Source organism: Citrus clementina, unplaced genomic scaffold (genome assembly GCF_000493195.1).
Source record: "Citrus clementina cultivar Clemenules unplaced genomic scaffold, Citrus_clementina_v1.0 scaffold_3, whole genome shotgun sequence".
Taxonomy (NCBI): domain Eukaryota; kingdom Viridiplantae; phylum Streptophyta; class Magnoliopsida; order Sapindales; family Rutaceae; genus Citrus; species Citrus x clementina.
Window position 1 is genome coordinate 3508250 of NW_006262339.1, and position 105000 is coordinate 3613249.

At 35.2% G+C, this 105000-nt stretch overlaps 14 protein-coding genes and 1 non-coding gene across 24 annotated transcripts in view; 8 read left to right on the plus strand and 7 right to left on the minus strand.

Moving 5' to 3' along the window:
* Positions 1-12477: 12477 nt before the first annotated feature.
* On the plus strand, positions 12478-13889 carry LOC18046021 (protein ODORANT1). Its single transcript, XM_006439839.1, has 3 exons — positions 12478-12610; positions 12712-12841; positions 12962-13889. Exons 1-3 carry the CDS (start codon positions 12478-12480, stop codon positions 13887-13889), a joined length of 1191 nt encoding a protein of 396 aa, XP_006439902.1.
* A 5029-nt stretch (positions 13890-18918) lies between these two features.
* Positions 18919-21358, minus strand: LOC18046022. Its single transcript, XM_024189343.1, has one exon. The coding sequence runs from the start codon at positions 21306-21308 to the stop codon at positions 19473-19475; it is 1836 nt and encodes a 611-aa protein (XP_024045111.1). The 5' UTR covers positions 21309-21358; the 3' UTR covers positions 18919-19472.
* A 6151-nt stretch (positions 21359-27509) lies between these two features.
* On the minus strand, positions 27510-32824 carry LOC18046023 (copper methylamine oxidase). 2 transcript variants are annotated; one of them, XM_006439841.2, is made up of 12 exons: positions 32375-32824; positions 31725-31834; positions 31292-31597; positions 31010-31122; positions 30584-30914; positions 30288-30503; positions 29951-30187; positions 29347-29532; positions 29057-29197; positions 28310-28578; positions 28100-28181; positions 27510-27961 (listed from the first exon to the last, which is right to left on the minus strand). In XM_006439841.2, exons 1-12 carry the CDS (start codon positions 32574-32576, stop codon positions 27827-27829), a joined length of 2328 nt encoding a protein of 775 aa, XP_006439904.1. In that variant the 5' UTR covers positions 32577-32824; the 3' UTR covers positions 27510-27826. The 2 variants fall into 2 exon arrangements, with proteins under 2 accessions (XP_006439904.1, XP_024045469.1); XM_024189701.1 differs by lacking the exon at positions 32375-32824 and adding an exon at positions 31980-32058.
* A 9536-nt stretch (positions 32825-42360) lies between these two features.
* On the minus strand, positions 42361-43058 carry LOC112100043 (60S ribosomal protein L27a-3-like). The gene has a single exon (XM_024187637.1). The coding sequence runs from the start codon at positions 42961-42963 to the stop codon at positions 42523-42525; it is 441 nt and encodes a 146-aa protein (XP_024043405.1). The 5' UTR covers positions 42964-43058; the 3' UTR covers positions 42361-42522.
* A 391-nt stretch (positions 43059-43449) lies between these two features.
* Positions 43450-47755, minus strand: LOC18046024 (DEAD-box ATP-dependent RNA helicase 20). Of its 2 annotated transcripts, XM_006439846.2 has the most exons (10): positions 47553-47755; positions 46954-47456; positions 46681-46860; positions 46409-46570; positions 46153-46307; positions 45803-45895; positions 45579-45664; positions 45272-45498; positions 44008-44241; positions 43450-43908 (listed from the first exon to the last, which is right to left on the minus strand). In XM_006439846.2, the coding sequence occupies exons 1-10, from the start codon at positions 47606-47608 to the stop codon at positions 43805-43807; spliced, it is 1800 nt and encodes a 599-aa protein (XP_006439909.1). In that variant the 5' UTR covers positions 47609-47755; the 3' UTR covers positions 43450-43804. The 2 variants fall into 2 exon arrangements, 1 of the variants encoding a protein (XP_006439909.1); XR_002906300.1 differs by lacking the exon at positions 43450-43908 and having other exon boundaries at positions 44153-44241; positions 44626-45498.
* A 781-nt stretch (positions 47756-48536) lies between these two features.
* LOC18046025 (U-box domain-containing protein 33) lies at positions 48537-50278 on the minus strand. Of its 2 annotated transcripts, none has more exons than XM_006439847.2 (4): positions 49738-50278; positions 49215-49333; positions 48999-49117; positions 48537-48896 (listed from the first exon to the last, which is right to left on the minus strand). In XM_006439847.2, exons 1-4 carry the CDS (start codon positions 50024-50026, stop codon positions 48653-48655), a joined length of 771 nt encoding a protein of 256 aa, XP_006439910.1. In that variant the 5' UTR covers positions 50027-50278; the 3' UTR covers positions 48537-48652. The 2 variants fall into 2 exon arrangements, with proteins under 2 accessions (XP_006439910.1, XP_006439911.1); XM_006439848.2 differs by having other exon boundaries at positions 48999-49120.
* Positions 50279-52892: 2614 nt separating this feature from the next.
* On the plus strand, positions 52893-56198 carry LOC18049796 (ferric reduction oxidase 8, mitochondrial). 2 transcript variants are annotated; one of them, XM_024189075.1, is made up of 8 exons: positions 52893-52908; positions 53634-53727; positions 53811-53996; positions 54087-54324; positions 54420-54747; positions 54829-55087; positions 55172-55872; positions 55979-56198. In XM_024189075.1, exons 1-8 carry the CDS (start codon positions 52893-52895, stop codon positions 56158-56160), a joined length of 2004 nt encoding a protein of 667 aa, XP_024044843.1. In that variant the 3' UTR covers positions 56161-56198. The 2 variants fall into 2 exon arrangements, with proteins under 2 accessions (XP_024044843.1, XP_006439912.1); XM_006439849.2 differs by lacking the exon at positions 52893-52908 and adding an exon at positions 53215-53421.
* Positions 56199-59046: 2848 nt separating this feature from the next.
* On the minus strand, positions 59047-61590 carry LOC18049797 (L-type lectin-domain containing receptor kinase S.1). Of its 2 annotated transcripts, XM_006439850.2 has the most exons (2): positions 60745-61590; positions 59047-60624 (listed from the first exon to the last, which is right to left on the minus strand). In XM_006439850.2, the coding sequence occupies exons 1-2, from the start codon at positions 61370-61372 to the stop codon at positions 59342-59344; spliced, it is 1911 nt and encodes a 636-aa protein (XP_006439913.1). In that variant the 5' UTR covers positions 61373-61590; the 3' UTR covers positions 59047-59341. The 2 variants fall into 2 exon arrangements, with proteins under 2 accessions (XP_006439913.1, XP_006439914.1); XM_006439851.2 differs by having other exon boundaries at positions 59048-61590.
* A 501-nt stretch (positions 61591-62091) lies between these two features.
* On the plus strand, positions 62092-62164 carry TRNAA-UGC. Its single transcript has one exon. It is a non-coding gene; the product is annotated as a tRNA-Ala (tRNA).
* Positions 62165-68705: 6541 nt separating this feature from the next.
* On the plus strand, positions 68706-69610 carry LOC18049798. The gene is made up of 2 exons (XM_024189196.1): positions 68706-68951; positions 69068-69610. The coding sequence occupies exons 1-2, from the start codon at positions 68792-68794 to the stop codon at positions 69490-69492; spliced, it is 585 nt and encodes a 194-aa protein (XP_024044964.1). The 5' UTR covers positions 68706-68791; the 3' UTR covers positions 69493-69610.
* A 1451-nt stretch (positions 69611-71061) lies between these two features.
* On the minus strand, positions 71062-72953 carry LOC112100263. The gene is made up of 2 exons (XM_024189197.1): positions 72588-72953; positions 71062-71449 (listed from the first exon to the last, which is right to left on the minus strand). Exons 1-2 carry the CDS (start codon positions 72729-72731, stop codon positions 71294-71296), a joined length of 300 nt encoding a protein of 99 aa, XP_024044965.1. The 5' UTR covers positions 72732-72953; the 3' UTR covers positions 71062-71293.
* A 576-nt stretch (positions 72954-73529) lies between these two features.
* LOC18049799 (C2 and GRAM domain-containing protein At5g50170) lies at positions 73530-78729 on the plus strand. Of its 3 annotated transcripts, none has more exons than XM_006439853.2 (9): positions 73530-74386; positions 74919-76127; positions 76247-76429; positions 76509-76792; positions 77013-77129; positions 77316-77578; positions 77691-77862; positions 77956-78228; positions 78340-78729. In XM_006439853.2, exons 1-9 carry the CDS (start codon positions 74026-74028, stop codon positions 78550-78552), a joined length of 3075 nt encoding a protein of 1024 aa, XP_006439916.1. In that variant the 5' UTR covers positions 73530-74025; the 3' UTR covers positions 78553-78729. The 3 variants fall into 3 exon arrangements, with proteins under 3 accessions (XP_006439916.1, XP_024043591.1, XP_024043592.1); XM_024187823.1 differs by having other exon boundaries at positions 76509-76702; XM_024187824.1 differs by lacking the exon at positions 77013-77129.
* Positions 78730-78776: 47 nt separating this feature from the next.
* On the plus strand, positions 78777-81756 carry LOC18049800 (plant intracellular Ras-group-related LRR protein 9). The gene is made up of 3 exons (XM_006439854.2): positions 78777-80000; positions 80506-80672; positions 80752-81756. Exons 1-3 carry the CDS (start codon positions 79269-79271, stop codon positions 81401-81403), a joined length of 1551 nt encoding a protein of 516 aa, XP_006439917.1. The 5' UTR covers positions 78777-79268; the 3' UTR covers positions 81404-81756.
* Positions 81757-90989: 9233 nt separating this feature from the next.
* LOC18049801 (protein DETOXIFICATION 16) lies at positions 90990-94013 on the plus strand. Of its 2 annotated transcripts, XM_006439855.2 has the most exons (8): positions 90990-91259; positions 91931-92475; positions 92613-92699; positions 92788-92844; positions 92937-93175; positions 93292-93410; positions 93489-93575; positions 93661-94013. In XM_006439855.2, exons 1-8 carry the CDS (start codon positions 90990-90992, stop codon positions 93718-93720), a joined length of 1464 nt encoding a protein of 487 aa, XP_006439918.2. In that variant the 3' UTR covers positions 93721-94013. The 2 variants fall into 2 exon arrangements, with proteins under 2 accessions (XP_006439918.2, XP_024044889.1); XM_024189121.1 differs by lacking the exons at positions 92613-92699; positions 92788-92844 and having other exon boundaries at positions 91068-91259.
* Positions 94014-103090: 9077 nt separating this feature from the next.
* Positions 103091-105000, plus strand: part of LOC18049802 (protein NBR1 homolog) — a 4372-nt gene continuing 2462 nt past the window's right edge. For both annotated transcript variants that reach the window (XM_006439856.2, XM_024188196.1), the window contains exons 1-2: positions 103091-103442; positions 104319-105000. The exon at positions 104319-105000 is cut by the window's right edge and continues 490 nt beyond it. In XM_006439856.2, the coding sequence (XP_006439919.1) occupies positions 103419-103442; positions 104319-105000 (706 nt within the window). In that variant the 5' untranslated portion in view covers positions 103091-103418. The remainder of the gene's footprint in view (positions 103443-104318) is intronic.

Consider the following 105000-nt stretch of genomic DNA (forward strand, 5'->3'; position numbering starts at 1 on the left):
CTAGAAAGTTTTCAAACTTTTAAAAAAATAAAATTGGATTTGAAGAAAAATAATCAATTTTTGACTTCTATGACAATCTAATAATGTTATACATCAGCAGACAAGTCCAACGGTACTAGCGATGATGTTGCACACACTAGTTTCAACAGCGATGATGGCAATGGTGACTTTTAAATTTATATTTCTATTTTTGTAAATTAATTAAAATTAGTAAAGTGATTTTATTAAATTGTTAAAATCATTATTAATACAAAATTAATTATCTACAAAATTTAATCAATAAGATAAAATTGTAAATAATAGTTATTTGATAATATTATTGAAGGAGTAATTTTAGATGTTTTGACTTACAATAGAAGAGGAATTTGAACTCATCACTCTTTAGTGTGAAATCTAAACTTCACATTATGATGTATATAAAAATTCTAATGAAAATTAAATGCTTATAAATTATGGTCAATCCAAACGACAAAAATAAGAAAAAAATTCAAATTATTTTCCCTTCCCCCTTCCTCTCATTCCAACCAAACACCAGCCTAGTGTTGCTCATTTTTTGTGACTCTAATACATATTTCTTCTAGTTGCAAACTCGCTATACAATATATAACGTAGTAGGAAAAATATATCTGTTGTTTTTTAATTGACAAATATATACTAATATAGCATTAGTTTTTTTTTTTCTTTCTTTATGGAAAAAATATTTACATACATTGTTAGTTTTTTTTTTCTTTTTTCTTTTTTCTTTTTTATATAACATATATTGTTAGTTGATTTGCCTGGTGTGCTGCTCAGGGTGTTTTTTTTCTCCTGTGCGGAATCAATGCATTAGTTGTGAAAGTGGCCTTTTTCAAGCCCAAGTACAACTGTCCGAAGAGTTTATCTTTTCACACCCCTAAAACTTCCTCATTAAGCAAAAAAAAAAGAAAAAGGCCGAATTTTCTTTTGACGATGTGAAGTATATCCCCTGCATTCTGTGGTGTAGGTCGGAGCACAACTTCGGGTCCAACACAACCCTAAGTTGTCTCGACCGTCTGGGCTTGATTTAGGTTAGCTATTCAAAAGCCGGTTTCTAAATACACACCACAAATTCTGAAGTCCAATAAACTTCTTTGTTGTACTCCATCTAATTCCTGATCTGCCCCTGTCATGTTTTTGAATATGCCCATTGCCCTCGGCCCACCAACATTTCTGAGAGCAAACAATCCACACATCACATTAAAATCAAAAGCAAAAAGAAATAAAATTGTCTTCATGATTCTTATAACTTGGGCGTTGTATGTGGGTTATATACTTGTTGGCTGACAATAATTCAAGTTATTTTTGCCAATTCATTCTTCTTTAATTTCATATTGACAGAGTTAAAGAAGTAAGCAATAAAGTACTTTAATGAAAATTTCCAATTTCTTCTCCCTTTGTGACGAAAGTTCTGAATTATAAACTTGTCTCTGTGACAATTTCCTTAAAAAATGAAAAAATAAAATAAAATAAAATTTAATGACAAGTGGATTTGATAAGATAAATAGAAGGGTCATAAAAGCTACACTTCATAGAAATTTAATTAAAGAGGGCTATGTTAGTCTCGGTCTCTTGGACACATGTGCTACCACAATCCTCGTTACTTATTGCTGCAATTTTTTGTTCCGCAAACTCCTCATGTTATTGATTCTTTTCTTAATCTATGATTGCTAACAAGCTAATCTACATCATTAATTGATTACCCACAATTCATAATGCATCTTGTGAGCCCCTACATTTTTTTTAACTAGTTTTGATTCTGTTGTTCTGTTGACTATCGTTACCTCGGCTTGTAAGTGGTGAAACAATAAAGACATAAAGTGATAATAAGGGTAAATTAGGGATTATATTAGTAATGAGAAAGAAAAAAATTATTTTATTTTTTACAGTATTAGAATTATTACGAATAGTTATGTTGGATTTCAACGTACAAGTTTAACAATAATTTTCTTTTCTGTATATCACATTAATTGATTTTTTATTATAAATAATTTACAAACTCAATCAAGAGATGACACGTAATATGTCATATATAAATTAAGTATCCCAATCAAATAAAGTAAAGCATCATTTTAATTGTGTGTTTAGACCTAAAGGAATTTGTTCAAGTCCCTTTCGATTCGGGGCCTGGACTTTTCTTATTTCAATTTAGGATCATCATTACATGTTAAATCAGTTTCCGCTCGAGCTTAGTGGAGTTGGATTAGTGACATCTCCCTAATCTCTTCATAAAACCTCTTTTTCAGTTATTTTTATTTTAATTTCAAAAATATCATTTTTTACTTAAATACACTCTTATTGACAACCAACAACTAAAATATTTTCAGTAAAAACTCCACTTATAAAAACTCTACCAATAAAAATTCTACTTAAATAACTTTCATTTGAAAAGTTATACCAAATAGGGTTTAAGTGCATATTTGATATGGCTTATCTAATAACCAAATCTCACAAGCTCTTTTCAAAATTTTTATTATTGTTCGGATGTATTTCAGGCAGAGCTTTTAAGGGTCAAATAAATTATTTTGTCTATACTAGCTAGAGCTAAAATTTCAGGATTTTGAGAGTGAAGGTTGTAGAGTTTTTTTTTTGAAGAGTTGAGTTGTTTAAAGTGCTCTTAACTTATTTCAAATTTATTTCATTTTTTTCATAACATAACTTTAAAAGACTTGTTTATTAAAGTAGTTTTATAATTTTTAAAGAAAGTTCTTATTAACAAAAGAACTCAAATATTATTGGTAAACAATCTGCTTATAAATGTTCTATTAATAAAAGTACCACTCAATTAAGCTCTATTTAAAAAATTGTGCCTAACAGAGCTTAAGCGTGCTTAATTCTTATTTGCTATGAAATTTAATTTTATTTAAAATAAGATTTTATAAAAATAATAAAGGTTGTGCTTCACTCTTATCAATGATATCAACTTAGCCGGGAGTGAAAACCCATGTAAATCGTTTTGAACAAAAGTTTTGCTTTCTCTTCGTAAATGTTAGGAAATTGAGCTTCCTCCCAAGATCACTCCAAGCAATTTTTCAAGCAACAAATTAACAGAAAAAAAAATTAAATGAAGAATACACTAATCATACGACACAAAATTTATGTGGAAAACTCCAAATCTAGAGAAAAATCATGGTCGTTGTCAAAAGACAATCAGAAAAAAAATTCACTATGTGGAAAATTTTACAACCACTTTCTTAGAAATAATTTTCTCTCACCCAAGCCCCAATTTCATAATCTCAAGAAATATCCCTTAACAAAACAAACTTGTAATGCCCATATTGATGAGCCAAATACTTCTACAATACATCTACATGCTTAAGAATATTTCCCTCCCATGTTGGAAGCTCTCAATGCTTCTCTTGCATTCTCTTACTTCTCAAATTTGGGATAATGAAAACTTATAAAAGGCTCTTATATTTATAACCAAACGGATAACACTGTTCAAATCGTGTTACTGTTCATAACGCGTTACTGTTCAAGCCACGTGGTCAAATAGTGTTACTATTTACTACGTGGTCATGTTACTATTCACCACATGGTCAAACCATGTTATTGTTTATATCTTTTTTTAATCAATTTTCAACAATAAACACAAAAAAGGAGCTGGCGAAAAGCCATCATAAAGAAGCACGCGAAACACACAATTACACAAACACATTTTTTTTACTTTAAATGGCGTTAAAATATTTCAATAAAATCTTTGACGTAATCTCACAGTAGAGTAGAGTGTGTAAAGTCAAAAAGTTTGGTCGAATGCCTCTCAAAATATTATGTAAAAAGTAATAATATAGTTACAAATTCTTGTATAATTTTTTTTTTGTATAAATTGATGTGACATGGTTAAATTGATTGAATTAAATAGCTCTTAGTTTATATGATTTATTTTTATTCAATTAATGGGTTAATATCAAATTAATTTATATAAAATAAATTTATATGAGAGTTTGTGGCTATACCATTATTCTTATATAAAAGGCAAAACCGTAAATGAACAATTCTAAAGAAAATTACCGGGACAACCGACCGACGTGTCGGCGACAGCACCCCATCAAAATTTCGAACCTAATTGGAAGCCTTTTCGTGCGTCGGTTTGCCTCATGGTCATGGTCTTATAATTCACGAATATTAAAACTTAAAAGGTAATTTTGGGTCACAAAATGAGAAAAAATTGTTTGTGGGCCAGCAAGAAAAAGTAGTGGTGTCAAATCAAGAAAATGTTATCAATTGGGGACAAGACCTTTAAATTAGGGTACATCCTTTTATCACTCGAGCTTTATGCATTATCAAGAAAAGACATGCAAGGTTTTTTCTTCTCAAGGCGCTCTAATTGCTACTTTTGACCAGAAAATTAAAGGCAAAGGATTGGGTACCATTTGATGGACGTGGACTCACGGGGGACCCGGGAATCCTGGAATTTTACACCTTAAAAAAGGGAGTTGAAACTAATGTTAATAACCCAAAATTCAAGCTAACAAAAAGGCAATTATGCCATTAGATCTATCCCACTAAGACAACCTGACAGATGATGAGGCCCCCCTTTAAACTATGACCCATTTCACGGAGAAGAACCCTTTGCTAGTTTGATGTAACAATTTACTTCATCAAATTTTCTAAACAATAATCTAAACCGCACTTCCGTTAATTAATCTTTAATCTACTGTCATTTGATAAAAAATCTTTGAGGGTACAGTAAGATTTTTAATAAAAAAGAATAAATAAATAAAAATTGACACATTAATAAAAGATATTGTTATCTAATTCCACTAAACAAACAATCTTAAAAAAGATAGAAAGACTTTTGTCTCAAGTAACTATTTTGCACTTACTCTATTTTGACGCCATCAACTCTTTGTTTTGATGTCATGAAAACTCTATAAACCCTATACTTAAATATAAAAGAGAATCATGATTTTTATGTTCGTATAAGTATACTCTCGAATTATCCTATGAGTTGACTTGGGAAAGCAATAATGGTCATAGAAGAGTGGTGGCAAATGTCAAAATAAATTATAGAAGCAAGTTAGGTTAATATTATTGTGGTATGTTTCTTATGTCCCAACTTTGATCTCTGCAACAAATAGTAATGACTGTGAAGCTATAATCTCAACAACAAACATTCACTTATACTTGTACCTAAAAAAAAAAAAAATTGTTTTGAATTATGTTTGTGTTTACTATAGCAACAAAGATGCATGATGCAGTTGTAAATTGGAGATGAGTATTTGTGAAATGAAGTATATTGCTAGTGCAGATTATACAACAATAATCAATCCATAGTAGATTACTTTACTATGTTTCGCACTCAGATACGGTGGAGTGGTTTGAATTGAGTTGAAATTTAGAAAAATGTTCAACACAATGCACGTGAAAATTGGTGGTGTTTTTGAGTTTTTCTTTTAATACTTTAAAGACTTATGTCAATTATAGTTGGTTCCTAATGGCAATTAGTCCATGGCTATATCAAACTATATCATCATTTACTTCATTCAAAAAATTTAATGAGTATACACACACACACACACATATACATATATATACATATATATGTATATGTATGTATGTGTATGTATATACAACATATATATACATACATATACATATATATGTATGTATGTATGTATGTATGTATATGTATACAACATATTGGGTATGAATGTTGAATGCGGATTTTGTATGGATTCACACTAATTCTAGATGGTGTTAGTGTGTTTTTGTTCAATTAACTATAACACCATATAATGTTAATATAAATCCATAGGAAAGTTGTATAAGCATTCGTACATGAGAATATACATACATACATGTATGTATGTATGTATTCTACATCTTGTTTAGTGCATTATTATTTCATTAAGTTATCCTTAAATTTTAAATTTATATAGAAAGTTAGATGTTATTTAATTATAAGTGAAACTTTTATTTTAATATGATTTGTATCTCTTTAATTGAAAATCATATTTTAACCTCAATGAATTATGATTAAACGACAATAAACTAACAATTAATTAACGGAAGGGTATTTTAGTTTATTATTTAAAATGTAGGGCTGAAATGAATTATTGCATAAAATCCTATGAGTGAAAATGAATCTTTGCCCAATATCACACAAGTCGAATTATCAATTGTAAATATGATTATATCTCAGCATCGCAAAACCCTAGGATATCATACAATCCTTGTTGGGGGTGATAGCATGGAGTTTTAATGCCCTTCGTGGTGGAGGGAGAAATTACTTTTGGGACAAGAAAATATTCTAATATTTTTCTACGGATACAAACACAAGTTGAGAGAGGGGCAAAGGGTCTAATCATTTGGGCGAAGTATGAAGGGAAAGAAATGGGTTTCCAAAGCTTTACTTTCACTATCATTTTGTAATCATCATCTCTTGAAAAAGAAGCTTTATTGTTGGTTGATTGAGCCAGCGTGGAAAGGAAAGAAAATGGTCTACTTTTCTGTTGGAAAGTTACCACAATTTTTTATCGTATGGTATGCACCCCTCAATCTCAAGATACCATAAAGATAATCAATATTATTATGTATAATAAGTATACAAAACTTTTTTTTTTTTTTTTTTGCGTGTTGTGTGGACGAAAACTAATTTTTTTTTCTCTATCATATGACTAACAATGGCTATGGAGTTAACACAATGATTAGTAAATATAACTATCATCATCCAAGCCACATATGTATATACTGAGGAGATAATTCAGATTAACGAACTTCCCTTTCTTTGTAATATGGGGTTTAAAAGTAAATTCCTTTTACGAATAATGTTATGCCTAGTCCCCCATAGCAAGGTATTTTATATTTCTTTTATTAATTGAATCGACCCTAAAGATATTATATAAAGTTTTATGATTAAGTTAAGGGAGATTGTCAAATTCCCCCTTACTGTAATCAATATATATCATTTATATCTTTGTTATTTTTGTAATAGTCAATAGCCCCATTGACGGCATAAGTTTACAATATTACCCTTATTTTCAAATATAATTTTATTTATATTTATTATAAATCAAATAAATCATATAAATAGAAACTAAATAAAAAATTTAAGTATTAAAAACAAGAAATATATGTTTTCATGTGAACAAAAAAAATTAATAGTAATTTTTTATGCTTTTTTATTTTGTAATCATTTTCTTCTAATAATTATTTTATAAGATTTCCATTCATGTAATTTATTTAATTTATAATAAAAATGAATAAAAGGGTATTTGAAAATAAGGGTAATATTGTAAACTTATGCTATCAGGGGGTTATTGGTCATTATAAAAACAACAGATGGACAAATGGTATATATTGGTTACAGTAAGGGGGAAATTGACAATCTCTCTTAAGTTAATTATTATCATACACGTGACAATAAATAATTAGTAACACATCAATTGTAAAAAAAATTTTATATCCAAGTGGAGTAAGCATAGTATCACTACTATTGTACTTGGTCTATCTTAATTAAAGAGCAATTATAAATAATGATTGTAGATACATTCAATTAGCTAGATCAACCTTTTAGACAGTAGAGAAAAATTGAGTACTTCAATCCAATGATGTTGAGCTTTGTGTTAATTTTTTTCACAAGACTTAAATTAGACAACTCTAATTTCTATTATAGGAAAATGAAAAGTTATCCATATATTGCTGTCTCATTTTCTACTTTAGAAAGACAAATAAGTGTTTTTCTTTTTCTTTTCCCCCTTTCAAGGTTTGCGTGTGTAAACGTAGCTCCACCACCCCTTGTCAGAAAGCTAGTGAATATTTTTAAGGGTGCTATTCATCATTGTATTGGATTTCTTCAAAGTCTCATTCCGTTTCTTTTGTGCAAAAATTTTCAAGAAAGTAAAACCCAACTGTTAAACACTAATAAAACGATGTAAATATTCAAAGGAGGATTATGGCATAAAAAGTTCACTTAATGTGCTTTAATCCTTGATATTCGAAATTCAACATAATTACATATGACCAACATTTGTTTATTTATAATTGAGTGTTTTGCTTTTTCTCCTAAACAACATATATGATTAAGTTGACTTGAATGAAAAGATAGCTTTAATTTAATTTATGTGCATGGCTCCTAATATCAATATTGGAGCAAAAAGCACACAGCACATCTTTCAGCGTCGTCCTTTTATGTAAGCACGAGAGAAGGTTCATTTCTCATCTGAATCTCAATTTTCAGAATTTTTGAAAAATAATAATAAAGTTAGAAACAACAAATGGCGATTAATTAACACTGACACTCGCAACAGAAAATAATAGACTGGGGGAACCGAACAGGTTGACCCGCGAGTAAAAACACGTTGGAGATGGGGTCTTTGTCGGGGAACAATGATGGCGTCGTGCCCACACGGGCTCTTACGTGGCAAGAGTTTATAGTATGGGCCGCCATGGCAAGACATTGAAGCTTATAGAATCACAAATATGTCCATTAATTTCTCTGTGCAGACTGACTGGTGATGTATCGGGGCGTGACGTTGCTATAGCCATAGCCATTGCCATTGCCATTGCCTTGTACAATAAAATATCATCCTCATATAAAAATCTAGGGTTTCTTCTTTCATGACCGTTTACACGCTTGATTGTGTTCTTTGATAGCGAACGTAATACGCGAAAAGACCCAAATGAAACGACAACTAATATGGGCTCGCTGCGACTGTGAAGTACAGTAGAGGGGCTGCACTTGTGCAGTGGCGCAGCTCACGATTCATGAATCAAAATGTGACCACTCGGTCAACTTAGTAATTAACAAAGCGAAATGATGAGCTCGTTTGATTGTCAACTTAAGTAATCAGAATTAGCGTCATAACTCCTCTCCTCACCAACTAATTACCACCAGTTCCAGTGAAGCAGCTTTAGGTTGCCTTTTCCTTTTTCTAAAATAAAAAAATCATTGACTTTAATTTTAAGGAACCGGTTGGTGATTTCTGTCTAAACGAAACCTTATTAATTTATTCATTTTATTCATTTCGTATGTTAGGTCCTCATTTTTCCAGCCCTTATATTCATTTGTTGACTTTTATATTGAAACTAAAACTTAATATCGTATGGGAATTAATAGCGTGTATTAGTAGCTCGCTTAGTTAGCTAAATGATCCACGCGGAGGCCGTTTTATTGTTTTCGTTTTTACGTTTCTTATTATTGGGGTTTAAACGAGTCAAATTTGTAGGCAGAAGATAATTAATGCTGCGTGTTATGGATTCTCTCGTGATGTTCGGTTGATGAGTTTTGGATGCTTGTAATAGGTTTCATACTACTGATCGGAAGAAGATCCCTAGTAAGCTAATCCTTAGCAAGATAATATCGAATGAGAAATTGTAACGAACGTAGACCTAGTACTTCATAAAAATGAATAAATAATAAGGTAATCGTAATCTGTGTCGGTGATTTACTACATTAATGATTTTTCTGGTCAAATGCTGTATTATATATATATATATATATATTGGGCTGTTATTCCTACCAATTTTCATATTTAATTTATAGTTTTTTTTAGGGATTGAGATCCTTTCCTGTTTTGATCTTCATCTGAACAAATTTTGTATGGTTAATAAATTAAAAAGAAAGAGTATTTAAATCATAACCATCCATTAATACTAAAACACAGGTGGCACAAATTTGTAAAAAATTAGGAGTACTCAGATCAGGAGACGGTCCTAATCTTATTTTCAGACCTTCAACATTGGTCATCAATGATATTTAGCTATTTTTTCAAGTGACATATCTTTTTCTCCTTTAAGAACAATCCATCTCATGAATTTAAAATTATTAAAACTTACACTAAAACAACATCCAATGAATCAACGTTTATTTATTAACAAGTACTCTTAATTTATTGTCCTTAATGAGATAACTGCTCAAAACGGATTCAAGTGAGTTTTTCAGGTAGTATCAATATCAATAAATTGCCGATTACATTATTGTTTTTTTTTTTTTTATATCCACAGCACACGCATACACATAATATTGTGATTACTTATAACCGGATTTACAACGACACCGTATTGAGTCGATCGTATTTGGTGCAAGGTTATTTTTATTGAGAACTTGAAAATCGTTATCTTTATTTAAAATGTGAAAATATCAGATTATAGGAGACAATGGACATGTAAATAATTCCACATGGGCGGCTACCACCACAAAGGTTACCGATGTATGAATATAGATATCGTAGTTTTTTTTTTAAGTTTTAATTGTGGTTTAGATTAAACAAATGGAGAGTAAACAAAGTCATAATTAGTTTGAACATTATTGTCTCATACTAATAATTTCATACTAATGCCAACGCTGACGATATGATGATGATCTCTTTCACTTCCCGACAAGCTAATTTTCACACGAGTCAAGATCTTCATGGCCCAAAAGCCAAACTAATTTTTTATTGGAATCTCCTTATATGATCCTTATGAGTTTTTCAAGATCTGCTGTAATGTGTCTTTTAGTGGTAGTGTATGGGTAAAATTTAATTTTTTTTAAAATTTTTTTATTCATTAACTATCAATCAACAATTGAACTTATTTGCTCAGAACATGATCAGATCAGGAGAGAATCCTGATCATTTTTTATTGAGTAGTACTATATATATTAATTTTTTTATCTAAAAATTATCTCAAATGATATGGTATTTATTGGTGAAATAATACAATCGATTTAATTGAATCTTTTAAAAAATTATCAACCACTCAATTAATGACACATTAGTTTAGATTGAATTTAGGATAAAAAAAATTTGAGATATCTATCATTATTCTTTCGTATTTGAGGTGAGTTTCAACTGATCGTCAAATACATAAATGCGACGCCCTAAAACTCAGCCGTCTGATCGAGTAAGAGGGGATCGGGATCACTGCCGAGGTTAGGTGGTGCGGCGGTGCATTAGCATAGAATCATTAACTGAATGTGAAATCATGCCAACAAAATAGGGTCAGCCAATGACTGTAGTGATTGACCATATGTGGATTTGATTTGAGGTTGTGCTGTGTACACGCTGGCTACGTATTTTCCAAGATAAATTTCGCATTTATTCCGTCCTACGTGTCACTGTCGGTCATGGAAACGTCCATCAACTCTGCAATCATTGAAGCTTAATTGCAGACGGGGGCCTTTTCTAGAATGTGAAAGTAATGTATACTACCTCGCCACGCGGGCAGCATCAATCCGTTTTTAGAAGGTTTGATTTACGAGTATGATGAAGAGTCATATCAAAATACAAGAATGCAGTGCTCATTTCTCCAAGAACTTGTGTCGGCTGTCCAGTGGAAAATGCAAATTTTGAAGAGAGCTAGCAAAATGTCTTCCTTTCCCTTCCTTCTTTTATACATATGAAAGCGAAGTACATCACATTTTACATGATCTTGGTGGATATATAAATTAATAAATCAAATGCATTGAACTGCTTTAGGGTTGATGGTAAGCAAAGCAAAAGGAAAAAGAAAAGAAAAAAAATCGCTCCATTTCTTCAACAAGTAAAACGAGATTAAAAAAAAAAAAAAGATTTCCCAAGAAATTTCTCACGAGAGATAAGGGAAAATGACTTGAGATGTTTGCTTTGATGGGTATACATGGCAACAAAAAAGATAGAAAAAAAAAAACTTCCGTCCCAGGCATCCATGTTTCATGCATCAAAAATGAACATTTTCTTGTGAAACTATACACGACACTAGTGCTCTATGAAAAAGCACTTGTGGAATGCTTTTGCCTCGTACATAAAAAAACATTTTGACAACATTTTTAGCTTTATTTATATTAACCGGTATAAAATTCTTGATGAAATTCCCAAACAAATGGAGCACGAGAATTTTCTTTTCCTTTTTTTTTTTTGGAATAAAAAAGATTAATCGGTTTCTTCTCGATTGGCCAATTTACCATTAGTCCTGTGCCATTAAGGTAGGTTGTCATTAATGCAAACGCCTAATACTTATATCAATAAAAGCCTATATATTGAACCTCAAAAATGTTGTTGTGGCATGTGACAAGACATAATTGTAATTACATTATTAATATGCGTTATTTAATTTAAAAAAACACAGAGATCTGACAGTATAAGTCATAAGTACACGTTTATGGAGTTGTTCTCATGTAAATGACTTTCTAATTTGTATTTCATTTTGAAGAGATCGAGATATCTTAAAAACCAATCCAGTGCAATGCAAAAAAGGCAGAAGCACCAAATTTGCGTAAAAACCACTTGATTGCTTCACCATCCCCAGCAAGCCCTTTCTCTCTCTGTAACTTCAACTCTAAGTATGATTCAGTCCCCTTGTCTTTAAATCATCAAAAATTATTCTTCATTTTTTTTCACTCTTTATTCCCTGTTCAATTAAACTTACAAAACACACACAAACATATATATTTGGATCATTGGAGTAGTGATATATATCACGCTAGCGGCTGGCAGCAAAGCTAGCTACTTTAATTAATTTTCAATCTGTAACGCCTGTGCAAACTTACAAATCGAAAAGATGGGACGCCATTCGTGCTGTGTGAAGCAAAAGTTAAGGAAAGGGTTGTGGTCGCCTGAAGAAGATGAGAAGCTGTACAATTACATTACAAGATTCGGTGTTGGCTGCTGGAGTTCAGTCCCTAAGCTAGCTGGTATTAATTCACTGTTTCATATGTATTTTTAATTTTATGATCGGGTGTACGGGATGAATATTTAATTATGAATGTTGCGATAAATTGATTGATTCTTGTAGGCTTGCAAAGATGTGGAAAGAGCTGTAGGTTGAGATGGATAAATTACTTGAGACCTGACCTCAAAAGAGGAATGTTCTCACAACAAGAAGAGGATCTCATTATCAGTCTCCATGAAGTTCTTGGAAACAGGTGCTTAATTTTTTTCTTTTAATTCTGAATACAACGAAGTAACCAGTGGGCACTCTTGCTTTTCTATTTGAGTATATATTTTTGAAAGTTTAATGGTCTTGGTTTTGTGAAATGCATCAGGTGGGCTCAGATTGCGTCGCAGTTACCAGGAAGAACAGACAATGAGATAAAGAACTTCTGGAATTCATGTTTGAAGAAGAAGCTGATGAAGCAAGGCATAGACCCAACAACCCACAAGCCAATAGCCGATATTATTGAAATTGAAGTGAAAGAAGAAAAGGACAGGAATACTCCTAGTAGTGCTTGTACAGATAAGGCTTATTTGCAAATGCCACACTCTAAAGGGCCGCTACCGAGCAGTAGTACTAGTAATGTTTCGACTTTCACAGCACAAGAGCCAATATTTCTTGCTAATGATCATTCATCATCTTACTATAGAAATGGATTACCGGACGATTCGAAAGACCAATTTTGGAACAACCAACATCCGTATGATCCGTTTTCATCTTTTGAATTCCAAGCAGGTGGCGTTGATCATCAAAGCGGATATGATAACTCGAATCTTTTATCACAATATCAACCTCATGAGAATCAATTCGATACGAGTTCCAACTTTACGTTCTCTTCAATTGCCCCAGGTTTGACAGCTTCCTTTGACCATCATGGAAATGTGTCGGGGATGGCTGATTTTTCTGATGCTTCTGGTTCAGGATCAAGAGTAAGTTCCTTCTTCTTGAATGAAGCAAAGGAAAGTTCTAGCAACAGTTCAAATATGAGCAATTACAGTGGATTTCAAATCAACAATTTGGTGGAAAATGCATCTGCATCAGCATCAGCATTCTCGTGGGACAGTGAGAACAAACTAAACTCAATGTTTCATCAGTTTCAGGTCAATGGGATCATCAAATCCGAAGAAATAATTACACCAAGTCCATGGCAGGAAGGGCAGCTTCATACTCCGAGCTCAGTAGATTTCAGTAGCTATCCATTAACGTCGCTTTCAGAAGATCTAACGGCAGCTAATTTTGATATCTTCAACCACATTTGAACTGTAAATTCTTTTTTTTTTTCCAGCCTTTCTTAATATTCTCTCTGTCCCTCTAGTTGAACACACGCACACATGTTGATAGTACAGAAATTGAACTCCCACTGAAAGGTTTGAGTTCATGACATTTTCTTTCTTTCTTTTTTTTTTTCCCTTTTTAATTTTCTTGTATTGGCCTGTTTGGGGAAGATTGAATAATGATCATAAAGTTTGAAGAGTGAAAATTAATTACTATAATAATTAATCCTTATTTGGTATGGTATCTAACTAATTAATTAATTATCATTATCGTGTGCTGTTATGGTGCCATTTTCATTTCTTGTTGTCTCTGTCGTAAGCTAAACTGCTTTTAACAGCAAACAAGTTGATCTGATTATTTGATCTGAACCCCACAAACTGTACCAAACACTTCCAGTCTTTTCTTAATTGTTGGCAAAATTTGGAGTACTTCTTCAATATATTATTTTAATTAAACACATGATATATATTGGTGTATTATTAATTGAATGTTTGAATTTGTATGTGTGTGTATAAACTACTCAGATAGCTAGCTAGCAAGGTGGGGTAGATTTGGATTGTGATTTTTTTTTTTTTTTTTGAATCTATCGCTGGCAGAGATTTATAATAACAAGATTATATATGGCTATGCATGCATATAGTCATATCCAAGAAGCTGCATGATTTCCTGTCATCTGATCCTCTTTGCTTGCTCCAGCCATGGATTGTGTGTCCGTCCAAAATTGTAAAATTTGCTTGCTGGCCTTTCCATTTCCATTATTGGAGAGATAAGGCAAAGGCAATATGCAACTGTATGTTCAACCTTCACTAATGGTTCCAACTTCCAAGGCACTGTATACAAATGCAGGCAAGCAATTCAATTTAATATTCCTTTCCCATATCATTACAATGGCCATATATAAATAATGCAAATTAAAGACAGTACCATTAAAACCGAATATATAACGGTTTCATGCAAGTAGCTAGTAAATATACCTAGTACAATTGCTGGTGGTGGGTCATTTGAAAATGGCATAAAAAGCTGCTGCAATTTGTAACAGAGAGACACCCATTTGCAATTGGAATTTACATAATCTATGGATGGGTTATGAATGAGCATCACGACACACCAACAAATGGCAATGAGGCACAATGCAGCAACAACAGCAACAGCTCTCTCTCTTTCAAATGATGATATCGAAGACTATGTAAAAGTCATTATCAACTATGAGTTTGAGGGACTTGATGAACAGATACCTAACAAAACCCACTTTGGAATCTCTGTATGATCTCTCTCCCCCACATGTCCTTGAAAATGGAAAGCCCATTAGCTGGATACTTTTATAATATTAATCCCCAGTACGTACCATTTTTGTTCCTCCCATAATTGTACCTCTGCTCTTTCTATTACTCAAAAAAGCAAGCCGGCCCTCCATTTAACTAAAATTGTTGCACCACTCTAAAGTTGGAATGCATGGATTGTGACCAGACCACTAACACAAGTTGTTCATATATACTTTTCAACATTTGAAGCTAGCTGATTAATGGCCCAATTTTGCGAATCCAACTTGTAGATTAACACTAATTTCATTATGTGATGGCAAAAATCTACATGATGAAATACAAAATAGGAAGAGTGGAAATTTTGTATAAATCTGAATTGGCTAACAGCTTATGGCTATTTAAGTTTATCAATAACTAATAATGGTTATTTCAAGTGGTTATCGCATTCGCTGCATTCCTATATGGTGATAATTAAAAATATTTGGTAACTGTCATTATCAAATTTTCAAACTCCTATTTTTTAAAAATTTAAATTTAAATAGTCGTACCAATCAAATAAAACTATTTGAAATCACTTGAATTATTAGACCCTTAAAGAACAAGTATGCCCACTTGCATTGTGTAAGGGATATAGTAAGTAAATGAAACAAGTACATTATGTAGTAAAAGGCTTTACCTTTTAATTAAATTAATCAAACAAAGTGAATAGGTACTTATTACAAAAAAAAAATTAAAGAAAAAACTTTAGTTTCTTTTTTTTGTCTGAACCACGAGGTGGTCCTTAGTGGGCCCTAACTATGGAAGGTACCTTTAAACCCGTACCACAACCCAGACTAATTCCCGCTCGCACTAAGTCGGCCCGTAAGGAGTAAAGTGCTTGCCAAAGTAGTGACTTCATACGAAAGCATGACTTGAACCCCTGACCTCTTTTAAGAAGTGAGAGTGCCAAACCACTACCACCAACCAACTTTGACCAACTTTGGTTAAAAAGCTTCAATTTTTAATTAACCTTTTGATTGGTCAAACAACGGTGTTCGTCAACTTCAATTGGCATGCTATAACTAATGATAGCGCATCGAAAGTCGGAAATAAACCAATCGCATTACTGAACTGACAAGGGCGATCGAAGTTTTAATCTCTAACAAATAGCATCAATAATCAAATAGTGTGAGTAATAATCATCAATTTTTGTTTAAGTGAAAAGGCTATATGATAAAAGGGTAACCAGTATAATGTGTTGAACATGAGCTTTTATTTATTTATTTTTGGTCCTAGCCTTTAGTGAAAAGGGCACGTAAATATGAAACGTACATGCACACAATATGGACGCCCCAGTAACCCATTTAGTCACGGCGGTCCATCATGTGTTGCAATTGGTTATCCTTAGTCTAAGGAAAGAAACGTAAAGGTTGTGGAAGCGCTTAGGATTTATAAGTATTCAATCAAAGGATTAGTATATTAGGTGAAAGGACCAATCCTAATTTTAACTTAATTATAAGCCCATGAGACTTTCCTTTACTAATTAACGTGGAAAACAACTCAAGAATTAATTTGCTCCACTAATTATTTATAGCTTCGGGGCCTCTGCTGCCTAGAAAACAAAAGCTGCAAAAGGCGAAATGTTTTTCAACAGTGTTATGAAAATATTCTGAGAACATGTGATGTGATGAAATGGACCCCTCAGCTACCGGAACTCCATGCGGGAAATGTAAAAGGAATGACACTAATTCTGAGTAATCATGAAGGTACCTTCCTCGCGTAATTTTATGAATTCTTAATTAGAGTTTGCTTCACCGTTTAATTTACATCGCTTTCCATTCCCTATGTAATTCTTTTAGACGCAAAGCCTAAGTCCTCAGCTCTAATGGTGGTGTTGGGAAAACGGCTAATGACTTTATATATTGCTTAGTTTAGCATGTTGTTGCAGATTAAGGAATCGTCGTGTGTGAGTGAGAGTCACACTCTTTCAAATTCCTGACAGTAATGATAATTATTGAGGCTCCATTGAATCGCAGTTAGGTTTAACAGTTATAATGGCCTTAAACATTAAAGAGCAAGGAACTACATTTTTAAAATGAAATAACATCTGGTTGTTTCTTAAGTTCAACGTTAATAGCTAGCTTCTTATTAAAGATAAGCTAGCCGTTCCATTGACAGCTCGATCTGAGAAAAGTGTTTTTTCATGTCACTATTGATTACCCCATTGGATATATGAACGAGAAAGCTTCTAAATGCATGTTTCATGATTGTTTGTTTAGCATTTAGATATATAATTTTTTAAGTTAGCTGGGTATAATCGCTTTCTTGCTCCATAAGATCCCTCTCTCTCTCTCTAAAGCCTTTATACAGTTTGTTATATTTGCTGGTTTAATGAATGGAGTTAGGTGGAGTAAGACAATTGATTCGATATTGTTTCCATAGTTGGAAACTGAAATTAAAGAAGAGAGAACAACTACAGAAAGAAGAATCTATTGTATTATGAAATGTATGCTATTTTCAATATAATGAAGAAAAAAAAATCCCTTTATTTTGTTGTTGAATGTTGATAAAGACTACTTAAAAGAGTCTCTGAAGTGAAACAATATCCAGGCGAAGTACATTCATTAAAAAAAAGAAAAAAGAAAAAAAAAAGCTTACTAATAAATTAACTAATCAAAGTAGCTGGACTGTTCTTGACTCTGAGACTCTGAGTGACACCAATCAAAGATAAAGTTTATGTTTGAAGTTTGATTAAGCGGAAGACAGATGTATCGAATCATAATTAATGGATTTGTGACTTGCATTACATGGTACACATAACGAAACTCAAGTTCAATAAGCTGATGAACCTCTTTTACTTTAGAAACGATACATGGAGGCATGGTCTTCGTAATCCATTGCTATTATGACGTCATTTTATTTTTTAGGGGTCAAAGCCCAACTCTAGGATGTTTATCAACAACTAGAATGTGCCGATCCGGCCCGAAACGAAAACTCTAAGAAGCTCAGCCCGGCCCATCCAATCATCGTTAGATTTTGTGGATCAAAAATAAAATGGGCAGTACAAACTACAAAGGATGCGGAATTCCAGAAAGGGAAACAACTATTGTATGTGAAAAATTGGATCGGTGGTGGCAACAGAAATGCTGCATCATATCCGCCCCCCCCCCCCCCCCGGGGGGAGGGTGTGGGGGAAGCATTGGCAGAAGTAATGCGCAACTATGGCTCGAGCCTATGATTTTACTCTCAATGGCAGCCATGCGCTTACTCAACATATTGCAGAATACATTAGAAGTATCATATCAGCTATACAAGTAAATGATGCTATAAAATATGTGCATTTATTTTGAAAAATTATCATGCAAGTGGTAGTTACATTAAATTGAATTACATATATCATACATGCATTAGTTGATTGTATTATTTTTTATGAATTCTAAAAATCCTCTACTCACAATCTTCAAGAATTCACGTTAATGAATTAAATGGAATTCTCTAAATCACTCTTGCAAGCAACAAGGACAACATCATCTGCAAGGTCTTAATGTCACAAACAACAGTTGGTATATTACTTTTATTCAGAAGAATCATGTATGTTACATGATTATGTAGCAGCCGTTGGATTTTCATCCAACGGTTGTGAAAATATAAAATAATAAAATCATGTTATTTCCACAACTGTTAGATGAAAATCTAACGGCTGTTACATAATCATGTATATGTAACATAACAAAAGCCCAGAAGCTATTAGAAAGAAAGAGTAATCTGTGCTTATTGTTTACAGGAGTGAATGTGATGGATGCAATAGACTGATGAAAATATGAAATATTGCTCTTGAGACAACTTAACTGCTCGAAAGTCAAATCAACTTCAAAGCCACATTCTGACTCAGGATGTCAATGGGATTACAAATATATTTGAGCAATATGCGGCCAGCCATTCAGGGATCTCAAACCAGCATAGGTTTTGAGGACAAAGAGCAGAAGCCACAACTACAGTACTTAGAACAAACTTATTAGCTCCAATTACTTCAGCAGAAACCTCTTCTGCCCAAACATGCGTTATTTCTTCGGCATCACATTCAGAAAATCCTGTTGAATTATGTACTGCCAACTACAGATACATTTTTACAGACAAACAAATACAGGTAAAGGCAACTGATTAACATTATTATTATTATTATTCTTATTAGTTTCTTTTTTAAAAACATATCTCTGGTGCTATCATCATACATTTTTTGCCTTCCATTCACAAATAATGAAACAATTTTACAACACAAGTAGTAAATGTGAAGGATGAAATAACTAGCTGCTCAAACAGAGGCATCTACGGTGCATAAGTTTGTCTGTGAGGATGGCTTCCAGCCTGATAAAGAGTGAGGTGGTATATTGCTTGAGCGAACAAATCCCTCAGCTCAGGATGTTGAGGTAACACGGTACGAGCTGCTCCCTCGAGAGCATTCAATGCCCTGGCTTGTTCAAGAGCCTTACTATTTCCCGCACTCAATGCAAGGTAACATAAGAATACAAGTCCATGCACTTGTGCTCGATCACTAATCTTCAACAACCTCATCAAAGGCGGAACACCATCAAACTCAATAATTGCCTTTGAGTGCTCTGAACGATTGAAATTATCGGGGGACACAAATTTGCTCAAGGCAATAACTGCTTCTGTTGCCACATCCACATTCCTATTACTAAGCAGAGCAACCAGAGGGCCAATCATTCTCTTCTCCTTTGCAGGAAAAGTTTTAGCCAAGCAACCAATTGACCTAATAGCTGGAGTTTGCAACATGGCATCACTTTCTTCATGAATCAATCTCAAAAGCTGGTCCAAAACGGCCTTTGCTGCTGGAGAATTAGTCTTGAAAGCTGAGCGTCTGAGCTCAGCATTGGATTCTGCCGCCACAGTGATCTCCATAATAGTCATCAAACAATTAAACTGCAACTCCCCTCTCTCCATCTCAATAATTTTGGGCAAACAGAGCAGGCCTTTTGTCTCTGTAACCTTCTTGCAACACAATAAACATCCCTTGGACAACTTCCAAAGAGCCTCAGCACATGCAATCCGAACCTTAGCCTTCACTTCCGGGGTCTCTAACTCCTTATCCTTCTTATTATAATGCTGCCCATGCCCACCGCGACTGCTACCATCTGAGTTATTGGTTACATTTGTAGACCTCTCTGTCATTTCTTTTTTCATTTGAACAAGTGAATGAATGGTAGTCTTAGCAGACTCAGGTTTAGGCAAGTCCAACGCTATATCCATACACAGTAACGAAATTAACGACCTCGTAACATTCTCTCTAACGAATTCCTCTTGTGCAATTGAATCGAGTTCAGCCATTCGCGCCACCAGATTAGCGACGGCAACTTGAACTTTCACGGGAGCTTCTCCCAAGACACTAACAATTATGGGAACCCCTAAAACATCAACAATGAAACGCACCGTTTCCTGGTCAGTAGCAATGTTGAAGAGCGCGTTGGCGGCGGCGGTTTGGGCGTCGGGCGAGGCGGCTTCTTTGAGGAGCTTTAGCAAAGGTAGAATTCCGCCCTCTTCGACGATGATTTTTCTGTTACGGTTGTTGTCGCGCGCCAAGGACGCGAGTTCGTTGGCGGCGTCAACGCGGGATTTGATCTGGCCCATCTGGATGGTGGAAATGAAAGACCAGACCCAGGCGAGGATGGGGTCGTTGCTGGCGATGGGCGGGAGAGAGAGGTTGACCTCGTCGGAGTCAAAGATGGTCAAGAGCCAGCGCATGTCGCCGATGGAAGATTCAAGGAGGGAGAAGACCTTCTTGAAGTCGGCGTTGGTGGTGATGGAGAAGACGTGGCGGAGGACGCCGGCGTGCTTGCACCGGCGGACGAGGGTGAGGGAGCGGTCGAGGTTCTTGGCGACGTCAGCGGCGACGCGGCGGATGGGGCGTTCGTAGAGGGGCTGTGATGAGGTGGCGAGGCGGACGCAGGAGCGGAGCATTTGCGAGAGACGCTCCACTTGCTTTCTCAATTCAGCGCATTCTTGTTTGGAGGATTCGGCTTCCTGAGCCGATTTTATGACTCGATCGGCGAGTAAAATTGGGAGCGACAATTCTTCTTGCAGCGATTGTGATTTTTCTTCTTCAACCACAACAGCAGAAGCAACATGAGTAACCGTCGCAGCCATTTCTCTCTTTCTTCTTTCTTCTGGTCTCGACCTGCTGGTGTTTTTTTTTTTTTTTTCTTTCTTTTTTTATTTATTATAATCTTTTTTTTTTTATAAATATATACACGTAGGGATGATGTTGTTAAAGACTTAAAATAAAGATTTGAAATGGTTGCGACTGTAAAAACCAAAAAAGAATGACTAGTAAAAGAAAGTCTAACTAGCGTTGCGTTTTCTTTACTTTTCCGAATGGAGCTCCGTCCTCCACTCGAGTGGCTGCGCGACGAGTGTTGTTGACGACGAATCTACTAGGAACTGCGTTGTACAGGAGGAAGTTTACCAGAATCTACAAACAAAACAATGACTCCGGTTACCGCGGATAAATAATTCCATATTAAAAATTGCTTACTGACTTTTGACAAAACTTTCTGCTGCTTCCCAAGCATTTCTGCCGTGTCGGGGAAGAAAAATGGGAAATTTACACCAATAACCATAAAAATTTTAGTTTTTTCCATCTTAACCCCTCAAACAAATTTCTATCAACATTAGCCATAAAAGAACCGTTGAGACCAAATTACCCCTCTCTCTCATCTCCCTTTCCTCTTCCTCTTGCCTTCCTCTACTAATTTCAGCATCCACCTCTTTCTTCTTCTTCTCTCTCCTATAATCCTCGTAATTGTTCGGTCTAGCGGGGTCGTGCTCCTCGATTACGGTCGAAGTGACGTCGACCAATGCCGGTTGCGGCAGCGCTACCACGTCGTCGGCGGAAGGTGCGATTGTAGGTGAGGAATGGGGTCTAGTCGGGAGAGAATTTTGGGTGGTTTTGGGTTTGGATTGGGGCTTGAGGATGGTCTGTGGTGGTGCGAAAATTGACCAGACAGTGGTGGTCGTGTTGGTGGGTTTGTCCTCATCGAAGGGTGGAGGTAGGTCTCCGTACAACTTGCCTAGCATTTCGCAACGTGGCTTTTGATGGAAAATCCTGGGGAATTTGAATTCCGAAATTGGATTTTGGAGAATTAAAAAGCTAATTTTGTTTTGTTGTTTGGGTTGTCGGATGAGATTCGATCTGAGGTAGAAGAAGATATTACATACGAATAAGAAGAGACGAACAAAGACGAAAGGACTGGCGAAAACAAACAAATACTGAGGTAGAAGAAGGCAACTTGTCGCACGAAGCTTGGTGCGACAGGTTGCCTGTCGCACCAAAGCATGGTGCGACAGGTTGCCTGTCGCACCAAAGCTTGGTGCGACAGGTTGCCTGTCGCACCAAAGCATGGTGCGACATGTGCCTGTCGCACCAAAGCTTGGTGCGACAGGTGCCTGTCGCACCAAGACTTGGGCATGTCGCACCAAGCTTCTTTTCGTTCGTAAAGAAGGGTAATTTGGGGAGAAAAGCGTGTGTTTGGCTAATGTTGATAGAAAAAAGTTGAGAGGGTTAATTGTGAAAATAGCAAAAATTTTATGGTTATTTTCGTAAATTTCCCAAGAAAAATCTGTGTGAATTTGAAAATTAAGGGTAATTATCAGAAACCTCCCCTGAGGTTTTAGGTATTCTCAGTTTGATAGATTATATTCACGTATTCTCAATCACCTCCCTTGAAGTTAGAATACCATTTATTTGACCGTTTGTTGCTTGATTAAATGACCAAAATACCCCTGAGTTGAAAAAAAATGATATACATCCAAGTACAACTAAAAGTATAATGAGAAACGGAAACGAATTTAGGGGAGAGAGAGATTGTGAGTTCTGAAAATGGATTATAGATATAATACTCTACTGTTTAAAGAATAATAAATATGGTAACATCTGCTGAACTTTGGGGTTTATTTCATGGGTTATCTATAACTTGGCTATATGGCTTTCGCTGGGTGATAGTGGAAGTGGACAGCAAGTGTATCTTGTAGTTAGTCTCTAATTCAAGCCCCACCATTAATGAGCATCTTTCTCTAATCCAAGCCATCCAAGAGCTTATCCGCCGTGATTGGGTTATTCAAATAAACCATATATTACCGGGAAGCAAATGCAGCAACATATTTTCTTGCTACTTATAGCTTATCTTTTCCTTTAGGCCTCAATTGCTTTCAATCTATTTCGTTAAATATGTTTAGCATCTTAAACAATGATGTCTCTGGGGTTGCACATTCCCGTCTTTTTAGAGCCCTTTATTAATAAAAAAAAATAATAATAAATATGAAATCACAACAATGAAACCTACAACAAATGCTGAAGTTACATGATAAACATACATTATATGAAAACACACAATGAATCAACAAATATACAATAAAGTAGGAAAAATATGGCTTCTTTGCTGGAAGCGAATGCGGGACTAGTTCACTTTAATGAGGAAGCTCTATACGGAGAAATGAAGTCAGATTTTTTTTTTCCTAGCTCGGTGTCTTATCAGAGTTTGCCTGCGAAGGAATAGGTGTGATTTCTGGCTTTAATATTGCAGGGCACACAAATTCAAATTGACAATAGCAGCATTTCCAATGGAGTGAAACTGGCCTCTCGCTCACCCTTCCAGAGTTCAAGACAAACTTCAAATTGGCTCTGGAACAAATCATAATTGTATGCAAATTTTTCTGCTCCGAGCAGTGACTAATCTCTTTGAAACTTATATATGCTTTAAAGCACCTAAATAAATTATTGCAGAAAAAATGGTACAAGCTTGAACTCATTTTATATAATGCAATAATCCTAGTATTTCTGAGACACACACATAAATTATCATTTCTGTGGAGCAGCAGGCATGTTGATATAAGAAAATCAGCAACATAAACAGACCGTGATTCATTAAAAAATAAATCCTTAATCGCGATCACATCGAAAAAAAAAAAACCATCCAAATGTACACACCTTGCATTTCTTTTTTGAGATTCGGCAAGAAGTGTGTTTCATGCTCAAATCTTTGTATCCACTAATATTGGATTTCTATCAGTTTCTCTCATAGGCATCTGGATAAATAAATGTCCTTTGTAGCAAACAAAATTACGAAAGCATCAATTGAAATTAAATAACACCATTTTCAAGTGGAAGGTTCAGAACTACAAAATTATGATAAGCCAAAAATAGAATTTGAAGATAACCCAAATAGTTTAACTTACGTTGGCAGCTCATATGTTAGTCCCTCAGACAATAATTGATCAATGTTGTCTTGTATTTTCTTAATGATATTAGATTAATCATACATACAAGTGTGAGGCACCGCTCCAGTGCGAGAGAATGCAATAAATCATGACATTTTTTCAACCCTCATGTACATATCACGATTAAGGAGAAAAAAAAAACAAAATCAAGTATCCTCAACATATTAATATATACTTCAAGGTATCTCCAACACTTAATTACATATGTAATTTAACAAAAACTAACATGAATCCCTGTTCAACAATTAGTGGCGGTAGCTTAAACAAATAAAAAGTTTTCATACCCATTTTCAATCATTCATAAGGCAACATAATATAGCTAAAGCCATCTTCAATCAAAATCAAGTGAGCATGCATTTACGAAAATCATTAACCTACACCTAACACCCATTGATGGAAAAAAAATGGAAGCAACAGAGACACTCTCAAAATATTAAGACCCATTACTCATTTTTTGCCAAATTGATTAATTCTAGTTAAAAAAAAAATCTGACTTGCACTGTAACTTGCACTGTAATAAGTCATTTTCATACCTCATTTGCAGCTCGAACAAACTAAAGTTGTTTGTGGGTCAATGGCAAAGCTCAGTGGTCGGCATTCTTCTACTTGGCGATCATGATTCAGTCATCCCTGGTGTTGGCATCTTCGGGTTCGTCGTCATGGTCTCCTGATCATGGCATCCTTTTTCTATTAAAGCATTGCAGAGATAGAGAAAATGAAAGGGTTGTTGTTCTTGGTAGCTTTGGTTTGAACTTTGAGTAAGGAGATGCCCATTTTTTTTTTGAGTGATAATATTCACTACCTAACTTCTGTTGATAATAAATTACTGTTACTAGCAAGTAAATTTATTCTGGGCACATGTGCATTGTTTGAGGTTCTTGAACTTATAGTAGCTGGAGTATTATCTCTTAATGCCGAATCAACAACTAATGGTGGCTCATCCAAACAATCAACTCTAGTCACAAATTCATTAACTGCTTCTTGTTCGTCAGTCGGTTGTGTAGTAGGCAAACACTCAATTACTGATTCATCTGCAACAGTAAAATTGTTCGAACTGAGAATAAGAAATGATGGAGGCACATAACTAGAGAAAGCATGACTCTTTTCCCATGAAGGATGAGGTGAAGGTTGTCTATCCACCGGAACTGCTGAAATTGATCTACGTTCAAAAGTAATGCAAAGTGGGTGTCTAAATTCCATTCCACTAGCTACTTCCTCTAAGAAAAATTCCACATAATCATTTGTTTGAATTGTAATTAGTGGCATAGGATTATATGTCTTAAGCTTGAACTTCATTGTGATTTCGAATTTTGAAGTATCTATATCAATAACTTGAGCTATTTTCTCCACCAATTCGGCATATGTTGTCGATCGTGGTATCATTATCCCTTTAGCCTTATAACCTTTAAATTTATACTCGTCATTTTGCTCAATCCATTCACTATTGAAGAGAATAAGTACATGTACCAAAACCATATCTGATGATACAATAAAAACAATAATATCAAATTTCATATACAAGTAATTACACGAGCTACACGACTATATTACTTACATAACTTACACGACCTACACGACTATATTACTTACACGACCTACATGACTAACTACATGACGTACACAGTATCAAAAGAAATGCATGATGCAAAACATTTTCGTCATAAGTAAATTATATTGCTGAAAAAATTATTAAACAACCTACATTACATATATTTCTACATATAAGAAAAAATGGTGAAAATAAAACATTATAATGTGAGGAAAACATACCTTATTGAGTTGTTTAATAAGCAATGAACCTACTTTTAATTAAAGAAAGAGTGTGTGTTAAAGAAATGAATACATAATTGTATTTGTATAAGAAGTTATGAGAGATTTTGAGAGATTTCAGGGGATTTTAAGAGAATTTAGGCTATAAGAAGAGATTTGGGTGAAAGAAATATGAAGACAGTGAAGTTGAGTGAATTTGATGTATTCATTAAGGGCATTTCAGATTTTACTCACATTTATTAGGATATCCATGAAAATAAAAAAAGGGAGGGGGTATTTAAATAATTTTAAAATTATTAAAGGGTATTTAATTAAAAACCCCATTTTTCTTTCTCCTTTTTTTTTTAGTGATAATATTTGCTACTTAAAAGCATGCTTCTGTTTTTTACCTATTGGATAATAACAAAATTCGTGCCAATTTCAGAACCCAACGTGATATTTTTAAATTTATTTGAATTTTTTATTATTAATGTGTTCTATTGTCATCTTGCCCTCACTAACCTAAATTATAGTATTTTACTAAATGATATACTAACGTCAGGAGAGGTGGTTGAGAATACGCGGATATGAATATTATTATTCGTATACCCTATAGATGCTCTGTTATAAAAATATTACAACACTTTGAGGGTGTATCAATCGTTTACCTTAAATTGACAAAAGCTGTCTGTCGACCACCAAATCGTTAGCTGCCGTTTGAAAGTCAACGGAATTATAGTGAATTGACGATTTTACCCTTGAAAAGTATCACTTGTATACCCTTAAATTATTTTATTATCACTTGTATACCCTTAAATTATCACTTGTATCATATGAAAAAACTAAATTATACCTCTGGCATTATCTTATTTAAACGGCAAGTAACGATTTGGTGGACGGTAGATATATTTTGTCAACTTAGAGTGGATGATTGATACACCTTCAAAGTGTTATAGTATTTTTGATAACAGAGCATCTATAGAATATACGAATGATAATTTCCCAACGCGAATATAATCTATCAAATTGAGAATACGCCAAACTTTAGGAGAGGTTTATGATAATTACCCTGAAAGTTAATGATAAAAACCTCGTCAATTTATTCGCTCATTGCAAATACAATGAAATAATTATTATTATTATGGTCTTTTGTTTTTTTCTCCGCTCTTTTGTTTCTTTCACTTTTTCTTTTTCTTTTTCTTTTTTATAAAACAAAACAATATATATGATCTAATTTTATTTTCTTTTCATTTTTGAATGGTTACAATTAGATTACGTAACCAATGTTATCTCATTATTATTAAGTATAAATACGAGAAGGACAACATTTGAAATTAATAAGTTCGTTACGTAACTTGGCGATTCTACGATCGAAGGGGATTTCAACTCGCATAATGGAAAAGACCCAAAGTCGAAGACAATTGACTTCCAGAATGACGTTCCTTCCACATGGCAAGAGATCAGTCAACAGTCAACACGAATGACATGTGGGGGAGGAAAAAAAAAAAAAAAGAAAGAAAAAACAGAAACAGCCACTGGTTCAATACAAAGAAAGTTTTGACTTGTAAGATGAAATCCACATTGGAGGATAGAAGGCAGTCCTGCATGCCAAGAGCTGAAATGGCCAATTGCTTTAGAAATCAGATCTTGGCCAGCAATCCCTCTCGTATAGGCTTTGGTACAGTGTTATCTTTGACATCGTTGTCTTTGGCATCCAATTCGCATGCACTCGGCGGGACATCAACTGCAGGAGAGCAATTGAAGAACCCGTGCGGCTGCTCACCGAAAACAAAAAAAAAAAATCAAGAATCGTACCCGTCATCCAAAATCTCTAACAGAAAAAATGAAGCATTTTCAAAATAAAAGAGTTTGGTATGCAACTACATTCTCATGCTAACTAGATACGTAATTACCATAAGCATGAAGCCAATGCGCTCCACAGGCATAACAGGCCAATCTTCCAGCCGAGGAACATGTGTGATGCCAAATACATACCTGTCATTACCTCTATTAGTTATTACCACAGCTAAAGCTGCAAACTGCAACTCCATTTACTTATTAAATACAAATAGCTGTTCATTAGAAGTTTTAGAAGTGAAAGGCATAAGAGCAATTCAACAAACCAAAGAACTATATCGCTTTCTTCCAACGGCCGATTCTGCTTCACCCATGCTGGCAGTCCTTCACCAATACGAGGATTCTGATTCGGAAATTCTCCTCCTGGAAACATCTCGTCGCGAGCATATGCTGTAACCCAAAGGTTATGCTTCAAAAAGGCAGCTCTTCTAAAAACGGTGGCATCAGGACCAGCCAATGGCAAACAATTCGAACCAGGTACCAACTTGTACCCTGTTAGCTGACCAGTCCGGTTTACAGTTCTCGTATTCCTCACCTATGGTATAATACGGCAAGCATTGTCAATCAAAACAACTAGACCGGTGACTATAAAAATTTTAAAGCAGAAGCTACAAATGAATAATGTCTTAACTTGAAATAGTTAACATTGTTCATTTTGAATTATAGACATTGTCTTAGCTTTGCCCTTGTCAAATTGCTCATCACATGTGAAATAGCTTCGAAACAATATCACTAAACCAACAGTTCACCCTTATACAGCAGAATTGTAAGTGAAATGAAGCTTATAAAAATGTAATTTTTTTTTTAAAAGTATAACAATGTAATGTTACTGTATGCTTGAACATAGGAAACTTGAGAGAATATTTACTACAACCTAGCATTAAAAAAAATCAAATACTATTAAGTAAAGTACGCTTGTCCTAACAATATTAAGGCCAAGTATGCTGCATACTGGTCAAATAAATGAACCAATAGGTAGAAGCAATTGAAAATTGAAGATTAGAATGCCTTACAATCCAGTGCCGAGCAGTAAGAGGATTACAATCACGCATTGCTTGCATTTCAGATTTAAGCAGCGTCTCTTCAGCATAGAATGCATTATTATGAACATTGGAGCCCCCAGGTTTCTCAACTTTCACATCTACCTCAACAACCTAAATATGAGAAGAAAGGTAATATGAAAGACCTTATTAACAGTATAATGGTGAGAAACAAAAATGGATATTACTTGACGGATAAACATATAAACCATGATAATCAAACAATGACCCAGGGAGAATAAGCAAAATTTGAGGCAGTATACCTGATTGAAAGCTTCACCAGGTTTACAGTCAACTTCCATATCCATACGGGCAATGAAGAAGTGTTGATGAACTGGTGCATATAAACTTGGTGCAATCATTGTACCATATTTTCGGGATTCTCCAGGTTGCAGTGCCCCTAAGCTGAGGACTCCTGTAAGCTTAACTTCAGCTTCTATTTTTCCATCCTGTAAGAACATGAAATGCCATCTTAAATTTCAAAAGAGCATGCAAAACTCAACCAGTTACGATTGGCAACAAATTTGACCACAAGATTGGCAACAATATAGGTTAAAAATAAAACGCCAAGAAGCTCAATATAATGGAACCAGGAAAATTTTACTTGAAAATCCTGAAATTCCCCTGATTGAGGCAACAAGGTCAAATATAAGCTAGTAGTCAAACTGTACAAAGGTTATAAGTTCTTATTGGCACAGTATAATGAAGAACAGAGAAGAATCACCATCATATATGCAGATGCAATTATATCTGACTTCTATGAATTTCCAATTCTTCTATCATTGCAGAGATGACAGGTCGGGAAAGTCAACAGTTTCATTGCAGATAATAAAATTTCACACAAAAACCATATGATTTTCCACTTGCCTGATAAAAGTGCCAATAGAACCCATACTCATAGTTGGCCACAGTACAAATAAAAGACACTGTTAGCCGTCTAGATCTTCGAACCTCCGCGAAGCCAGTTCTCCAATCTTGATGCTTCCATAACATCCCATGATCCTCTTCATGCAAGCATACACAATTTTCTATTGTTTCAACACCGCCAGTAAAATTTGTAAAGTGGGCATCAAAGTATTTAATATAGCCCAAACAGTCACACCCCTGCAAAAGCAGATTCATTCAGCATCAGTTTGGAACCAACTACTAAAATATAGATGTCAAAAACTATAAGTGACACATACTGGAAAAATAATCGTCATACCTTTTTAAGAGAATGTGCATTTTTCCCAAGGCCGTCTTCCCCTGCATCAAAAGCATTCTTCCTGTAATGTGGCTCATTGGGATCGCCATAAGGCACAACCATCTCAACAAAACTCAATCTGTGAGCAACAGATCTTCGACCTCGACTACCATCAAGGTATGCAACAGAGTAGATTACCAATCCTTCCCTAGGGGTGAAACCAATACGAAAATTCCACTGACAACCAGAAACAAGACATAAGACAACACAGCATGATTTAATAAAATATACATCAATAAACCAATTCCAAGATCTACCTTTTGCCATTGTACAAAGTACCCATTGACGCGAAAACTAGGACCTTCAGGTTGAACAATTTGCAAAGGCTTCACATCACTTCTATCAACACCACCTCTTGTTTCACCACGGGTATAGTTCCGCAGAGGATCTGCTGGAGGCAGTGGAACAAGTTTTCGGTCTTCAAACTCAATCACCACCATGTTTTGCATATCAACAAGTACATAGATGCCCTCAACTGGGCGGGCATAACCATTTTCCATTGGACAGTCACTCTCAGTTCTACAGAATATAAGAGGTTTAGCAAGTCTTCGGCTAGGGGCATCAGCATCGCTGTAACAACCAACACACCTGTGGAAAGTGTAAAACTCTTAGAAATAAAAGAGTATGTATGGTGCCAACTAGAAACTTCGAATTAAAACTGATATGGCATTGATTTAACTTACCAGGCATCGACCATCACGAGATCCATGTCTTCAATTCCCCTTTTCTTCATTGCCTCCTTAAATGGAGGAAAGGCTTTCACAGCAGCTTCACATTGAGCATATTCCTCAGCATCCTGAAGTTGAACAAAAAAATTCAAAAAAAAAAAAAAAAAGAACAAGAAGAAGCATAACTTTTTAAGCAAGCATATGAACATAGATTCAGCAGGGGTTCCTCAAATTATTAAGTGCTAGAAAGTAACTGATATATTTTATTTCTTCTGTCTAAATTGAAAAGAGACATACCATTGGAGGTTGAATGTCAGGAACGACGCGTGATGATACGACTTTTCCCCTATGATGTCCACCTCGAGTGACAGCATGTACTTGTGATAACTCAACAATCCATATACTAGTTTCATTAGACTTTTTGTTATACACAACCAGTCTAGCTCTCCTAGGAGGGAGCTTGCTAGGAATAACAGGCCCGCCTTTGGTTCTGGGAAGCAATGATGGTTGGAATGGGGGGAAGAAGTAAGCATCTGCTAGTGCCACAACATTTTTATCTGGTTCCACCAGGACCACTTCAACAAAGCGCATGCTATCTCTGACCTGCAATTAAAGCAAAGTTAGTTGTAAATTTGAAAGTAAAATCTAAAGTGGAAGAACTCATGACACCAATCATGAGAACTTGTTATCGTAGAAGTGTATTTTTAAAAGGAAGTAGGGTGTGATTGACCTCTGGAGTGGGTCCAGCAGCTCTGACAGTTGCCACTGCTACAGAGATTTCGGCTGGAGACAAAGGGTCCAAAGGATGGCTGGTTTGAGGCCTGGGCATGGCAGTTATTCCTGCACACTCAATACAAGCTTAGCCAATCTACCACTTGTAAGTAAACAAATTATGCAACTTCTACAACGAATGAAAAGAAGAAAATTAAATAAACACATCCCAAATAATTAAAAGCCCTAGACCAAAGTAATTTAGTGTAAAAACCTTTTGCTTATTGTCAAGGTTCCATCAAGGGCACGAAGAGATCAACACTCCAAACAGATGCAATCATCATTCAAGCAGACATGCATCAATAAACAAATTAATGTCATGCACATTAATTAATGTCAATAGACTCGTTGTATTGAAAATAATAAAAACAAAGATTGACTCTTGAATCTAATCAATACTCAATCAACCTAAGGAATATTCTTTTGCCGACATAAATTAATGTCATGCACATAAATAACTCATAGACACCAAAAAAGAATATAAGAAAACAACAATATGACAAATAGACAATCACAGCAACGACAAGCAAACACGAAGATGATCCAAAAGAACGACACAAAGAAACATAAAGAACAAAATGAAGCAGACATACAAGAGGAAGAACGTACCTTTAGATGAAGGGTTTAAGGAAGTTTCGGCAAGGGGATCAACAGGGTGAATCAAAGAAGCTATGGCAGCGTTCTTGGGCGGCTGATCACTACTCCAATCCCGTACCATAGAGGCTCTGGGAGCAGAAACAGAAACAGAATCTTGAGCGAGTGCCTGAGCGCTGAAAGAAGAAAGCGTCGCCTTTTTCGAAGTTGAGGCCATTGCAAAGGGTTAGCAAGCTCTCCAATTCCACCACAATAAGTCTCTTTACAATCTTTTGACATACAGCAAGGACCCTCTTCACTCCAATCTTCCAATCTCACTCTCTCTGCAACACTACTTTCTTTCTTTCTCTTTACGGAACTCCTTGAATCTTCAAGAAACCTTTTCGTTCTTGAACAAAAGAATGTGAAGGGAGTATAGTGTGATCAGCGAAACTGAAACAATTTGCAGGGAGAGTGGGAAGAGTTTGGGCTTCTATATATGGGGAGTGCGCAGGAAGCCACGTGCAAATCGTCCACTTGTAATTTTTTTTTTTCTGTTATACGAAGGGGATAAGTCAAGATTTGGGCTTTTTTATAGGTTTTATAAAATTCCGGGGCCTTATCAAAGGAACCTGTAATAAGATAAGTACGCTGGGGATGATAGGGGGATCTGCTTGTGCTAAGTGACAAAATATTACGGGTTTAAATGGAATTTTCTGATATTTTCCGTTATAAGGCCTACGCGCACTCCATATTTCGTATAAGGACTAATGTGTTGAGATATATCAAAGATAGCCCAACTTTTTGCAAAACAAGTTGTAATAATCATATAAAAGGGGAGGTGTTACGCAAGGGAGGTAGATCTGCCTTAACTCTTGGCTAATACGACATTAACATCTAAAGTTGCATTGTCTTGTACCCACTATCTAGTTAGCATCAGATTTCCCCTCCGAATTATAACATGACATACAATTTAACATTAAATATTAATTTTTGCACGATATGTTTAAGGGAATCGCTATGTCGGAGATACCCTAACTTAGAGCATCTACTATATTAGTTAGATATAAAATTAAAATGAATATTAGTTGTTTCAACTTTCGATCCAATAGCTGCAATGCATGCTCTAAATTAGAGTATAGCTAATATAGCTAGACCCTATGTTTAATTCTTAGATTCTTAAATTCTTAAATTCTATTAGTATTCATAAGAAATGGCACACTTGACATTGTAGTCTTCAGTTATGATATTGATACTTGGTAAAAATTGCACCATAACCAATATGCAATGTCCGTCATTTTATATTAGGGAGCCCCTATGTTACAATTAATGTAACATACACACTCAATAACAACTACACAAATGATGGACCTACACAATTTGTGTGGTTGTTGTTGAGTGTGTATGTTACATTAATTGTAACATAGCATTTACCTTTATATTAATATCTTGCTAAAAAATTATTAATAAGATTAAGTGTCCTTTCAGTTGCTTCTATGTTAAGTTGGGGGAAAAAAATCCATGCATATTTATTAAAAATATATGCACATTACAAAATCATTGGTCGGATTGACAGTGATAACTTATCAAAGTGGGAAAGGACATTGTCAATAACTCGAGAGTTAATGGAAGCAAGGCAGAAGAATGTCAAATATGATTATTAATCATTTAATTAGTAACTTAATTAACATCAAAGTTGAATCTAACGGCCCATGATTGGTCCTATAAATTTGGATGTATTTGGAGGTCATTCTCAGTGTAAAACCTAGTAGACATCCAAGAGATCCACTTGAATGGAAATGATGCTTCTGCTTTAATCAAAGCTGAGTCACCTCCAATCACCTACCTCCACCAAACACTCCTTTGCAAACTAATCCATTTTCAAATATTTTTTTGTCAATATAAAATTTACGCTGCCTCTGGGAGCACCATACTCTTCACTTTGTATTTTGGCTTTCACCATTAGATTTATGGTTTGGATATCTTTATTTCATTAATAACGTTGCAGTCCTTGTTGTTTGTTAAAAATAAAAAAAGTTAAAGATTTCAAAATTTTGATACATATTTTTCCTCTCTGCAATCTTCTTCACCCTCCCCTGTTTTTTTTTTTTTTCCCAATTTCCTTTAATCACTCTTGTCTAATTCATTCTTTATTTCTTTATCTACTCAAATAAATTAGTTACTCTCAAGGGGCAATCTCTTTCAATTACTAAGCGAAGTTAATGATTTCATCATATTTTATACACACACTCTCTATCTCTTATCTCTTAAATCTTGAGCCTCCATCCATAATGAAATTTGAATTTCTTTTTTTATGGATATTCGACAAATTAAATAGATTGTAACTATCTATACAAATTAAATGAACTATAACCATCTATGTGTTGTATGTATGCCCCCAAGGGCGTGGTCGGGTTGGTTGCAGTGAAACTGTACCCTCTACCAAAATGCGGGTTCGATTCTTAGGGGTGGTAAGGGGGTAAAAAATTGTATTTGGGCTTGCCTATCCACCCCCCCCCCCTCCCCCCACATCTTTAAAAAAAAAATCTATGTGTTGTATGTATGTATGTGCAATTAATATACTTTAGGAACTTCTCTTTTTTCTTTTTGTCAAAACAAATTAATAAATAAATGGTTGTGTGATGATGTTTTTAAACTTTATAATAACTCGAAAAAGTATGCTTTATGATTGAGAAAATTGAATAAATCAATTTGATGTAAACCCCTCTTGTTATCTTTGAAAATTTAAAGACTAAAATTATCTATGAAAATCTAATTACTAAGGAAGAGGAGAAGAAATAAGGAAAAAGAAAAAGGGAGCGTAATGCAGGAGAGGGATTAAGAAGTAGAAAGCAGGGTAAAAACTTAACATTTAATAATTATTTATTATTTGTGGGGCTTAGATGTTAACGTCTTGGAAACAAGTATTTTTTTCCCATTTTATGGCCAACAATAAGGACTGTTTTGTAATTAAATCAGAAAATACTAAAACCGTAGAACAACATAGTTTTGTCCCATTGTAAATACTTTATGTCACATTCGACCTGAATAATTTTCAACATTTATCATTTATTTGTCACAAATGAGGACCATACATGATATTTTTTCTTTTTTGTTTTTTTTTATTAAAAGGGCCATTTATGAATTGAATTGTTAACAATTCAGCTTTTGTCAAATTAAATAAGATATTACAATCATCGCATTAACTTTATGTCCGCAGCTATCACACCCGCGATGTAACAATACAAGATAGAATGGAAAATTAACATCTAGCCGTGACCCATAATTAACTGGACCCTACCACAATAGATTGTGTGAGTCATATGCATATTCTGAAGTTGAAAGTTGTGATACGGGGCATAATAAGCAGATTGAAAAGCCATCTTCTTTCTTTTATATATGATGCAAGTCCAAAATGATAAGTTAACGTATAGGTGCTTGTAACATGTATGTCTCGTTTGAGTTGTTGCCTTGTTGGCATGGCAATACTCAGTAATATGTGAAGCAAAATTTATATATATATATATATATGTAGTGGGCATTGAATGAATGAGAGATCGATGCATGCAGATGACATGTAAAATGGTCCATTCAGAGTGCTCGACAATTAACAACTATATTTTCTCAAGTTGTTGCCATCAACTTTTGCTTATTTTTCTGCCACCCTTTTGATCAAAAGACTGTAGCGTGCGACTTAGAAGCAGTTCATGGTCCAGACGCATTATTTGCTTAAGGGGGTGTTTGTCAACTAAAGTGTCTTTTTGTCCACCATTTAATCCCTACAACAAAAATTACAGCTCCATTTTCATTTCGACTTTAGCTAGCGTCATTGTTGTTGCCATTTTGAATATGAACACACAACACATATTCTTTATCATCTGCACTATGCACCTTCAAAAAGTTCGGTTAAATCTGTGTAAATGTTCTCAAATGAAGTGATATAATATTTTATTTTCGACCAAAGTAATAAGTTTTCGCATCGGGAACGCGATAACGACATGTGGTATGTGAATTATTGGTATAAGTTCGGATGCTTCTGTATATTGGTTCCCTCAAGAATGCCTCAAAAGTCAATACAAATTATCTCATTAGACAAATCATGTTGAAGAAAATTGAATGAACACAAGCAGAAAACCGATGCTTGGATTTCATTTCCTAAAATCATTTGTATACATACATACATACATACTTTTAAGAGAGTTTGATGTGTCGTCTATCATAGAATGTCTTCCTGTAATTCCAAGCTTCGAAGGGGAGTGAATTTTCAGCTTCAGCTTCTTTGATGAACAATAAGTTGCATGGTTTGCACTCATTTTCATACTTGATCGATAAACCTCTTATCCTTATAAATGTATAATGCTCTGTATTCCTGTACGAGTTTAATGGACAACACTGAAAGTTTGAGGAGAACATTTACACATATTTTGTTGTGCTGAAAGTTTAGAAATGCGGCATATCTGAAAAGATAAGGAATGTTGTGTCTGTTTGATTTGCTGATGTGCAGTTTAAAGCAGATACAGGAGGTAATTCGTTAAAAAAAAATGATTAATTTTGTTTGAAAGATTTCATAGTCGTAATTAGATTGAGAGAGCCGTTATTTTTATTTATTAGAATGTGAAGAGGTGAGATTGGTAACAAAGAGTCGACAAAATTGAAGAAGCAAGAGGCATTAATTTTATGGAGAAGAAAATGAAGAATTTACCCTTAAACAAATGGTACAAGTAGATATTGCTTTATTTTTTGTAAGGATCATTTACTTATATTGGTAATTGATGAGATTTTACTTATGCGGCATGTTATTATATGCATGTTTATTTTATTAATTTTTTTTTATATTCTCTTTTGGTGACCAATTCTATACGGAGGATATTTAGGTTGTTGATATGGAATTTAATCACTCATACCACCTCGAGAGTGTTAAGGTCTCCAAAAGGGAAAGTTAGATCCCTTGAAGGTAGGAATGTAAATTATCAAGTGGGAATTGAGGATCCCTCAAGGTGGGAAGTAAGGAACTCTCAACTGAGGTTTTGATTTGGTCAAAAACGCCAACCCAACAGAGCTGAAATATCGGGATAATGTTTATCATTAAGAAAGAACGTAGGAAAACAAAGAAAATAGGTAAGTAAGTTGGTTACAAGGCCAACACACACCTAAAAAAGAGTAGCACGATCCTCATTCCTAAAAACATATTCCACTTTCTTCTTCCATCACCCCAAGGGTCTAATTATGCCAGCTGCTCTACCTAGGGATGGCAAAATCCTCCACGGGTTTGAGGCCCCATGGATCCCCACCCCAAATGGGAAAAAATTTGAATAATTTTTGGGGAATGGGGTGGGGAGTGGGGGGAAAATAATTCTCAAATTCTTAATGGGGTGAGGTTTGGTTTTGTACTCCCCACCCCAATCCCCATTATATATAAATATGTTTTTAATTTTTATTTTATCAATTATAATGTCAATTAATAATTTTTATGCAATATAAACAAGATATGAATGAAAGAAAATCCTATAATATTTTTCAACTCTGAAACATTGTTATATTTTCTTTTCTCTTTTAAGGTGCTACGCTCTTTAAATATTTTTCACTTTTAATATCATTTTAAGATATTGTTTCAAACTTTTAGATTTTTTTTAAAAGAATTTAAATACTTTATAATATGATGATGATTTTATTTTAAGTCTCTAATTTTTAATTTACTAAAATAATATATTTATACAAATTATAAAATAGATAAATGGGGAATGGGGTGGGGATGGGGAAATCATTCCCCACATGGAGATTTTCCATCCCCACCCCACTAAATTTATTGGGGAATGGGGTGGGAAATGAAGGCAAAAATTTCTAACAGGGTGGGGAATGGGGTATGCCTCCCCACCCCCACCCCACATGGAGATTCTCCATCCCCACCCCACTAAATTTATTGGGGAATGGGGTGGGAAATGGAGGCAAAAATTTCTAACGGGGTGGGGAATGGGGTATGCCTCCCCACCCCCACCCCACCCCATTGCCATCCCTCTCTACCATCCTACAACCTCTTAAAATAAACGACATGAAACCATAACCGCTGTGTAGCACTTCATTCCCACAATGGATGAGGCCAATAACTACTCACATTTTTTTTTTGATAAGGAAGATAACTACTCACATTCACCAAAAATAAAAAAGAGCCACTCTCCTAAATATATGATAAGCTATAAATATTCCAGTACTCTCTTAAAGAGAGGTAAGTTCACTATAATTCTAATATTTTATGATTTAATTGAAATTCTCTAGTCACTAACTTAAGCACCGGAGCGGGATCGCTGGAAACCCCCTTTTCTGGCCCTATTTTATCACTTTTTGTTTGTTACTATGTGTGCAGTTATACCTCCATTTGTTGCACTTCATTTGACCCTAGGCGAGAAAAGATCAGGCATCAACATGGGTTATGAATTTAATTTTAATTATGTTATTGGACTGTACCTAGTTGATGTAAACATAACTTGTTTGGTTATAAAAACAAGCATATTGATGGGCTTTGGGGATGAACCCCCGTCAAATGAACTGAATAACAATGAAAAATACCATAATCTGTTGAAGAAAGCAATTAAATTTTGTTTTAGATCTTCATTGGCAATGAATCTCTATTCATGATTGTTTTACATTATAGGCACCGACATGTTTGTTTGTTATAGACTATTGTACTTGTGGGGTCTCATGTTGTTATTCCTCTTTGACATATAGATTGCAATTTCGAAGATTAATCAGTTATGGAAAAGGAATTTAAGGCGAGTAAATTGAGGTATTGAAAATTCATTTTATTTTATTCAGTTGGTTGCTATAAATCTAACACATCTGAATGAAGGGTTGCTCAATGACCATTGTTAAATTAAAGGAGTAAAGGTGTTGTTAATTGATGGTGTATTGTTATTTCTATTTATACCAATTATATGTTGTGGCTATATTACTTTGTAGAGCATTATACAACTCTTGCAATTTTCAGTACTTCATGGAATATTTAGTGAACATATAAGATTAATATTATAAAGTGTTAATAAGGGTTTTCTTAATTTTGTTAGCCTGTGTGACCAATTAAAGCTTCCATATTGTACAAGTTGGCATGGCAAGGAAGGAGAATCTACAATAGAGAATGTTTTTTTTTTTTTAAATTTAGGAGGTCAATGAGCACTTGATTGCCTACAATTTCGACCTTGTAATCAATTGTGTAAAAGGAATCGAAGGTTTGTGAGGTTGAGGTATTGAAAATTCCCTTTGTTTTTTTACTTCTAGTGGTTACTACAAATGTAAGATGATGTAGAGGTTCCTTCTGAATTAGCTTTGTTAAATTGATGTAGTGAAGGTGCTGTCATTTGATGACGTATTTTTTTTTTTAATTTTCTTTTCCAATTATATGTTGTGGCTGTATCAGTGTGCAATACATTAAACAACACTTGTACATATTAGTACTTGATGCAATAAGAGAGCAGATAATATTATTATTATTATTTTAAATCCTCGGAAAAGGTGTTTCGAATTTTGTTAGCTTCTGTGACCATTTCATGTCTCCTTCATCTTTTATAGGTTAATGTGGTGAGGAAAGAGAATCCAAAATTCAGTGTTGTCCATTGACGCAATGGATGAGAAATTAGCTGCCTACAATTTCCACCATAATATCAAATCTGCATCAAGAATGTAAAGTTTATAAGATTGAGGTATTGAATATTCCCTCTCATTTTAGAATTTTTTTAAAATTATTTTTGTTGTTCTTCATTTGCTCGCTAGAGATGTGACATGATAAGATGGTGCCCTCTTAGTGGGATTTGTTAAATTGATGGAGTACATGTGCTGCCAATTTAAAGACGTATCCATTTTTTTCTTTAATATTTTTAAATTTTATGTGTGGTTGTATCACTTTGTAGAAGATTATAGAATTGATGCATAATTCAGTAATTAATGCAATAAGATCGCAAACGAGATTGACATTGTGACGTCTTGATAAGGGTATTCGGAGTTATGACAGATTGAGTGACTATTTCACGCTACCTTTATCCTTTACAGGTTTGCGTGATGAGTAAGGAGAACCCACGATTTAGAGTGTTGTCTATCGAGGGGATCATGAGTAGTTAATTGATATAACCAAATAAGAGTAGAAGTTGGTATCATGGCCCATCATTTATCATAAACGATGAATTGAAAAAGCAAAAAGGCATTTTTTCCCCTTATGATGAATTAATAATTTTAATCGCTTATGCACATAGCCATTGCCGTCCAAAGAAAAAAACAAGACATTGAAAAATAGGTTAAATATTCATGGCAGTGCCAAGTAAAGGGGAAGTGCTTTGTGTTAGTAGTAGCGGGTGACTTTAACTGGGCTATTGAATTAATGATAAATATTCAGTTGTGCCTTTGATGGCCATTGATATGATAACGATGAATGCAATTTGAGTGAGGTCGTCCCTTGTATGATGCATGATGCATGGTAAGAGACAAATTATTAAAAGAAATTGAAAAAAAAAAAAAGGTTTCATTTCATAATACTTGGAACTTGGGCGATGTGGTAGTGGATTCTTGCTAACAAATTTAATTGTGTAATTGTTTCTAATTTAATTGTTTTCATCAAGAGATTTTGTTGCTTTTCCTCCCTGTTCATTTCGTTTGAAGGGGGTTCCTTTCCAATTGGTTCCATTTCAACATATTTGTTTATAACCAAGCTAATCATGTTTACATCTACCAGGTGCACTCGAGTAATAAAATTAAATTAAAATTCATAACCCCAATATTCTCAATACAAAATTCGTCACTAGAAGAGCATACAACAAAACAAGCATATAACATGTTGTACAAGTAACACCTTATGAATTAGGCATATAGCCAATGGCCCTTACAAAAAGAAAGCAACATCTACCTGCATAGTTTTTTCAAAACTTAATGCAGGATCATCTTTCATTTTCTTTAAGAAATTAATTGCCTCTTCCTTCTTCAATCCTATGCTTCTTGCAATGAAATTAACTAATGAATCCTCGTTACCATTCTCCCCTTCTCTGATTCTAACACATAAGCATAACAGGCTCTCTAAGCTATTTACCGCCATTAAACCTTTCAAACAAAATTAACAATTTCTCATCAGGAGTTACCTGCTGCACCGATCGAAGCCTCATCAATGGATGAAACAGACATCTTTCCATTTCCACTCCTTTTTCATATAATGAGATAAGCCTAATTCCTAAAGTTTCAGTTACGCCCAATACTGCAATTGGCTACCACAACCATATATTCCCTTTCAATTTAGCTGACACCATTTTAGATCACTTCACCCTGATATGATCACAATTCCATGGGCAAAAGATTTGAATCATTGGAATTTTATATGTGCACCAAAAAAAAAAAAAGATAGCCCTTGGACATTGAATTCTTCCACTCCCACCCCAAATCAATCAAGGAGGTGCACACAACCCAAACAAAAAGGATACTAGTTTACAGTAAACACCTCTATATAATCCCTCCCTCTGCCAACAAAACCAAGACATTTCAAATAATCAGAAGCAGATGAACTTAACATCACAAAATCAACAGAGGTAGAAGCCCTATACTACTTCTATGCGAGAGTTTCCAAGTAATATGATATTCAAAGTGATACCCTGATTATCCAAAAACAAGGCAATCTGAGAACTGAAGGCTCATAAATATTTGAAATACTAATACTGTTCAAGATCTTTAAGTTTAAGATTACCTAATAAATCAGTTGGGTTTTTCTCACCACTCATCTCAAAACTTGCACGATCTCTTCTCCCAAGCCAAACATGAAACTTTCAATTCATTTGGCTTTCCCACTCAATTACTTCAACTACTAATTTACAAATTCGTATTTCCAAAATGAAGGTTGCAACTGATCCCTAAAACCCTAATCCACGAAAACGATCTTCAGAACCACAATATCAGAAGCAGCATCACAAATATGATATTATTTCCAGTAACAAATCGTCATTTCACTCGCAGATATAAAGCTAAACAAATTCATAACAATAACAGCCACGATCAAATCATTTTAACGCCAAAACAGAATTAATCAATAACAGGTCTCAATATAAAGCAAAAAGTTTCAAATGATAACATAAACATCCAAAACTACATGTAAAAATAGTCAAATATTCAAAAACTGAAATCCAAAATATCACAAAAATTTTCTAAAAACAATAACAGTAAACCTAAGCAGTAAGCACAACAGCTCCACCAGCTTCTTTAATTTTCTTCTCGGCTGTCTTGGAAACAAGCTTGGCCTTCACCACAACGGGTTGGTTCTCAGGCAAAACGCCCTTACCCAAAACCTTAAAGTAGCCAAACTGAGTCACATCGATCATTGGCACATTGTCTTTGGAAGCCTTGGCTTTGACCTCCTGAGGTACCATCGACCAAAGCTTGTCGACGTTCACAATTGGGCAATGAAATTTATTACGCAGTTTGTGGAAGTACCTCATACCGACTTTGCCGAAATAACCCGGATGGTACTTATCGAAGAGGATCCTGTGGTGGTGCATGCCTCCGGCGTTACCGCGTCCTCCCGGGTGCTTTCTGTGCTTCCCGATACGACCATGCCCCGCGCTGACGTGGCCCCTCTTCTTACGGTTCTTCTTGAATCGGGTTGTCATCTTTCTCTTGCTGGGACTAGGAAGCTCTCTTCCTCCTTTTTCCTTACCTTCTGCGGAGTGCACTCACTGCGGGGCGGGGATTTCAGATTAGGGTTTTTAAGTTTATATAGGGAAGTCTAGGGTTATTTCTATATTGCTTTTACAATTTTGCCCTGCCTTTTTTTTTTTTACAAAAAATGTTACTCTTCGCTTCACTCCACTTACAACTTACAAGTCTAGCAATATTGCACACACATGTTCACTTTACAGCTTTATTAGTTCACTCCTTGCATTCAATCTAATTTCACGATTGATAGTAATTTTTGGGTTGAACTGCTAATTTGTAGATTACGAAAATAGTAAGATGTATTTTATTACAATAACAGAATATTATTACTAATGAATATGCGACTAATGTTTTCGCACATTTTGAAAGTGTATTCAAATGGCGTTGCATGTTTTCTGTTGCATTAGGGTTTTCGCTCACAGGTTGGGAAACAAAAGAAAAAACGAATCAACTCCACTAACCAAGCTGCGAGTAGCAGCACTCCTATGATTTCTCAATCTTAGTGCACTTTTGGAAAGGTAAGCAATATGATCTACATGGGAACATACATTACACATCAATAATCAGTAGTAATCCTAATCATTTCAAGGTTAGCCAACTCAATTATGCAACATCTATGACATGAATTTCCTGTATCTTCTTCCTCATCTCATTGTTACAAATTGCAGCTTCAAGTTAATGGCTAAATCACATAATAATCAAACAAGCTGCAAGCACAGCATGGACCTAACTACATTCGCAGAGATCTTCACATTCAAGAATGGTGTTTGTTCAAGAGCATTGCCACCATAATAACTACCACAGCCTCTTTGAACCAAGAGGAATAGTATTAGACCCTGACATTGAAGATCGGATGCCAAAGCCTCCTCGTCCTCTGGAGCGGAAGTTTCCCCCAGAACCTATGTAACAATAGGAACAAAAATGTTCTATCATCCTGGGATACACAATGACCATGCCACCTATTTGCAAGAAGAAAAATCATGAAAACAATGAATTACCTCCAAAACTAGGAGCTGCAGATCGTGCCAAGCCAGATAGCGCGGGACTCACAATCTGCCCTGCTTCTTGTAGGATCTTGATTAGATCCCTAGCAAACTTTGCATTTGAATGCGTAAAAAAGGTAAAAGCAGTTCCTCTGGCCCCTGCACGACCAGTTCGCCCAATCCTGTGAACATAATCCTCAAGGCTGGTTGGAAAATCATAATTGACAACACATTTTATGTCCTTCACATCTATAACAAAAGAAGGTAGAGGTTAGGCCAAAAGAACAAATATTAAGGTTTATCAAACATAAGAAAATTATTAAAGACATAGGTTGCAGAACAGATCAGACAAATTGAGCTCAGCTCAAGTTCGGCTTCGCGAGGAAGAACGGTTAAGTCATCATTTGCACAATAAATTAACCTTCTCAGACTTGAGCCAAAGTTCAGCCTGCCGAAAAACTCGGTCAAAAGGGCTCATAAATCTAGTTAAACATGCTCAAGTCAACTACTTGGCATCACTCAGCCTACATACAGCCAAAACAGAAAACAAAACCAAACCCCCCTTATCCCTGCACCCCGAAGATCTGAGTGGTCAAATTTAAGATAAGAAGTTTATCAAATAAATGTGCCCACCTTAACCTTGCAGGGATAAGGAACAGCTTCACCACCACCATTTAAGAACCCAATAAGTACATGAGAGTCAACCAGGCTGCCCAACAGACCAGCTCCATAACCGTGGATGGGCAACAATAAGTACAACTATGTTACTAAAGACACTCGAGGGAAGGAGCCATGATATTCCAGGCAACTTGAGCAAAGGTTACAACCTCATGTCAGCCAGCTTTCTAGAATATTTTATGGCTTGCACATAAACAGAAAAGGCAACTTCCCTGACCTACAGAGGCTTCCATAGTGTTATGGTATATCATCGCTCTATCTCAGTCATATCAGTCTAACGTGCTCCCCGCGTCCATGTAACATAAGATGTAAGAATAAGGTGGTACCCAAGCAGAGAATATTTCACCAGACATTCTGGTAAAGAAGAGAAACCAATATGCCTCTCATCCAACCTGTAAATCCTTGAATGTGAGTACCTTGTTTATGGGTTAGTGAAAAACAACAGTCAACAGCCATTATGCATGATGACAACCTTCTTTGGACCCAAACCACAAATTATATTCTCAGGAAACTGGACAGCAGCCCGGCAACTCGCTTTCAAGACCTAAAAGATTAGACCTAAGATTCCAAACTCCTAAGTCCTAACACACAGTGATCCTACCAAGGCCCCGTGCAGCAACATCAGTAGCAGTCATTATAGGACTTCTTCCACTTCTAAATTCAGCCAGGACCCAATCCCTTTCTGACTGGTTTTTATCACCATGAATGGACAGAGCTGGCCACCCATCCATTCTCAGTTGCCTTGTAACTTGGTCACATCCTTTTTTGGTCTCAGTGAATATTAGAATTCGACTCCCATCCATCACTTCTTTAAGCAGTTTGATCAGCCTGCAAATGAACATACTAACAAATCAAGACCCAGAGAACACAGTAATCAAGATTTCTCATTACCAGTTGCAGAGACCAACCTGTTATACTTCTCTGCCTCTGTTACAACTTCAACCACTTGGTTTATTGATTGGTTTGCTTTCAACTCTAGTGATCCAATGATTACCTAAATATGGTCACAATCATAAGGACATAAAACATCAACATGGCATAAAATTTTCAAAACAAATTGGAAGTCACCGAAAAATAAATAAATAAATAAACAAACAAACATATAAATATAGATCATAAGAACAACACGAACCTTATATGGATTCCGCAGAAACTGCCTAGCTAGAGTTTCAACCTCTCTTGGCCATGTGGCACTCCAATACAAAGTCTGTCTATCTGGTCGGATCTATATCAAGAACATAATTCACAACTTGAAACTATTTATAAGCAGGAATTAAATGCAATGACAGCAGCATATCAGTTTTACCAGTAAGAATTCATGTATTATCACTATATTTGGCATATTTATTGTCATAGTAATCTTAAGAGTACCACAACCTTTTGCTACAGTTATAGAGATTGTATAGAGAGCTTATAAGTGTCCTATCAAATTCTCCAATAGTCATATTGTATGAAAGATGAAGATACAACAAATGAAAATACCTGAGTTACAATTTTCCTAATTTGAGGCTCAAATCCCATGTCCAACATTCGGTCAGCCTCATCCAACACAAGGTAAGTCACTCTTCGCAAGTTCGTGTGTTGAGCTTCCAACATATCTATCAGTCGACCAGGGGTGGCAATAACAATTTCAACACCTGGCATAAAGAGAATCCACAAATCATTAAATGCTCCACTGACCTGCATGTGGATCAATTGACAAAAAGCAATTAATACTCTCGAACGAAAATGAAAATACCTCTACGAAGATCACGAATTTGAGGTCCTTTGGGAGCACCACCATAGATGCAAGTACTTCTAATACCAGCTCTCGACCCAAATTTTAAAGCCTCTTCCTGAATTTGAACAGCCAATTCTCTAGTAGGTGCCAACACTAAGACTATAGGACCTTCTCCTTGGACTGAGTAACCGTAACACAAAAAGACAATCAAATTGAGCCAATAACTAGTTGAATGGAAATAGGAAAAACTAAAAAACTCCAAATAAGGTGTAAGTGTAGAAAATTCTTACCCAATCTTGGCTGAGCACTAACATGTACGAAAGCAGGCAACAGATAAGACAAAGTTTTACCAGAACCAGTCTCTGCAATTCCAATTAAATCTCTACCCTTTAAAGCCATAGGCCAACCCTGAGCCTGAATTGGCGTTGGCTCAACAAATCCTAATTTAGCAATCACCTCTAGGCAGTAATCTAATACACCACAAATCAAAATCAAAATAAGCAAAAAGTAAGCAATCAATAGTATTAAAAAGCTTAATAGCAATAAAAAGAGCTAAAAAGTACCAGGGAAGTTCGCTTCCTGAAAAATCCGAATAGGCCTTGGAACATCGTGGCCTTCAACAGTAATTTCACGCCTGGCACGATACATCTTCACCTCCGTTTCTGTCATTGCCCGTATTGACGGGCTCTCCACATAGAAATTCTTCTCAAACGGGACTAAGTTTCCAAAATCCTGCTTCGGAAGCGATAAGTTATCTAAATCGTCCCTATGACCGCCATGCCGACCTCCTCTTCCGCCACCTCTACCACCGCCACGGCCTGAGTCAAAACCTCTTCCCCCACCACCTCTCCTATCACCTCCACTATGGCCTTTCGATATTCCTCTACCACCGAATCTTATTGCACCGCCACCGCCGCGGCCGCCATCGAATCTACCGACTGGTGGATACGCGCCGGGAGCAGCTCCGAGGCCTCTTCCGGGGTAACTAGCTGGAGGAGGAGGAGGACCTCCGTAAGGAGCGGGACCGCCCGGGCCCATGATTGGCGGCGGTGGGCCTACTAAATCGCTGCAATAAAAATAATTACATAGGAGAAGTTTTGAATTAAAGGAAAGAGAGAGCGTTAGATCTGAATTCGAGTAAAGGAATAAGTGACGGCTTTACCTGCGACGTTGACGGTAAGAGTCGGGGTCAGCGTATCGGTGATCGTACCGATTCATCTTAACTTACAGTTGGCGGTTAACTTGAAATATCGGCCTTTCTTTTTCAATACTTAACGTGAACCGGAGTTGAAAGAAAAGGAGCTTCAATTGTTTTGTGCGCGCCTGGGTTTGATTCTACGTTCTGCTTGGGAAAGAAATACCCGTTGATAGTACATATTGCTTTTTTTTGCACGCGGCAATCGCATTTACTTGAGATGGGCCGTGGGCTTGGTTGTGGAAAGCCCATGTTGACTTTGTGCGGAATGAATTTGCTGATGCGTGTTAGAAAAGTGAAAAAAAAAATAGCCTCCCGGTTTTTGGGCATGTCTAAGAGAGTGTGTTGCCATTAGTAAAGATGTTTTTAGCGGAAATTTTTTTAGTTTCTGATCATGAGGTGAGGGGTCTTTGTTATTTGTCTTCACTTCGGGGAGATCTTTGCCTGGGGGATGCTGTCTGAATTTATAAAACATTTTGGAAAATTTTAATGAGATTGTCAGGATTGAAGACTTCAGAAATGAACAAATATAACCAATTGAGATCAGTTTGAGGCCAAAGTGATATAGTAGAAATGAATGGAAGATCAAACTGATCTCAATTGGCACAAATGTTTAGGTACAAATGGCACTTTATAAGAAATTAAAATGAATGGAAGATCAAATGCAACAGTTTGTTGTGAGTCTTGTGGTGCGATGTCAGCCAGCCATGGTTACTTTCAGAAGCCATAATGAATTCAGGCACAAAAACAGCACACATTCTGAATGTGTGAATCCAAATAATATCATCTCCCATAGTTTATAACTCTGGCTGTTTAATTTCTGAAGTCTTATTCAGTTTGTGCAGTACAAAGGCATGGTTATTAGTAGCACGAATTGCATCTACCCTTGGCAAACTTTAGGATTGTGCCTTTCTTTCATCAATGATCTGATTTATTTAATTAGATAAAAAATTTAAAATTCAACGCTTTGTGCCCGGAGATGGAAGAGAGTTAGTTCTGAAAAAAGATTGTTCTTGATTGGAAAGAATGAACAACATGCACAGTGCACAGGAGCATTAATTTCAGTTTCAATTTTGAAACTTGCCCGATAAGCATACACATTCAAATAAGTTCCTTCGAGACTTGCCTTTCACTTGTGGTCTTCCAGTCCCAGGGCTTGAGGGTGAAGGTGAAGATGAACGGGAAAGCTCTGCTTCTGCTACCTTTTGACCGTCCACAACCTTCTTGCCATCATGAACAATGGTAACTTCACAATAATCTGGCGCATTCTTTTTCACAAACTCTCCTTTCGACAACTTCTTCGTGAATAGCCTGAGAAAGAAGTGGGCATCTCATATAGACAATTCCCTTTTTCCTTTCATTTTCAGAGTTACCTTGGGAAACAAACGAACAAGAATTGACAAATATTTATACCTGGAGCGAGGAGACAGTTTGGTTCCCATGACAAGACTGGTAACGTTGGCGACAGAAATGAGATCAAGAATTGCTTTAGCTGTCGCTTTGCTCTCAACCAGCATCGTCTCCACTGTTACCTGCTGCATGGAAGCGAAAATGAGTACCCAACTGTCAAATATTTTTCTGTGCTTCATGCGTGGTTAATTGTCAACATAGAGTACATAACCCGAGCACCTTGGCATCATTACAGAGGCGAATGTATTTCTGCAAGAGATTTCTTCTCCTGTTATTCTCTTCATTTACATAAACCCTCACCTGCTCTTGGTTCAATTGGCTCCTTGCCAATCTTCCAACTATCATTTCAATAGAAACAATATAATTAAATTTGATGAATGCACTTAACATCATATTACGCATAACGAAAACCGACACCAGTAGCTTTGTGCTGTTTCACACCAACACATGCAGTATCAATATCACTGGCTTGATAGGATTGCCATTCTATTGTATAACCTGATACCACCAACAACATGACATGGCACTTACTTTTTCATTTTCTTATTATGCAAGTTTTTCGTTATCAGGAATTTATTTATAGTAGCATATTTGGAAAGCTGTTGATGTTAATTTCAAGGGGGTGGTTGGGAAAAGCAAGTACGATGATCAGCAAAAATTGCAACTCCTTAAACAGAAACTAAATGTCCATCTAATCAGAGAGTACTAGTTAATGACAGTATAAATTAAAATTTAGTATCACCTGGTGTGTTGATGTATGTTACGGGAGAAAAAACATGGACAAGATAAATCCGGGCACCGGGAGAAACAGCGTGATCAAGAGCCCATTTAAGCACATGTAAATCATCTTTGCCTACAGCCACATAAACATCACTAGCAGCTGCATCTCTGCTGGCAGCGCCAATGCTCCTGCTATGATCCTCTCCAATCTCGACAATCTCCGGTGACATAATTCTTGCACTACAATATTGCACGGAGTGATGGTGATGATGATGAAGATGATCAGCCGGCGGATGCTTCTCTTCTTCCATGTTCTTCGCGTTGCTAAGAACGAAGACTAACAAGGGCTAAGGAGCGAAGATAACAAGATTTTGGTGCTAGTGGGTCGGCAGTTTATGAGGAAGGAGTCGTTGCTCTCAATGCCACAAAAGAGAAAAAGGGAGGAGATTCTTTTTTGTCAAGTTTAGCAGGCTATTGGATATGTCACAATTGCACACCCTTTTTGTAAAATGTTATGTCACATAACCTATGTATACCCTTTTGCTTTCTCTTAGCATCTGCTTTTTTTTTTCCATCGTCGACTCAAATTTGATTTCTCTGCAGATGAGAGTCGTTGGTGCCCCTATACATAGGCCCAAGAAGGTAAATATGCATGCTTCACATTTCAATCACAAAGAATATGATGATGATGATCAATGATTAAAGAAGTCATTGTGACTGCTACTGTCTCAATTGTGGTGCTGTCCCCATCTAAAATGTTTACCATCCAAGTGGTGCATGCGAAATCGAGATGCGTCTCTATTATTTAATTGTTTTGTCCATCTCTTTGATTGTATTGAATAGACGTGGATCAAACCTTTTTATTTCTCTTTGTAGATTTTAAGCAACATGTGCTTCGATGAAAAATGCTGACCAGACAGACAAATATATGAGAAGAGAAGACATTATAGACCACTTAATACATGCCTTAAACGCGGCACATTTGAGTGGCTATAGAATACGTGCACCCTTATGACATAGGGTTGGATCAAAAGCAAATGATAATTAATGGAAGATGAGGGCTTCATTGGTACACTTTCTTCAAGGAGCTGATTTCAGGTCAAGTGGGTAAACTACTTAACTTCACCACCACCGTTTACTAAATTAGAAAAAGGCACCAGTGACTTGAACGTTTCCGATACATTTAGGTGAACATCTCGTTTGTTTGTTTAGTGTCTATCCCTCCCTCGTTAAGCGAACAACTAATTCTTTAGGTTACGTTAAGTAGCTTATCGTGTCTTTCTGTTTGAGGCTTTCAGCTAGAATTTTACGGATGAAAGAGATGATGAGTAATCCTAATGCTTATAGTTCCGTTTTATATAAAAGTTTTTTAATGTATACAATTATAGTCTAATAATTTAAATTGATTTCCATTTATGTGAACCTAGTTTGAACCTTATACTTCTTATACCCCTTCAACAGGTTTTATCAATTAAGTTAACTAGAACCCGCACAAGATAATCCCTTCAATACTTTCAAAATCTCTAAAATTTATTAACTGTACAGATATTTTCTTGGTCGTTAACGGTGCTTGTTCTTGTTTTTTTTTTTAGCTTCTCCTATTGCTGTATTATTGTATGTACTAGAGATGGTCAATGGACTATGCCGGCACCAAAGCATGGCCCATGCGTGCTCGTACCCGTGTTGTATAGTGCCTATTATGTGTTTCGTGCTGTGCTTAAATTTTTTTACTTAGGCTCAGCTTGGCACACGTGCCATGCCTAAGAAAAAATCTCACTAAGCTTTTTTTTTTTAATTTTTTAAAAGCTCATACTAAGTTGTTGTCATATTTTTTAGGTCTATGCATTTATTCAAATTTAATAAAATTCAAAATTCAAAATGCAAGTCCATATTCAATAATAATAAACTAATAATAGTAACAAAATGTAATATTAATTACTAAATTTGACCTTATAGTATTAGAATTTTTTAATACTTAATAATAATAATAATAAATTTCTTAAGGGTTAACTTAATTGTTAATTTGGACTTATATAATGTCATAAATCATAGTTCACAATAATATTAATGCATATTTATAAATAATATTTATAATTTTATTAATTAAAATCAGGATATCAATTATTTATTTAATAAATTATAAATATAAATCAATCATAGTATTTTTTAAACTAAGAATTAAATGAGCTTAAAAAATTCAACTTCAAGTTATTTGTAAAATCATAAAATTTTAAGTTTACTTTCATTAAAAAATAAACACATGCTTATTGCGAGCTTTTTCATTGCGTCGTGCTTAGTTTATCTCTAATTATACCGTGCTTTTAAGGCCAACATACCTAAACTTTTAAGTCCGGCCCGGCCCACGTACATGTCATGCCATACCACGTGCCCCACCAAAATGTACTCGTGTCGTGCCGTGCTGTACGAACATGGGTTGTGCCACGTGCGCGTCCGGCTCATTGGCCATCCCTAGTATGTACTAATGAAACGCCCTATAATAATTGCTCGAAGCCCTTCTCCTTGAGATGGTAAATGTCATCAATTTCTTCCAAGTTCCTGTATTTTTCTCTTTTTAAAAGTTCATAGTTCAGGGCGGTTTAAGCTGAGATAAAAATGATGTCAGCACAATGTGAGATAATGACATTTGCAGTATTCATGTAAGCATGTATGTAATGTATGTTCGGGAAGAGGTTAGTGGTATTCAACCTTTTTTTTTTTTTTGAATTTGAGATAAAACTACACTTTGGTGCTCGGAAAAAGTAGATTGGTGGAATCCAATTGATATCAGCTCTTGTGCACCTTTCCGAAGTAATGGAAAATGGCTCCTTAAACTGATTTAAATTAGGGGATGATTTCTAGCAACAAAATTTTGCTGCATGATATTGTTTTTTGTTTTCTGGCACAGCAACTAATTGGTTCTGCTAACATTTAGTTTAAACTAATCTTCTAGTGCACAAGCATGAGAATATTTGCAATATGTATTAGATTGCAGTATCGGCAATAATGCAATTTCATATTCTTTAGAAAGAGTTAGAAAAAGAAAGTGCGGAGTGGACCACAAATCCACTATTACGCAGTATCTGTGATCATTTGTTAGAGCGAAGCGATAATCATGGGAGAGAGCTAAAGCTGCCCATCAACAACAGAAAATGACACACACTACGCTATAATCTTCAAATGAATGACATCTTAGGTGAGTAATCTGTGCGATATAATACCAACGTTTGTCATATTTCACTAGTAATAATGTCCAGAATGTTCAAGTGATAATTGCATAAGGAAAATCATCTAAATGATGGAAATCTTGAATATGGCCACGATGAAGAGGCCATTTAGATATTGCTTTGGAGGGGATTTTCCGGCCTTCATTCCCTAACTATAAGGCAGTGGCCACTGGGTATGCAGGTGATGGTCACTCTTGAAAGGTGGTGGGGCTAATAAGTACCATCGTTTTATCTCCTTGTGATTCCAAATTCTCTTATATGGAGGTACCCTTTTTCTTATTAATTGAAACCAAGGGCCATCATCTAGCAACAAATTTAGAGAACTGTCATGGAAAATACCGCTCTTGTTATTCTCAAAATGTTGATGATTTTGATATGCGCTGCATGGATAGCTCTCTGGATTCTAAAGCCAACAAATCTGTGGACAAAAATATGGCATGAAGCCGAAGATAGAGCTAGGCCTACTCTGTTTGGCTACTATGGTACATACTTGAGCTGAATAAGTTTTATTTGCTGCCGCAAAGCTCCTTTTTCATAAACACCATTAGTAAATCTCTTCCCATTATTAGACAGTTACATCTGGTTATCTACCGCTAATGGAGTTTAAGCAGTTGACTATAATGTTGATTCATGCCTGACAAGATTTGATATACAAAATCATGAAAGCAAAAATCTTATAAAGAAAATTTTGCAGGCCTTAACTTTGCTGTGAGTACATTTCCAGTGATTGCTTTGGCTATCATAGGATTCGTTTACTTGCATTTGCTTCCTAGGAAGCCAAGAATCAGGTAATATAGCTTTGCAAATAACTGATTACTGCTTTATCCCGAAAATCAGTTGACAGATTATTCTTTTTTATCTTGAATGATAGACAAGCGAGGAGTTCAGCCACTGCTCTCTCCAATCCACTTGTTGTGAACTCTATTGTGGGTATTTTATCCAGCTTTGAGATTCTGTTGGTCTTCCTCTTTGTCATATTTCTTGTGTGGACTTATTATGCCCGCATCTCAAACGATTTCAAGAAGTTGATGCCAGTCAAATCCCTGAAATTAGATACGTGAGTTATTTGAGACTGTATAAACAGGTGATGAGATAATGGAACGCAAGATTTGTCTTTACCATTATTGATGCTTCTGCTCTTTTGCAGATGGCAACTCAAGTACCTAAGAGTTGCAACCCGCTTCGGGTTACTAGCAGAGGCTTGCCTGGCTTTGCTGCTCCTGCCTATCTTAAGGGGACTGTCCCTATTTCGGTTACTCGGCATCCAGTTCGAAGCATCTGTGAGATACCATATCTGGCTCGGAACTGCAATGATATTTTTTGCCACAATTCACGGTGGAAGCACCTTGTTCGTCTGGGGCGTGAGCCACCATATTCAGGATGAGGTAACTTTCCAGTTCATGTCTTTGGCAGCAAAATTTGGGGTCCAAATCAACCTTTCAATTTGATTGAAAGAATTTTTATTTCTTTTCACCAACAGATGTGGAGATGGCAGAAAACAGGGCGGATATACCTTGCTGGCGAAATTGCTCTTGTCACAGGGTTGGTGATGTGGATCACATCACTTCCCCAAATAAGAAGGAAAAAGTTTGAATTCTTCTACTACACACACCATCTGTACATAATCTTCCTAATTTTCTTCTTGTTTCATGCTGGTGATCGTCACTTCTATATGGTTTTTGGTGGGATATTTCTCTTTGGCCTTGACAAGCTTCTCCGATTTATACAATCAAGACCAGAAACTTGTATTCTTTCAGCACGAGTATTCCCCAGCAAAGCCATAGAACTTATCCTGCCCAAGCATGCAGGTAAAGCGTCTAGCCCTTGTAAAGTTAATTTTATGCGTAATATTTACATGACACCGCAATTCTTTGTCATACCAATTGCAGGCTTAAAGTTCACTCCTACTAGTGTAATATTTATGAAGATACCGAGTATTTCCAAATTTCAGTGGCATTCCTTCAGCATAACTTCCAGCTCTAGTGTCGATGATCAGACAATGTCTCTTATAGTTAAATGTGACGGAGAGTGGACAAGTTCTCTCTACCAAATGATACATGCTGAACTAGATTCCGATGCTGATCAGATGAGGTGCATACCTGTAGCAATTGAAGGTCCGTATGGACCCGCCACAATGGACTTCCTAAGGTGTGCTAATATCAAGACCTCAGAATACTTAAAACATTCATGTGAAATTCAATATCACTAACCTTAATTTGAAGTCTTACGCAGATATGACAGTCTTCTTCTGGTTGCTGGTGGAATTGGGATAACGCCATTTCTGAGCATTTTGCAGGAAATTGCTTCCGCACAGAGCAACCGTAAATATAGATTCCCCTCCAAGGTACAGCTTATATATGTTATAAAGTCATCCCAAGAGATATGTCTGTTAAACTCGATCTCTCCTCTACTCTCGAATCAACAGTCCAAGAAATGGCATCTGACACTCAAAGTGTTTGTGACACAAGAAGAGCAGTCTAGTGTAACAGTAAGAGAAGTACTGAATGATTTATCTTTTGTGCGAGCTGTTCGTTTTGGCACACAATCAAATTATGCGGTAAATGGACCAGAAAGTTTAATTTGGATGGCTGCACTGGTTGGAATCACCTCCATATTGTTTGTAATTTTTCTCGTTAGTCTCAACCATATCTTTGTTCCTGTCGAAAAGAAGCTTCCCTCAGAGAAATTAGCTGCTCCATCCGAAAAGGTGGTCTCAAAAGAAAAGACTCCCTCTTGGGTTGCTGATCTTATTATATTATCTTCTTTCATAATAGCTATAACAGGCAGCACTTTGATGGCAATTCTTTTGAGATGGAGAAGGCTGAAGAAACAGACTCCACCCGTCTCCTTAAACCAAGGCAAAGCCGTGCAGGTATTGGGTCCAATTGAGGAGGAACACGAAATAAATTTTGGAGGAAGGCCTAATTTTGAAGGTACTATTTTGTTCTGTTGTTTCATCACCTTACATCTTACAGAATTAGTACTGTCGTAGTAGTGTTCTACAAGAGGGTGTGTCCTAACGTATGGTAAATTAAACAGAAATATTCTCCGAACTAGAAAAAGAAACCGCTGGATCTGATATTGGAGTCTTGGTGTGTGGACCTGAGTCAATGAAAGAGTCGGTAGCAAAAACAAGCCAGCGGAAGTCGCAATGCTTCATGATGAACGCGAACAAGGACAAACCGTACTTCAATTTCCACTCTCTCAACTTCACATTCTAAAGTTTAACCTCACCGTGACAAGTTGTTCTACTCCAACTTGATCGAAGTTGGCTTCTTGTAATTGAAACTATCCAAGTCGTCGGTAGCTAATCAAATTATGGCTTCTTGATCAAAAGTCAGAATTTAGAGGGCCTTCTGTAAAATAGTTTTAGGGTCTATTTGGGTTAGCTTTTGCTTTTGTTTTACCTAATAGTAAAAGATAAGTAAAATCTCTAGTTTATTTTTACTATTTGGATGCCTATAGTAAAAAAAGAATTAATGAGAAACTCTTTTTGAAATATTTGGATGACCATCTAAAAAAGAAATTTTTAATCATTATAAAGCCATTAATATCCTTTTTGAATCTAACAAATAAAAATTCATGTGAAATGAACAAAAACTTTATTTTTCGTTCCAAGTCAACTTTATAATTTTACTTCAAAAAATAATTAAATAAAATATAATCGAATGGACAAAGAATCAAAGTATGAGATTTTTGTATAATTCTGTATAATCAAAGCATGAGATTTTCATATAATTCTATATAATCAAAACATGAGATTATATACACACACACATTTTAAAATTAAAAATAAGATGTAAATCAAAGTATGAGATTACAAAAAAAATTCTTGAAAGAAGATTGGTGCGGTGATTGTGCTCCTTCTATTTTTTTTTTTTTTTTTTGTTGAACAACAAAGAGGCAAAATAAGAAAAATACGTAAAAAAAATAGGGTTTAAAGGTTTGGATATGGATGTAATATTTTTTTGTTCCTTTGTTAATTTAAGGTTAGTTTAGGAATTTTAAAAATTATAATAAATGATAAAATAATTTCTCAAAAGGTCTTTTGAAAAAGCTAAAAATCCTATTTTTTTCCAAAAAATCTTTTGGATTAAAAAAAAAGACTTTTGATTTGACATCCAAACAGCTCAAAAGATTTTTTTAATTTTAAAAACTAAAAAAGAGTTTAATTAAGCTAACCCAAACAACCACCTAAACCGATATATTGTGTAGGAATTGGACAAAGGGAACATTAGTGTCAACTTTATATCTTATGACAGGATATCTGCGCAATATTGGATTTCATATCATCGTATGGACCTATCGTGAACCTCAACATTCAGAGAGGGTCCAGCTATATTCATCGGACTATGCGGGGCAAGATGCAGCTTTCTCCACAATAAATCTTATCTCCAGAAAAAAATAAAAAATAAAAATAAAAGTCTTAGTTAGGGATGACAAAATCTGGGTTTGAGTTTAACCTTTTTGATTCTGGACCCGAACGACAATTTTGAATACCGGACTGGGATATAAACTTGGATTTTTTAGTTGCGGGTCTGGTCTGGGTTAAGTCCAGAAAAATCTAGGTACCCGGATTCAGGGGTGGCTTTAAGTATAGGTAAACAAGGCGGTCGCCTACAACCCCATATTTTGTGAGGGCCTCATTTTTTTGGGTTTTTTTCTAACAATTCTCATTTTTTTTTAAATTACGTATTTTAGGAAATCAAAAAGCTTATGAACATCTCTCTAATTTTTTAATTATCCAACAGTTAAAATTTATTTTTGATAACATTAAGTTAAAGAGATGTAACTAATAATATTATTTAATTATTAGTCTTTCCAAAAAAAAATTATTAGTCTTTTCAATTTCCTCAAAAAAATTAATTATTTAATGTTAGAATCTTTAACTTTTAGTATTTCTTTTACTTTCTATTAAAAACTTTATAATCTCACAAATCAGTAAATCAAAAAATTTCTTCCTCTCTTCTCTACAAAGAAAATTATTATATTCATTGGCTCATTTTAAAAAAAAATCAGTTTATAGAAATACAAAGTCCATTTCTATTATCTGATCGTTAATTCATCATCTCAACTTTTATATTCTATCATTCTAAATATCCTATTTGAAAATAATATTATTATTATTTATTTGTTTGTTTATTTTGTAATAATTTTAATGGAATAAAAAATATCTTCTTAACTTTTTTTAGGTTTTATTTTTAAAATTCAAGAAATAAAAATCGAATAAATTTTGAGCCTTTTTTTTAAAATTTTTTTTTTAATATTGAAATTGCAAAACAAATAGAGGCCTCATAAAAAAATTTCGCCTAAGGTCTCAAACACTCTAAAGTCGGCCTTGCCCGGATTGTGGGTTTTCAACCCGGACATATGTATTGAAGGCCTAAAATTAAAAAAAAAAAAAAATCAAGCGTGCCATTTTTAGCTCTTTGGTAGTTGTAGAAACAAATAGAATAAAGTCATGGGATGTTGCGAAGACAGTGGAGGATGAGGAAGATAAGAAATTAAATAAACCAGAAAGAAAGCCATATGATTCCATGAACCCAAAGTTTAGTATAAATCTAATTTTAACACATAAGGAGGAAATTCAAACTTGCAGAGAAGTGCGGCCACGGTGGCGATATTGTGATGCTGATGATTGATGGATGATGATGAATCGAGGTGATGATGATTTTGAATTCATTTGCTGAATTTTGGGGAATGAACAAGAGTAAGAAAACGACGGCTGTGAAATAGAGGGAATGTAGGGTTTGTTTTGTTTCTCAACCCGAATTGGATAATCCGACTTTACCCAAGTCTTAACCCAGTCCGGATTATCTTGCCATCCCTAGTCTCAATCCCCACTATAATGGGCGTGGCTCCACCAGTGGAAAAGTCAGGTTCAACTGGCCACACCACACATAGTTCATAGTTGGTTCCTTGTACTTCTATAATTTCTTGAAAACTCGTCAAGAAAAATCATTCAAATTAAGATATTTCACATGAAGATTGTTTTTGGCAAGCAAGAGTTTTCTCTCGACCTGACATTTCTTTGGTTTAGTATATTATATTTCATATGTCCCTTCCTTTAAGTGAGACTATATACAGCTCAATATACAAGCCTCCTCCCGTCGTCATGTGCAAGTGCACTTGCTTTCCCGCATAGACCTAATCATCATCTATCTCAAAGAATCTAACACAGGGGCGATGAAAATATATTTTTGTTCCACATGGGCTTCTTTCTCTATAGGTGCCAGGTGGCGCAATTAAACAATTCGATAAGGAAAAATAATAGTTCGTCACTAAAGCGTAGTCACCGTCACATCATCTGACCATTCACCCAAAAAAAAAAAATCTTATGACAAAAATTAAAAGTTGAAAAGAAAGGAAAAAGCAAAAGTATTCACACGCCGAAGCCGACAGTTATGGTTGAAGCGGAGCGTCCTCTCTAGGATCATCACCGCCACTAAAATCAGCGTCCACGGCTCCACGTGCCAAGTCACTCAATAGCTCCTTAGGCGTGGCAGCCACCTCTTGGCCAACCAAAACAGCCACCACCTCACTCATGGTCGGCCTCCTTGTAGGGTCAGGGTGGCAACAAGCCAACCCAAGCTTCAACACCAACTCCATCTCTTCAGCCTCAAACTCTTGTCTAATCCTCGCATCAGCAGCCTCACAAATCTTCCCCTGACCGTACAGATTCCTCACCCAATCCATCAGCACGGCCTCCTCCTCCTCTTCGCCTTTACCCATGTCAAGCGGCCTCCTCCCGCACGCCACCTCCAAAATCACAACCCCAAAGCTGTACACGTCACTCGCTGACGTGGGAGAAGACACGGTCGCCAGCTCTGGCGCTAGGTACCCCAGCGTGCCCACTACTCTCGTCGTGTTAGGAACTTCCCCTTGCTGGTACAATTTCGCCAGCCCGAAATCCCCGAGCCTGCCTCTCATTTCGGAGTCCAGTAAAATGTTGCCGGATTTTATGTCTCTGTGAACCACAACTTGGTCCCAGCCATGGTGAAGGTAGTTCAGCCCTTCCGCCACGTCAGCTAATATCTGGCGGCGCTGTTTCCAGCCTAAGAGCTTCTTGGGCTTGCCGAAAATCCAGTTGTTGAGGCTGCCATTGGGCATGTAATCGTACACAAGCATTAATTCGTTGCCCTTTCTACACCACCCTCGCATTTGTACCAGGTTCTTGTGTTGGAGCCTGCCCATGCTGGAGATCTCTGCCATGAACTCTTTAAGGCCCTGTTTGGAATCGTGGTTCACGCATTTAACTGCCATCTCTGTACTATTATTATTATTATTATTAGCCAGTGTTCCCTTGTACACTCTGCCAAACCCACCAGAGCCTAAAAGTTCATCGTTTGAGAATCCCTTGGTTGCTTTGCTTAGTTCCTCGTATGAGAATCTATGAGGCCAGTACTCGAGCTCCCACTCTTCGATTTCATCCTCTTCTTGCGCTTTCAACTTGTTCTTTCGCCAATACCAGTAGTAACCTGTAGAAGCGCAAATTATAAGAAAACCCATTACACAACCAATTACAATCCCAGCTACCGCTCCCGCTGATAACGAAGAAGACGAAGATGGTGGCAAGAATGTTGGGAAATTTGTGGTGTTAATTTCTCTAGCAACCCCAGTGTCACTCAAACTCCATGCAAGAACTCTCCGAGCCTCAATCCAATTAGTTTTCGAAGCTGAAAATCCTACATACATTTCATTAGAAACATAATTAGCTATTGCCGGATCTTTAAAATTAAGCGTAGGCCTTGGTGGCTTGGACACACCAATAGGTGCAATTGTAACATTGATCTCAAAATTGTCACCATCAAAATCAATCCAGGCATGAATGTTCTGCCCATTCCTCATTCTGACCGGCACAAAGGACTCGTTACTCGAGGAACTATAGTACCCAGCTGGCACATGTTTGGCAGATTCAATATTATTCAGATCAACCCCTATGTGATTGTCATCTGGGTCGTTAAACTCGGGGTTTTGCCCCGTATCGAATTCAACAGCCAAGAGTGGAGCCACAGTAGCAACGGTGGCGTTTGAGAAAAGACCAAAGTACTGGCTTGCAAGCGCGCCGGGGGGAGATGTGAAGTTGGTGAGGACAAAACAGAGGCCAAAGCCTGGACTTGAGGCGATCTCCGGCAAGATTGAGAAGACGAATGAAGTTGAAAAAGAGGTGAGAATTGAAGAGTTGGTGGCGGTACCCCGTTTCATTTTCAGTTTTGTTGGGTAGTAAGCGCGCCCGAAAGAAAACTGATTCGAGTCGTTGGTGAGCCGGATGACGGTAGAGTCGACCCAGCAGTCATTGATGAGGATGAGGTCGGTTCCATTGGTTTTGCTGCCAAATGAATTGAAGAGAAAGTCGAGAGCCGAAGAAGGAGAGATGGAGAAGTTGATGGCGACGACGATGATGAACAAGAACAAGCGGAGCATGTCTTTCATCTCTAAGGATACTGGGTGGCGGAAGAGGAGCCGCCGGCAGTGTGGTGCCGTTGTAGGGTAGAGGTTCGTTCAATGGATGTGGTTGTGAACTTAAAGTTATAATTTGGTCAAGGCAATTAGGTGCGTTAAATGAATGATAGACAATTCAATGTTGGGACAGCTTGCTTATTCAGGAGGCTGTTCGTACTACAGACCAGCGGTCCAATTCCACTATAGCTTTATTATTAATTTTTAAAAGTTGGTTTAGATTATTATTATTTTGGTGATTGATCTAAACAATAAGAATCTGGTGATAATTGTGATTGTATCGTTGATAATTTTCAATTTGTTTGCAATACTTCTAAAAAAATTAAGATGGGTTTTATACTTTTTTTATATCGACAGGATTAAAAAAATTAATAATATTTTATCACTTAATTAAATAGTGCTCACACACGCTATTTTTCACATTTTCTTTTGGATTTTTTTTTCCGTCGAAAAGATTGACAATTTAGAGATATTGAGTGAGGAATTATCATTTATTTAATAACTGTCTTCTGTGGTTGAGTCAACTTCATAAATTTCCCACTGCGTTGTTGATTATTTAAGATCCGGCTTCTGTCAACATCTGCTGCATCGTCGACATTCAACGCAACGGTGTGCGAATTCCGTATTTAATGAGAGATTTCATTTTAAGATCCATATAGTTAAATAACCAATTGATGACTGAACATCAGAACGGGGATGTAGCTCAAATGGTAGAGCGCTCGCTTTGCATGCGAGAGGCACGGGGTTCGATCCCCCGCATCTCCAGCAATTTCTAAGTTTTTACAAACTTTTGTCGCTGGATAGATGGGCAGGTGTTGGTTACTAGATCTATCCATGTGAGGCCCCAGCCTACCTTTTTTCTATTGGACCTCACAATTTCACCCGATTCTGAAAACTAACAAAAGAATGATGAATTGAGCTTCTAACATCCATCCAAAGTCCTTATGTATCAAAATAAATGTATATTTTAAATTGCATAAAAAATTTATATCTTCATAATTCTAAATTTTTATGATTTTCTCAAAAAAAAAAAAACAGTTTCGATTAAAAGAATTATGAAATGGGATGTGGATAAAATGTTTGTTAAAAGAATACTTTATCAAAACGTATTGAAAATAAAATCACCTTGAGTCCTTGTTGCGAAAATGAACCAAAAATTACTTTCATGGTTAAATACTGAATTAAATCGTGTAAAATTGCTTGTCACACAATAATTGTTAGATATGCCTATTGGGCTCATAGCACACTTGTATTGTGCACCCAGATCAATTTTCTCCTCTAAATAGTTGGAGTAGATTTCCCTCCTGCTGATTTGTCAATTAATGAAAGCAGAATTATGGGCAGTCCTTCAGTAATATTAAAATCTAATTAAAAAATATTTGTGGAATTTTAATATACTATAAAAAAGAAAAGAATGATTAGACATGACATTTTGATTGATAGTTGTTAGAATAGAATATACAAATAATTATAAAGCTCGGTGGATATGTCATTCAACCCAGTTGGTAATGAGAGAGAATTAGATCGTCGGTGAGCTATAATTAAAAAAATGATAATTAAATTCTTAATCGTTCATTGAAATAAATTTACATTGTGACACATGGTTATTAACACATAAAGCACAAGTAAAATCAACACTAAATCTATCTTCTTTTAAATTACACCTACAAAATCATTTGTAATTCACCAAATAGTTAGATAGATTTCAAAAGCTTCCGGGGGATAAATTAGTCACCATCCATTTGATAAAATATCACTTTTAATTAAATTGATACATCGTAGATTGCATTGCACGAGTACTGTGTCGAACGCGGCTGACAGCGTGAAGTGTCTACAAACTTTTGCCTTCGCGGAAGGGTTTCCGCTTTCCAGTTAGTCTCTCAATCAACAGTATGGAAACAACAAAAAGCATTCAAAAATGAAGAACGACATTCTTATCCATTTGCCATACAGCCTTGCTCTCTCGTTCACATATCCATGTAGTATAAAGTTCAAACCAAGAGTCTTTCAGGATAGTATGTTTGTTACTTTCACAGGCAGCACTGCCATGTGATCTTCATTCGTCCATTATTATAATTATTATTAGGGTTCGATTATGTTCGAATTGTGAAGCATGAATCTTAATCATACACATAAAATAATAAATAATAAATTATAATAAGATTTTTTATTTTTTATTATTTTATATATATAATTAAAATTCATACTCTACCGTAAGTGAACTCTAACATAACCATTACTTTATTATTATTATTATTTGTTGTAGTAGATATCGCCTCCCCCTTTCGCCATATAAATCTAATATGCCTTTGCCGCTCTGCCTAAGCCTGCTTGCATGTGCCGATTTCGTCGATCAATTGTGCCCACAAATGAAGCCAACGGATGACGCACACTCCGCATCTCTAGGTAACTGTTCATAGGAGAATCTAAACTGCTGATGCCACAATCTCGCTCCACGTGTCGCGCAGTTACCGCGTCTGCCTCCACTTGGCGACCCATCAATCCAAAACATTTTATCTCTAACGCCTTGAAAAAAAAAACCGCTGCATCGTCTGCCACGTATCCTGGTGGTTCTGTTTTTGCTGGACAGACAATGCCATTTCAGGCTTTCGACATTTGGTAAAGAATAAACACAAAAATTAATACAGTGAGATGAGTTTGAGGCTGTTATGTTTAGCACTAATTCAATCGGTCCCCCAAATTCAAGAATAGTTTGGCCCTCATTGCTCTCTGATCTCAAGCAAATGAACCGCCTCATAATGTCTGAGTAATGTACTCTGCCATAAGAAAACAAATCTTTGAGAAAAAAAAAAAAAAGGATAATTATTATTATGCACCAAATAAATTTTATTGACATTATTATGGCTCATCGAGGCACCCTGAACTACGGAGGAGACATATCAACAACTCTGGTAAAAGAATAATGATTTGGTGAATGAGGATGATCAACTTTAAATTTTTTAGTTGATTTACTCATGCACGCAAAAATATAAAATATTGAAATAATGCTTTTTTGTGAAATGTTGCAGAAGAAATTAAACAAAGTGCCGTGCTGTCAAATTTGTTCATTTTGCGTGGACGTCTAACCCCATCCAGGATTAATTAAGAATTTTTGATAAAATGGGTCACGAATCATTATCACTTCGGCTCTAAAAATCCCAAATCTTAATCAGGATAGCAAAAGTGATCCCATTGTTGATGGTGAAAGCCTGCTTATAGCCAAATGGAGTCACTGTTCTGCTAAGTCAGATATTCATTTGCTTAACCGTTACGGGATCAACCTCTAAAATTTGAACCAATGGCCTAGTGCCGACTTATCAAATCGGTAACTTCTCAATGAGTGTTCTAATTCGAGACGGCATTTTAAAGACTAATGTCACTTGCCTTCCTAATTAATGTAAATTTACGAATCTGGAAAAATCTTGATAAATGGGGATTCTTTCGTTATTTACCCTTCTTTTCCTTTTCATCCATGAACCGTGATTAGATGCGGCGTCACATTTCATTGAAAGAGCCCAATTAGATTTGATGGCGAATATAATTTAGTTCACAAACGTTAGTACTAGATTGGGATAATTTCAGTTCAATGGCATCTACTACCATAAAGAGGAACATCGAATTGTGACATGGTTCGATAATAATATAAATTCTATCGCGCATAAATACAGAACGTTGGCATATAGAACCAGGAATTTGTACCACGTTGAAATAACATGGTCAATTTACATTCCAAAGTCTTTTTAATATTCTTCTCTGTTCTGACGTTAGAGGCCAAAAAATAAGTATACTTGAAAAATAACAGATTCCATTTGAAGATTACAAATGGGATGACGCACAAAAAATGTACTCAAATCTGGATATTTTCACAGTTTTTGCACTAATTTTCAGTCTTGTTAATTTTTGTTATAGGAGTTAAATATTAACCAAAGTTTTCACTGTTAATTTCATGCGTGCACAGATCATACATGCTCCAGAATTTTAAGTCTTTTTTTTTTTAAAAAAAAAAAGATTGTGTACAGCACAAGCATACGTATAAGCATAAAAGAAATTTACAATTAAAATCAACATACAAGTCTAGAATTAAATCACAATGTAAAAAGAAATAATAATAATAGCTAAATAAAGTCTCCAGATTGTATGGAATATTTTTAACCTCGCACCACTAGGTTTCATATTTATTTACGTCAATTAGTTTACCACAAAAGTGAACCTTCACATGTATTTTTCCTTTTTGTCCATATAAATACAGCGCTGCTATATGCCCCGAACTTAACCCCGAATTTGCCAAAACGCTGCGTTTTAAAACGATCACTTTTCATTTTTAATTGCAATTGTGCAGCACGTGTGTGTGAGTTTTAAAACGGTCACTTAAACCGTGAGCATTTGAATGTCAATTCCAGCAGCAGCAAGACTTCTTGTTGTATTCCAGCCAATAAGCACTTTCACACACACACACACAAACACAAAAAAAAAAATAAAAAATTGCAGCAACAATTCGAGCACCAACTCTAGCACCAGTAACACTTCCAGCAAAAAAAATCCCAGCAGTAACAACTCCAGCATCAATTCCAGCACCAGTAATATTTCCAGCAAAAAAAATTCTAGCAGCAACAACCTGGCCAAGGGGAGTCGTGTGGCGCTTTGTGAGTGGATGAGGAGGGAGAGAAGTTGACCAGGTTTGACCCACAAACCCGACCTGACCCGTAAACGTGACCCGATTGGATTTCACGATCCCGGCCACTCTACTGGCCGATCAAGGTATTGATCTGAAGCTTGGAAGCCGGCTATCGTTTCCCTGCCATCCTCGCCGCCGAAAACCAACAGGAACGCCGACGATTTAGCTCGAAAGAACCGCGGCTCCAACCACCTCCGTCGCAGTCGATTTCGTCGGAGTTTGGACCCACCACCGCGTGAGTTCTACTCCCTCGATCGCGTGATGGCAGTGGTCCATCGTCTGTGGGCTCGTCCGTCGTCTGTGCCAGCTGTTTGCGTGACCGTTGGGTGATTGCTATTTGTGGGCGTGATTGCTATTTGTGTTGGAGTTTGTGGTTTGTCAAAAGGAAAGTAAGAGAGTGCGTGTGGTTTCTGATGCAGATTAAATTAAAAACGGTGCGTTTTCAACTTAATAAAAACAACATCATTTTTCTAATTTGGGGCGCGATTCGGGATTAAATTCGGGAGAAATAGCTTTTTCCATATAAATATTCACGTCATAACACTTTTAAAAAAAATCAACATTTGTCTTTTATTCAGGCACATGAATCAAAATAACTATAACAATTAAAAAAAATGAATTCTTTTTTTTAAAGAGAATACCTTAAAAACATAAAAACAAAACCAGCTTTTCCTTTCCCCAGTTCAACATAAATCTCTATACTGAATAAAACATAAAATGAATTATTCATTAAAAAAAGAAGAAGGGAATACCCATTACACTATTAGCATCTAGATTATTTATAGGTTATTGTATTATTTCTCCTAAATATGTTATCACAAATTTTTTTCTAAAAATACCCATTCACCCCACCATTAACAAACAACAATAAACAAAGATAAAATTTTTACTTGTACTAAATGTGTGTTTTTAACCATTCACTAACCTTGATTGGCAATGCAGTCATCTCCACATGCTTTAGCTAACGCATATAAAGTTGAAAAAAAAGATGAAAAGCCTACTCTTTGGATAAATTTATTTAAAAAAAAAAACTTTTATTTTCATCTAGACTTATATTTTTCTGTGTTAAAGCTTAATCTTTTACATCACATATTAGAATAGAACTTAAAATTCATAAAATAGTAATTAAATGACCTTTTTATCCTTGTTTTCTATTTCTGTTATAATGATAGGGTGGTAATTGGTCATTATAGTATGAGAGTAAGTGTTTTATAGTAATTTTAATAGGGAGGAAATTGATAATCCCCCTAAAAAGAAAGGGGTGAAGGTTCGACCAACTGAATAGTTGGAATTTAGTCACAATCATACTCTAATTTTTAACATAGCAAATGCCATAATAGTCATCTCTAATATGATAACTAATTGGTTTGATTATTAGCCTGAAGACTTGAAGTTAATAAGATTGGATCTTTTACAACTATATTCTCATTTTTTTTGTTGAAAATATTGTATTCTCATTTAATCTCACTACAAAACAAATACAGTAATAACAAGATACGATTGATATTGAAATGAATGAAATCTAGTACTCTTTTCTTCTATTTAGATTATGGATAAAATTTGATTATGAAATAGAAAATAATGAAGTTAGTAAAATTGTAACTTTTCACTTGTATTCTAAATGAATTCCGGTATGATGAGATAAATACAATAGTTAGGGAGGATCACTGAGAAAGAAATTAATAAAATATAATTCTCTTTTATACTATTTAGAATGTGTATAAATCTTTAATATGAATAGAAATTAAATGAAGTTAATGAGATTAGATCTATTACCATTGCTCATTCATTGAATCTCATAATAAAATACATACAATGGTTAAGAAATATCGTTTAGATTGAAATAAATGAAATTTATATCTCTTTTCTTTTATTTAGAATTTAAACAATACCAAACAAGCTCTATGTTAATTTCAACACCATCTAATAGTGTATTATTAAGAGGTACATGTGCCTATTGAACAATTCTTGCCATTTAAGTAATAAGTTGTCAAACAACAAGGGAGTAGTTAAGTGTTAGTTATTAAGGAAACTAGAAAAGTAACAAATCAAGCATGGTGTTGCCTAGAAGGAGAGAAGGGCCAAAACAACAATTATATTTGTTAAAAAAAAATTATATATTTTATATTCTATTTCTTTAAAATTTTCTTTTTTTTTTCCCTTGTGAAAGGGAATGCATTCAGTAAGAAAAGAACTCAATTTAGAAACCAAATGTATTTGTTCATAAATAGCAGAAAAGGGTAAAAATAAAAATAAACAAAAAAACCAGAAAAATACGAGAAAAATAAATTCAGTTTAGTTGGCTTTTAAAACTGTATTCATTAAAAGAGTTTTGCTCTATTAGACAAACAATGATAAAGGAGGGGGGGGGGGGGGCGGGCTTGTGGGGACCACCTCAAATGAACACGAAGTCCCCACGTGATTGGGCGGCGTATGGACTTTCTCGGGCTTCAAGCCAAACAAATGAAAGGAATATCCGAATTTTGAACGGAAACGGAATTGCTTTGGTTTCCTATTTCCAACAGTGAATAACCACCCCCCTTCCCCATAGCGTGTGGGTCCCGCACGTACGTCAGCCGCCCTGCCTTTCCCCGCTATAAATACTCCGCAAACATACTTCCCGAAGGTTTCAAGCCTCAACAAGACAACTCTCCCTCCGCTCCCTCTTTCTTACTCCTCTCCTACTTCTCTCCATCAAATCGAATTACAAAAGAAACATGGTGGTGAGAGTCATTGAATCAAAGAACAGAGCAGAAACTTTAAAGTTTTTGTGCAGTTACGGCGGCAAGATTCTTCCTCGTTCAATGGACGGCCAGCTTCGTTACGTAGGCGGCCTCACCAGAGTCCTCTCCGTTGAGCGTTCTATATCCTTTGCAGGTTAGTTGAGATTATTCACGTTTTATTCTTTATCAGCATTATTTAATTATTTTCAGTTTTTTAGATTTTTATTTTTTTACGTTTTTCTCTTTCTAAACTTTGTTTAATTGTTTCAGAGCTGATGGTGAAACTAGGAGAGTTCTGTGGATATTCCGTGACGTTGAGGTGTCAGTTACCAAACGGAGATTTGGAAACCCTAATCTCGATCAAGTCCGACGACGATTTAGCTAATCTCATTGAAGAATACGATCGCGCGGCGCCTTCTTCGAAGATCAGAGCAATTTTATCGCCTCCAGCATCACTGAAGAAAGTATCGCCTCCTGCGAGCGTGGATCTTCCTGCAACCAAGCAGCCGGTCGCGGCCGTTAATCATCGCTCCGCTTCTCGCCCTTTTTCTCCGCCGTCGATTGGATATCGTTGTCAGCCTTCTTCGCCACCGTACGGTTGTCCTGTATCCGGCAAAGTCTGCTACTATCCCTGCCACCTTCAAGGAACCCCTAGGTCCTTGTATTATGGTCCTCACAATAACTACTGGCATTGAGACTTAAAGCCCTAAATTTTACAGAGCGCTTATAGTCGTAATGATGAACAAGGCAATACAGTAGATAATTTTTTTAAAAAAATCATTAATATGGAAATACAAAAAAAAAAAAAAAAAATTCATGAAATACCGATTAGTTTTGAGACGGCTTTTGGACTCTCTTGTTTTGTAATCGAAACGTTAGGATTGTAAATTTCAGAAGAAACTTTTAAATCGATACCGGTGTATGCAATTGTCCCAAAATCTGTGCGATTCGTTTGGTGGTTAACGTCTGTGTGTTTGGCACAGATGTCGACGTTAGGGTCCGTTGACGATATCTGGTGATTATATACTGTGCCAAGCTGCCGTTAATACGCCGTTACAGGGTATAATAAGATTGCAAACCTAGTAAGCATTGATTTAATGGTCTTGCTGCGTCAAACGGAAATTACGGCTTAATTGACACGTACAGGATTCGGTTGGGTAAGTTGTTTACACGTATGATAACTCTTGAAAAGTGTAGGTCTCTCATTGGCTGGTCAGAAAGTCTTTAGTTGATTTATGTTTTGATTGATTTGGTCTTTTTCTTTTCCCATTTGCAGATACGACAATGGAGAGTTTTTGGTGGGGGCGGTGGACTCAAGTCTCATTAAGAAATTGCGAGGGAGTACTATAACACATACTTTGAATTTGAAGTTTCTTGATGGGAGCGGAACTCAAATCTCCAAGAAAAAAATTGAATAAACAAAAGCCGTAATCCATACGAAACATGATTAGAAATCAGGAAAGTATAAAAGAATATTATACGAACAAATGAAATTAAAAAAAAAAAAAATGAAAACGCCTAGCATTGCCACTTGCTTAAGTTAAGGCAACGTGGCCGCTTGGCATTGTTGACAGCAATTTGGGATCTGAAGAAAGAATATAGGCTTCTCCTCAGCAAACAGGAATCAGAAAAAAAAAAGATTAATACTTGCGAAATGGCAACACTGTGGTGCCCTACTGCCCCCTTAGGCAACTTGGAAGCCTTTAACTTGAGAATGTTTTAACTAACAAACAAAGGATGAAAAGCAGTATATTGACTTTAAATAGCACACGAGCTACGTGTTAGGGGAATTTTCACTAGATTCTTTTCATTACCCTGAAATTTGCAAGATTAGCATTTAGTCATGACCTGATGATTAAGTCTTCGTATCCAATTTTGATGGAAGATTGAAACTATCAAATCACTTGGTAGAAAATTCCATATTCGAAGGCCAAGGGGAGAATTTGGACATCAACAAATCCTTCATACCTTCGCGTATTAGAGATTAAGGATATGCGCCAGAATAAAAATTTCTAGCTCCCTTTCCAAGTAACGTCATTTGAGAAGAGAAAAAAATCCAATGAATTTCCTTTGGTTGTTCCGAGGAAAATTGGCTACAATGGTGACCACTGACAACGCTAGGATTCTTTACTCCAAAACTTGGAAAAGCTTGGGTCAAAATGACCTGAAAGGCTCAATAGTGTCAACCCCTCTTCTCTGTTCGGTTGAGCGTTGACAAGCAGAGACATCATTTTATAATTCCTTTTTTTACCATAATTCTGATATATGAAATTATGACTACATCCTCTCTTATCATTTCTCCAATGCTAGTCATTTCAAAGACAATATCCATAAAGAAGACACCAACTGAAGCATGTAACAAGGTATGCAAGGCAAAGTTTCATGGGAATATTCTACATCAACCTTATATGGCATAGGCAGCCAACCTGGTGCACAGTGTAACCATGGTGTTCTAAAATGAACGCCAAGCAGAAGAACAGAGTCATGAAAGCATCTTCAAGCAGTCTCTTGTTCAAACTCTTCACCCTCTGATTCATCTCCATGGTCAGCATCATCATCGTCTGCATCATTATCGAAGTCTTCTTTATCATTATCAACCGTGGTTTTCCCGATCACAATGAGGTTGCTATTAGTTTTTCTGATTTCATTACACTGCCAAATGGATCACAAGAATGATAAGTAAGTAAATCATAAAGGAATGGAAAGGAAAGGGATGAATGGCATAAAAAATAGTTCAGCGCACATAGTGATCATAGAGAATGAGAAAGTGTCTGCTAGTGCTCCTGATATATTGACTTCGATATTTAGCATTCGACAAAGGCACAACCACAGCTTTGATACTTCCAGATCCTAATGGCCATGGATTAGTTAAGAACCATCTCAGCATAAAAAGTTCTGAGTTTACTCCCTTCAGAAATGCTTCTTATAAAGGACCAACAAAAGTTGATACACTTGAGGATCAGGATTTTGAAGCAAAAGCATGAAAAAGAGGCCGACAAGATGGTAAACACCATGGCTGTAGAAATCTCCAATGGACCTCAAAATCATGTCTTGTCACAAAAATCTGTCACCACATTCAAATTCTAGCATTTAAAGATGCGATAACCTCCAAAGATTGTTTAAGAGAGTTTCCAACCTAGTACATTTAGGATACATAACATCTCCAAGTAGAAGAACATCAAAATTAAACTGCTTGTCTTCCCCTGAATCCAATATAGTTAAAGAAAACTTAGAAAATGCAGACATATGGAATGAAGTTCACCTTGCACTTAAGAATGCCTACAATCATGAGCTCTTTATTTAGCATCCCTTTCATAGCACTTTTTCCAAATTTATGAATGAAAGGGCTGGGTGCAATAGTGTAAATCTTCGACTTCAATCTGATCATCGCTGCAGTAATTAACTCATTCATTTATTTCGGAAAAGCTCCCTACAGTGCTATACATCCACAATCATTCATATCATCAGTTAGTGTCTCTAATCAATCTATCTAGAGGCAAAGCTCGATTTCATGTCCAACTCCAAATCATTCCCAATCATAATCAAATTTCTAGTTGACAAAAGCAAAATAGAACACTTTTATCGTTTGTTCTGCTAAATTACGATTATCCATCGCATATTTAAAGCCTCCAAGCTCATAGGAATCGAGTTTATTGTTAATCGAGGTGTGTTAATTTTGAGTATTATGAATTAAATTCATGAAAAAAATGTCGAATCATATGTGAGCAAATAGAAGGTATCATAAAACGGCACAGTCAAATTGAATCGAGGAGTGAAAACAAAAATATACCTTCTCTTCGAATTCGGATTCTTCCAGAGTGAGGAGGAATTCTTCGCTGTGAGGTTGGGGCCACTGAGATGGCAGCAAAAACGACGTCGGAATCGTCCTCGTTGACCACGGGTACTGCCTCATGAAAGCCGGAAACTGTAACATGTCTCTCACTTCCGCTTCTCACTCTCTAAGTCGCTGTGCGTTTCTGGCTGTTTCTGTTGAAGACAAAGACCGCCGCTAGTGCGTTTGTTTGGCGTGTGGGATAGAACTATTCTGCCCCAGGCGCCGGAAAAGGTTATGCGCTCCACTTTTGTGGTATTGGTTTTATTCCGAGTAACTTTACGTTCCAAACACAATTGTTTTAAAATTATTTTCCACCTTTATTAAATGAGATTTAGATATTTACACATGAATCTCAAGAATTGGTCAAAAACGGGCTAATTTATAACCTTCTGGAATTTAGATGGTTTATCATTTAAAATTTATATTAGTCAATTTCATTTGTATAATAAGTATGCAATATGATATTTCTCATTTTAAAAAAAATATATTTTTTATTACTATCACATGGGTGATTCCAGTTCAAATTTTGTGTTTTTTTTTAAACTAAACGTACATATATAATTTTAGTCAAGAAGTTAAAAGATAAAAAATCAATACAAATTTTAAAACGTTATAAAATAATTTCATTTTTTATTTTTTAATTTATCTTTGACTTAATAAAACCCACATCCCTAATTAAAAAATCACACAACATTCTTCTCCCAAATTAAATTGACTAATTGCCATTGAGGTGCGAGGGGGTGTTCAATATTTTTCAAAGGAATTTGGGTGAGAAATTGGAGATGTGGCGTAAAGAAGGTAATTTTGCCCCAAGTTATACAAAACCTGCCTAATAAACCTTGTGCTTATTTATTTGATCTTTAAAAAAAAGTAAAATGAGTGTTTGAGGGCAGCTACCCAAAATCACAAGGAAAAGGCAGAGCAGTACAAGTCTCCGTCCTCATCTCTCCAATTGTTCCTCGTTCCAATCATCAAAAGTCTCCAATAACGACTAATAAATAACGGAAAGAAACCCAGAAAAGTACGAGAAGATAACTTACAACTTTGAAGAAGCAAAACGAAGCTTCTGATCATAAGTCATCACAATGACCTTTCCCAAAACGCAAGCCAATGCGCCAAAACAAAACCGACCGATTTTCTTTTCCATACTGGCAACTGTACAGTTTTTTTTTTTTTTCTATGCTAGAATTTAGAATTTCAACCTCACTTCCCTCGTGTCCTTTTTAACTCCCTCCCACGTTTCCTGAATGGCTTCATCTTCACTCGTGTTCTCTCTCTTCTCCATTGCACCGTTCTTTAATATTATTATTATTATTACAACTTACAATAAATACAGCCCATTTCCCTTTTCTTGTTCAAAACTTGTAAGAAGACCACTTATGTTTTGCCATTTATGGTATCCACGAGGTTATACGTGTATGTGTTACAAGGGCAGGACTTGCTTGCCAAAGATTCTTATGTGAAAGTTCAGATTGGCAAGCACAAGTCTAAGTCTAGGATTTTGAAAAATAACACGAACCCAGTCTGGAATGAAGAGTTTGTTTTTAGGGTGCATAATATCGATGATGAAGAGTTGGTTGTGTCTGTGTTTCAGCATAATGATGATTCAGGCTTGTTCGGTAGCTCCGGGGAGTTGATGGGTCGGGTTCGGGTTCCGGTTTCTTCGATTGCTGCTGAAGATAATCATATGTTGCCGCCAACTTGGTTTTCTCTTGAAACTCCCAAGACTGGCAAGTTTACCAATAAAGATTGCGGTTAGTGTGTGTTTCTCTCTCTGTGCTCATATTTCTATGGTTGTGTTTTTCCGGTTTTAGGAATGGAATATTTGTAATGTTTCTGTTGTAAAGCATTGAACAACTGAATAATTAGAAAGTCCAAATGAAACTTGAATAAATTTTTAGGAACTACATTCTTTGGTGTCCTTAGTTTTCTCCTATGGTAGAATGACATAGTTCATGTGATAACAACAAAAGAATTGCAATGGACGCTACTTGAAAATCCATGGTTCACTCTGCGGAAACTGCATGCAATATGTGAACTCTGTTGTTAGCAGGAATAGCAGAAATTGCGATAGGTGAAATCTGTTCCCACTTGGATTCAATTTCTCAATTGTTATCTAGTTTCAGCTGCTTACTCTGGAATATTCTGGCATTGATCTTCTATCAGAGCTGCTTGTATATTAATCAAATCTGCAGAAGCAGCGTTTTGAAATGGCGCTTGCAATTTTAACTATCAATTTAGAGGTTATCTTATTGAGTTTACAAGATCTTCAGCCATTGTGTGCAGGCAAAATTCTCCTCACAATATCCCTGAATGGAAAGGGCCACAATCTTTCTTCTAATCGCCTCCTTTACCTACATTCAAATGTCAGCTCCAATGAGTCCAAAGAATTGGAGGATCCATGTGTGTTATCTCCTGATGTATCTTGCTCGAAAGCTCCACGCTTAGATATAACAGAAGGGAAACACTTAATGAAGGCTATGGTAAGCTGTTTAGAGAAATGTTTTAACAAGAATGATCGAGGTTTGAAAACTGAAGATTCCTCAGAGTTATCCAGTACCCCATCTGATTACGAGGATTGTGTGGAGGAACATCCCCCCAGTCATAACTTTGAAGAAGCTACAAAGATGATGCAGTCAAGAGAGAATGAACAAGATATGCCTGAAAACCTCCAGGGAGGCATTCTTCTTGATCAATTATACCAGGTATCCCCGTGCGATCTTAATACTTTTCTTTTTGCACCTGATTCACAGTTCAGGAAAGACCTGGCAGAACTTCAGGGAACAAAAGATGTCCAAGAGGGGCCATGGGAGTGGAAATCAGGTGAAATGACCTGTTTAACACGAGCTGTTTCCTACATGAAAGCTGCAACGAAGTTAGTTAAGGCTGTAAAAGCCACAGAGCAGCAAACTTATCTTAAAGCTAACGGACAGGAATTTGCCATCTTGGTAACTGTAAGTACACCGGATGTTCCATATGGGAATACCTTCAATGTACAGTTGTTATACAAAATAATTCCCGGACCAGAGCTATCTTCAGGAGAAGATTCAAGCCATCTCATAATATCTTGGGGCATTGACTTTCACCAAAGCACAATGATGAGAGGCATGATTGAAGGAGGGGCCAGACAGGGGCTCAAGGAGAGTTTCGAGCAGTTTGCCAATTTGCTGGCTCAGAATCTTAAGATTCTAGATTCGAAAGATGCATCAGACAAAGATCATATGCTGGCAACTTTGCAAACAGAACAACAGTCAGATTGGGAATTGGCATCTGAGTACTTTTGGAATTTCACTGTAGTTTCTGCTGGTTTTATGATTTTGTATGTTGTAGTGCACATTCTACTCTGTGAACCCAGCAAAAGGCAAGGTTTGGAATTTTATGGACTTGATTTGCCAGACAGTTTTGGGGAGCTCATCTCATGTGGCATTTTAGTGATTCAGTTGGAGCAGGTTTTTAACATGGTTGGACACTTTGTACGAGCTCGATTGCGAAAAGGTAAATACCGTAGTACCTCAGATTTATAGTATTGTTAAATTCAAAATAAAGCACCCTCACCCCCGGTATCACATTTATCTGTCCCTGGATTCACTTATATTACCCTTCTGTTTCAACAGGGAGTGATCATGGTGTTAAAGCTCAAGGTGATGGATGGGTTCTTACTGTGGCTTTAGTTGAAGGGGTCAATTTAGCATCCTTGGAAATGACAGGGTTATCAGATCCCTATGTCGTCTTTACCTGCAATGGTAAGACAAGAACAAGCTCTGTGCAGCTTCAAACTTGTGATCCTCAATGGCATGGTAGGGCCTTTTCTTGCTTATGTCACCATTTTTTTTCTTTGATTATTGTTTGTTCACCCATTTTGATGATGTTACGCAGATATACTTGAGTTTGATGCCATGGAAGAGCCACCATCAGTTTTAGATGTTGAGGTTTTTGATTTTGATGGTCCATTTGATCAGGCTACATCACTAGGGCATGCTGAGATCAATTTCTTGAAACACACTTCTACGGAGCTGGCAGATATGTGGGTCTCCCTTGAGGGGAAGCTTGCTCAGTCTGCTCAGTCAAAGGTACACTTGAGAATCTTCTTGGAAAATAACAATGGAGTTGAAACAATTAAGGAATACCTAACAAAGATGGAAAAGGAAGTTGGAAAGAAGGTAACCAGTCCCGTTACATTCATGTTCATCTGAGATAGCATCTCGTTACCTCATTCTTGTGTAATCCTACAACTCATTTATCTAGAGAAGAAATTTCTCTGTCTATCTGGATAGGTTTAGTAAATATATAGTTCTTCCATTGAACATTCTGTTTATCTGCTTACTTTTTTCTTCTTTTGTATTTTGAAATTTGTCTAATTCCATATTGGATGCTTTACAGTTGAATCTAAGGTCACCTCATAGAAATTCGACTTTCCAGAAACTTTTTGCATTGCCACCAGAAGAATTTCTAATCAAGGACTTTACATGCTACCTGAAGAGAAAAATGCCGTTACAGGTGTTATTTGGGTTACTTTACGAGTTCATATTTACCTTATTTGAGTGTCATAGGAATTTCAGGTGATGAATAAATGTCTGTCATGCTTGAATATTAATATAACTCTTTGCAATGGCCACAACAACATGCTGATTTTAAGAAGTTCTGCGACTTATATTCCAATTATTTTTTTTTTGGGGGGTACAGGGCCGGCTTTTTCTATCTGCAAGGATTGTTGGGTTTTATGCAAATTTATTTGGAAATAAAACCAAATTTTTCTTTCTCTGGGAGGATATCGAAGACATTCAAATACTTTCCCCCTCACTGGCAACTGTTGGCAGCCCTTCACTGGTCATAATTCTGTGGAAGGGACGAGGTCTTGATGCAAGGCATGGTGCAAAGTCCCAAGATGAGGAAGGCAGACTTAGATTTTATTTTCAGTCATTTGTTTCATTCAATGATGCATCCAGGTATTAGAGAGATTATCTACTTCAGGTCCATACAATAGTTATAAACATGGTTTACAGATTGCCATATTACATCTATTTGTTAAATTTTTTGGGTCGCCGTGGTATAAACCAGGACAATTATGGCCTTGTGGAGATCAAGAACGCTGACCGCTTATCAGAAGGAACAAATTGCAGAAGAGCAGCAGGTTCAAGAAGAAATGTCAACGGCTGCAGATCGTGGATCGGTTCCAAACTTTGAAGATGCAAAAATGTCAAAGGTTTACAACGCTGAACTTCCTATTAGTGTAAGCAGTCATTTCGCTTCTCAACCTGAAAGTTCGTATGACATAGCATGCGACAATGCATTTTTTAGCGTCGTTGTCATTGATAATTTGCAGGTAAAAGCGTTAATGGAAATGTTTGATGGAGGAAAGTTGGAGCACCAAGTTATGGAGAAATCCGGTTGTCATAATTACATTACTACTCCATGGGATCCCGTGAAGCCAGGTGTTTGTGAAAGGCATCTCTCTTACAGATTCAACCGCCATGTTTCAATATTTGGAGGGGAAGTAACCTGCACACAGCAAAAGTCCCCACTAGCAAGTGGTGAAGGTTGGATTGTGAATGAAGGCATGTCCTTGCACGATGTTCCATTTGATGACCACTTCCGTGTATGTGAAATTATTTTTTCCCCCCCTGATATCTAATATTACTCTCCATTGTTTCAAATGGTTCTTGTTTCTGCCAAACATAATTTTGATCTGTTGTATTCTGGAATCCAGGTCCACTTTAGGTATGAGATTGAGAAATCTCCCCTTGCTCATAATGCATGCAAATGTGCCATTTACATTGGGATATCGTGGCTGAAAAGCACCAAATTCCAGCAGAGAATTACTCAAAACATAACGGAGAAGTTTACACATCGTCTGAAAGAAATGATTGAGCTGGTTGAGCGAGAGATTCTGTTTGCAACTCAACAAGATGCTTCTGTTTGACAAATACTTTTGTCCCATCTTGCTACTTTTTCTTGTACGGAAAACTTTAAAGATAGGATAGCTGCGTAATGTTCTTTACATGTTCGGAGGGTTTTTTTTTCCCCTCTTAATTGTAATTCATTACAGAATTGTCAATAGGATTTTACTCATTTGAATATTAACAAACGACTTGTAAGATTTGTCGATCTCGTGCACAAGATTTTCTGGAATGATTCCTATTTTCTAGTGCAAGTTGCTGTAAGGTGAAAGATAAAAGGCCTCCAATCCAAAGATGTGTGTCCATTACGTGATCGGAAGAATGTGATTCCCCGCAATCATGCTACTTCTACAGTTGTTGTAAGCTTTAGAAGATTTAAGTAGTCTAATTCCATCCTAACGCAGATGCGCAAGATTACTACTAGGAAAGTTTGTAGTTACACAAAAAGGACCCAAATGGAATGATGCCGGCATTGTCTTTTCAACAGTCCCAATTCCCAAACACAGGCCATGCACCATTTAACACGTCACCCGCGCGTAACAATCATAACTGCCAATACCGTTATCCTCGTCGAAACCGCCAATCACTCTCGAACGGCGAACTCTTCCTCCTACTTGTATGTGCTCCTCAATCAAACATCCATTTCATATTTCATTATCACATTTCTCTCTCTCTCTCTCTCTCTCTCGGTTGTTCTTTCTTAATCAATAATCAGTAATCACAAACAAAACGTCCGACAATGGATCCGAACCCGAAAACATTCCCCATTCTCTCCTTCGTCATGCAGCGCCTTCCCACATTCGGACCCAGAACCACCGCGGAATACGATGTCGAGCAGCCCGATCCCTCCTCTTCGGGTCAAGCCCAATCCCAGAAGAACCCCGTTATCGTTGACCAAATGCCTCATTTGTCCGACCCCAAACTCGTCTCCGCCATGCGCCGCGCCATCCACGACGTGTACCAGACCCGATCCGTGCTCCAAACCCTCGGCCCGCGACCCGACCACGAGACAATCGATAAGACCAAAGCCAGGATCGTGGAGATTGACTCCGAACTCGCGAAATCGTTAGAGGGCATCGTGCACTCGATCCGAGAGACCGACGTGGACCAATTCGAGTGGCGGGTCCAGTTGGCGGACAAGGAAAAGGCGCTCCGCGAGGATTCAGCGAAGGAGAAGAACGCGTGCAAAAAGATTCTGGAATTGGATGACATGCACGAGGCGTACGAGAAGATGCTGAAGGAGGCGGAGGAGCGGCTGGTGAAGATCTACGAGAGGGCGGAGAATGGGGAAGAGGAGGTGCCTCCGGTGAGGGAAGAAGTGAATGAGGAGGTTATGGGTTTGCTTCAAGAAGCTGCCGGAAAGTCTTTGGAGCAAGTCGATTTGTCTTCCAGGGGACTGCGCTTCTTGCCCGAGGCTTTTGGCAGGATCGCTGGTTTGAGGCTCATGAGCTTGTCTAACAATCACCTGGAGGTTTTTATATTCTTGCTATTTCAATTTTTTAATACGCTCTTATGATTTGTGTTTATTAGTTTTTTGATGGATTTCAAATTTGAGCCCACAAATACAATAATTTATAGTACGCCTATAAGATAATTAATACAGATTAAAAAAAAAAAATGTATTATACGATTGCAGTCATTAATTATTTGACTTTCCCGGCTTGAAATTTTGTTTGTTTGCATGTAAATGAGGTATTGGTTGAATAATGTTTGTGTGTGTATTCACATTGAGACACACAAAGCACGTAGAGAAATTTGTGCTGCAAACTGTTAAAGAGATGATAACCATCTTTTCTGAAGGTGTAGATTGTAAACGTATCCACTATCCATGCATGTCCCTGTTTTAATTTGATGATCTAATTGAAGAAATGGGAGCTTTAAAATAAATTAGTGTTAAACTGTTATGTCCTTCAGTTTTGGCTTTTTATTTTAATTTTTTTTTTCTTATATCTGAGAACCTTTGTGGGGGGAAATAGGTAATTCCTGACTCAATAGCTGGATTAGTGAATCTGGAGGAACTTAATCTGGCTTCAAATCTTCTAGAGACGCTGCCTGACTCTATTGGGTTGTTGGATAATCTGAAGATCCTGGATGTCTCGGGCAACAAATTAAGTGCCTTACCTGATTCCATCTCTCATTGCAGGTATTTTGGTTACACCTTAAATTTTTGTTCTCTGTAGAGATATCAGAATTTTTTGTTCTATGTTCTGAGTGATGCACAGGTCATTGGTGGAGCTGGATGCAAGCTTCAATCGCCTAGCTTATTTGCCAACTAATATTGGACATGAGTTGGTGAATCTTCAGAAGCTTCTGGTCCCTTTGAACAAGATTCGTTTCCTCCCCACTTCGATAGGTGAAATGGCGTCTTTGCATCATCTGGATGCTCACTTTAATGAGCTCCATGGCCTTCCAGCAACAATTGGGAAGTTGACGAACCTTGAGATCCTCAATGTATCCAGTAATTTTACCGATATGAAAGAACTTCCAGAAACCTTTGGTGAACTGACAAACCTCAAAGAACTTGATCTCAGCAACAACCAGATTCATGCTCTTCCGAATACATTCGGTCGGCTTGACCAATTGGTTAAGCTCAACCTGGAAGAAAATCCTATGGTTATCCCACCTGTGGAGGTCGTGAAGGAGGGGGTTGGAGCTGTCAAAACTTTTATGGCAAAGAGGTGGCTCGACATACTGTTGGAGGAAGAGCGGCGATCCATGCTTAAGCTTGAAGGCAATAATAATGAAGGTGAACAGATGCCGACTGGATGGCTGACCCGCAGCACCTCGTGGTTGAAAACTGTTGGTGAAAATGTCTCGGGAATTTTAGGAGGTGGGAATTCTCCTAGGGACCCTTGCCTTGATCAGCAGCTTTAACTTCATGGTCTGGATATCTCGAGCATCCACAGATCTTTTCATGGGCAATTTACACTCCGTAAAAGATTGAAGAGATGGTTTTCTGTTACTGCTTATATACTTGCCGATAATTTATCTGAAGTATTAATTAATGCGGCGTAGCTTAGAGAGACGAATCTCTCAATAAATTTGTTTTTTTGTTCAGATTAATTCCAGGGAATTAATGTAGCTTTTCGCAGAATATTAAATCTGCCCGGTTGCCTGCTAAGTAAAATGTTTTAATGCTTTTATATTTATATACTGAAACGCTTATTTCAAATGTAAAAGAGACTAGTGTTTCATCACCCTTCCTTCTACCACACTAATGAAATCCCGCTTCCGTGAAATACAGTTATGACTTATAATATCCATGTTTCAAATTAAGTGAACATCCACCGATTGCATAACGCCACAATTCTTGTTACGAACTCTTAGCACCCCCATATAGCACAGATGATGGTTAATTCTTGGGGCCCATTTGGCTCTGATACAGCCCAACTGTTGGGGTATTTGGTAACGCCCACTGGGCTTTTTTGTTGTTGTTTTTTTTTGGGTAATTGTTGAATAGTTTAATAAATTAACCCAAAGAAAAGAAAGAAAAAAAAAAAAAACTTATTCTTGACCATATATACATTAGTTTTTCCTCAGTAACTTTTATCCAATAACAAAAGTAACTTACAAGCCAGGCACCTTGCCACCAAACAAACCCTTTAATCTATAAAACAGCCGATATGTAAAACTTCATCCTCTTAGCATTGCTGAAATAACCATAAATGCATGCTCCATAAGTTTAATAATTAAAAATTGTCAAGCCTCGCCTCGACTTACGTTCTAAAATCAGAATGGAGAAGTGGCTGCATGGGTGATTCAGATGTTACACTTATGGCCCTGTTTGACGGAGCTGGCTAAGTTACAGATTCTGTAACTTACAGGTCCAACTGTAGCCAACTCTTATTGCCTGCATTTGCACGGTTTTTCTCTCTCCTCAAGACACGTGTGCTGCTTCCCATTTGGTGTGTACGTTACAGATTCTGTAACGTAGATTGGTCCCTGTTTGACATGTCCTTTGTATAGGCTAATTGTAATTGGTGGCCCTGTTTTGATTGATACGAATCCAATGTTCAGCAAAACAAATGGAGCCATTACACCTCATCATTAATTGAAGGCTTTGTGCAGCTTTTGCCGCATTATCGACACCTGTGAGGAATTAAGCTGCATGCCATTAACTTTTAAGCATATATAAAATTTATTTAATCAAGTAAACTTATTTAATTTTATATAATTAGTTACGAAATTAGTAAAGTTGAACGGTAACAATAATAAAACGATCATAACAATTCGTTGCTGGCAGCATAATTTTTGTAACTATTGACTTTAAGTTGGGTATTATGCGAATCTTCATCGTTTTTTTTTTTATTACTATTATACAAGATTGTAGGTATTACAATTAATATTTATAAACAGATTCTACAATTAAAATATTTTTTATGGCATGCACTCCTCTGAAGTACTGCACAAATTTTTTAAATTCTCTCAAATATTCGAGGGTTGTCCACTCCACTCACATTTTGTGAGGGATGCACTGACTCCACTCAATTATTTAATAATTAAGGGATGATTGTAAATAACCTCCATAAATATTTTTATGAAAACTCGAACTATTACATTCAATATTATAAGTGTAAGGACTCTCTCACTCGACCAAAGACCCATTAATGCGAATCTTCATTGCTAGAGCTACGCAATGGTGCATATACTGGCGAAAACAAAAATTTTATTTATTGTAGGTTTACAGTCAAATTTTTGAATTCCAAAACTTTGACTATTTACGGCTAATGGAATCTCTATTTTCACGATACATGTACTGTTGCATAGATTGACTGATAATAATTTCGTTGGTACAAAAAATGATATCAATAAATATCGAAATGTGATCAGAAACTGGGTCAGTATTATATTTTTATTTATAAATTTTGAATAATAAATTTAAAAAGATAAAATAAAAACTTTAAGACATTAACAATTATAAAAAATTGATTTAATATAAATAATTATATAAAATATTATTATATATAAATACTCAATAATATAACACCAAATATTATATAGTATTAAAATAATATATTATTAACATAATACATCTTAATACGATGGATCATGATTCTTTCCTGATCTGATTATGTTCTGAACAAATAATTCGATTGTTGATTGTTGTTAATAAATAAATAAATAAAATTAAATCTTACTAATACACTACTATTAAAAGATACATAATAAAAAAAATTTTAAAAATCAATAAAACTCAGATAAGAAAAATATCTTATTCCTAATATCATACATCCTGCATTAAATAACATACAGACCTCATGAATTATCGACACGTCTACTCTCTATTGTGCATGCAAATGCAATTAACAAGCTGTTAAGTCCGTAGTCAGAGCATCATCAATTTGGGTGGTTGAAAACCACTTGCGGCTTGCCTGACCAGTTTAATTATTTCCACATCATTTCCATTTTCGAGTCCCAAGGAAGGAAGCAGTTGGTATGGAGTAGGTATTGCCGCCGGTCAGTGCAAGAAGATGAAATAATATTCATGAGGCTCTCCAAGCTGGTTGAATATATATACATTTATCTATATATATATTATCACCGACAACAACGTAAAATAGTTTATTAATTAAACATAATAATGTACGTGGTTTGTTTTCAATTAAGCAATAAGAGCCTAGAGGTAAGATATTTTATAAGCTTAATTATATCACTTGACTCTTTTCACATATATAAGATAACAGGTAGTGACGTTAAAACTTCTTAATGGATGTGGTGGTATCTTGATCTTCTTTTTCCATTATCTGCGATGCTGGCACACATATGGCCATCCCATCTTTGAAGTGGTTAAGGGAGATCTGTTTCTACTTATCACAAACCCTCTTTAATTATTATTGTCTTCTATAGTTAACTCAATTTTTTTTTGCCTTGGCCTAATCAACCATCATCAATTCAAAGTTGTCCGCTCTGCCGGTTCAAACTCCAAAGTTAGGTTATCATTTTTTTTATAATTTATTACCACATTTGATAAAAAGATAGATTTTATAGTACCTTTATTATATTCTACTCATTTAATCCATATATAATATGTGTGCATAAATTAAATATAATTATTAATGTAATTTTTTAAAATAAAACATATATTTTATATATGTATTAAGTAGGCGTAGTACAACATAATTACTCTGAAATCTCCTTAGATAAAGTGACATTTATATGAAGCAATTGAATTATTTGCCAGTCATTTTCAAAGTCTAAAAACCAAAGAGAGCAAGTTGTGTATGCTACTTCCGCACTCCTGTACCGCCGCAATAGTATTTGTAGTATTTACTATGTAACTTTTTTAAAAGTGAGAAACCACACCCTAGTTTATTTTTTTTTAAGCTGAGCATCAAATATAGGAATGACAATTAGGGATGACGATTTTTTATGTTGGGATCCTATGGGATCCTGCCTTGTTTAAGATGAGATTAAAATATGTTTTTACATTTCGATTTAAAGTGGGATAGGAAAATGACAAAAAATAAGTCCTGCTTTTATTTATGTGACGGGAGGAGGACTAACTATAAAATCCCCTCCCATCTTATATATCCAATTAATGATATAATTTTAAGGCTATTCTAAAAATTATTAATTATAACTCAAGTAATGTTCAAAGTTGAAACCTAAATACTAAAATTAAATAATAAAAGTAATATAATTAGAAAGTGAAGTGTCAATAAAAAGACACAATTAAAAATATTTTTTATATTTTTTATGGTTAAAATATAACTTGATTAATGTCCAAATTTATAACTTTTGAAGCGTGAGTCTTAATTTAATGTGTAATGGCAACAAACAGGCAACTAAAATATGTTAGTATAAAATTATATTCGAACATGCATGCATAAATTATTATTTGATTATTCTACTATGTAGTCATTCAAGATTTTGCTATATCGAATTATGATAATCCTTAAAAGAAAAAAAAATCAAAATTTATTTAGTTACATTATATTCGAACATGCATGCATAAACTATTATTTGATTATTCTACTATGTAGTCATTCAAGATTTTGCTATATCGAATTATGATAATCCTTAAAAGAAAAAAAAATCAAAATTTATTTAGTTACATTATATTCGAACATGCATGCATAAACTATTATTTGATTATTCTACTATGTAGTCATTCAAGATTTTGCTATATCGAATTATGATAATCCTTAAAAGAAAAAATCAACATTTATTTAGTTACATTCGAGATTGTTCAAGATAATGAGATGAGACGGGATATTTAACGGAACGAGATTAAGACAAATTTTTGTCCAAAAAAAATAATAAAGGGATATGAACAAGACTTTTTTATCCCACTTGCATACACAAGACATGACTGGGATTGACAAATCTTGTCTCATCCCGTCTCATTGCCAACCCTAATGGCAATGTTACCCGTAGATCCGCAAACTTGCTCAAACCCGCTTGCCAAAACCTGTACGCTACTGGTAATTTTACAGGTTGTGAGCCGATTTGGTATCACAATTAAAACCCACACTAGGTTATAGGCAGGTTTGGTATATGTCAAATATCTAACAAATACCCGCATAGGTTTCCGTCAACCTGCACTTTTTCCAATTATTTTTTAAAATTTTAATAATTTTAATACTTACTGTAAGTATTATATACAAATTAATTTCATTATATAACTAAAGATTATTATATACTTTTATAATTTTATTTTTTGGATTAATGTTTAGAAAATATTAATCTTAAATTGTAGGAATTGTGTTCGATGGGTGCTAATGATTGTGAACGAAATGAGGAATTTTAACTCTTGAATCTTGTGTTGAATGAGAATATGAGATAATAATTGTTTCTTGTGCACTAGTGCTCTTTTGCATAATTGTATTGTTACTTTTGGATACTAGTTTGTAGTTTTTTTCCCCTTCTTAAATTCAAAGCACTTTCACAATTTGATAGACTTGTGTATTTCATAATTAAATATGAGAATTAGTGTTGGTTGATGTTGAAATTTTAATTTATTATTTACATTGATTAAATTTAGAATTGAGTATTTCATAATAGATTATAGGTGAGTTTAGTAATTTAAAATTTGTACGAATATGGATTTAGCGGTGATAGACCGACAACGGATGGTGCCCAATACAATATTTGATTAAAATACTAGAATAATGTGGATTGCGTACTTCATTTATTAAACTATTTGATATGCAGCCAATAATATTGATTACTTAAAAGGGAGATTATCATTTTCCTACCAAAGGTATTCTGACACATCATGTCAGTACCACAGTTTGGTAAAACCATCAATTTACTACCAAACATTTAAACTGTTAGTATTTTCCCATCATTCCGTTAAAACTCAGTTAATATGTAACGAAAAATTCATAAAAAGGTCAATTTTACCCCTGGAGCGTAAAAGACCATGTAATTAAACTTGAGCTTATAAAATTGAGCTTTTGCTTTATCTCAGCAACAAGTTGAGTTTTATGTGATTTAAGATTAAAATATTAATCAAACTACAAAATTATGTCATTTAAGAAATTATATTTAAGTATTTACTTAATTAAAGTTTTAGTTAACCAACAAGTGACTTAGATTTAAGACTCTAGTTGAACTCTCATTTGAGAATGTTAATTCACTTACTTAGCATTATCTGGTATTTTCTTTAAAGATTTTGAATTGTTTGATGGTTGTGAGAGTAAAATTTAAAATAATAAAAACAAATATAATTATCATGTTAATGTAATAGTCTAAGTTTTAAAAAATTTTAAAAATAAATATTTTTTTCCGTGTGAAAAGGCTCGAAAAAAGGTTTATTCAACTAAATATTATTTGGTCCCTATCATTTTAAAAGTTTAATATCTTACCTCAAAACTAACATACTTTTTATTAAGCATTAACCCCTCAAAAAATTAAATCCTATGGCATTTTGCTCCAAAATTTCCAATTCTTAATTTGCCCTAACCAAAGGACACAATCCATTTTTTTTTTAATTTTCTCCTAAAGATTATTTGGATGTGAATAAAAAACTCATCCACTAAATTCGTGTGATAATTATATGGTCTTTTACGCTCTAGGGGTAAAATTAATCTTTTATGAATTTTCCGTTACATATTAATTGAGTTTTAACGGAATGGTGGGAAAATGCTAACAGTTTAAACGTTTGGTGGTAAATTGATGGTTTTACCAAACCGTGGTACTGACATGATGTGTCAAAATACATTTGGTGAGAAAATGATAATATCCCTACTTAAAAAATGTTTGACAAAATAATGAACCGTCAATCAATACTACGAATTAATGGTAATACTTTTAGAGCATCACCAAAAGGCTCTTCAAATAAGATTTTATTAATTATTTGACTCTTATTTAAAGAGCCACCTCAATATTTAAGGCTCCAAAAGACACTTCAATTAATATTATTCAAATAAGAAATGATTATCTCTCTTCAAATTTGGAGAATTGATTTCTCCATCTTCAATTTATATTTTATTACTTTTCATTGGAGAAAAAGAGAGAAGTGCTTTGATTACTATTGACTTTTTCTTTAAAAAAATAATTATTTAATTAAAATAATATTAATTTATTTATATTTGAATAGTCTTTTAGATAATATCATAATTTTTTACTCTTTTATTTGTCACATAAATAAGTAAATAGATATTTAAAGTAAAGAGTAAAATTTATAAAGTCTTTTGAATATACTCTAAAATGAGATTCTTATTGAGATGTTTCCATCATTCACCGTAAATTGATAGTTGTGGAATTAATTTTTGTGATCGCTACAGGCCTCTTTCGCAGTTCATTCATTTTTCTTCTACTGTTAGTCAAGATATATATGGCGCGTGTCCTTTTCTTCTTCGGCAAAATTACTATCGTAACTCGTTGATTAATCACCTTTAATTGTGACAACATTAATAATTTTTTCTGTAAAAGAGTTATCGGGCAACTAAATAATAATAAGTGCTGAGCTGGGCATATATATATGGGTCCTGGACCTGGAGCCAATAATGACCAGAGAATCTGAAACCTTGCTCATTTTTTTATCATCAGCAGACAGCAGTAGATAGCATCTGCGTTACTTAATTTGAAAAACTAATTTCTCCACTGCAGGAGAGTTGACGATTGATCATTTTAATTAAAGTGAACATTTAATTAATTAAATTTCGTACAATAATTGCCTCAGCATAAAAAACGAGATGCCCATGCCACGCATTGCATAATTCTGTGTGCAATGGAATATAGACTACTGGCATTTGATGAAAGAACAATAATTGCAAATTATGTCGACATACCTTTTTTTTTAAAAAAAAAAAAAAACTTCTCCTTTAATCTGTATCGTTCTCAATTCGAGCTATACTTCACTAGACTTCCGAATTCTTTATTGCTCTTTAGCTCTTTCAATTGACAGAGTAACGCCTATTAAAAAAAAAAAGAATTTTGATATATTAACGAATTTTCTGCAAAGAACAACCATCTAGTACGGGTTAACATTTTTCATATGTGCAATATAGAGGCTTCAAATTATAAGAAAATTTTAACAAACATATGAAAAGAACAAAATCCACCGATAACTACCACATCTGGTTCTAGATGAAATATTTTTAATTAAATATCCTCTAATACATAGTTCAACAATCATGTGGATATACCCTACAATTAGTTATCTACTTGGATACTCCAAGGACGGTGTAAAAAGGTCCAAAATACTTTTATTTGAAGATATCAAGAAATAATTTCATGTGAGTATACTTTTTTTTTTCCACTAACACCTGTAAATCTATCACTCACAATCACTCAAATCAACACATTAATTCAAATGTCTACAACAATTCTGCTCATATCTTTTTCAACTTTAATAACTCGTATGTGATCGTGCTTCTTAATGTTTTTTTTTCGGTTAATACATGATCTACATGACATATTTGATGTACTTCTAATGTATTTTTCCATATATATATATGAGTTACACGACCACAACCACAACTTATACGATGTGCACGACTTATTTGATAGATTGTAGTATTAATTTTGAATTTGGACTAGATATTGGTTGTAGTTTCTTTCTGATATTTCAATAATCTTTTACCATGAAATGATTTTATAATAATATGCAGTTAACATTTAATTAGATATATATTCACTCCTACAACAATGAATCAATACTATTACAAAATCATCACAAACATTAAATCTCAATCCTTTGAATAAACTTAGCTAGCATATATGGATTAATACCCACAAATTTTGAGATATATGTAGTGCAAGGAAATATCAACTTTCGGAGAGAAGTCTAATATTATAATTGTTCGAATTTGACATAAAAAGAAATGAGCATTTTTGTGTAATTTCCAAACTTAGCATCGATTTTTTAGAATATCATATCAATTGTATCATTGAAAACGTTTACAGAAGGGTATTGAGACTTTCGGGCACTGGACATATAAGCATCTAGTCGAGGGATGCTACTGGGACTTTCTGGATATCACTATACAAGAAGAAATGAACCATAATCTTATTACACTACTGTTTCCATTAGAGAGGCTAAATGTCTCTTAAGATAAATTTATACTTCAATTATTATGTGTAAATTTGTCTATGCTGCAAAATCAATTTACATCGCATGCATCTAATTTGGACTTTCTATTGTATTATGAATTTCGAGCTTTTAAAAAGCCTAAGGGCATTTCTAAAAAAATTTAAAATTACTTTTAGTAAAAAAAAACCCTATCATACAAAGAAGCAATTTCATCATTCAATAAAATTAAAAAAAAAAAATCCTCATAGAAGTTATACTAACCCCGCATTTATACCTATCCAAATTATTCAGTTACAACTGTATGAACAAAACAAAAATCAATTAAACTTTGAATCTAAATGAGATCATATAAATACAAACATGTGTATTTGAAAAACAAAAATTAGTTATCATGTCTATTTCATTCTTATGCATTGTTGCAACACTTGAGCAACAAAATTTACAAAACACAAATTCATAATACTTTAAAAAAACGCTTTACTTGTTCTCTTGATAATTAATTATTTCAATGACATAACTGATATTATATATATTAAAAGGTACAGCATTATCAAACTTACTCCAAGTATCATATTGAAGCAACGTGTACATTTGATCAAAAGTCAAATTAATGGTGTCTTGCTAATATGAAAACATTGAAAAGGATTTAATCACAAATTGAGTTGAAATAATTTCTTAAAAGAAGGCGTTAAAATTATTTTAATAATTTAATTCTGTCAGTAGAAATATTGAATGTCACATGAAAAATAAAAAGTCTGCCGCATGCTCGAAATCTGTTTCTGTTCAAAGATGTGGAGGATCCAAAAATTATTTTTCATTTTTCCAATTGAACAAAACAAGCACCGGTATAAATAATGAATGGTAGATCAACCGAGCTTGGTGCAGCTTTGACAAGTGCAATTAATTAGAACACAGTTTCGTCCATTCCAGAAAATTCTTCTCCAGCTTGCACTGTCAATTATTTTGAAGCAACTGGAAATGGATGTAGAAGAAGAATCCAAATCTAGCCTTGAGTCACCTCTAATTCATCAAAGGCCGCTGCAGGATGATAAATGCATTGACAAAGCTGGGATGATAGTAGAGTTGAAGAGGCAAATGCAGTTGGCAGGACCTCTCGTTGTGGTTAGCTTCTTACAGTACAGCTTCCAAATGATATCAGTCATGTTTGTTGGCCATCTTGGTGACCTATCCCTTTCAAGTGCTTCCATGGCTACTTCCTTCGCTGGAGTAACTGGCTTCAGTTACATGGTATTTAATATTGCTTTTACTTTTCCTATCATTTTAATTTTATTTTTCCTATCGCTTTACTTAATCATATACTTGCGTATGCATTATATACATGTACCACCGTTTTAATTGTCTCTCAATTATTTGAGTCACGTCTAGTTACATTACTCTTTATGATCCTCAAAATCTTCAATATTTTTCCAGATTCTTATGAGTAATATGTATCTATACATTGGGAAAAAAATTAAGCTCTGATTTTACACAATAATTAAGTTGTAATTAGAGCCGGCTCAGGCTGCCAGGCTATACTTGATAGCTGACTTATATATGATTCCGGATGCTTCATCTAATTTATTTTTTTCCTATTAATCACCTCCCCTTGTAGCTAAATCAATGAGTCATAAACAAAAAAAAATCTCCGTGCCTCCACATGGAGATGAAAGTAACCAGTAGTAACAGTTGCAAATGATCGACCAATGCAGAAATAAATGCATGTGCACAGATCTAAGAATCGATAGAGCTTCGAAATTTGTACTACCACTTTTCACCAACAGTTGCAAATGACCAATGAATGCATATGCGTACATCTATGAGTTCGGTCAAGCTTCCAAATTTGCTCTTGCGCCGGTATATATACAGAAGGTTTTGGTACATATTTATGTCTAATTTTGTTCTCTAATTGTTATGAGTAGCTGGGAATGGGAAGTGCAGTGGAAACTTTCTGTGGACAGGCATTCGGAGCAAAACAGTATCGTATGATGGGGGTACACATGCTGAGAGCTATGCTTGTTCTTTCACTTTCAAGCATCCCCATAGCAGTCCTTTGGGCCTACACTGGGAAAATTTTCACAACCCTACGTCAAGATCCAGAAATTTCATTCCATGCAGGAATATATGCTCGGTGGTTGATCCCTAGTATCCTTCCTTATGGCCTTCTTCAGTGCCAACACAGATTCCTGCAAACCCAAAATAATATTTTGCCATTGATGTTAAGCACTGGAATTTCAACATTGGTTCATGTCCTTTCTTGTTGGACTTTAATTTTTGGATTTGGGTTTGGTAACAAAGGAGCTGCCTTGTCCAATGCCATCTCTTATTGGACAAATGTAATTATCTTGGCAATTTATATAAAGTTTTCCCCTAAATGTGAGAAAACTTGGACTGGTTTCTCCAAGGAGGCTCTGGAAAATCTCCGCAGCTTCCTTGGATTAGGAATTCCTTCAGCTCTTATGGTCTGGTGAGTTCTATTTAATTTCCTTACAGATAACTGTGAGCTTAATGAATTTATCGTCCAACAAATATTTATATATATATATATTTATATATATATATATATTAAATTTTATTGCTTCTGCATTGACATTAATTTATCAGCCTGGAATTTTCGTCATATGAGTTTTTGGTCCTGATGTCGGGTCTTCTTCCCAATCCCAAGCTAGAAACATCAGTGATGTCGATCAGGTTTGACATCTAATACGAAGTTACTTTAGCTCAAGTAACACAAGTTCGGCCTCCATTTCTGATTTTGAACAGCTTAATTACTCTGCAGCCTTAACACAATTTCAGTGGTCTTCAGAATCCCCTTTGGTTTTGGCAGTGCTGTAAGGTAGCTAGTTAGGTATGCCTTGTGAAAACTTAAAAAATAATTATCTGCTGTAACTGATATAGACTGTTTTTCACTCGCTTGCTTCCTTAAAGCACGAGAGTTTCAAATGAATTAGGTGCTGGAAGACCTTATGCTGCACGTCTTGCAGTACAAATTGTGATAATCTTGGCACTTACTGAGGGTGTATTGCTAAGCTCAATTGCAGTTGCAGCTCGGGGCATATGGGGCTATGTATACTCCAATGACATTGAAGTAATCAGATATATGGCTTCCATAATGCCAGTGCTTGCTCTATCCAACTTCATGGATGGAATCCAGGGTGTACTTTCAGGTTCAAGCTTCTTTTCCAAATAATTTAGTTACTTTCTCTTCCATGCCATGCCATTTTATAATCCTAAGATCATTAGAGATATATAAGTGATCTATTCAAACAATACCGTGATGTAGGTGTTGCTAGAGGGTGTGGTTGGCAGAAGCTCGGTGCATATGTGAATCTAGGAGCTTATTATCTTATAGGCCTTCCTTGTGCTGTATATTTGGCTTTTGTCTTCCAATTTGGGGCCAAGGTAAGAATTCAATAGACTTTTCAAAAGTAAAAATTGTCATGAATCAAGAATTACTCATTCCTAATTTTATATACGCAGGGACTTTGGATGGGGATCATATGTGGGAGTGGTCTCCAAGCATTTGTGCTTTTAGTCATTACTCTGCACACAAACTGGGAGCAAGAGGTAAACTAAAATTTAACCTTCAAAATTCAAATCCAGCAGTGTTATAATCTTTTCATTTAACTGTTACTTGCTTTGCTTGTGACAGGCAAACAAGGCCAAGGATAGAGTCTTTGCCTCCAGAATTCCAACTGAAATGCCATCATAAAGCTGTGTAATATGTAATTTGTTCTTTACTTAATAATGCGAGGGATTATTTCTAAGAAGTTTCCACCATTTAACATGCATGGTGCAGAAATCAGCTATCTTTGAGTTTCAACTTTTCATCTATACTTTACCTACATGGATAGAAACAGAATACCAGCAGCATCTTCTTAGTTTATTAGTTGATAATATCTTGATAGTTTCTGATTGTAACTACTGCAGGGCACTTTGATGGTCAACTCCGATATTATATATGAAATGATATAAAATAACAGGAAAGCCAGACCTTTCGTTTCACTAGAATTAGAAATTTTATCGCTCCATGTCGCAAAATCAACGTTATATCTGTGTTTTGGTGATGTAGGATAGGTTTAGAGTTTTAATTATATATACCTAGGTCTTCTGGATATTTACAAGTCAAAATTAGGTGCCTGGACTTGGTGAACTTGTTAAAAACCATTTTAATTACGTTGATTGCCAATGAAAGGAAAGGATTTTTTTGTACTTTTTACTAATCGGAAAAAGAATTGTACTCAATACACTAGTATAAGATATATATTGCATTTGCTCTAGTTCATGTGCTTTTAGTTTTAAGGATATAGATTTTATATACATATACATATAGATTATATATAGGACTGATGCAAATGGTTTCAGGCTTCTCAATAGGGATGGCAAAGAGGAGAGGAGGGGAGGGGACCAATCTCTCCGTACCCATCCCCGATATTTTGCGTATGTTCTCGTCCCCTCCCTGTCTCCGTCAGAATTATTTGAAAGAATCTTCATCCCCTCCCCGAATAATAACAGGGGATCCCTGAGGGTCCCCGATCCCCGAATAATTAATTTTTTTTTATTTTAAGTTAATCATATTAAAATAAAAAATTCAAATAAAAATAAAGTTTGAAATATATCTTACATTAATATCCATTATAAAAGTCACATACATTAAATTAGTAAGTAACACAGCATGCAAGGGATACAAACTTCTTTTACAAACTATCATGAACAAATTAATAGTCTAATAAAAAATTGTTACAAATAAAATCGAATTTAAATTCAAAATTAACTTTTTCAATGGTGGCGTGGACACTTTATAAATGTGGACTATTCTCTTTACAACATAATAGCTAAATCAGAGCAAATCAAGAGAAAATAGTATATTATATTATATTAGATATTAAAATTGTGATTCGCTGTGGGCAATTATAACATCTAAAAATAAATAAATAAAATAGATTCAAGTTTAAAATATTTAAAGAATATTAAAATTAAAAAATTTTGGGCTAATAGAATCTACTCGGTCTTTTTAATGTCCTAAATAAAAATTTAAGACTTTAATTAGTTAATTAGGCCTAAAAGTTTAATAATATAAATATTTTGATTTTTTTTATTTTTACCAATATTTACAATTTTATAATTTAAATTTTATTATTTATTTACTAGTAATTTTAAAAAATTAAAATGGGGAAATGGGTAGGGGATGAGGATTCCACCTCATCCCCATCCCCTCCCCGAATAAGAAATTGAGTAAAAAAATTTCTCCGTCCCTTCTCCGAATAAGAAATTGGGTATGAAATTATCCACATACTCTCTCCGAATAAGAAAAATCCCCGAAGGTACCCGTCCCCGTGGGGATTTTTGTCATCCCTACTTCCCAATCCCCAATAATATAACCAGCCAAATTCATAATATTTGTTTAATAAACCAAATAACTAACTGAAAATGGATCAAGAAGAATCCAAATCTAGTCCTAAGTCCCCTTTAATTGCTAACTCTGAAAAGCGTTTTAAATGCGGTAATATGACGTGGGAAGTATATAAAAACAAAATATATTAGAATTACAATATTTGAGTCAATTTAGTATTTTAATACAACGTTTGGTATGCATACCAAAAAAGGAAGAGGATGCTCAAAGACATAACATCTTCAAGATAAGATGAACAGTCAATAAGAGTTAAAAAAATATGATTACTGACAGTGGTAATAGTGAGAATATAGTTTCCAAAACCATGTTTGACAAGTTAAAATTCAAAAAACATTCTTCTTCATATTATATTGGATGGATAAAAGATGTTAGGGAGACTAAAGTAACAGAAAAATGCTACATTCCTTTCTCCATTAGAAGATATAAAGTATCTTGTATTGTGGCCGACATGAACGCTTGTCATTTACTACTTAGGAGACCCTAGCAGTTTAATCTTAATACAATATATTATGGGAAGGATAATATATATAAGTTCCACAAAAATAATATAAAAGTTATTTTTGCTCCAACAAAGTCAAAAGTCAAGGAACCTATCTTTTTGTATCAATGAAAGAAGATATTGGGCTTGAAAATTTTAAAATTACTGAAGATATATTGATTTAAGTAAAGAAAAAGATTTTATCCAAGATTTTGAAGTTGAAGATGGTAGTATGGAAAAGCAATCTCAACTAGCTTTATCATTGGAAGAAAAGAACGTTGCAAAGGCTTCTCTTGAAAAGATTTCAAATGAGCCTGAAGTTTTCAATAAAGAGGTACAATCTATTTTTTATTTGAGTTTTTATTTGTAACGATATGGTTGAAATTAAGCAAGAAGTTCAAGTTGAAGAGACATCAATTATTCTTAAAGATAATTTCTCCAAGATAATTCATATGATTATGCCTATATATATTGAAGTCATGAAAGATGTTCTTAAAGAAGATCTAGTTGAAAAAGTGGAATTCAATGGAGAGCACATTTAGCAAAGCATGAAGAACTACAAAAAAGATCTTCTACCATTTTTAGAAGAGTCATAACCAAAAGTTAGAAAAAAATGAAGTTTTGGTACTTTCAAGTTTCAAGAAATTGAAGTTTTGCAAGATTATTTATTCCTTCACTACAAGTTCCATTCTCTAGATAGTCTTTGATTTTAATAAAACTTAAGGTGAGTATCTTTCGAAGGGGAGGAGAGTGATGTAGGAAGTATATGAAAGTATATTATATTAGAAATTACAATCTTTGAGTCAATTTAGTACTTAGTATTTTATTAGAATTTATCTTGTTTAGTAAGTTTACTTTATTCATATTTTGTAATTCTATTATAGTTAAGATTTGAGATTGTTTCTTTTGTTTGAGAAGGACTAGAATTTAATACTTTTCAGACGTTTCATTAATAATATTTCATATTATTCATTTTTTAGTTTATCTAAGTCATTAATTCAATGTTTTCTTTTTTTGAGAGGTAATTTTTTTTTAAAAAAATACACTAGAACGAAATCTAGCATTACTTATACATTGTGTCATGATCACATCGATGGTGGTTGATAAAATGCATCAGCAAAGTGAAAATGATGACAGAGTTGAAGAACCAAATGAAACTGGTGTTTCAATGGTTACTTCATTAGAGTATAGCTTATAGATGATATCAATCATGTTTGTTGGTCAATCTCGGTGAGCCTTACCTCTCTTACTCGTCTTTCGATGGCTCTGTCATTAGTACGAATGAATCAATTGATTTGCAAGACTGGTTCACAAGTATTTATGTTTTTAGTCATTATAATGGGTCAAGCTATGTTGCAACAGAGGTATGGTACCACTGTTGCTTTCAGCCATTGGATCTTGCTAATACAACTGTGTAACTATAGATCTAATGGCTGGTTGCAACTGTGGTGTCATACCACTGTTGCAACATAGTTTTACCCCATTATAATATGCACAAATAGAGAGCAGAATTATAACACCTTAAAAATGCTAATTGCATATATAAATGACCTAATTGTGATTTGTTTTACTTTATGATGCTAAGGACATATCAATCAATAAAGAATATGATGTATTGAGATTGGAAATTTTAATGAGGTTAACATTAACTTTATTCAATGGATAAAATAATGATTGATTATTCAGACTATCCATAGCACTACCCACTACACTATTAGCCACAACAATTACCTACTTGAGTATCGTTATCATCACTAGAACTTGTACCTACAACATTACCTTTACCATACTAGATTGCGGGTTCTTTATCAATCATCAAACGATCAGACAACGCCACGGTATATAATCAAAGACCATGATCCAATTTGACTCGACATCCACATCATCAATTCTTATATTAAAATCATCATATATAGTCCTAGATTTTATTAAGATGCCCATAAAAATAACAAAAATCTAATAAGAATTCACAGATTATTCAGAAAATATAACCAATGACTGTAACATGGAATCGTATATTAAGTCATAGACGAAGCAATTTAGATACATCAACTTTTACCCGGATACATAGGAACTTGCCAATACAATCAGCCAGAGCTCCAACATCCACTTGTTCAATAGCTTCAACTTTACTATCCAGAGGGAATTGCAACAGATACACCTTCATACTTTAAAAATTATCTCAATACCCTAAAATCAAAATTTGCCAAAATTTTCATCAATACCCTTTAAAAACTGATAAAAAATTACTAAGCTATCCTCATTTTAAAACACTTCAACTCAACTGGCATCACCTCTCACTCCCTCTACTCAAACAAACAAACACTCATATATGTTGCAATTCCCTCCATTACCTTTACTCAAACAAACAAACACTCATCCTTCATTCTCATACATGCTAAATCGAATATCAACTAGCATCACCTTTGCAATTCCCTTGCTGGCATCACCTCTACTCAAACAAACACTCATTCTCCATACATGTTAAATCGAACTTCAACACGAGCAAACTAAGCCTGAAAAGGGAAAGCTGCCACAACTGAGAAAGAGAAGCCTAGTTTATCGCTATATAATTGTCGGCGAGAGCTGATCCTTTATTGCAAAATTGTCAGAATGTAACTAGTTGAGGTAAGTAATTCCTTGTAATTAGTTTTTTGTTGATATTCAGGAAAAAAAACAAAAAGTTAGGGTTTTATATTGAAAAAATATAGTAATTAGTTGCGGGTCTCTTATAATATGTTCGAAAGCAAATTTCTATATGTTTTGCTGCATGCAAATTGTGAAAATTTGATGGATTGTGCCGATTATAATTTTGTCATGTAACACGCGATTTGGTCGTGTTTCATGTAACACGCGATTTAGTCGTGTAAGGTTACGTAAGATTCAAGGTTGTGTATTACACGACTATCATGTATTGCACGACTGTTTCGACTTTCATGTATTACACGACTGTTATGATTAGGGACAATAAATTAGAATGGTGCAGATGCCTTTACCTTGTGGAATATAATTACTTAGAAAGGTCCTTAATTTCAAATTATAAGTCATGATAAGTCATGGTATGTCTATAGTGGAAACATTTTGATCATTGTAAATGGTATTCTTATGTGTATAACATTACATTAATTTCCTATAATTGATATTTTTTCTCCTAATCGACTTCATGGATTTATTATATGCAGGCATTCCTCATGTATGCATGTATGCTTGGGCAGAGGAAGAAATCACTTTAAAGATCAAAAAAAGCTTTTTAAATGGTTGTAATATGTTTAATTGTGATGTTCATTAGTGTATCTTATCTAAATATTAAAAAATTTATGCACTGATAACTTTGTTTATTTATACTAATTAATATAATCATTTCTCAAAATGTCAGATGTGCAAATTTAGTTTTTTTTGCTGTAATTTATTAACCTAATTAATTGTGAGTACAAATTATATCATATTAAATGTCTACATGTTTGCCCATAACTAGTAGAGGCAATTGCAGCCAATTATAATTTGGTTGTGTAAGGTCATGTAACACACAATTTGGTCGAATTCCGAAGTATCTATATCAATAACTTGATCTATCTCTCCACCAATTCAGCATATATTATTGATCGTGGTTTCATTATCCCTTTAGCCTTGGAACCTTTGAACTTATACTCGTCATTTTGTTCAATTCATTCACCATTGAAGAGAATAGACACACGTACCAAAACCATAACCCAATAAAAACAATAATATCAAATTTCATATACAAGTAACTATACGACCTATACGACTACATTACTTACATGACTTATACGACCTACATGACCTACAAGACTTACACGACTATATTACTTACACAACCTATATGACTATATGACCTACATAACTAACTACATGACATACACGATATCTAGGGATGGCAATGGGCACCGCCCGCAGCGGGTTTGCCATTACCAAACTCAAACCCGCACAAAATTTAAATTACCAAACCCACCCGCAACCCGCAGCGGGTTTTAATTTTTGTACAAAAACCCACCCGCAGCGGGTTTTAACAATTACCAAACCCGCAATGGTATGCGGTGGATTTTTTGCGGGTTTCCGTATTTAAAATCACAAATGTTTAATATATAAATTTATAATAATAACCTCAAATTCCATATAACATACTTAATTTTATATTTAAATAATGTAAATGAAAAATTAAAATTTCCACATCAATTCAACACAAATTCTCAAATTTAAGTATAAATTACACAAATCCATTTAAAAAATACAAACTAGTATCTAAAAATAATAATTACATTTCATATTATCATTTAAAACAAGCTCCAAGAGAAGATATTCATTTCATTCACCACCATAAGCACCCATCCAACACAATGCCTATAATAATAATTAAGATTAATATTTTCAAATACTAATTCGAAGGAAAATGCCTTTAGTTTTCTTTAGATTATGACTTTAGAATAGGATATAGGCCACATACACACATACACAACTTTGAGCCTTTGGCTATTTGGTAATTTAATTAATGACATTATTTTCTTTATATATTTTTAGATTAAAATTAAATTAAAAATATTTGAAAAAAATATTGCGGGTTTGGTGGATATCCATGCGGGTATCCACCGGATATAAGGTTAATACCAAACCCACCCGCATCCATGTGCGGGTTTTAATTTATAATACTAAACCCGCCCGCAACGGGTAAAATTACCCGCAACGGGCGGGTTTTGGCGGGTGGGTTTGGGCGGGTTTGCGGGTACAATTGCCATCCCTAACGATATCAAAAAGAATGCACGACGCAAAACATTTTCGCCATAAATAAATTATATTACTGAAAAATAATTAAACAACCTACATTGCATATATTTCTACATATAAGAAAAAATTGTGAAAATAAAACATTATAATGTGAGGAAAATTTCTAAATTTTCCTAAAAATAAAAAAACTTAAAACCCAACAACATTAACATACCTTATTGAGTTGTTTAATAAGCAATGCACCTCCTTTCAGTTAAAGAAAGAGTAAGTGTTAAAGAAATGAATACATAATTATATTTGTGTAAGAAGTCATGAGAAATTTTAGGGAATTTTGAGAGAATTTCGGTTGTGATAAGAGATTTAGGTGAAAGAAATATGAAGACAGTGAAGTTGAGTGAATTTGATGCATTCATTAAGGGTATTTCAGACTTTACTCACATTTGTTAGGGTATCCATGAAAACCAAAAAAGAAATGGGTATTTAAATAATTTTAAAACTATTAAAGGGTGTTTAATTAAAAACCCCTACTACCCAACTCTATTATCGTTTCCTTTGTCATATAAAGAACATGACATTGATAATTAGAATCCAAAAGGACATAAGGATAGCAATATTTACCACCAAATTTGTTATTACCAAACCCATACTTGCAAAAAATTTAAATATTAAATTCGCCTGTAACCCACAACGAATTTAATTTTTAAAAGAAAAACCACCCGCTACGAGTTTTAACAATTATCAAGTCCATCCACAACCTAATGATGATTTTTTTGTGGACTCATACATTTAAAATAGAAAAATATATTGTAAAGACTTTCAACAATACATAAAAATTTAAAGTATATAATTCAAATTATAAATTTATAACAATAGCCTAAAAAATCATGATAAAATATTTTATTCTAAATATTTTCAATGTAAATGAGAAATCAAAGTTTCCATATTAAAAAAAATACATAAAATATATCAATCTAATAAAAAATATCTCTTTTACAGATAAATCATCATCACTAAGAACACTGGCTTTGCCCATGCAAATATTGTCAATAATATTAACAAGTAAATTTTGGATAATTACCGGTAACAATTAATTAAACAAATAAAAAAATTTGACTTTAGTAAGCAATCATTAGGTTCAAGTCATTAAAATAAAATAAACAAAATTAATCAAATCAAAATAAAATATCGGTGATATTAAACTTGAAATTATAAAATGTTTACTAGTTAAAAACTTATTGCGTGTGTACACACACACCCGTTAAAAGGAGAAAGGTATGCGGCTGCAGTGAATTAGGTTAGGTTTAGGAATTAAATAAATTAGATCGCTAGTAATCATTTCAACTTACAAGTATTTATGATTAAATTTTTTAATGTAATTTTTATAATTAAAATTAAAAACATAAATAATTAAAAAAAAAAGTAAAAACCAAAGCACGGGTATCCACCCGATTTTTTTTCTGAATATCAAACCTATCTGCAACTCATAGTCGATTAAAATTTGAAATAGCAAGTTGATTTGTGGGTTCATTGGTAATTTTGTCATCTCTAGAAGAACACATGATCAGAATACTGAGGGGGCAAAATCACCATTATAGGACATCAGAGACAACACTAAAATAGGCTTCCGAAAATCCAATGACCCATACCCACTATTCGGCGACGACCCTAAATAGTTTTAAAGCCAAAAAAAAAAAAAAAAAAATATGCATTGCCCTCTATATGCTCGACAGTTACCCTTATATAACAGCACCAAATTGACAGATGCTACGTATAAAGATATCAGGGGGAATCAATCTAGTTTGCAAAACCCTTCGAAGCAAACCCAATGCAACCAATTCATCTCCACATCGTAATGAGTCATCAGTTACCACAATTTCAGGTTCTTCACCTTCAGACAAATCACTATAGAGCTTCACCAATTCAGACATATCGATGATAAACACTCGTAACGATGAACTCATCGAAGCTCAACAAAGTTTCCACAAGTGAAGAAACCGTACCCTACGTGAGGGAACAAAGGAGTACAAAAGAGTTACTGGAAAGTCTCCTACACTGAACACCCCTAGGCCTAATTTTTTTTTAATCAAATGTTCAGTCTCTTTTTTTTAAGGCCCCTAGATTAAGGTTATTAACTGCCTTGACACCAAACGTGAAGCCCGACACGTGTGAGACATGCAAATGTGTTAGTAGTTGTAATTTCATGACGACACATTTGCGCAAATTTGTTAGTGATTAGCTGTGGACCGGAATGCCGTGTTCTTCTTATCCGAATAAACTCTGCATCTCAATCTTGTGCGCCTCATCCCACACAACCAATTTATATGTCGTCATACGTGACAATGCCTCATTGGCCCAATGAAACCCGGCTCATGGGCCAAGTGTACGTATGGGCTATGTCAACATCATAAGCATCCGACGGTTTAATTTACTTTCTCGCCTAAGTTTTCTTCGGCAGCAAGATAGAAGAAGGTCAAACGAAATTTCTTATTGGCTAAGCCAAACAGCCCTTTATGTTATATTAAAAGCGAGCGGATTTCTCACGATATTTAGGAGGAGGAGAGAGAGAGAGGGAGAGCGAAAATCGGCTTACGTGTACGCATTTTTGGGGTTTAATTACTATCTAATCTCATCCGTTTTGATTGTATTGGGACTTTGAACCGTTCACAAATTATATTCTGGTTCGGGTTATAGGGTTATTGGTTTGTTTGGTTTATGACTTGATTATAAGAGTAGAGTGATTGTGGTCTTTGGCTTGCGGGTACTGGATTGCTCAGTGGCTATGGAGTCTACTATGGTTATCAAGGTCTGATCTCTTTCTTTTTCTTTTCTTAGTTTTGGGTTCCTTATGTCATTTGATCGTAAAGTTGTAATTTTTACAGCTAATTTTAGTGCAAGTTTGTTTCTTTCTTAAATTTTTTTGCTCAATCGTTGTTGAATTGGCAGCGAAAATTGAAAAACGTGTGGAATTTGGGAATTTTATTTGTTTTCCAGTTTTAGGTTTTCGTACAGTTGGATTGAAATGGGTGTTTTGGTTTGATCTATTGTTTGTTATGATCTCTCTATTGGTTTGGCTGAGTCAGCTGAGTTAAAGTTCATTTCTGATCCGGCTAGAAACATTTTCTTCTGGTTGTTCTAAAGCTTTAAAATTATTCAATTTCTCATGCAATTGAGGTAATTTCTATAAATAATAGTCTGGGAAACAAAAATAACTAATTTTTTTTCACGATTTTTTATTTTGTAATTTTTTATAATGCCTAATGGGATTTCCTGATACATGTTTGATTTCAACCAATATTTAGCCAGTGCATATTAAATTTTCCCCAAAGGGTCCATGAAAGTTAGTTTGTGGAATGACATGTATTTACGATGTTTAAAGGCTGTATCCTTGAGAGCTGGACTAGTGAACTCTGGGATTGAAAAGAAATAGTGTATGCTCTTCTGAGAAGAACCTAATTAATGCATATTCATCTTTATTTACTGATTTTAATTTAAATGAACTGTTTTGATTTATCTCTATTTGAACATTATGCCTTTTGGCAAAGTTTTAAATTTATGGAATATCATGTTGGCGTTTCAATTATTACGTGCTAGATATTTATTCTATATGTTTCCCTTTACTTTTATGGAAATATGTAGCTGAAAATTTCTGGTGATTAAACTTGTGATGTACTCTCTGCAGGTTAAGTATGGAGATACACTTAGGCGCTTTAATGCTCGTGTTGATGAAAATGAAAAGTTGGATCTCGACATTGATGGATTGAGGGCAAAGATCAAAAGTCTCTTTAATTTTCCTCATGATTCTGATCTTACACTGACTTATGTTGATGAAGATGGTGACATAGTAACTCTTGTTGATGATGCTGATCTGTGTGATGTAATGAGGCAGCGTCTTAAGTTCTTGAGGATTGATGTGCACCTGAACAATGACAAATTTGGTAAAGCTTATGCTAGATCAAGTGGAAGTTCTACTCCCTTGAGATCCCCGCGAATCCAGCATCCATTACCTGACATCGACAGTAAGATTTCTGAAATTCTGAAATCTGTGCCAGAGCCACTGCGTGAAGCCATATCAAAGCTATCTACTGACGTTGCTTCAAAGGCTGCATCCACCAGTCCAATGATTACTGATCTTGTTGGGTATTTTTCAAAAATGGGCCTGTCCCACGTGAATGTAGTTCCCCAGTCCCAATATGGTGCAGAATCAAGTGGGAAGGCAGAGGCTTCTGAAAATCTAATGGCTCATTCAGTTTCTAATGATCCAAATGTGTCAAAAGATGATGGCCTGAGGGAAGTTTTGCCAACGACAAACCTGAAGGAAGTTTTTCCAAAGACAAGCCTGAAGGAAGTTTTGCCAAAGACAA

What these genes read in the sequence shown, in the direction of transcription:
- LOC18046021 (XM_006439839.1), top strand. Translation starts at nt 12,478, where the DNA reads ATGGGACGCCATTCGTGCTGTGTGAAGCAAAAGTTAAGGAAAGGGTTG. An exon ending in TTCAGTCCCTAAGCTAGCTG is followed by an intron (nt 12,611 to 12,711) that starts GTATTAATTCAC and finishes TGATTCTTGTAG; the next exon opens with GCTTGCAAAGATGTGGAAAG. An exon ending in CATGAAGTTCTTGGAAACAG is followed by an intron (nt 12,842 to 12,961) that starts GTGCTTAATTTT and finishes GAAATGCATCAG; the next exon opens with GTGGGCTCAGATTGCGTCGC.
- LOC18046022 (XM_024189343.1), bottom strand. Translation starts at nt 21,308, where the DNA reads ATGGCTGCGACGGTTACTCATGTTGCTTCTGCTGTTGTGGTTGAAGAA.
- LOC18046023 (XM_006439841.2), bottom strand. Translation starts at nt 32,576, where the DNA reads ATGGCCTCAACTTCGAAAAAGGCGACGCTTTCTTCTTTCAGCGCTCAG. An exon ending in TTACTGCTCGGCACTGGATT is followed by an intron (nt 28,579 to 29,056) that starts GTAAGGCATTCT and finishes ATTATACCATAG; the next exon opens with GTGAGGAATACGAGAACTGT. An exon ending in GCATTGGCTTCATGCTTATG is followed by an intron (nt 27,962 to 28,099) that starts GTAATTACGTAT and finishes TTCGGTGAGCAG; the next exon opens with CCGCACGGGTTCTTCAATTG.
- LOC112100043 (XM_024187637.1), bottom strand. Translation starts at nt 42,963, where the DNA reads ATGACAACCCGATTCAAGAAGAACCGTAAGAAGAGGGGCCACGTCAGC.
- LOC18046024 (XM_006439846.2), bottom strand. Translation starts at nt 47,608, where the DNA reads ATGAATCGGTACGATCACCGATACGCTGACCCCGACTCTTACCGTCAA. An exon ending in AATTCGTGATCTTCGTAGAG is followed by an intron (nt 46,308 to 46,408) that starts GTATTTTCATTT and finishes TCTTTATGCCAG; the next exon opens with GTGTTGAAATTGTTATTGCC. An exon ending in TGCAGCTCCTAGTTTTGGAG is followed by an intron (nt 43,909 to 44,007) that starts GTAATTCATTGT and finishes ATTGTTACATAG; the next exon opens with GTTCTGGGGGAAACTTCCGC.
- LOC18046025 (XM_006439848.2), bottom strand. Translation starts at nt 50,026, where the DNA reads ATGGAAGAAGAGAAGCATCCGCCGGCTGATCATCTTCATCATCATCAC. An exon ending in AACATACATCAACACACCAG is followed by an intron (nt 49,334 to 49,737) that starts GTGATACTAAAT and finishes TTGAAATGATAG; the next exon opens with TTGGAAGATTGGCAAGGAGC. An exon ending in GCCTCTGTAATGATGCCAAG is followed by an intron (nt 49,121 to 49,214) that starts GTGCTCGGGTTA and finishes GCTTCCATGCAG; the next exon opens with CAGGTAACAGTGGAGACGAT.
- LOC18049796 (XM_006439849.2), top strand. Translation starts at nt 53,268, where the DNA reads ATGGAAAATACCGCTCTTGTTATTCTCAAAATGTTGATGATTTTGATA. An exon ending in TACTCTGTTTGGCTACTATG is followed by an intron (nt 53,422 to 53,633) that starts GTACATACTTGA and finishes AAAATTTTGCAG; the next exon opens with GCCTTAACTTTGCTGTGAGT. An exon ending in TATCCTGCCCAAGCATGCAG is followed by an intron (nt 54,748 to 54,828) that starts GTAAAGCGTCTA and finishes TACCAATTGCAG; the next exon opens with GCTTAAAGTTCACTCCTACT.
- LOC18049797 (XM_006439851.2), bottom strand. Translation starts at nt 61,372, where the DNA reads ATGAAAGACATGCTCCGCTTGTTCTTGTTCATCATCGTCGTCGCCATC.
- LOC18049798 (XM_024189196.1), top strand. Translation starts at nt 68,792, where the DNA reads ATGGTGGTGAGAGTCATTGAATCAAAGAACAGAGCAGAAACTTTAAAG. An exon ending in GCGTTCTATATCCTTTGCAG is followed by an intron (nt 68,952 to 69,067) that starts GTTAGTTGAGAT and finishes TAATTGTTTCAG; the next exon opens with AGCTGATGGTGAAACTAGGA.
- LOC112100263 (XM_024189197.1), bottom strand. Translation starts at nt 72,731, where the DNA reads ATGTTACAGTTTCCGGCTTTCATGAGGCAGTACCCGTGGTCAACGAGG. An exon ending in AATCCGAATTCGAAGAGAAG is followed by an intron (nt 71,450 to 72,587) that starts GTATATTTTTGT and finishes TCCATTTGGCAG; the next exon opens with TGTAATGAAATCAGAAAAAC.
- LOC18049799 (XM_006439853.2), top strand. Translation starts at nt 74,026, where the DNA reads ATGGTATCCACGAGGTTATACGTGTATGTGTTACAAGGGCAGGACTTG. An exon ending in TTGTGATCCTCAATGGCATG is followed by an intron (nt 76,430 to 76,508) that starts GTAGGGCCTTTT and finishes GATGTTACGCAG; the next exon opens with ATATACTTGAGTTTGATGCC. An exon ending in TCATTCAATGATGCATCCAG is followed by an intron (nt 77,579 to 77,690) that starts GTATTAGAGAGA and finishes GGTATAAACCAG; the next exon opens with GACAATTATGGCCTTGTGGA.
- LOC18049800 (XM_006439854.2), top strand. Translation starts at nt 79,269, where the DNA reads ATGGATCCGAACCCGAAAACATTCCCCATTCTCTCCTTCGTCATGCAG. An exon ending in TGTCTAACAATCACCTGGAG is followed by an intron (nt 80,001 to 80,505) that starts GTTTTTATATTC and finishes GGGGGGAAATAG; the next exon opens with GTAATTCCTGACTCAATAGC. An exon ending in GATTCCATCTCTCATTGCAG is followed by an intron (nt 80,673 to 80,751) that starts GTATTTTGGTTA and finishes AGTGATGCACAG; the next exon opens with GTCATTGGTGGAGCTGGATG.
- LOC18049801 (XM_006439855.2), top strand. Translation starts at nt 90,990, where the DNA reads ATGGATGTAGAAGAAGAATCCAAATCTAGCCTTGAGTCACCTCTAATT. An exon ending in ACATCAGTGATGTCGATCAG is followed by an intron (nt 92,700 to 92,787) that starts GTTTGACATCTA and finishes ATTACTCTGCAG; the next exon opens with CCTTAACACAATTTCAGTGG. An exon ending in AATCCAGGGTGTACTTTCAG is followed by an intron (nt 93,176 to 93,291) that starts GTTCAAGCTTCT and finishes ACCGTGATGTAG; the next exon opens with GTGTTGCTAGAGGGTGTGGT.